The sequence below is a fragment of the Natrix helvetica genome, assembly GCF_964273705.1.
Source record: "Natrix helvetica genome assembly, chromosome: Z".
In the NCBI taxonomy this organism is placed as follows: domain Eukaryota; kingdom Metazoa; phylum Chordata; class Lepidosauria; order Squamata; family Natricidae; genus Natrix; species Natrix helvetica.
Genome location: NC_138554.1, coordinates 128,205,049 through 128,349,227, shown reverse-complemented (window position 1 = coordinate 128,349,227; position 144,179 = coordinate 128,205,049). Strand labels below are relative to the sequence as shown.

The 144,179-nt window shown below is 39.7% G+C and overlaps 3 protein-coding genes and 1 long non-coding RNA gene across 5 annotated transcripts; 2 read left to right on the top strand and 2 right to left on the bottom strand.

Annotated features, from left to right (window-relative positions):
- Positions 1 to 31,414: 31,414 nt before the first annotated feature.
- On the top strand, positions 31,415 to 52,820 carry GTPBP4 (GTP binding protein 4). 2 transcript variants are annotated; one of them, XM_081970908.1, is made up of 17 exons: positions 31,415 to 31,567; positions 33,438 to 33,608; positions 35,408 to 35,511; positions 36,700 to 36,836; positions 37,925 to 38,025; positions 38,420 to 38,512; positions 39,683 to 39,874; positions 39,976 to 40,041; positions 40,936 to 41,025; positions 42,530 to 42,640; positions 43,209 to 43,286; positions 44,053 to 44,104; positions 44,686 to 44,786; positions 46,124 to 46,321; positions 51,967 to 52,032; positions 52,238 to 52,381; positions 52,596 to 52,820. In XM_081970908.1, the coding sequence occupies exons 1-17, from the start codon at positions 31,520 to 31,522 to the stop codon at positions 52,746 to 52,748; spliced, it is 1,905 nt and encodes a 634-aa protein (XP_081827034.1). In that variant the 5' UTR covers positions 31,415 to 31,519; the 3' UTR covers positions 52,749 to 52,820. The 2 variants fall into 2 exon arrangements, with proteins under 2 accessions (XP_081827034.1, XP_081827035.1); XM_081970909.1 differs by lacking the exon at positions 31,415 to 31,567 and adding an exon at positions 31,659 to 31,851.
- A 1,013-nt stretch (positions 52,821 to 53,833) lies between these two features.
- Positions 53,834 to 62,041, bottom strand: IDI1 (isopentenyl-diphosphate delta isomerase 1; the record flags this gene model as incomplete). Its single annotated transcript, XM_081932342.1, has 5 exons — positions 53,834 to 55,105; positions 56,181 to 56,311; positions 57,094 to 57,186; positions 59,413 to 59,573; positions 61,722 to 62,041. 5 exons carry the CDS (start codon positions 62,039 to 62,041, stop codon positions 54,788 to 54,790), a joined length of 1,023 nt encoding a protein of 340 aa, XP_081788468.1. The 3' UTR covers positions 53,834 to 54,787.
- Positions 62,042 to 69,792: 7,751 nt separating this feature from the next.
- On the bottom strand, positions 69,793 to 75,118 carry LOC309401942. Its single transcript, XR_014176819.1, has 3 exons — positions 75,011 to 75,118; positions 74,660 to 74,889; positions 69,793 to 70,117 (listed from the first exon to the last, which is right to left on the bottom strand). It is a non-coding gene; the product is annotated as an uncharacterized lncRNA (long non-coding RNA).
- On the top strand, positions 74,905 to 136,174 carry WDR37 (WD repeat domain 37). Its single transcript, XM_081971322.1, has 14 exons — positions 74,905 to 75,206; positions 87,391 to 87,568; positions 89,232 to 89,328; positions 90,796 to 90,891; positions 91,039 to 91,103; positions 99,364 to 99,499; positions 99,757 to 99,828; positions 100,627 to 100,671; positions 101,068 to 101,144; positions 105,105 to 105,342; positions 107,642 to 107,783; positions 125,642 to 125,776; positions 126,884 to 126,998; positions 130,385 to 136,174. The coding sequence occupies exons 2-14, from the start codon at positions 87,431 to 87,433 to the stop codon at positions 130,514 to 130,516; spliced, it is 1,488 nt and encodes a 495-aa protein (XP_081827448.1). The 5' UTR covers positions 74,905 to 75,206; positions 87,391 to 87,430; the 3' UTR covers positions 130,517 to 136,174.
- The last annotated feature ends 8,005 nt before the right edge of the window (positions 136,175 to 144,179 follow it).

Below are 144,179 nucleotides of genomic sequence, written 5' to 3'. Positions count from 1 at the left end.
GCCATCATTTCTATTTTAGATAATAATATGTTTCATTTGGATCATGTGCCATAATCTGGTGTGAGGCAAGTCACAGACCAGTCACTTTGCCTTCATTAAGTCCCCTTTTCTTCCTATTCCTGATAGATAAAAACTTGAAAGAGATCACCGAGTAAAATGAATAATTGCTGGTCAGCCCAGTTGGGCAACAGCCAACAGGAATCGATTTCCCTAATCGGCTCTGTCTGGTATGCCTTCTATATCTCTCTTCTGGACAGCTTTGGACAACTTCTGTTTTCCTTCCAGATGTGTTGAATTACCACAAATTTCAGCACATCTGGGAAGCAACAGATTGGGAAAGGCAACCATGCATAGTGGATTCTAAATTTAGATATCCACTTTATAATCCCTATTATGTTCAATTATTGTCCTTGCTAGTGGATGATGATAGATTTATTCCATTAAATTTGGGATTCTGTTTATGACTGATATGAAAATACTTGTTTATCATAGGGACATAGTTGATGTCTGCATATTTCTTGATTGATCTCCATAAATAAAATTTAATATTTTCTCCTATTCTACATTCAAATCCAGTTTAGATTTCAATCTCATATTTGTCTTTATTATCTTATCTTGTTTTATCATTATGACTAATTATTTTTTCTGGAATGAATGCCCTTTTCATATTCAGACAAATTCGATTCCTCTCTTGCAGATAGTTTTATTTTTTTCAACAGTGCTGGCTGAAACTGAAGACAAATATTGATTGATATCAACAGCAATAAGATGGGAGATTGATTTTATTTTTTGGACTCCACCAGAATTGGCTACCTCAATGGAAATTCCTCATAATTTGTTGTTTTTAAGCTATTGTCATCAGTTTAAGAGATGAAAATCTAAAACAACATTTTGGACACAAGCACACATGATAGAAGAATAAATAGGATTGACTGAGAAAAATAAAGATGTGATACATGTTATTTTCTAAAGATTGGATAAAGGATCTCTTTGGTCAGTTTCTTAGGCTGATACTACGCTGCCAAACAGAGGAAATAACAGAGGGAATATGCAAGGAGACATTCTAAAGCATTTGGTTGAAGCACCAGGCAGAGTAGGCACCAGACAATTTAATTATAATGTGACACAAATTTGAGTGACACCTCTGTAAGAAAGGCATATGTACAAATAGCACACAAATATTTCTTTTGAGAAAATCAGAGTGAAACGTGATTGGAACTTTGGTGTGGATTCAACCCTGACTTGTATTCTTGCCACCTTGGTAATTTTTCCTGTGCAATGAACATTTTTGGAAAGCTAAAACACGTGTTTTTATTCGGTCCATCTAGAAAATAAACAAATTACTATCTTTCTGTGTTTAGACCAGCATTTGATCTGATAGCAGTCATCTGATAGCAGCAGTGTCACGCACATGAATATGTATGAAAGGAAGGTGTTTGGTTGATTCGTCTGTGCTCCTTGGCTAGTGCATGAACAGTTTTATTTGGATGATAATCATATATAAGGGGAAAAGTTACACCTTCCTAATCAGTTTTTCCAATTATGTTGAAAGTCATGTCTATACCAGGGGTGTCAAACTCGATTTAGTTGTTGGCCGCATAGAGGGCTGGTTGTGTTTGACATCAGGGGGCTGGAATGGGTGTGTCCAGGGTGGGTGCGACATCACTCGTATTAGGGCGCCTGTGGTGGGCCGAGTTCTCTGCCACAGAAAACAGAATCCTGAACTCCGTTTTCGACTGTGATGGCCTCCTGCAACACCTTGCCATCAAAACCGGAGCTTGGTAGTGCGGCAGAGGTGGTATTCAGCACGTTCTGACCACTTCTGGAGAACCGGTAGTGGAAATTTTGAGTAGTTTGGAGAACCGGTAAATACCATCTCTGGCTGGCCCTGACCCATCTATTCTCTGCTTCCTGAGTCCCAGCTGATCGGGAGGGAATGGGGATTTTGTAGTATCCTTCCCCTGCCATGCCCACCAAGTCATGTCACACCCACCAAGCCATGCTACGTCCACCAAGTCACACCCATAGAACTGGTAGTAATTTTTTAAAAATCCCACCACTGTAGTGTTGCCCTTCCGAGCTCTAGTCTCACTGGCAGAGGCATCACAGGCCAGTCCTTCGCTGTTTCCAGGGCAGCCCCATGGGCCAGATCTAAGCACCCCATGGGTCAGATCTGGCCCCCATGCCTTGAGTTTGACATGCCTGGTCTATACCATATAGATCTTCTTTTTTTAAAAAAAATTTATTTTATTTTCAAACAAACATAAAAACACAAAACATATAACATAAAAAACCTCTTCAACTACATACAGTGTGTCGATTGGTTATATAAGATCTTTCTCCGTCCTTTCCATAGTCATCACTTGAGCTTTATCAAAAATCACTTATTGTCAATCAAATATCTTTGTATACATTATTATTGTACTTCATTTGTTTAATTATCACTTGTTTCACCATTTTAAACAAGGTATTCTAAATATTTATCCATTTATATTATGGTGATTCATTATATCATCTTCAATATATCCAATAATAAAGAATTTTTTTGTATCCTACTCTAAATCATTCTATTATTTTAGCATTAATAACATTCTCTAATAATTTTCAATTCCATGTTTTTTTTCCATTATTAGTATCATCAATCTAATATACATTTGTACAAATTACTATAATTGTTAAACATCCATTAAGCATAGCTATTATTACATCCTTTTTATATGAGGCATATTGAATTTGAAGTAAATTTATATTATGGCATTTCATTACATCATCCTGAAATCATCCAATGATATACATCTTCATATGCTCTTTTATATAGAATTATTTATCTTTTATAAAAAGGCTTTTCAACACCATCTCCATCATCATCACAGTTTATATAAAATTTCATATTATCAATCTAGTATATATAAATGCTTTATTATCATTATTGATCATTTATTTGACTATAGCTATTATTACTTTATCTTATACATATTACTCAAATTTTAACTACATTTAACTAAATTTTATTGTGACATTTCATTTCATCATCCTGTATCCTTCCAGAAATAGTGCAGTCCAATATCTCTTGCCATTTGTAGAATCTGTATTCTAAGTATTTTCTTGATAAGTCTTAGATGGACTTCTCTTGACAACTTGTTGTTCATTGGATATCTTAAAAGAATTCGATACCCTTCATCTGTTCCTTTTGTCTGCTTGACTTTTGTTATCACTGGTGCTTCTGCCAAAATTACTCTCATTGTCTCTGCTAAATTGTCTCCCCTATCTTCATCTATGTTTTGACATCTGAGATAGAGTTCCAGTTCATCGATCTCTCCTTTCCGTATTCCGCACTTATCATTTCCCTCCACACTCGATTTGCTGTCAATATCAACAATTTTCTTATCACTTTCATATGTGTGTGTGATTTTTGAACTCTGTCCTCAAATTTCATCGTTGTTTTATAAGTATTCTCAACTCTTCCCTCCATACTTTCTGTATTTTGATATTTTGTATTTTGATCTATAAATTCAAGACTCTTTTCAATTCTCTCTGTAGTTATTAAGAGTTTTTGAATTTCTAACATAATTTTTTGCAAGATTAGTTCCTTTTCTTCTTCATATTGTGCCATTTTTCCAAGTTATAGACATTGCCACTAATACATCCAAGGCTTTTGCTAGGTTTCAAACAAATTCAGTGAAGTTTTTTCCACTGACCCTTTTAGTAAACCAAGCCAATAGCTTTGTAATATCAGATGTTGCCAAGCCTCTAGCCACTAGATGGCTTTGTTACATCTTTTCCCTCTGTCTTTGGCTCTCTTTTCTAAACTCTGAACTCCGGAAAGGAGTTTTTTCCGGAAAGAGAAAAAAATTGTTTAAAGATTACGATTCAGCTGAGTCTTGCGAGGAAAGAGGCTTTTAATCCTCAAACACAAAAAATGGGAAAAGTATAGAGGAAGAAGGGGGGGAAAAGACCAGTCCAGTTTAAAAGAAAGAGGCATTTGTAAAAAGCCCATCCATAAAAAACAAACAAAATTAAAGTGAAAAAGATAACATGACAGTTTTAAACCAGGGTAAATTTGCCACTTGTTTCCTTCTGTCTTCAATTTTATTTTAACTCTGAATTTTTGGGGTTTTCTCTTCTCTAATAATAAATATTTTTCTCACCATCTCAACACACTGTCTCTCCTGTGCTGCTTCCATTTCAGGGGCTTGTCCCAACCTTCTGTAGCCATATTGGCTGATTCTCTTGTAGCCAGCAAAAAGAGCTTTTTCCTGGCTTTGCGATGCCCCTGAGATCAGCAGGACATGCCCTTCACCATCACCATTCCTTCAGAACGGTTTAGACCCAAAAGGATCTTTCAGCAACAGAGATATCGACAGCAATCCTGGAGCCCCAAGATTGCATGTCGTGTCGTTGCGACGTCAAGCCCCACCTTATACATCTTAATGCAATTTGAATCCTGTTTTTCAGCTAATTTAACTATCATAAATGTAGGGAATGATTAGGCTGAGTCTCAGGAAGTGGTCAAGAACATCATCAGTCTCGAGTCCTTTCATGCCCACAAGAGATGTAAGCCCAGCCCCTATTGGAATTTCATTGATTCTTATCTACCAATGAATTCAACTGAATCTTATCTACCACCAATTTGTCTTGAGTAGTTCTGATTCTTGTAGAGAGATAGCATGGATTAAACTTGTACTGGGTTCCTGATTTCTTGTGCTTGGCATTAATCTGGACTAACGCCAAAAATTTTCTACAGAATATAGAAGACCCACAGCATGGCATCAGAGCTGCAGCTACAATGAACGAGCTGGAAGGTGACTTGGAGGACAAGGTGAGAAATTTAACAGCCAATGTGCATCAGATACTTCAGCAGGTACAAGTGTCGACTCAACAAATACCTTCCCAGCAACCTCCATCACTTCCTGCACCTTACCCCAGGGCCAACAGCTGGTGGCTGCTGCACAGATTCCCAAGACCCTCAGCTGCTTACTACAAAGATTTACTGGTGACTCTTCCAATAACATTCTTAGCCCAGTGCAAAGCATTCATTGGCACCCTTCCAGGGCAGTTTCCAATGGACAAAAGGTGGGTGCTGTAGGAGACTGAATCTGAGGGAGGGGTCAAGCATGTGATCAGTCTTGTGTCCCTTTGTGTCAACATGAAATCTAAGTCCAGTCCGCCTTGAATTCCTGCAACTCTTAATCTACCACCAATTTGCCTTGATCACTAGTGGTTCAGATTGTAGAGAGATAGCATGGAGAAACTTATATTTGATTCCTGATTTCTTGTGCGTGACAATATATATGGTATTACTCCAAACAAATATTTCATTGCAATTAATCAGTGAAACTGATTTTTTTTCATGCGTATGTTAACAGGTGGCAAAGCTCATGTTGAACATTTAATTGCTGCAAGGAACATTTAATATATTTAATAGTTTGTCAAGGGCATCATGCCCTTCTCTCTTTTTTTGCTGTGTTCCCTTGTTTTTGACTATTGTTTAGTAAAAGGTCAACATCTCAGAAACTGAATTCACACACCTGTGCTAAGCCTTTGTGAAATCTTAGTACAGGAAATGAGAGATCTCAGTTGTTGTCCATGCATGAAGTATTCCAGACGAAAATATCATTATTTGTGCAAGCTGAGTCTCATCTTGACCATACGAGTATTGTAACAGTGGTTTTTCAACTAATATATTGTGAAAGATTTTGATATATCTCTGCACAAGTGGATCTGTGGATCTATGGACAAGGAAAATCTCTTTCAAGATAGCAATTCCACTTGCAAAATGGCATTATATAGAAATTGTTATTCTTACCTCATTCTGAGGCCAGAACCATGGAGAAATGATAATAGAGGCAATCCTCAATTTATAATAATAATAATAATAATAATAATAATAATAATAATAATAATAATAATAATAATAATAATAATAATAATAATAATAATAATAATTTTATTTGATTAGCCGCAACCCTCTCCCGAAGGACTCGGGGCGGCGTACAATCAAAACGGATAAAAATACACATAAGACAAACATATATACAAAAAGAACAGAGACATATACATATGTGCATGGAGGAGAGTTGACTTATAAGTGAAAGACAATTAAAAACACAATTTAAAATCCCCTTAAATAAAATTACTAAATTAAAAAACCCATCAGGAGCGATACGAAGTTATGGTTGAGCCAGGCCAGCTATTTGGAAAAGGTGGGTCTTGAGCTTGACACGGAAGGAGCGGAGGTCAGTAGTGGTCCTAATATCCGGGGGGAGGTCATTCCACAGGGCTGGGCCCGCCACAGAGAAGGCTCTGCTCCTAGGCGCCGCCCCATGGCACTGTCTAGTGGACGGCACCTGGAGAAGTCCCTCTCTGTGCGAGCGGATGGGTCGTAGGGATGTATGGGGCAGGATACGATCCCGCAGGTAACTAGGTCCTGAGCCATGGAGCGCTTTAAAGATCGTAATCAAGACCTTGAAACGCACTCGATAGACCACAGGAAGCCAGTGCAGCTCGCGCAGGAGAGGTGTCACATGGGAGTACTTAGAACTCCCCATAATCACCCGCGCGGCCGCATTCTGGACCAACTGCAGTCTCCGAGTGCATTTCAAGGGAAGCCCCATGTAGAGAGCGTTACAGTAGTCCAGGCGAGACGTCACCAGCCCATGGGTGACTGTGCATAGGGCATCCCGGTCCAATAGGGGGCGCAATTGGCGCACCAGGCGAACCTGGTGGAACGCCCCCCCTGGCCACGGCTGTCACATGTTCATCCATGGACAGCCTGGCATCTAGGAGGACGCCCAAATTGCGCGCCCGCTCCACGGGGGCGAGTTGAATGCCCCCAATGGCCAGAGATGGAATTATCTGGTTGAACCGGGGAGCCGGAACCCACAGCCACTCCGTCTTGGAAGGGTTGAGCCTGAGTCGGTTGTCATCCATCCAGACCCGTACGGCTTCCACACACCGGGACATCACTTCGACGGCCTCATTGGGGTGGTTCAGAGTGGAAATGTACAGCTGAGTATCATCAGCGTACAGATGATATCCCACCCCGAAACCACGGATGATCTCACCCAGCGGCTTCATGTATGTGTTGAACAGGAGTGGCGAGAGGACCGACCCCTGTGGCACCCCACAAGTAAGGGGGCATAGGGTCGACCTCTGCTCCCCTGCCAACACATGTTGCGTCTGGCCAGAGAGGTAGGAGCCGAACCACCGCAAAACGGTGCCCCGGACCCCCAACCCCTCCAGTCGGTGCAACAGGATACCATGGTCGATGGTATCAAAAGCCGCCGAGAGGTCTAATAGGACCAGGATAGAGGAACAGCCCCTATCTCTGGCCCTCCAGAGATCATCAACCAACGCGACCAAGGCCGTCTCTGTGCTGTGCCCAGGGCGAAAGCCGGACTGGCGCGGGTCTAGATAATCATTCTCCTCCAGATGTCGTGGAAACTGAGAAGCCACCACACTCTCTACAACCTTTGCCAAAAAGGGAAGGTTGGAGACAGGACGATAATTGGCCAGCTCCGTAGGGTCCAGGGAAGGCTTCTTGAGCAAGGGTCTCACCACCGCCTCTTTCAAGGCGGCTGGGAGAGACCCCTCACCCAACGAAGCATTCACTAGGCCCAGGAGCCAGTCGCGTGTAACCTCCCAGGATGCCAGTACAAGCCAGGAGGGACACGGGTCCAGTAAACATGTGGTAGGTCGCAGTCGTCCACGCAATCTGTCCAAATCCTCGATGACAACCAAGTCAAACTCCTCCCAAAAAGGTTTCTCAAGACTCGCCACTGGCGTCTCGACTGGGCCACTGAAGGGGACCCAATCCTTCCGGATTTGAGCGACTTTATCCTGCAGATATTTCCCAAACTCCTCTGCCCTACCCTGTAAAGGGGCCTCCCGCGGCCTCTGAAACAGAAGGGAGCGGGACACCCGAAACAGGGCGGCAGGGCGGTTCTCTGCGGATGCAATGAGAGCGGCACAATATTGACGTTTGGCCACTCTCAATGCCACAAGGTACGTCCTTAAATGGGCTCGTGCCTGTGCTCGGTCAAATTCGGATCGGGAGGATCTCCAACGACTCTCTTATTATGTCCTCAATAGGAGCCAGAATGTAAGATGGTTGTTGAGCAAGTCACATCCAATAGCACTTACACTTATATACTGCTTCACAGCGCTTTACAGCCCTCTCTAAGCAGTTTAAAGAATCAGCCTATGGCCTAAGGCTGAGTCAACCTTGAGCCTGGTGAGACTCGAACTGCAGAAATGCTGACAGTTGGCAGAATTAGCCTGAAGTGCTGCATTCTAACCACTGTGCCAGGAGGCTCATTGTGAATCCCTGGAGCTGTTAAGGGAATTATGTGGCTGTTAAGCAAATATGGCTTCCCTGCTTGACTTAGCTTGTAAGAAGCAAAGGTTGCATATGAACCCAGGATGCTGAAACTGTCGTAAATACATGCCAATTGACAAGTGCCTGAATTTTGATCATGTAATCGTGGGAATGCTGTGACTGTTGTAGGAAGGAGATTTGACTGTGAGTCACTTTTTTCAATGCCATTGTAATGTTGAATGGTTGTAAGTAAAGGACTAGGTAAACCTTACAGCCATCACAAGTTATGACCGTGATGGGCAACCCCCATTACAGCCATAATCTGAGGACTATCTGTATTATAAGGTAAAGGTAAAGGTTTCCCTTGCACATATGTGCTAGTTGTTCCCGACTCTAGGGGGTGGTTCTCATCTCTGTTTCAAAGCCAAAGAGCCAGCACTATCCGAAGATGTCTCCGTGGTCATGTGGCCAGCATGACTAAACACTAAAGATGCATGGAATGTCGTTACCTTCCCACCAAAGGTGGTTCCTATTTTTCTACTTGCATTTTTTACATGCTTTCGAACTGCTAGGTTGGCAGAATCTGAGACAAGTTACGGGAGCTCACTCCGTTACACGGCACTAGGGATTCGAACTGCCGAACTGCCCACCTTTCTGATCGACAAGCGTCTTAACCACTGAGCCACCACATTCCTAAGTAAAGGACTATCCATATCTTATTCCCTTCTACTTTTATGAAGATGGGGAAAACAATGTCCCTTGTGCTCAGCTGCTATCCAAACAGGCAAATAAGAGTTGAGTGGCTATAGATCTATACAGATCCAAAATGCTCATTAGTGATCTGATATTTTGAAAATGTTCAAAATATCCTAGATGTAACTTGGATACATTTTTAAATGGATATCGAAGAAGTGGCATCCAGAAAGTTGGGCTATTTGGAACTCCTCTGGCATATATGTTCCACTAAGCAAAGATATAGTTTATTTCATTTTGGTGTGCCTATTCATTCAATTTCAATATTACTCAATATTTACTCAATATTGTGTGAATTCAGTCATTGCAGTGTGTAAATCATTACAGTGAGCTCCTCAACTTACAACTGTACCTTTAGTGACCATTTGAAGTTACAAAGGCACTGAAAAAAAGTGACTTATTACCATGTTTCACACTTACAACCTCATGGTCACGTGATCAAAATTCAGCCACTTGGCTACTGGCATGCCTTTATGATGGTTGTAGTATCCTGGGGCCATGGGAATCATCTTTTGCGATCTTCTGACAAGCAAGTCTGGGGAAGCCAAGATTCATTTAACAAGCATGTTACTAATTTAACAACTGCAGCGATTCATTTCACCATTGTGGCGAGAAAGATTGTAAAATGGGGCAAAGCTCGCTTAACAACTGGATTGTTTAGCAATGGAAATTTGGGGTTCAAGTTGTCATAAATTGAGGATTAACCTGTGTTTGTGGGCTAAGCATGTTGGGTGAGCATAGCCATTTGGACTTAGTCAATACCAGAAGTGGTATTATGACAGTTGGCCCGAACTGGTAATGGAAATCGCAGGTGGCCCCACCTATCCGCCCCGGCTCTACGGCAACCCATTTAGGCCATTTTTATAAGAAAGCGCAAGGCAGAGTGAAGGTAAGTGAATACTACCCCTGGTCAATACTATAATTACATAACAAAGCTTACTAAGATGGGTAAGCTAATCTTTAGAGCAATTTTTCAGATGTATTTTCCAGCTGGGTTAATCTATTTTTCTACATAGATCTCTATAAAGAATACAAGTCCAGTTGGAGGCAGTACTCTACTCCCTTTTCAATAATCCATTACTTTCGAAAAGTGCTTCCTTATTCTTCTGGGAACGCCGTTGTTCCCATTGACTTGAAAGTTGTCCAGAACATCTTGATTGAGAGCTAAAGGAACTATCCTTTGTGTTCAAGTTGATGGACTTGGACATACGCTGGCTCTGGATTCAGGTACAGGTATGTGAGATTTGAACATGGCCTGTCAGCTGGAGAAGTGGAGAGTCCAACTGTTTCCTCTAATGCAGGGGTGTCCAAACTTGGGAACTTTAAGACTTGTGGACTTCAACTCCCAGAATTCCCCAGCCAACCAAGTCCACAAGTCTTAAAGTTCCCAAGTTTGGACACCCCTGCTCTAATGGCCTAAACCTAATTTTTAAAAAATCCCTATTTTGAAGCTAATGAACCTCATTCCTTCCAATCCCCAATTCTGTTGGTAGAATTCCTGTGGGGTTGATGTCCCCTAGAATAGTGATGGGATTCAAAAGATTTTACTACCGGTTCTGTTGGCGTGGCTTGGTGGGCATGGCATGACTTGCTGGGAGTGGCATGGCTTGGTGAGTGTGGCAGGGGAAGGATACTGTAAAATCTCCATCCCCTCCCCACTCCCGGGAAAGCTTACTGCAAAATCCCCATTCCCTCCCAATCAGCTGGGATTTGGGAGGCAGAGAATAGATGGGGGCGGGGCCAGTCAGAGATGGTATTTACTGGTTCTCCAAACTACTCAAAATTTCCGCTACCGGTTCTCCAGAACTGGTCAGAACCTGCTGAATATCACCTCTGCCCTAGAATATAAATCTACAAAGCAAACACACCTAATCTGAAAATTCTATTCTTCCCCATCACCACTAAACAGTTCCAAATATGACCAACTATGCTTCATGTCCATAGGAATTGTTCTAAAAAATAGAAGTGGGTGGGATAAGGTAGATGACCAGGTGAAGCCCAAGGATGGGGTCAAATGCAGCATTAGCCTGGAATCCCTACAACCCTGGAAAGAGATCTAAGTCCATTCTCCTTTGAAGTCCGTTGACTCTTACCTGGCATTCATTTACCTTGATAGTTAAGATCAAATTCTAATGTATAGATTGCATGGAATAAGCTTGCAATGCTTTTGAACTCTATCGTGATTCTTGGTTTCTTCCATCTGGCAGAGACTTATTTTAGCATTGTGGAGAGTCAGCATCCACCCTTCTCCTAGAAGAATGAAATATTCTAGGAAATATTAAAAGGCAGAATATTATATTTCCCTGGATGAGAAATGAAGAAACACGTTTTTAGACAGGAAGCAGACTTACTCTTAATAGCCCCCACTCTCCTCAATAGCCCACAGCAGATGTCAGCACTTAAGAGATAAGGAAATGGCTAGGTCTATTCATAAGCAAATACCCTCAACCAAGATCCAACAAAGGTAGGATTAGCCCTCAGCCATAATAGAAATTGCCCAAAGCCTCTTCGTTGCATGACCCAGCAAGATTCAACTAAGCCTGGGACACAGACATCCTACAAAGTTAGCTAACACCCCCGTGTAGCCCCCTGGGAGTCTGACAACCAATAGGATATATTTCTTGCACAGCAACAGGAAGTTCAAAGGCAAGGTGCAACAGAGAATATAAATCAATATGTCTCTCTGTCTCTCTCCCCTCCATTTGGTCAGTTGCCCAGAATCTCATGCGCTTGGCGGATCTGCTTCATCATTAAACCATCCTTTAAAGCAGCCTCCATGCTTCCAGTGTCTTTCTCCCCCACTTGGAACTGAATTCATTTCTTCCATCAGCATCATGGAAATTAGTTTATCTGTACAGAGCGCTTAATGCAGAAGTAAGAACTTCATGCACCTTCTAAAACTGCCCATTCCTTGTAATCTTGTCAAAGCAAATGGTTTTTGAATTATCATCTGGGATCTTGATCAGTGGTGGGACTCAAATTTTTTAACTATTGATTCTGTGGGTGTTGCTTGATGGGTGTAGCATGGCTTGGTGGGCATGGCTTGGTGGGCGTGATAGGGGATGGACATTGCAAAATCCCCATTCCCTCCCAATCAGCTGGGATTTGGGAAGCAGAGAATAGATGGGGGCAGGGCCAGCCAGAGATGGTATTTACTGGTTCTCCAAACTACTCAAAATTTCCACTACCGGTTCTCCAGAACTGGTCAGAACCTGCTGAATGCCACCTCTGATCTTGATGTTCAAAATGTTGGATTAGAGATTCTATCACTTAGATTTTTGCAACTATTTTGATAGCACTTTTTTACCGAGGAATTCAACATTTAGACATTTAGACGTTGAAAATAGAGAAGGAGGCTATGTAAAGGGTTAACAAGTGTTAGTGCGAGTGCAACCACAGAGCAGGGAAAAATTACTTGCGGCTATTTTTTTTTTTTTTTGAGGAAAGCAATAAAATACAAAACTGATTGGGGTCACTTGTAGCCACTGAAGCCAACTAACCTCAATCAGCATAGAAGCCCAAGGCTGTAAGTAGATGATCATGCTGGAAACTCAAGGAAAGTAGATGGTTTTTCTTGGGAAGGAAGGCAATCTGACAGAAAGAGAAAGCTTTTCTTAATCTGAGATTTACTTATTAAATCAATATATATTGTTTCCCTGCTTCCCCATTTCATCGGTTGGGACTCTGAGCAACAAACAAGATTTAAAAATGAACAAATAACAAAATGCAACAAGCAGCATCGGAAGATAATGGTGCTCCAGGACAATCTAACCAAATTGATAAAAAAAAATTTAAAAATTACATTGGTGGCTCGCCCAACCTCTTCACTCCATCTCCCAAAAGATCACCCATGTCTTCAAGGATTTACAAAATGCACGTAGGGTTGGGCTGAACAAATCTCAGGAGACATGATACTCCACATTGTGGTCGTTGTGACAAAGAAGGCACATTTCCAAATAGTATTGTTTAATGGATAGGATCCAGAGGGTGCCCCTCCTGCCAGATGTAGAATAGAATAACAGAGTTGGAAAGGACTTTGGAGGTCTTCTAGTCCAACCCTCTCCTTAGGCAGTAAACCTTACACCACTTCAGACAAATGGTTATCCAACATCTTCTTAAAAAATTCCAGTGTTGGAGCATTCACAACTTCTGGAGGCAAGTTGTTCCACTGATTTTGGTAATTGTTCTAACTGTTAGGAAATTTCTCCTTAGTGCTAAGTTGCTTTTCTCTTTGATTAGTTCCCACACATTGCTTTTTGTCCTGCCCTAAGCTGCTTTGGAGAATAGCTTGACTCCCTCTTCCTTGCGGCAACCCCTGAGATATTGGAACACTGCTATCATGTCTCCCCTAGTCCTTCTTTCTATTAAACTAGACATACCCAGTTCCTGCAACCGTTCCTCATATGTTTTGTTGCTCTTCTCTGCACTCTTTCTAGAGTCTCCACATCTTTTCTACACCGTGGTGACCAAAACTGAATGCAGTATTCCAAGTGTGACCTTACCAAGGCCTTATAAAGTGGTGTTAACACTTCACGTGATCTTGATTCTATCCCTCTGTTGATGCAGCCTAGAACTGTGTTGGCTTTTTTGGCAGCTGCTGCACACTGCTGGCTCATATGTAAATGGTTGTCCACTAGGACTCCAAGATCCCTTTCACAGTTACTACTGTTGAGCAAGGTACCACCTATACTGTAGTGACAAGGAAAATGTTTTCTTTGTTTAATTGCAACCGAGATATACAGAAACCCCTTGATTCAACAACAGTTTTTATTGACTGTTCAAAGTTACAACAGCACTGAAAAAAGTGACTTATGACCATTTTTCACATCATCATTGCAGCATTCCCGTGATCAAAATTCAAAATCTTGGCAACTGGCTGGTATTTTATGACAGTTGCAGTGTCCCAGGGTTATGAGATCCCCTTTTGCAATCTTTTGACAAGACAAGTCAATTATTCACTTAACAACCGGGTTACTAACTTAACAAACGCAGTGATTCACTTAGCAACTGCGGCAAGAAAGATTGTAAAATGAGACAAAACAAATCCTCACTTAGCAACATACATTTTGGGCTCAATTGCTTTCATAAGTCGACGGCTGTCTGTAGTAGCCGCAGCATGTCACGTTTAACCAGGTTAATGCTGCCTAAGGACTTGAGGCATTTCTGTCATAGGAGGAAGGTTAACTATAATTCTGAGGGTTGAAGTAAACACATCTTAAAAATTGCCAAGGTTGAAGAATGCTATTCTAAACAGTCTTTCCTGGCAATTCGAGCAAATACTATCGCTCAGTGATTTGCATGAATTGCCAGGAAATTCGTGATTTGCACGAATTGCTAGGAAATTCGTGATTTGCATGAATTGCTAGGAAATTCGTGATTTGCACGAATTGCTAGGAAATTCGTGATTTGCAGGAATTGCTAGGAAATTCGTGATTTGCATGAATTGCCAGGAAATTCGTGATTTGCACAAATTAAATTGGGGTAGTCAGTGGTGAAATTCAATTTTTTTTACTACCGGTTCTGTGGGTGTGGCTTGGTGGGCATGGCAGGGGAAGGATACTGTAAAATCCACATTCCCACCCCATTTGGGGTGCCAACCAAAGGTGGTATTTACCGGTTCTCTGAACTACTCAAATTTTCCGCTACTGGTTCTCCAGAACCTGTCAGAACCTTCTGAATTTCACCCCTAGGGGTGGTGTAATCCTTGATTTATGAAGAAAATTTATCATTAAATAGCATAGTTGTTATGTGATCCACATGTGGGAGTGCACCCAGCTTTATGACCGTTTTTGCCACAGTTCTGAAGCAAGACATCATAAGATTGCATTTTGTGGCTTTCTCTGCTGGCTTGGGAGCTGGCTGGGAAGATTGAAAGTGGCAATCGTGTGTTCCAATCATAACCACAGGACTGTAATGGTCATAAGTGTGAGGAGTGGTCTAAAGTCATGTTTTTCAGCACCATCGTAACTTTGAATTGTTGCTAAATGAAAGGTTCTACATTGGGACTCCAGGCAGTCCTTGACTTAGAGTCACTCACTTAGTGATTGTTTGAAATTACAATACTTGAAAAAGTACCGTATTTTTCAGAGTATGAGGTTCACCTTTTTCCCTCAAAAAAGAGGGCGAAAATTTGGATGCATCTTATACACTGAATACAGCAGTTTTGGCTCCTGAAACCCCACCCTCTTTGCAAAAATGGATGAGCATAGCCTTTAGGAGGCTTCCAGAGTGCTCCTGAGGGCTGGGAAGGGCAAAAATGAGCAAAAAACAGTCCATTCTTTGCTCGTTTTTTGTCCCCCCCCCCCAGCCCTGAGGAGCACTATAAGCCTCCTAAAGGCTATGCATGCCCTTTTTTTTTTGACAAAAATCGGGCCGGTTTTCGTGAAAAACAGGCTGTTTTGGGGAGGTCTGCAAAGTGCAAACCTTTTTTTAAAAAAAATTGGTTCTTCAAAATCTTGGTGTCTCTTATACTCCAGTGCATCTTATACTCCGAAAAATACGGTCATTTACAACTATCCCAAAGGTGCTTTTTTCAAGAGTCAACTGGACTTTCTGTTTTTTCTTTGAAGACATTTCACTTCTTGTTCAAGAAGCTTTTTCAGCTCTGACTGGATGGTGGGGAATGGAAGGGTTTATATTCCTTGCAGATAGCTGGTCATATTGTATTCTTTTAGTGGATCGTTAAGGTCACCTGGAGGTTTATCTGTGTCTTCAAGGTCACTTGAGGGGTGCAAATGGGTGTGGACACTTCTTGGAACTGCTGAAAGAACTGTGTTATAGACTGGACATAGATGATGTCAAATCCCCCCCCCCCCTCTGTTGAGAGAGAGCTATTCAGTTTTGACATAGATGGCCTGTTTGACCCGTCTTTTAAGCACTTTCTGTGCAAAATGTGGATTTTGCTTCTTCAGAAAGTAACCTTTGTCTTTTAAGTGCAGATAGATTGCGAAATCTAGTCTTGATGTGTTTGTTCTCCTATGTTGTGCCATGAGCTTATGATGTGGTTGTTTTGTTTCCCCGATGTACAGATCTGTACATGGCCTCAACGACTTTCCCCCCAAAATGCAAATGACCAGTTATCTGATGGTGTTATGGTGTTACTTAACTTGGGTAATGAAACATCTGCAAGAAAACAACCAAGTTCAGGGGCCACCAGGGGCCCTTCAACTTTGTGATTCACGTAACAACCATGATTGACTTAACACCTATGGCAAAAAAAGGTCATAAAATTGGGTGCAACTCAACAATGCCTTACTTAGCAACAGAAATTCTGGTGGTTGGTAGTTGAGGACTAGCTGTGCTTTTAATTCATTGACCTGAATTCAGGATGCTTCAGCCTGTGAGGTTGTAGACTGATTCCATTAATTACAAGATTTTGGTGTCATCCCTAGAAATGAAGCAATGTCTAAGATTGAAAGAAAAGTGGGTTTCTTTTTTAACAGTACAGGCAGTTATTAACTTCTTGACATTGAAGGTGTTCCTCAAGGATATCTCAACTAGATTAGAATAAAGCTGGAAAAGACCTTGGAGGTCTTCTAGTCCAGCCTCCTGCTCAAGCAGAAGACCATCATTTCAGATAAGTAGCTGTCTAGTCATTTTTTAAAAACCTCCAATTTTGAAGGACCCATAACATCTGAAGGAAAGCTGCCCCACTGGTTAATTGTTCCCACATTTAGAAAGTTTCTCTTTAATTCCAGGTTAATGCTGTCCTTGATTAGTTTCCATGCTTTGTTTCTTGTCCTGCCTTCTGGTGCTTTGGGAAATAGTTTGACCCCCTCCTCTTTGTGGCAGCATCTCAAGTATTGGAATTCTGCTATCTTGTCACCCCTAATTCTTCTTTTCTCTCCTTCTTCTTCCTCTTGTGCCATATCCATCATTGGACAATGGCGATCATGTTGGCAATCCTAGTTTTGTCAACAGCCACATGAAAAAGTGCTGCTGAGTTTTGTCCAAACAAGTCCCTTACGTTTTGAAGCCATGATGTTCTTCTTCTGCCTGGACCTCGTTTACCTTCAATTTTTCCCTTTCCCCGCTTTTTCTCTAGCCAAACCCTAGCTCATTTGCTGTCAATAACTCCATAAATTCCAGCTGCTAGAAATCCAGCTTACCAAAACATTTTTCTTTTAGCTGAATTATTTCTCATGAAAGGTCCCAGCTGTAGACGGGTTATTGCATTGTAAGGAGGAAATCATTAAGCATTAAGAAAAAAATAAGGTGATAGATTACAAGCAAAAAGGGCCTTTTTTATCCTGTTGTTTCTGGCAGGTGGCTTTCCCAGGCTCATTATGTTGTTGTTTTTAGCAGGTGCCTTCTTAGGCTCTTTATCATTTGTTATTTCCTAATGATTGGCTCAGAATTTGAGAAATGATGTTATGTAAATATTTGCCAATGTTTTCCCAGCCTTATGTGCTCCTTTCCCAAACCTCCGGAATTTCTCACTGTGGTTCTCAGAGAAGCTTCTAAGATACAATAGAAAATTGATTTATGCTTACTGGTTTTGCCCACCCCCAGTAAAATATATATATATATATACACACTCTTGCTAGAGATTTCATGTTCTCTCTGCAAAATGGACCATTTTGGCTACAAGGCCAAATGGTGAGACTGAGTTCCATAAAGGGAAGGATTAATGCATAACCCTGTCTTCTTTCTTTCTTGCCTAATTATTAAATGAGTCCTTGGGCACTTGCCATCTAAGTGCTCATATCCTGTGCCCATGCTGGCTTAAACTCTTAAGGTGGTTTAAGAAGATCCTGTCCAGAATAAAACACCATGCCAATAACTTTCAAGATAATCAGTCTGAATTATAAACCACCAGTCTGCCAGGCTTTGGATGAACCGGTAACCCCGACTATCAGCTGGGAGTGGACCAGTTCATACCGACTTTGAAGTGGGCCTGCCGGCCTGCTCCTGTGCTATACTCACCTATATTTCCCTTTCCAAAGCTTATCTTATCGGCACGGAAGAGGGGATTGCTGCCCCTCAGCTGTTTTCCTAACCCGCAGTAATGCAGGAGGTGAGTTTTCCGTAAACTGTGCACACATGCGCAGTACATGCTCAGTGAATCAGTTGTTAAACTGGTAGGATCCCACCTCTGTCTGTTCCAGGAAAATAATGGCTAATTGCATGTGATACTGTGTTTCCCCGAAAATACGACATGTCCTCATAATACAGCCATGCAACATCTTTCTGGTGGGCAAAAATATAAGCCCCCCCCGCATATAAGCCCCCTGAACCCCCCATCTCTGATCAGGCAGAGTGCCGTTCAGCAACCTAGCAGTATCCTGAAGGTGCCAAGCCGCGGGAACCTGTGGGGAGGCAAAGGTGACTGCGTTGCTTGGTGCCGTCGGGATACCACCAGGTTGGTGAGCAGTGCTGTGCCCAGCTGAAGAGGGGGGTTGCTGGGCAGCTGCTCTCTTGCAAGCAGGCTCCCAAAGAGCTAGGCACAGCCTCATGGGCGAATGGCTGTGTTGCGCTGTTGTAGCAGCGCAACACAACAGCCATGAAGCTACCACGCTCATGAGCAGCCACCCGGCAAACCCCCTTTGCAGCCAGGCACAGCACCATTCACTGACCTAGGGATATCGCCAAGCCGCGTGAGCACCTGTTCGCCACCACCCGGCTCCCGCGGCTTTGCACCTTCCAAATGCCAGTGAATGGCGCTCTGCACGGCTGGAGAGGGGAGTTGTGCGAGCGGCTGTTCCGCTCTTGCTCACCTGCCTCCCAGCCTCATGATGCATGGCCCAGCTCTCATTACGGAGCCAGGGCACCTCCGCTGCTGCCGCCATCCCAGCCTGGCTTTTTCCACGGCTTCCAACCCGAGTCTTTCAGCAGTGGCCGCTCTGGGCGCACGCTCAATGAGCACCAACTGGTGAAAGACTCAGGTTGGAAGCTGCGGAAAAAGCCAGGCTGGGATGGTGGGGGTGACGGCGGCGGAGGTGCCCTGGCTCCGTAATGAGAGCTGGGCTATGCATCATGAGGCTGGGAGGCTGGCATTTGGAAGGTGCAAAACCATGGGAGCCGGGCAGCTCGTGAGCGTGGTTGCTTCATGGCTGCTGTGTTGCGCTGCTGTGACGGCGCAACACAGCCATTCGCCCATGAGGCTGTGCCCGGCTCTTTGGGAGCCTGCTCGCAAGAGAGCAGCTGCCCGGCAACCCCAAAACAATAAATCCTCCCCCCATAATAAAGCCCAAGCCATATTTTGTAGGTAAAAAGAAAATAAGACCCTGTTGTATTTTCAGGGAAACACGGTATATATATATATATAAAAACCAGTGGTGGGTTCTGGATCTTATTGCAACCGGTACAGTGCAACAAGGCCCGGCATCCAGCACATGAACACGTGCAGCGCTTGAATGCGTATTTACCGCCTGCGACACTCCGCGATGCCTCCGCAATGCTCCAGCTGCACAGCTCTATGCACAGAAGCCCTGAAGAGCTCTAATACCAGTAAGGAGCACTGGCAGGCAGGTAGGTCCTCCAGAACACCGTACCGGAACAGTAGCCAGTGCTCCCAGCAGGCACTGATACGCCAGTACCAGGGCGTACCGGTCATAACCCAACACTGATATAAAAATACATTTGTACATACACCCATACAAAGTTATGTTCAACATAGTCAACAATCACCTTACAATAGAAATACTTTTCTTCCCACCCTTTTGGATTACAACAGCTGCTAAAAGAACTGTTGTAAGTTGAGGACAACTTGTATGACCTGGTTCCTGAGTTCTGACTTTTGCCCCTCCAGCCCAATAGTCACTTGACTAAATTTCCAGTGGTTGGCAACCCAGCCATATTTATGGCCATTTTATGATGGTTTTTGTTAGATCGGGTAAAGGAAAGGCACACAAGGCTAAAGGCAACAACAGCTTAAAGTACAACAAGTAAGAACAATCCAGCGAAGGTTGAGTCTGACAGCAGCCCTTTTATAGGGAGCTGTCAGACCCTTCGACCAATAGGATTAAACCTCTGTTCCCACCGGAACAGGGGACCTTGGTGGAATCCACTGTAGTTAGAGCAAGTATCTAACAGTTTTGCCAAAACCGGGAAGTTAACTTCTGCTCTTTTGGCAAAACTGTGCCACAGTGAACAATGGGTTCACTAAATGACCGCAGGGTCATTTTACAACTGCTGCATTTGCTTAATGACTGTCACAAAAAAGCTATTCAAATCTGGTTGGTCGCATGACTGAGCCTGATTGTTATGGTATACAACATTATGGCAGGGGTGAAATCCACTTACCTTTGCTACCGGTAGCAAAGTGAGCGCAGGATCTTCCACACATGTGCAGAGCATCAAAATGAAGTCCAGGCAGGTGGGCGGAGCCAGCTATCAAGCGTGCCTGCAAAGGTAAGCATACAGCAAGGTGGGGGGGGGGAAATCTGCTGTGCCACACGATTTAGATTAGCTTACATTTAGATTACATTTCTAGATTTAGATTTAGATTACATTTCTAGTTAATATAAATCGTGTGGCACAGCTGATCGTCGGAAAAAACGGTTCACCCAAACCGCTAGCCTTTTTTTTACTACCAGTTCAGGCAAACCGCTGGCATCTTTACTACTGGTTCAAACCGGTAGCATTTCACCTCTGCATTAAGGGCAGACTCCATCATGGTCATATATTAAGGACTATCTGACACTTCCTTTTTCACTGAGGCTGAAATCTTATGACTCTAGGAATGAAATTTGCATGGCAGGGGGTTAACAGTCTCTAAAAGAACTGACATTTTAATTCAAGTCATTTCTGGCTATGATGACATGGTCTACTGATATAACGGGAATCCTTGACTTACAACCATAATTAAGCCCAAAGATTCTGTTGTTAAGTGAGACATTTGGTAAGTGAGTTTTGCCCCATTTTTACGACTTTTCTTGCCACAGTTGTTAAGCGAATTGTTGCAGTTGTTAAGTTAGTAACCTGGTTGCTAAATGAATCTGGCTTCCTCATTGACTTTGCTTGTCAGAAGGTCACAAAAAGCAGATCACGTGATCCTGGCACACATCAAAGGTCATAAATATGAACTAGTTGCCAAGCATCTGATGCTGCTGCAAAGGTCATAATTATGAAAAAACAGTCATGAGTCACATTTTTCAGTGCTGTTGTCACTTTGAATGGTTACTAAATGAACAATTGTAAGTCAAGGAGTACCAGTAGTTTGGGGGAAATTGTCCTTTTTTTGGGGGGGGGGTCAGATGGGGAGAATATATCATGGGGTTGTATAAATTGAGGAGAGCCATAAAATGAAGACAATAAAGATTTTAAAAGTTTTTTAAAAAATATTTCAAAAATCAAGTTGTAAAATCAATTTAAAATTGCAACCCTTTTATGAAAGTTTTTTAAAGAGAAGAATGGGTCTCCTAAAAAAAAGAGGAAAAGAAATAAATTTCAGTTCTCATGGGTTTTTTTTTAACCTTAACTAGAAATTGTAGCCCTGAAATTATTTGAAGAACACTCCCATTATTTATATTGAAAACTTTAAACAAAAAATAACACACATATATACAATTAGCCATACTATATCTGCAACATACCAGTCCAAGGTACTTTCTCACGGAAGTGAGGAAAATAATAATAATAATCTTTATCTGTTGTTACAATGTTTCCCCATTTCTTCCTTTCAACTTAATGAGAGATCGGGATTGTTGAAGTAAAAAGAAAACAATTCTTGCAAACAACTGTTATATCTCAATATGTAAAGAAAACTGCTATGTGGATTTTCAAATATGGTGTTATTAATCTAGGGCAGAGCATCAAACTCACTGTTGGAATGTATATTATTAAACCAATCCTTCCAGTGCTTAAATCTAGTTCTTTTAAGTGCTGAGATTTCCCAATGAATGCTTCTCTCTTTGAACTGCTTTAATAAATGTTGAAGGACATGAGTTAATTAGGGTGTTTACAAGGTTATATGCAGGGGTGGGTTCCTGCCAGTTCTAACCTCTTCTATAGATTGGCTGGCTCACCAATCGCCCATGGAGGAGGAATTCTGGGAGTTGAAGTCCACCAGTCTTAAAGCTGTCAAGTTTGAATACCCCTGGGGGCTTTTTTCTAAAAGGTTAAGGGTGCAAGCGTCTTGTAACTTGACAGGTTTAAGATTTGCGTGCGTCAAATGCTAGAGTTTCTGAGCCAACATTTCGGTTGCTAAGCAAGAGCGTTGTTAAGTGAGTTTTACCACATTTTACAAGTTGGCCATGCTCACCCAGTCACATGACTGCCAAGCCACTCCCACCAGGTCACATGGCCGCCAAACCACTCCCACCCAGTCACATGGCCGCCAAGCCACTCCCACAAAGCAGGCCGCAGCTACAGAAGAGATTGTAAAAAAATTTGAAACCCACCACTGGTTATATGTTAGCTGTAAATGCACTGTCAAGAACCACAATTTATGTAGGTTTATTAGCCTGTTTGTGATTAGTGTTCATTTACTCAAAATTTAAAAAAAATAAAAAAAATTAAAACTAAATGGTGAAACAAATTAGTTGAACATTTGGCTGATTGGAATATGAATGCTATTGAAATGTAATGATAGTAGCTAGAGTGTTAAAAATTGGCTCACAGTAGCTGAACAAAAGGTAATTATAGGGAAAATGCATAATAGGTTGATTTTTAAAACACTTTTATGTTGAATGTTGCAATGTCAACAATCCTTTCAGTTTTAAAAAGGGCTGTGAGTCAATTTTGAAGTCTTTACACCATACAATGGGAAAACTGTGATTCTGCCAAAATGTGTATTAAAAGAAAAGTTATTTGGTGTACCATCTTTTTTGAAATACATCCTGTGTGCCTGGTTTTATACCACTGGGGATAGAGATCCTAAACTGGTGTAAGGTTGGCCAATCCAATAACACATGGGTGTCAAACACCGCATCATGTTGCCATCATGTGACGTTTTGCGATGTTTTCCCCATTTGTGGACCTGGGATGGGTGTGGCCTGTGTGTGATGCATCCGGCCGGCGGGCCTCCAGTTTGACGCCCTTGCAATAACACACAAACACATACAAAGCAGGGCTTGCTTAGCACATTCACTGCTTTAAATATGGTTTGTGGAATAAGAAACAATAATGGGGTTCGTATACCCCGGTAAGCCATATCAGGCAGGAGTGGGATTCAGCCGGTTCGGACCAGTTCAGGCAAACCAGTAGTTCTGGCGATCTGTTGGCCCCGCCCATCTGTCTCTGCTCTATTCTGTCCTACATTTCCTTTGTTTGAAACCCAGCTGATCGGCGCGGCAGAGTGGATTGCCACGTCTCAGTTGTTTTACTCACTGGGGCTGCAGGAAAAGGTAAGAATTAGTGCTGATTTCAAATTCAATGTGCGTGCACGCAGCATGCGTTTGATGCATGCGCAAAGTGAACCAGTTGTTACACGGGTTAAATTCCACCACTGGTATCATGGTATAAAGTAGGGTTTCCGAAACTGTGATTTGTATCTCCCTTAGGGCGAAGAATCTTTTAATTATACAGGTAGTCCTCGACTCACAACCATTTGTTTAGTGACCAAAGTTACAACAGCATTCAAAAAAGTGACTTATGACCATTTTTTTCACACTTGTGAACATTGCAGCATCCCCATGGTCATGTGATAAAAATTCAGGCACTTGGTAACTAGCATATATTTATGATTATTGCAATGATCAGGAATCATTTCATCACCATTTGCGACATTCCCAGCCAACGTCTGACAAGCAAAGTCAATGGGGAAAGCTAGATTTGTTTAATGACCATGATTCACTTAACAAATGCATGGATTCTCTTAACAACTGTGCTAAAGAAAAAGGCCACACAAAGGGGCATAATTCACATAACTGCCTTGTTTATCAATGGAAATTTCAGATTCAATTGTAGTCTTAGGTCAAGGGCTATCTATATTTTTATATCTGCCTTTCCCAAAAATTCTTTATATTGTTTTCATCGTTCATTTGTGTTCAATTTGGAGTGAAGTGGCCTTTTTAAGGGACAGGGATTCCATTAGGGCTGAAGTTAAGGCCCAGGCTTAACCGAATAACAGCTTTGGAAGGGACTTTGGAGGTCTTCTAAGTCCAACCCCATGCTCAAACAAATGCCTCTATACCATTTCAGAGAAATGGTTGTCCAATCTCTTCTTAAAAACTTCATGTGTTGGGGCATTCACAACTTCTGGAGGCAAGCTGTTCCACTGATTAATTGTTCTAACTGTCAGGAAGTTTCTCCTCAGTTCTAAGTTGCTTCTCTCCTTGATTAGTTTCCACCCATTGCTTCTTGTTCTACCCTCAGGTGCTTTGGAGAATAGCTTGACTCCCTCTTCTTTGTGGCAGCCCCTAGAGATTGGAAGACTGCTGTCATGTCTCCCCTAGTCCTAGTTCTCTGCACTCTTTCTAGAGTCTCCGCATCTTTTTATATCATGACAAAAAGTTACTTTTGACCTTATGACCAAAGGTTTCTACTTTAGGCCCAGTCTTGGTGCTACCATCAAGCGCTAGATTTGGGGGGGGCAGATAGTGGTCCCCCCCCCCCTTTCTATGTGTATGTGTTGGAGTTAGTGTCAAATTAGGTATTTTCTGGATTTTTAACACACTGAGGCCAAAAGAGTCGCCAACATTGGTTTAACCAAAGGAGTGTGAAGCGTACCAAGCCTGCAAGATCAATTCTGGTGATGTGATCAGAAGCTGGGACCAGACTGGCTTTTCTTGGCCATTTCAGTTTGCACTGGGCAAGCCCCTCCATCTCCCTGGCATCTTTCCTCCGTGGCCCTGTTGTTTTGGCTGCACAAGAGTGTGGACATCTGCTTTCCTCAGAGATACCTGACTGGTAATTTTTGAAGCACTTGGTCAGTGCTACAGTTGAAAAGCAGGACTGCTATTCTCCTGATCCGGAGTGGTTCTTGGATGTGTAAGCCTGGAGGAATGGTGTTAGATATTAGCATATATCGTAGTAAGTCTCCCCTCTGGTCCGCTGCTACAGCGGGAAACAGGTATCGTTCTGATTGGTCGAGGGGCGTACCCGATCCCTATAAAAGGGGAACCCTCCGACCACAGAGCAAGCTGGATCACTACTACTACTAATAAAGAGCTGTTAAGTCACTACGTGTCCGCAGTCTGTCTCTCGTTGCCCAGATCTAACATTGGCGACGAAGGTGGGATCGAGGGGCAGATAGGACGAAGAACGCTACCTCCAGAATCTCCGGATTTGATCCAGCCCAGGAATTCGGCAGAAATTCCGGCAGCCATCTCAGATCACCGCAGCGCGGCAAATTGAAACAGAGAAGATGGCGATGCATGCTCCCCCCGCTCCTTTCGACCCAGCAAACGACGAATGGGAAGCTTTCATGATTCGTTTCGAGTGTTTCCTCGAAGCGAACGAATACACGGGGATCACCGACGCGAGGAAGAAAAACATCTTCCTCGGCTACTGTGGAAAGGAAGTTTTCAATACGGCCAGAGACCTCACCGCGCCTACTCCAATACAGGCAGTATCGTGGACGGCGTTGCAACAGGCCCTGCAAACTCATTACGCGCCAAAACCTTCCCGCCATGTCTGCCGCAAGGAATTCAACATGAGGAACCAGAAGGCGGGAGAATCCATCAATCAATACGTTGCAGCCCTACGAAAGGCAGCAACTCACTGCGAGTACAGGGATCTGGACGAGCACATCTTAGCGCAGCTCATCTGTGGGTTAAGAGACATTTCTGTACAAAAGAAGCTGTTGGCAAACCCGAATTTAACCCTACAGATAGCGCTGAACGAAGCAAGAGCGTCAGAGTCAGCAGAGAACTCATCGGTGACCATACAACGAGGGGCCAACGTAAACCAGCCAGCACCGAGGCAAACCAGAGTACACTACGAGGACACAAGCCCCGACTACGAGAATCCCGAGTTCGAGGACAGTCACATGATGCGGAGCAGTCACATGAGGCCTGGGGGGAGACCCGGATCCCGTTTGCCGCCCTGCGCAAGTTGCGGAGGGAATCACCCCAGGTCTACTTGTAGGTTCAGGAACGTTGTTTGTTCGCACTGCAACAAACTTGGGCACATCGCACGAGTGTGCCGGAGCGGAGTCCCTGCCTCATGGCAGCCACCTATGTACCGCCAACAGAAGCCCAACCCAGGGGCTTGGCGGAATCAGAAAGGGCGCCCAGAGAGAAATCCACAAGTGTATACCCAGAGAGAAAATTCCCAAAGAGCTGAGCGAGCGTATCCCCAGAGAGATTACTCACAAGGAGCTGAGCGAGCATATCCCCAGAGAGAATACACACAAAGCTGAAAGAGCGTGCTATCAAGACGCTCAACGAGAGTATTTTCAGGATGTAGACGATGAGATAGAGTTGACCCAGAGAGAGGAGTTGCGAACGTATCTCACCACAATACATCAGGTCCGCCCTAAGCGGCCAAAAAGGCTGAGAGTCACAGTCCTCTTGGAGGGCTCACCCTGCGAGCTAGAAGTTGACACTGGATCAACCCTGACGATTATTTCATGGGCATCCATGAAACAGGCTATCCCTAGCCTCAGAAAGAGCCAACTCCGCGCTCCAGACGTCCTACTGCGCGACTACCAGGGGAACCAAGTCCCCATCGTGGGCCAAGGCACATTCCACATCCGTTTCAAGGACATCGAAGCACAGCTGCCCGTGACCATCGCCAGCGCACCATTACAGAACCTTCTGGGGCTTGATTGGTTTGAAGCCTTGGGGTTAGAAGTCACCGGAATCAACGCCGTGAGAAACAGCAGCGCTGATCAGATTTTTAAGGAGTTCGAGGACGTGTTCAGCCCCGGTCTTGGTAAGTATGTGGGTAAACCAATATCATTCAATTTAGACCCCAAAGTGGCGCCGACCCGACTTAAACCGAGACGAGTGCCTTTTGCACTCCGCCCAAAAATAGATAAGGAAATAGATAAGTTAGTAGAGCAAGGAATCCTTGAGCCGGTGGATCACGCGCGTTGGGAAACACCCATCGTGACCCCAGTCAAACCAGACGGATCAGTCCGCATCTGCGCGGACTATAAATGCACAATTAATGTTGCGCTACAACAGAGCGCATATCCTGTGCCTGTAGTACAGCACTTATTGCACTCGTTGGGGCCAGGAAAGGTATTTGCTAAGTTAGACATGGCACAAGCTTACCAGCAACTGCCAGTTGATAGCGCCACAGCGGAGGCCCAAACTATAGTAACGCATAGAGGAGCATTCAAATGCAACCGGCTACAATTCGGTGTGAGCATTGCCCCAGGATTGTTCCAGAGCGTCATGGAACGACTTTTGCAAGGGATACCGGGAGTCGTCCCCTATTTTGATGACATCTTGGTGTCCGCTGCAAACGAGGAGCAATTAAATAAAAGAGTCAGAACTGTTTTGGCCAGAATCAGAGAAAAGGGTCTCCGCCTTAAAAAGGAAAAATGCCAAATCAACGTGCCTAGCGTAGAATTCCTGGGTTATAGAATCGATGGTCAGGGAATACACCCCACTTCAAAGAAAATTAAGGCGATCCAGGACGCCCCCACACCACGAAATCAGACCGAGTTGCAGGCTTTCCTCGGATTACTTAATTTCTACAGCGTTTTTCTGAGGCAGAAGGCGACCGTTGCTGAGCCACTACACCGTCTACTCCAGAGGAACGCACCATGGAAATGGGGACGAGCCGAAGCTGCAGCTTTTGCCGGGGTAAAGCGCCTGCTCACCACTGACTCACTGCTTGTCCAATACTGCCAGACCCTACCGCTGGTATTGACCTGCGACGCATCACCCTTCGGAGTTGGAGCAGTCCACAGCCACAGGATGCCCGACGGAAAAGAAGCACCCATCGCCTTCTACTCCAGAACTCTTTCATCGGCCGAAAGGAATTACAGCCAAATGGACCGGGAAGCGCTGGCTGCTGTAGCTGGAGTAAAGCGTTTCCACGAATACCTCTACGGCCGCAATTTTGAACTAATTACAGATCACAAACCGTTGTTGGGACTTTTGGCGGGAAACCGCCCCACCCCGATCTCCCTTTCTCCACGCATGACCAGGTGGACTGTTTTCCTGGCTGCGTATTCATACAAATTGATTCATCGACCGGGCTCCACTCTAGGACACGCAGACGCACTCAGCCGTTGCCCATTACCTGACATTCTGCCAGACCCCACTCCAGAAGTACCGGTATTACTCATTGACTGTTTGGACTCGGGACCGGTTTCTTCATACGACGTTGCAAGATTCTCCTCTAAAGACAATGTAATAAAGCAAGTTCAAACTTGGGTTTGGAGGGGGTGGCCAAAAGGAAATGTGGGCCCGGAATTCAAAATGTTTTGGTCAAAACGGGACGAACTCTCAGTGTTACAAGGTTGTTTATTGTGGGGGGATCGAGTTGTTATTCCGTATGTTTTACGTAGAAATGTATTAGAGGCTTTACATGTGGGTCATCCGGGGATTGTTAGAATGAAGGCGTTAGCAAGAAGTTACGTTTGGTGGCCAAACATGGACAAAGAAATAGAAGAGTGGGTGGCCACTTGCGACCCATGCCAGGAATCGAGACCAGCACCCCCGGAAGCTCCCGCAACAGAATGGGAGAAACCTAAAGCACCCTGGTCGCGAATACACATCGATTTCGCAGGGCCATTCCAAGGTCAGACTTTCCTTATAGTTGTGGATGCATACTCTAAATGGCTAGATGTAGTCCTAATGACTTCAACCACGGCAGAGGCAGTCATTAAGGTTCTACGGCGACTTTTCGCCACTCATGGCCTGCCCGACCTCCTAGTCTCCGATAACGGGCCCCAATTCACGGCCATGCATTTCGAAACGTTTTTAGCAGGTCAGGGAATTCGGCATGCCCTCGTCGCGCCATTCCATCCGGCATCAAACGGACAGGCGGAGAGAATGGTGCGATTCGCAAAAGAGGCCCTCGCTAGGATGGGTCCAGGTGATTGGCAAACACGCATTGACCATTACCTCCTAATTCAGCATATTACCCCAAGCGCAACGACGGGTAGGAGTCCTGCTGAACTACTCATGGGCCGCCGCCTACGGTCTCACCTGGACCGTCTTCACCCAAATTACTCTGCCACAGCTCCCCCAGACTCCACAAGTAAAATTCGGTCTTTCAGCGTAGGGGATTCAGTATACGCCCACAACTATGCAGGGGGAACATTGTGGATGCCGGCAAAGGTCATTGGCATCACGGGTCCACGATCGTATTTGCTAGAACTAGAAGATGGGCGGAACTGGAAAAAGCACATCGATCAACTTCGGGGTCGCCTAGCACACTCAGACCTTCGAAACGAAGACGAGAGTTCCCTGCCTACAGAAAGTCAACCACGCGAGAGCCCCATCATAGAAAACTACGACACCTGCGAACCAAGCTTGGAACAAGAAAACACGCACGAAGCAGAGCAAACCCCAGACAACGCAACCGAGCAGACTCCAGAACGCCCTAGCAACGAAGGCACAAAAACCACCGAACGTGAAACAGGAAAAACACCCGATCCTGCAACCACTTCTAACCAACCCGAACTACGACGCTCCTCTCGAGCAAGACAAACACCCACATACCTAAAAGACTATGTTACCTACCGCAACGTCCCATCTAGGAGGGGAGGGGTGTTAGATATTAGCATATATCGTAGTAAGTCTCCCCTCTGGTCCGCTGCTACAGCGGGAAACAGGTATCGTTCTGATTGGTCGAGGGGCGTACCCGATCCCTATAAAAGGGGAACCCTCCGACCACAGAGCAAGCTGGATCACTACTACTACTAATAAAGAGCTGTTAAGTCACTACGTGTCCGCAGTCTGTCTCTCGTTGCCCAGATGTAACAAATGTAATGACATTTTCTCCCTACTGAGGCTACAGGCTGATTGGAGATTGCACAGCAGTGTGCAACCACCATTTAAAAAGCTAATATAATCCTTAGGTACATAAACAGAGGCATAAAATCAAGATCACACAAAGTATTAGAACAGCTTTATAAAACCCTAGTAAGGACCCACCTGGAATACTGCAACCAATTTTGGTCACCTTCAGTGGTGGGATTCAAATTTTTTTTACTGCTGGTTCTGTGGGCGTGGCTTGATGAGTGGCGGGGGAAGGATACTACAAAATCCCCATTCCCTCCCGAACAGCTGGGACTTGGGAGGGACAGAATAGATGGAGGTGGGGCCAGTCAGAGGTGGTATTTACTGGTTCGCAGAACTACTCAAAGTTCCCGCTACCGGTTCTCCAGAACTGGTCAGAACCTCTTGAATACCACCTCCGGTCACCTTATAAAAAGATGTTGAGGGGCTGCCACAAAGAAGGGGGGGGGTCAAATTATTCTCCAAAGCACCAGAGAGCAGGACAAGAAACAATGGTTGGAAATTAATTGAAGAGACATTGTTGATCATTTGCTCTTCTTTTTCTAACAGGCTGCTACAAACTTCAAGATTAACACTAGGCAATGCCAGTTGGGGTGGAAGATCCTGAACTCCCTTAGACGTTAGCCAGCGCCCAGTCCAAAACAGAGGATACAGCAGGTCCCCTCAACATCATAAGCAAGCACACAGACGACCATTAGGGGCACCACAAAGAAGAGGTCAAGATATTTTCCAAAGCATCAGAGGGCAGAACAAGAAACAATGATTGGAAACTAACTAAAGGGAGAAGCAACCTGAAACTTCCTAACTGTGAAGACAATTAGCAGTGGAATAGTTTGCCTTGAGAAATCATGGGAGCTCCATCACTTTAAGAAGAGACTGGACAGTCACCTGTCTAAATGTGTGCGTACTATTTATTGCCTGTGCAGCACACAATTTTGGCACACATTTACAAAAAGGTGTGCCATCACTGGTATAGGGTTTCCTGCCTGAGCAGGGGGCTGGACTAGAAGACCTCCAAGGTCCCTTCCAGTTCTATTCTTTCTATTCTATGCAAAATCATGAATTAAAAGGGTTTTTTGTATGTCTGCTGACATCTAACGGTTGCTTTTAATCACTACACGGTTAAGCTGTTGGCCGAATTCCTTGGCCCGAATGTCATGGAAAGAACAAACTGCAGTTCTACATCGAGCCATTTGGCGGCGCACAATCCTTTTACTCGAAATGGCTTTTACCACTGAGGTTAAAAAAAAACAAAAACCCAAATCTAAGGCATATAGAAGTACGAAAAATAGAGAATCGCTATCCTGCGACATCAACGCCTTTCCGTGACGACGGAAGCCGTAGGTTGCGCATTCATTTTGCGATCATGGAATGCTTGTCCCCGCCTCCCCAAACTCTCAATATTGTCAATTTGCCCATTGGCTTAGATTTGGGCCCACACGTATATTTCCGGAGTGGAAAAAAACCTGTAGAACGTTAGGTTGACGTTCTTCGGCCACGTGACAGGGCGATCGAGAGGAAATCGACAGCTACTTCCGGTGTCAGCTCCCGCGAGAACTCCTCTCACCGGAAGTCCTGGTGCCCCGTGCCAATCCGCCTTTCCGAGCCAGGCCGGGCACCGGGCGATCGCGCTGCCGCCATGGCGCTCTACAACTTCAGGAAGATTATGGTGGTCCCGTCCGCGAAGGTAAGCCCCCGACCCCGGATCCCTCTCGCCCGGAGGGACACGCGATCGCCTGGGCTCTGCTGGCTTCGGGCTCCGGGGAACTCCACGTGTCTCTGTCGGGGAAAGGACGGCGATGCTCCGCCTCTGGCAGGGGATCCAAGGAGGCTCCGAGCCCCCAGGAGGCTCCGATCTGCCCTCTGTGAAGAAAGGCCGAAGCGGCTTTATGAAGATCGCCAGTTGAATCCAATCCCCCTCTTCACTGAAGCCGCCTCCTTGAGCTCCACCGCATCTGGGCTGGCTCCGAGGTTGGCATTGCAGACGACAGCATCTCTCTTTCTTTCCTTCTTTTTCTTTTTTCTTCCTTTTCTTTCCTTCCTCCCTTTTCCTCCCTCCTTCCTTCTCCCTCCCTTTTCCTCCTCCCTTCCTTTCCCTCCTTCCTTTCTTTTCCTCTTTCCTTGTCTTTCTTTCCTTCCTTTTCTTTCCTTCCTTCCTTTCCCTCCTTCCTTTCTTTTCCTCTTTCCTTGTCTTTCTTTCCTTCCTTTCTTTTCCTCCTTTTCTTTTCCTCTTTCCTTTTCTTTCTTTCCTTCCTTCTTTTTCCTCCTTCCTCTCTTTTCTTTCCTTCCTTTCTTTCCCTCCTTCCTTCTTATTCTTTCCCTTCCTTCCTTTCCCTCTTCCCTCCCTTCCTTGTCTCTATGGAACCAGTCCCTGATGCCCAAAAGGTTGGGGGCCACTGCACTATTGGAAGACCAGGTCAGGGACAGACTGTCATGGAGAAAATCTAGCTGGCTGTTAGGAGTTCAAAATGCCTTGATAGTATACCATCAAATAATCCAGAGACATCAGAGCATAAAGTGAAGCTGTAAAGAAGAAAAAATGGTGGTCCGGGCGCAGGAAGGGGAAAAGCAGGCTCAGTTCTTGAAGAGAAAATGAAAATTGCTATAAAAAACTTGCTAGTAGTAGATTTGAAGGGGAAGAAAAATCAGAAAGAGTATTCATGTTCTCATCAAAGGATTTCCCTTGGAGGTGTTAAATTATCACAAGAAAGAACAAATGTAGAATAACATCAGTTGCTCCTGAAATAGGAAAATGAAGAAACTGGTGATAAAGTGGAGGAGGATGAAATGATAGGGTATTCAAAAGGTACAAATTTGGTAGATCTGTTTCTGAAAACAACTTGGTTGGTAAAGAGTACATCAAAGCTAGCAGAAGTAAGGTATGCATATGTTCTAAAATAAACGAATTGATCTGTAAAGTACAGGAAAGGGATTGGGGTGAATTTTAAAAATACGATATAATTATTGATGTAATGTCATAACACAGACCTTTTTATTCCTTCAGTCAAGGGTAGAAATTATTGTGTGTGTGTACGTGTGCACAATTTGCTTTTGAATTGTGGTGCTGGAGAAGACTTTAGAATCTTGGGACTGCAAGTACATCAAAGCAGTACATCATAAAATCAACCCTGATTGTGGAAGGACAGGTAGTTTAGCCACCAAAGGAGAAGAGACATCATCTTGGAAAAGACTCTGATGTTGGGAAAGATTGAAGGCAAAAGGAGAAGGGAACAGCAGAGGATGAGATGGTTAATGTCATTGATACAATGAACATGGATTTGGGAAAACTGGGAGATAGAGGAGGACCGGGATGGTTTGCATGCTGTGATCCATGGGGCTGCGAAGTGTTAGACGTGACTAAGTGACTCAGCAACAACAAATTATTATTTAGAATATCTGTTGTAATGGTTCATAGTTTTCATTTCCTATCTCAGAGATTGGGCAGGATTGGCACACATTTCTCCTCTGTGGGGATGTCAACATTTTTTCATACCATTGATAATAACTGTTGCTGCTTCTTCATTTTCATCAGTTGTTATTTCTTCTTTATTTTGCAGGACTTCATTGATTTAACATTGTCCAAGACCCAGCGAAAGACTCCTACAGTCATTCATAAGCATTATCAAATTCACAGAATCCGTCATTTCTACATGAGAAAAGTAAAATATACCCAACAAAATTATCATGACAGGCTTACTCAAATAATTATGGATTTCCCAAAACTTGATGTAAGTGACTTTTCAACTAAAGCATTGCATAAATTTAATTATATCTTCTTTCTTGGAGAAAGTTCGTATAGAGGTAGTCTTTGGCTTACAGCAGTTCATGTAATGATTGTTCAAGGTTATAACAGCACTGAAAAAAATGACTTGTGACCATTTATCATACTTACAACCATTGCAGCATCCCTATGGTCATGTGATCAAAATTCAGACACTTAGCAACTGACTCATGATGGTCGCATGGTCCTGGGTTCATGTGATCACCTGTTGTAACCTGATAAGCAAAGTCAGATTCACTTAACAACCAGGTTACTAACTTAACAACTGCAACAATTCATTTAACAACTGTGGCAAGAAAGGTCATAAAATGGGGCAAAACTCACTTAACAAATGTCCCACTCAATTGTCATAAGTTGAGGACTGCCTGAATTTTAGAAATATGGGGACTAAGGTAGTGCTAAAACATTGCTGTCAAATAATTAGGAACTGGGTTTGAGAAGGAGAAGGAATCTTAAACTTTATGATTGGATGATGGGGATAAAATTTCTATAAGCAATTTGGTATTTAGTAATCGTCAATGGATCTTTTTCCATTGAAATGTTAAAATGCTCTATGGATGCTATTCATTTTTCATTGTACTTATAAAGGACTGATGGTGGTTGGATTCTGGTATCTCTGAAAATATAATCACACTTTATACTTGTGCTGTTCCTGGCAAAATAAATAATGAATTAATTTGTCAATCTTGAAATTTGTATATTATTGGATAAATATGGATTGATCGATGTACTTTTTTTTAAACGAACAGCTTCTGTCCATGCCGTATCATAAGTTACTTTTTGAGCTTTTACAGCCTTACAGGAATAAAATTTTCCATGGGTTCATAGAATTAGCTTTGAATTCCTTTGGATCCTGGCTGAAAGTCATCAGAACCAAACCCTTGAGATCTGGTTGTTCTAATAGGCTTGGGAATTGTTATAATAAGCGTGCAGGAATGTTTGTTTATTCCTTTGTCACATGTTGATTATAATTGTCATACTGTCAACTCTGAAGCGAACCTGGCTGGGGCCATTTTTCAGGGTTGCCACAATGCAAAGAGGATAGTGAGGGTGAGAATAGTTAGATGGGAGTTTTATAGCCAAAACAAAATAGTTTCCTGTGGGAACCAAGGACATTCCAACAGGTGGCTGGAGAAGGAGGGGTAAAGTAACCAGGCAACCAACCAGCACCTTGATTGGACCAACTGATTGTTTGGGGAAAGGGGGGACATTCACTTTTTAATTAGGTAAAAACCTAATTAAAAAACCTAAGGTATTTACCAGATTGTGCCAATATGATATCTCCAATGAAACTATTTTTTGAGGAATCTATCAACCTCAGAGTTCTGCTTTCTATGGGATTATTACTTGGAACCCTGACACTTTTCTTTCTTTTTGCATTTTTCATATATTGTTTTTAATCCTGGAGAAGGTTTTACTCTAAATCTCTGCAGTTTACAGCAGGGGTCCCCAACCCCCAGTTTGTGGACTGATACTGGGCTATGGAATGACAGAAACTAGTCTGCGCAATTAAGCCCCATCCATGGGATGCAGATAGCAGGTGAAACCATTCCCCCTCCAGTCCATGGAAAAATCTCTCCACAGAATCAGTCACTGGTGCCCAAGAGATTGGGGGCTACTGGATTAGAGTGCTAATGCATACCTATACAATCTAATTAAAAGTTAAATGGAATTGTGCATGTTTTATTGACAAATTGTTCATTAAATATATTACTGATCAATTCTCTCTTTTTTTGTTGATTTCAGGATATTCATCCCTTTTATGCAGATTTGATGAATGTACTCTACGATAAAGATCATTACAAGCTAGCTTTGGGACAAATAAATATTGCCAAAAATCTGATTGACAAGTAAGAGAATTTCACTATGTACATACTTATTAAGTGTTACATTTATATCCTATCTTACTTCTGGAAGCTCACCTGATTGACAATTGAGGATTTCTCAGCCAATTTATTTTCATACCAATAAATGTGTGCAGCTGGGAGGGAAAGATTGGCCTGAAGTCACCCAGTAAATTCGGTACTCAACTGGAGATAGGCTTTGACTTTGGCCTCTCAACTTGCAGTTCCAACATGTCATACTAAATAATGATTTTTATTATTCATGCTTCTAGACCGCCCCCTCTCCCAAAAGGGACTCGGGGCGGTGTACAGTCCATGCAAAATATATCAAAATACAATACAATAAAATACAATACAATAAAATACAACAAAATACAATAAAAATTGAATATGTACAGTTGGAATGGAGGAGGTTAAAAATGGAATTAAAAGAACTGTACAAAGCAATATATATAAATATAGGATTTTGAACCCCTAAAACACACACAATAAGTTAAAATTTGCTGAACTACGACTTGCTGACTAAAAAGTAATAGACAATCCTTGTTTACAAACTAAGCAGTGTTTCTCTACCTTAGCAATTTTTGCATATCTTAAAATTGCTAGGGATATGGTGGCTCAGTGGCTAAGACACTGAGCTTGTCGATCAGAAAATGGGCAGTTCGGCGGTCTGAATCCCTAGCGCCATATAACAGAGTGAGCTCCCGTTACTTGTCCCAGCTTCTGCCAACTTAGCAGTTTGAAAGCATGTAAAAATGGAAGTAGAAAAATAGGGACCACCTTGATGGGAAGGTAACAGTGCTCTGTGCACCTTTAGTCATGCCAGCCACATGATCACGGAGACGTCTTCGGACAGCACTGGCTCTTTGGCTTTGAAAAGGAGATGAGCACAGCCCCCTAGAGTTGGGAATGACTAGCACATATGTGTGAGGAGGACCTCAACCCTTTATCTAAACTTGCTAAGGTTGAGAAACACTGAGTTCAGGGGGGTGGGGAAATGAAATCAAAGTCAAATATATTTTAATTCACTGTGACAGATGAACTGATAATATTTATATTTTTCTAGCTATCATTCTTTGTTCCTTCTAACCCACTAATAGTGTCCTATCAAGTGAAGTAAAATTGTAACAAAGTTAAACATTCTCCTAGCTGATAAAATATACTGTAGATTTGATACCTGGTTTTTTGACTTAGTGTTGCCAAAGATTACGTGCGTCTGATGAAATACGGGGATTCCCTCTATCGATGCAAACAGTTGAAACGTGCAGCCTTGGGGCGGATGTGTACCATAATCAAAAGACAGAAGCAGAGCCTGGAATATTTAGAACAAGGTATGTCAAGTATAGAAAATTACTATTTATTTACTAAACAAATTTATATGGCTGTCCAAGTCCCACATAGGTGACACGAGGCTACTTATAACATTTAAAAATTCACCAGGATCCCATTCCATCCCATCCTTCCCATGGAAGCAACAACACAAATAAACTGCTTGGATTGTCTCCATCTCCATTTATGGTCCCTATGCTCGCTGGCAAAATCATTTTTAAGGGCTTTTTGGAAAAGCAATAGTGAGGGGGCCCAGCCACACCTGGCGGGGGATTGATGTTTCACAGAGAAGAGGCCAGCACCAAAAAGGCCCTTTTTCATGGTCCCACCAGATGTAAATTCCTAATCAATGGCTTCAGTGGTTGCTTATGGATGAACAGTCCATAAATACAGAGCAGGTGGCTAGATTCTGCGCAGCAGCACTGGGGATTCGTTGGAAACACGTGTCTAATCCACCAAAGCTATTTTATAAAGCAAAGGTGGCAAACTCTTTGTACTGCTTATTCCTTTCCCTTTTAAGTATTAAACTGACGACGGGCCTCAAAGTTTATGGATTGTAATTTTAATATAGTGAGACCATGTATAATTGACAGACTGGATTTTATCATAGATTTTATCTGTTATTTATTATTTTATTCTATAATTTTTAATTGTATATTTACTGACTGCTTTTATTTGTTCTGGTTTCTGGCCTGTTCCCTGTGAAACATCATCCATGCATAGATAAGCTTCCACATTGATACTCTTTCTCAAAGCTCTGAAGACATGGTACTGCCAACAGGCCTGGAGACCTCAGTGTGCTATGGATACCATCAAGTGGTTTGTCCGATTGTTGTTGCTGGGTGTTGAGGAGTTATTTGCTTTTGGTATTGAGTTTTATCCTTTAAGCCGCCCAGCGGTCCTTCAAATACAAAATGGGATAACTGAATGCATTTGAGTGGGTTAAACAGGCCAAGCTGCATAATTTAAAACCATAATGAATGACTGAATATTTAATACCATAATGGCTAAATTCATATGATACGCAAAATAAAACTACAATATTATGCATCTAAACAATAGTTTTGTGTCCTTTTTAAAAAAATTTCAGTACGACAGCATTTATCACGATTGCCAACCATTGATCCTAACACACGGACTCTCCTGTTGTGTGGGTACCCCAACGTTGGGAAATCAAGTTTCATAAATAAGGTTTGTGGATATTCCTTGCATCAGAGTAACACTAAATTAGAGTGTAATAATAAACACTGAGTAAGCACAAGTAATTTCTTAACACTGTATTTAAAATCGCAGGCTTAGTTCGATTGAGAACGGTCCTGTTGATGTATCGTTTCCTAAACAGAAAATACATGTTAGTATTTGTTAATAATAGTTTCACATCTTACCTCATTGTAAGATATAGTAGTATATCTTACAAAAGATTATAAGAAAATACATCTCCCATTTTCCTGTCTTCAGAAAATAAAATATTTTTATTCTGTGCCACCCCAGTTTAGAAACATTTATTGTATGTGTTGGCACATTTACTGATGGTTGGGGTTCAGAACAGAAGTTGTTTCATAAATGACACCCTTTTTTGTTTTAGGTAACAAGAGCTGATGTAGATGTGCAGCCATATGCATTTACCACAAAATCTCTGTTTGTGGGACACATGGATTACAAGTATTTGCGTTGGCAGGTAAAAACTCTCTTAGTTAAATCAATCAATTGTTCCTATTTAAGGGAGTATATATTTTTTCTTTTTGTCTTACAAACTCAGGTTTTGGAATTTTTGCTCGGGCTCTAAATTATTGTTACTATTTATTTGTTATTGATTTCCATGTATTCCAGGTGGAAATTTGAAACAGGGCCATAAGTATCTATGGAAGGGGGTGAGGTCTGTTGAACAAATGGTCATTAAGTGACCAGGTGTAAGTCGAGAAGTACCTGTGTTTGTATAGGCAGCCCTCAACTTACAACACAATTGAGCCTAAAATTTCTATTCCTAAACAAGACAGTTTTTAATTGAATTTTGCCCCATTTTACAATCTTTCTTGCTATAGTTGTTAAGTGAATCTGAGTTCCTCATTAACTTTGCTCGTCGGAAGGTTGCAAAAGGTGATCACATGACTCCAGGATGCTGCAACAGACATAAATACATGCCTATTGCTAAACATCCAAAATCTGATCATATAAATGTGGGGGTGCTGCAAAGATCGTAAGTGTGAAAAATAGTCATGAGTCATTTCTTTTAGTGCTGTTGCAGCTTTGAATGGTCATTAAATGAACTGTTATAAGTCAAGGACTACCTGTATTAGCAATAGCACTTAGACTTATATACTGCTTCATAGTGCTTTTACAGCCCTCTCTAAGCGGTTTATGGAGTCAGCCTTTTGCCCCCAACAATCTGGGTCCTCATTTTACCCACCTCGGAAGGATGGAAGGCTGAGTCAACCTTGAGCCTGGTGGAATTGAACTGCCAAATTGCAGCCAGCAGTCAGCTGAAGTAGCCTGCAGTACTGCACTCTAACTACTGCGCCACCTCGGCTCTTTATTGTAAATCAGCAGTACCCAACCTTTTGGGTATCAGGTACCGGTTCCATGGGGAGAGGTTTTTCCGTGGACTGGAGGGGGCCGTGGTTTTACGTGCTGCCTGAATCCTGCGGATGGGGCTTCGCTTGTTGGCATGACCAGTTTCTGGCATCCTGCAGCCTGGTGCCGGTCCCCAAATCTGTGGTTGGAGACAATTGTAAATCACATTATTAATGCCCTACTTTCATTTGAGATGGTTTCTCAGATGGGGCTTTGTATTTTACCTTGCTCTTGTTTGTTAGACCAGCTCTCTTAATTTTCGTCCGTTCCATTGCAGGTCATAGATACTCCTGGTATTTTGGATCATCCTTTGGAAGACAGAAACACCATCGAGATGCAGGCCATAACTGCACTTGCCCATCTCCGGTCTGCTGTGCTTTATGTCATGGATATATCAGAACAGTGTGGCCACAGCTTGGAAGAGCAGCTGGCACTTTTTGAGAATATTAAGCCATTATTTGCCAACAAGGTGACTAGTATTTTACCCCTTTATGTTTTAAAGCTTCCGTGTTTTTTGTTAGAAAATCCAAGCTGGCTTATTCAATGTTTTCTTTCTCTTTCTTATTTTAGCCTCTAATTGTTGTAGCCAATAAATGTGATGTGAAAAGGATTTCTGAACTTTCAGAACAGAATCAGGTGAGTAGTTTTCAGAAGCAGTGATTGCACAGACAAAGGCATGCTTATGTCTTGGTTGGCTAGCCTCTTCTCTTCCTCCTCCTCCCTCCCTCCCCTTCCATTTTTTTCCCTGTCATGGTGGCTTGAGCGCCTCACTCCCAAATCTTTGAGGTCTATAAAAGATCTCAGAGATCTGGTGGTCTGCCATGCTGGACTCTTAAGATATCTTTATATATTAAAAAAAAGACGTCATTTCTATTTGCATTTTCTATTGCAGTCTAGGCATTAATCATTCAATATCTACCTTTGTTGTTCTAGCCGAGCAGTCTCTTCATTGCAACTTTTTTTGCTTTCTATCTTCAGTTCTGGTGGCAGCTGATTGATTTTCCCCTTCAGTTTATGTATACCTGGCCTTTTATTACTTTAGAAATAATTCAAGTGGCGAACATATCCAACACGCTTTCTGGCTCCTATTCTCCCCTCCCATTCTGCACTTTTCTCTGCTGATGAGCAAAGTTCATCTTGCAAGCCTGAAATCTACCCACGTACTGAAAGATTCATTTTTTTTTTGTAATGTTAGTGGAATATGAAACAATAACACCCACTCTTAACCTTCCCTAATAATCAGTCTGTTTCAGAATGCACGCACCTAAAGTCAGGTTTTTTTCCTATAACATGGAAATATTAATTAAACTGACATATCAAAAAGTATGTTTATATGACAGACGCTCTCTCTCTCTCACACACACACAATTTCCTGTATACAAGTAAGCGTGCAGTTTTGAGGTTGCTCTGTATTCCAGTGCAATCTTTACATGATGTTTCATGTGGATAAATTACTATTTGGATACCTTAGGGACGAGTGTGCATGTAATTAATTTTGCCAAAAGCTTTCATTTATCTATCATCTTTCAGAAAATATTTGCTGAATTAGAAGCTGATGGACTTCCTGTGATTGAGACAAGCACTATGACAGAAGAAGGTGTTATTCAGGTTAAAACTGAAGTAAGTGAATGCGTGTATATTAAATGTCTACATTCGGTTCAATTCACTTCTGCTTATTCAGGGACTATTTTGCAGCTTGCATTAAAATATTGCATTAGAAAAACAAAAACAATTTTGCTTGATCTTTGCACTGTCATAAAATCCTCCCGTTTATTAGATGTTGGGTTCTACTTGCATTCCCTTGCTCCAATGTTTGCAGCAGATGCTAATGCCAGTTTTCTCCCCTGCTTATGGTTGTTTGGCACTATATTGTTTTTTTTTAAATGACATTGTATAATGTGGGCGGTTGAACTTTCCTATATCATTGTATATAATCAAAGAGAGAACTTAAAAAAATTAGATATCCTCTATTTGTCAATTCCTGGAAATTGCTTGCAGCAATTCGTCTCCAGTGTAGGAAAAATATCTTTCTTCTTTCGTCACTTTTTAAATTGCCGTTGTAATTTTGAACAGTCACTAAATGAACTGTTGTAAGTCGAGGACTACCCGTAGCTTTGCCTTATGATTTGGCTGTTGCAAGGGGACATGTGATTACACCTTTTCCTAACTCTTGCCTTACTGTTATTTCTTTTCTGGTCAGGTACTAAATTACACTTCTTGAAATTGAGAAATTCTTCTCCCCAAACTGAGATTGGTTTTGTCATAGAATCGTGTGATATTGTAAGGAGCCTTTTATCCCAAATGTACTTTTTCAAGAGGCAATTGGACTTCCTTGTTTTTCTTTGAGGACATTTTGATTCTCATCCAAGAAGCTTCTTCAGCTCTGTCTGGATGGCGGGGAAACTTCTTGAATGAGAAGCTAAACGTCTTCAAAGAAAAGCCAGAAAGTTCAGTTGCCTCTTGAAAAAGCACCTTTGGGACAACCATGACCTGAATAACTGAGAATCTCCATAGACAAGAAGCCATTTAGTTCCTCAAGTTCAATACCTTGTTCCATACCAAAAGTCAAATGAAAGCATCCTAATCTGACATAATTCTAACATGCAAGTACCTCCCTATAACTTAAATCTATTAAAAGTAGACCTCAACTTATGACTGTAATTAAGCCAGCCAACTTAGTAGGTTGTAACAGTTGAAAAGTGAGTCTTCATGTGACTGTGACATGTGGACCTGACTGCAAGCTTTTTTGCAAGAGTTGTTCGGCAGGTGCTCCAATTCATTAGCAAGCCCGTTGATCGCTGTAGTGTGTGTTCCTTTCCAAAAACTGGAAGTCAAAACAGTTTTTAGAAAAAAGAATATATCAGTCACATGACCGTGGAATGCTTCAAACAGCCATAAATGTGGCCCGGTTGACAAGTGTCCCAAATGAGGTCATGTGACTGCAGGCAGAACAAAGATCATAATTTTAGAAATGGGTTGTAAGTCGCTTTGGGGGAAGGGTTTCTACCGTTAACTCTGAACGATTGCTATGCCCCTGGTTGTAAGTTGAGGATTGTCTGTAAGCCTGGATATGCTTTGCCTGGGTTCAATATTTCTTGAATTAATATTTTATTATTATTTTCAGGCTTGTGACAGGTTGCTGGCCCATCGCGTTGGCACCAAAATGAAAGGAAACAAAGTGAATGATGTACTGAACAGGCTACATTTAGCTCTTCCAACAAAAAGGGACAACAAGGTGTGTGTGTATATGTGTGTCTATATATTGTGCGCGTTTGTGTGTGTGTGTGTGTGTGTGTGTGTGTGAGAGAGAGAGAGAGAGAGAGAGAGAGAGAGAGAGAGAGAGAGAGAGAGAGAGAGAAAGAGAGATATTGTATCTCATTGCCTCTATTGCAAAGATGTATCCACATCTGGCAAATTTTCCTGTAAGGGTTTCCAGTTAAATACATATAAAAGGAGTGTATGGATCTTTTTTGCGGTGGGGAAAAAAGATTAACAGTGAAGATTTGTCAGCTTACAGACTGAAAGAAAAGGAGGAGGATGTTGTCATGCTCAGTAACCTAGTACAGTAACCTAGGTCCCTAAACTTTCTGGTTCTGCAGACTGGGAGGGGCAGTCGGTGGGGAAGGGGGTGTTGGAGACAATGCCCACCTCTTGCGCAAATGGGGCTTTTGTGTGCTCGCCTGCTACTTGGGTGGCCCGGTTCCCAGTAGGCCATGCCCCCAGGGGCTGAGGACCCATGAATCGGGTACATATATAAAAAAGAACTTCTTCAGTTCACTTTGGGTTTCATTCCTGCCTTTTAGGAAAGGCCCCCTTTTATTCCAGAAGGAGCCTTGATGCGGAAGAAGCACATGGAAGTCGATGGCCCAAAAAAGAAACTAGTAAGTATTTTAGGGGTATAAATTATAAAGGGAATCAGAAAGGTGGGCAGTTTGGCGGTTCGAATCCCTAGCGCTGCCTAACGGAGGGAGCTCCCGTTACTTGTCGCAGCTTCTGCCAACCTAGCAGTTCAAAAGCACATAAAAATGCAAGTAGAAAAATAGGAACCATCTTTGGTGGGAAGGGAACAGTGTTCTGTGTGCCTTTGGTGTTGAGTCGTGCCGGCCACATGACCACAGAGACATCTTCGGACAGCGCTGGCTCTTTGGCTTTGAAACGGAGATGAGCACCCCGCCCCCTAGAGTCGGGAACGACTAGTACATATGTGCGAAGGGAACCTTTACTTTTATCTTAAAGGTATAAAAGAAATAATAATTTATCTTACGTTGCAACTCTTATTATTTTTATAAACAACTCAAGGCAGCAAAAATATCTAATATCTCTTTCATCGTCCTCCTGTTTTCCCTACAACAGCAACCCTGTGAGATAGGTTGGGTTGAGAGGGAGAGAGAGAGAATGACTAGCTCAAAGTTATCCAGCTGTAGCCTTCCATGCCTAAGGCAGGGCTAGAACTCACAGTCTCCTGATGATTGGCCCAAAATCAGTCAGCTGGCTTTCATGCTTAAAGTGGGAACTAGAACTCACAATCTCCCGGTTACTAGCCTGATGCCATGACCACTAGGCCAGTTTGTCTCTCTGTGTGACCTTTTTTGTGATTTTTGTGAAATTTATAAGAAACTCTTAACTAATGATGCATCTTTGTTGCAGGAGAAAGACTTGGAAATGGAAATGGGGGATGAATATATATTGGATCTTAAGAGTAAGTCTCAAGTTATCTTTCTGTTTATAAATGCAACAGTTTTACACAGCAGGTCACTATCAGATTATTTTTTGTAAACAGCTAAAGCAGAAATAAATAAATGAAAAACCCCACTGGTTATGATAAATCTCATAAGTTCTAGGCCTACGTTTTCCCCTTGTATTGAGGAAGTGCAATCACTGTACGTATGTTGTGCACTGACCAATAAATAATTCTCATTCTAATTGTATTGGTAGGGTCCATTTTTCATATTCTGTTAAGAATGGTACCAAGTTATAGGTAGGAATTACTCCCGACTAGTGGAGAATTCTATTCTATAGGCTTTTTAGACCATATATAGTTCAAGCATATATTTCAAATCTATATTTTTATCTAATTTTTATATGCTTCAGAATTTAAGGAATGTTGTCTGTTGAAACAAACAAGCTTAAGACCTCCATTATATATAACTTATTTCCAGCATGTAATTTAGTACTTTAGGATGGGCTTTTCTTATTAATAAGGCTGTCAACTGAATACAATTGCAGGAATTTTAGAGTTGCACAAATAAAAGTCCTTCATTTTTTCCCCCCTGCTTTAAGAATATTGGGATCTGATGAATCCATCTGAAAAATACGATGTGATACCTGAGATTTGGGAAGGTCATAACATAGCTGATTACATTGACCCAGACATCATGAAAGTAAGTATTAAACTACTGATGGTGTACTAGATGGAAAAAAAATACCGTATTTTTCAGGGTATAAGATGCACCTTTTTCCCTCAAAAAAGAGACTGAAAATCTGTGTGCGTCTTATACAGCATTTTTTGTCTCCCAACCTCCCCCTCTTCACCAAAATGGTTGTATGGAGGGTCATTTTAAGCGTTCCGAAGGCTTCAGGGACCGTCCGGAGGCTTCCCTGATGCCTTCGGAACACTTAAAACGACCCTCCGAGCAACCCGGAAGTCACTTCCGGTTTGCTCGGAGGGTGGTTTTAAGCGTTCTGAAGGCTTCAGGGAAGCCTCAGGACGGTCCCTGAAGCCTCCGGGGGCGGGGCGGGGGAGGCTTCAGGGAGCCTGGGGAGGGCGAAAAAAGCATGTAAAAATGGGGGGGTGTCGCGCGTTGTGCGTGCATGCGCACTGGGGGTGTCGCGCGTTACATTATGGGTGCGGCACGCCCGCACACGACCCCCCTGCGCTCCCCCCACTTGCGGCACGCGAGTCAAAAAAGGTTCGCCGTTGCCGCTCTAGTGCATCATGTTTTAGTGTACATAAAAAGGCAAAGATACATTTATCAGGAATCATAAGATACAATTCTTAGTGATAGTCAAGGTTATGAATAAGCTAGCAAATTGTACTAGGAAACACATAAAAACAATATGAATTGAAAAATACAAGCAACATGGTTATAGCCATAAGTGGTGAGAGATAGATACTAAGAAGGAAGATGATGATGATGATAATAATACAGTCTTAGTAAATTATTGACAGTGTTGTGGGAATTAGTTAAGCAAAGTGATGGCATTCGGGGAAAAACTGTCCTTGTGTCTAGTTGTTCTGGTGTGCAGTGCTCTATAGAGTCATTTTGAGGATAGGAGTTGAAACGATTTATGTCCAGGATGTGAGGGGTCTGCAAATATTTTCATGGCCCTCTTTTTGACTCGTGCAGTGTACAGGTCCACAATGGAAGGCAGGTTGGTAGCAATTATTGTTGTTGGGGGGGGGGGGTTGTTTTGTTTTTTGCAGTTCTAATTATCTGTTGAAGTCTGTGTCTGTCTTGTTTGGTTGCAGAGCCAAACCAGACAGTTATGGAGGTGCAGATGACAGACTCAATAATTCCTCTGTAGAACAGAATCAGCAGCTCTTTGGGCTGTTTAAGCTTCCTGAGTTGGCGCAGAAAGAACATTCTTTGTTGTGCCTTTTTGATTATGTTTTTGATGTTAGGTGTCCATTTTAAGTCTTGAGATATGATAGAATATACACAAAGAAAATGCACAATAGAAATCAATTTCTAATCCATTGAGTGTGGCATCTTTCCAGAAATTGGAACAACTGGAGAAAGAAGAAGAGCTAAAGGAAGCAGCTGGAGAATATGATAGTGATTCAGAAAGCGAAGATGAGGAAATGATGGGAATCAGGCAGTTGGCACAACAAATTCGTGAGAAGAAGAAACTGAAGATCTTGGAATCAAAGGAGAAGAACATACACGGGCCCAGAATGCCTAGAACAGCTAAAAAGGCAAGTATAAAAAAAACTTTGGGTAAGAATTTGGTGGGGTGTGAGCGTGCATGTCACGGGCAGGAGGAATTTGGACTGGGAAAGAAATAAGGGACTCCATTAGATACAGGTAGGCCTCGACTTACAACAGTTCATTTAGTGACCATTCAAAGTTAGAACAATGATACTGAAAATAGTGATATGACTATTTTTCGCACTTATGACCATTGCAGTATCCCAACGGTTACATGATTTACAATCAGATGCTAGGCAATCGACTCACACTTATGATGGTTGCAATGTTCAGGAGCCATTTTGTGACCTTCTGACAAGCAAAGTCAATGGAGAACCCACATTCGCTTAACAACCAATTACTAATTTAATAACTGCAGCGATTCACGTAACAAATGTGGCAAGGAAAGTTCTAAAATGGGACAAATTTCACTTAACAAATCTTTCACTTAACAACATAAATTTTGGGCTCAAAATTGGTTGTAAGTTGAGGACTACCTAATCTTAAAGGTTGACAGGTAGTCCTCTAGTTACGCCCCTCTTGCCGATTTTACATCCTTTTATGTGCAGTGATCATTAAGTGACTAACACTAAAGCGAAGTCATTGTTTGCTATGGTACAGTTTTACAAAAAACTGGACGTAGGTGCTAGGTTTTTTTTGGGGGGGGAATTATAAAATAGTCATCTGATCATGGAACGCTGCAAATGTGATCATATTGCTGGGTTCCAAAGTTTGGTCACATGATTATGAAAGTTGAATTTAGGTCTTAAATTTCTTATCAAGTATAAGTCATTTACGGTAGAAGGAATTAAAACCAGCAGATTTTTCAATGGGATTTTCAGCTGTGGTTTGTTTTAAAAAGTTTACTTCGGTTGCCTATACAGGCAGCAAGGCAAAAAAAAAAAAAAAAATAGAAGGAAAGAAGGATTTCCTTATGCTGAAGGAAATAGATAAAGGTAGTCCTTGACTTACAACAATTTGTCTAGTGGACGCAGTTCAGTGGTGGGATAAGACGGGTACGGCGTACTGATGCCAGCTCGGAGCACCAGGTACCGTTCCGGTACGGTGCTCCGGAGGGCCCGCCCACCATCCTTACCTATATTTGAGACGATTGGGACTCAATTGGAGCATACAGCACCTGTGTGACGCTCTGCCGAGCAACTGGAGCATTGCGGGCGGTAATCAATGGTACCGTTTGCACTGGGATCTGAAACCCACCACTGTCAGTTTCAACAGCACTGAAAAATGGACATGAGCGGGTTTGATACAGCATCCCCAGTCATGTGATCACAGTCATGTGATCAAAATTCAGGCGCTTGGCAACAGGCCAATATTTATGATAGTTGCCCTGTCTTGAGGGATCAAGTAGTCACCATTTGCAACCTTCCCAGCCAGCTTCTGACAAGCAAAATCAATTGGGGAATCTAGATTTGCTTAATGACCTCATGATTCACTTAACAAGGGAGGTAATTCACTTAAGACTGTGTTAAAGAAGGTCAGTGTACAGTGGGGGCACTACTCACTCAAAAAACTACCTTGCCTAACAGTGGCAATTTTGGGCTCAATTACATTCATAAGTCGGGGACTTTATGTCTGGTTGTAATAAATCCGCCTTATCCCAAAGTTTCTTTATATTCCTTTCATGGTTCATTTGCGTTCATTTTGGTGTTTGGGTTTTTAAAGGAAGTGTGTGCAACATGAAGATTAGACTAAATGGTTGGCAAAAGGTTTAGGATCCCCTGGTATAGAGTGATGTGTCAATCAAATTGGGTCATTATATTTATTGATTACCATTCCCATTTAAAACAGTGATCCATGCATCACACAATCAATCTCCTAACAATTAGTAAGTACCCAAACGAGACATTCAGGGCCCTGCTACTCTTTCCATAATGATGATGATGATGGAATAATAAGTGAGGAAACTTTTCTGTTGCCTGACTCTCAAATCATTCCGGACACATCACAACAATCAAACCAATGAAAATGATAAGATATATAAAATAGCAAGTAAACGAAGTGAAGACTCTCGCTCTTACCTTGTCTCCGGCCTGAGTGACGAGCCAGATTTTCAGCACTCTTCTGAACAATGGCGGAGAGGGGATTCAGCTCTCAAGGCCAGGGGTATCAAACTGGATCCCATCGTGGGCTGCATCAGGAATTTGTTTGCCCTTAGGTTGGTGGGCGTGGCCTGATCACGGCCAACTGGGTAGGTTTGGCCGATCCCTCACTGTCTACAGGACGGCCCCATGGGCCAACTCAGTGGCTTATCATGGGCTGGATCCGGCCCTTAGCCGCGTGCTTGACACATCTGTTCTAAGGGAAATCTTACTCTGGAGGGCAGGACTGCTACACTTCTGGAGCTCCAAGAGATGGCCCTGTTTAATCCAGTGGCGGTGAAACTTTGACCTGTATCAGAGTTGAAACACTCCTATTTATGCCGCTCATGACAACTGTTTTGGAAGCATGAGCTTTGAAAGCGTTCTTTCATGATTTTGGGACAGTGGGAAGGTCAGGTGAGATTTAGAGATTGTTCTTGTATGGTCTCTTGTGCGGCCTCTGGAGCCTATGAAAATCATGCTGGAATGGGAGTGTCTGCGTTCACACGGTTTTCAGAGGCTCTGGAGGGTGTAGAGAATCATTCTCCAAAGCCGCTTCAAGAATAGTGGTCCCTTGTGACGCAGAGCAGCCTTCAGTAGTCCGCAGGAGCATATCAGCAAAAAGAAAACACCCCCCGGAAGTCAGGTAATCCCAGCAGATTCTGGAGAGCCTTCGACCTGGAGGGCAATCACACCAAAGTTACAACAGCAGTGAAAAAGTGACTTATGACACTCTTTTCACACTTGCAGCCATTATAACCTTCGTAGTCAACTGGCATATACTCAACTTATGACTACAATTGAACCCAAGATTTCTGTTTACACGCGATAGCTAAGTGGGTTTGCCCCATTTGATGACCTATCTTTCCCCAGTTGTTAAGCCCAATCGCTGCAGTTGTTAAGTGAATCTGGCTTCCCCATTGACTTTGTATGAAGGTCGCAGAAGGTGATCACATGACCCAGGACACTGCAATGGTCATAAATATGAATCAGTTGCTGCCAAGCGCCTGAATTTTGATCACACAACCATGGAGATCCTACAAACAGTCGCAAATGTGGAAAGAGATAGTAAGTCACTTTGTTTCAGTGACTTCAGTTCTAGCTTCGCATGGTCACTCAATGAACTATTGAAAGTTAAGGACCACCTGTATTTATGACAGTTGCCTCATCCTGGAAATCATATAATCACCATTTATGATTTTTCCCAGCCAGCTTCCAACCAGCAGTCAGTGGGGTAAGCCAGATTCACTTAATGACCAGTTCACTTAACAATTGCAATGATTCACTTTACTATCACAAGTAAGGTCACATAAAGTTCACTTAACAATTGCCTTGCCTAGCAGCAGAAACTTTGTGCTCAATTGTGGTTGTAAATTGAGGATTCCCTGTAGTCCATATAACTCCAGAGTATTTATAGTGACCACTATCCGCCATCCAAGCAATTAGATAGGAGCAGTTTAAGTACACAATTACTTCAGCCAGTTTTCCCTAAAGGTAAAGCTGGTTAAATATTTCATTAGGGGGAGACCACCATATCTGGAGGCCTACACATTAAGAAAGCTGAACATAAGCCATAATTCTTCTCCACTTGAAACATGGTTACCCAATTCTTCTGCATTTCAAAGATAGTTACATCCTATTTTTGAATTCTTTGCAAAATTAAATATTGTTAATCCTACATTTGCTGTCTTTTTTGATTAATTAAAAGCCTCAGTTTTGCAAATAATTAAAAAATAGAATATAAACCATGTTTATTTATTCATTCTTTTTAATCTCACCTTTATTATTTTTACAAATAACTCAAGACAGCAGAGAAATCCAACCTACCTTCCTGCTCCTGTTTTCCTCACAATAACCCATGAGGTCGGCTAAGAGAGAATGACTGGCCCAAAGTCAGCTAGCTGGCTTTCCTGCCTAAGTCATGGCTTGAACTTGTAGAAGAACTAAAGAAGCTTCTTGGATGACAAGTGAAACATTTTCAAGGGGAAAAACATATTTGGATTGTTGTTGTTTTTAAAGGAAAAGCATATTTGCGACAAGGGGCCATGAGTTGAAGCCCTAACTAACTAGGAAAGGCAGCTGGGTAATCTTGGGCCAATCAATCCCTGTCAGCTCACTTCACCTCAAAGGGGTTGTTGTTGTTGTGAGGAAAATGTGTTGAATGTTTGCTGCCTTGAGCTGTTTGCAAAAATAATACAAGTGCATGAATAAATAGAACATCCTCCCACATATGCTATCTTTTTTAAGTAGTAGAATTCTTAATTTTGCTAAGAATTCAAAAAGAAGCTATGCAACCATGTTTGAAGTAGAGAGGAATTGTGGTTTATGTTTGTTTCTCTAATTTGCAGGCTTGCACCTATGATAATCTTCCATCTGAAATCTCTAATCCAGGGGTGTCCAAACTTGGGAACTTTAAGACTTGTGGACTTCAATTCTCAGAATTCCCCAGCCAGCATGACTGGCTGGGGAATTCTGGGAGTTGAAGTCCACAAGTCTTAACGTTCTCAAGTTTGGACACCACTGCTCTAATCAATTTAACCTTGAGGAAAAACTACGTTTTCTTGGTTTTTGTCCTGGAAATGTACATAAAAAGCACTGAAGAACTTTCAGTACAGAAGAACAGAAAGGGGCCTTGGAGATATTCTAGTCCAAACCCTGACTTTGATGGCTTAGTAGCTAAGACACTGAGCTCATCGATCAGAAAGGTCGGCAGTTCGAATCCCTAGTACAAGTCTCCTGCATGTATAGAGGGTTGGTCTGGATGAACTCTAAGGTCCCTTCCAACTCTGTTAAACCTCTTGACCAGGCAGGGAACCCTATACTATTTCAGATGAAAAGTTGTCCAAAATGTTTTCAAGGGAAAAAAAAGGAAGAATGTCCAGTTGCCTTTTGAAAAAGCACCTTTGGAATAACCATGACCTGGATGATTGAGAATCTGCATAGTTATGATGGTCTCTTATTTTCTAGTCTGGTGGTCTTAGCCACTACACCAAATGTACTCTCAGCTTGCAAGATTTATTGCATTGGGATGCATTGTGCTACAGTTCAAAGAACAGCCATTTGGCCACCTTTGCCTGCTGTCTGTGTACCCAAACTCTTAATTGGTAAAATTTCAAAACCGTTGTTACTGAGATGGTCTTTTCCAGATGTGGAATAGCAAAAGAGCATTGGAGCTGTTGATTTCTCATCTCAAACAGCTGTGCTGCTCTGCACTCTGCTCTCCCTTGCTTTTGAGAAGTTTAGGGCTGTTCTCTAGGTTCCTTAGTGACTGAAAATTAGCTAGCATATGGGATACAGTGCCCTGCTCCTTTAAGACCTCACCCTAGCCAGCCCACCTGCCCAATAATGAGCAGCTATAAAAGCAGAGCAGCAAAGAAGTTGTGTGTAGTAGAGTTGATTGTGAAGTGAAGGTGAAGTGAGTTCAGTGTTGGATTGAAGGTATTTTGGGGGAGTGAAGGGTTGCTTATGCGTTGGCTATCTGGGGTTTGGTGGGGGGCACTGGCTTTTGGATATGGAAAAAATAACCTGAATTTTTTTTTTACTTCTGGCTTTAGGTTCAACAGAAAACCCTTGAGCAGGAGATGACAAATCTGGGACTTAGTGTAACCGGCAACTCTGATGTAAGATATGCTTTTTTTTTTTTTTTGCTTATTCCCCCCTTCTGTATCATTGCTACACCTGTAATTAATTTTTTTTTACAGAGTTTACTCTTTGTGGGTTCTCATCTGATACAAGAATCTATGTTAATAGGACACCAGGTTGCAGCAAGGCACCTGATTAATGTTTTAAGGTGTCTGATTAGATTCTTTATTTGCAAATATTCAGGTACATTATTTAGCCGGGGGAAGAAAATCACGCAGTGTCACCCGTAAACGCAAGCGAGAAGATTCTGAACCACCTGCATCTATGCCAGTAAGCCGTAGCCGCTCTACTACTCCTCGTGATGTCTCTGGTCTTCGTGATGCTAGGGTACGTCTCTGTTTTATGAAATTATCAGTTTATTCAGATATATGCAAGTGCATATATTCACTATCAGCCGGGTCATCTATAATGTGGATTTTCAGCTTTGAATAGGTTTTTATTTCAATGGAAACTGAAGTTCCAATGCATATGGAGCAATATGTGGCCATATATTTAAATTCATAACGTGCACCTTTTTACTTGCGAATGTTTTTTTTTATAGATGATAAAGAAAGCAAAAACTATGATGAAGAATTCTCAGAAGGTGATGAATCAATTGGGCAAGAAAGGTGAGGCAGATAGAACTGTCTTTGACCTTAAACCCAAACACCTGTTTTCTGGGAAAAGAAAAGCCGGCTCAACCTCCCGAAGATAAAGCAACTATTAAGAAAAAAATAAAATAAAAGATGTCTCTCTGTTGACACAAATAAAATTGCAAGCATTGAAATCTGCCTTGTTTTTCTTTAAAATAGTTCTCTTTAACCGTTACAGGTCTAATTTTCAAAACTGCTATCTTGGGTTATTCAATCATTGAGGAAAGTAGTTTCCTTAAACTGCAACTATAAAGCAACAATTCTGGTTCAGGGGTATACTTTGGCAAAGAGCCTAATCAAACCATGCCAGACTTTCAATGGGCTATGGCCTAACTAGGATAAAAAACATTCTCTCAAACTTAAATTATTAGTATGCAAAGTGATTCATGCACAGAACAGCTGCTTGGGTTAGATTTATATTGAAATGTTGGTCTGCTATGGAAGGAAAAGATATTTTAACATGGGTTGTGAAATAAAATACAGCTATTCTAAAGTAATGGTTTCAAAGGATATTAACCACAAATAAGGGGACTGACCATGATGTATGTGTATATTTGTAGCAGCATGACAAAAAAGAGGCACTGCGAAGCCTGGTGGTGGTAGGAATAGGCTGTTGGTTAGCCATGATGGGAGTTTGTTCCTGAGGCTAGTGAAATAAAGTTACACAGCTGGAACATAAACAGCTGAGGAGGAAGGGGGAAAGAGAATGGAATCAGCTGGAAGATCAGGACTGCATTTTAACCATTACATTATCAAGGGAGGGGAAAAAAGACGGAAAACCATTTTTACTACACACATTCCTTCTAGTAATAAGTAATTGAAAAGGCTACCCTTGCTGTAAGAATCAATTCTATACAATTGGAAATTTCAAAAAGTAAAGTCTGTATTAAGTCAAGTTTGGGTAATCCTTTTTATATTACAAAACTGACACCTTAAAAGCAGTTTACCCAGAGCCCCCAAAATAGATTACTGAGGCCATGACAAACCATTTGAAATATGTGTAGTTTCTTCCTCTCTTCCTTGGAGGATCTGGAAGTGCTACTCAAGCATTTAAAATGTTTGGACTATGGGTCAGTTTTGTCCTCCATATAGTAACAAATAGTAAAATTACTCAATCCTCCAGCCCACAGTTACATTTAACAAGTCATTATAAAGAACGCAGAGGCATTTATTTTTTACTACATGAACTGATAATCAGTAGGAAATTTCAACACACCAATCAGAGATTCAATTTTTAAACTTTAATTTTCATGGTTCATAATTGCATTTAAGAAGAATACACCAACACCATTTCCCCCTAGACCATAGGCTATGCCTAACAATCTTTCCCTTGGTTCTATTAATAGCTCAGGTATTTTTCAATATTTTGTGAAAAAGTTATTTACATTTAAGATTTCCTTTCTTTTAGATCATAGCTTAATTCTTATAGGAAAGACATATTTAGAATCTACAGGCATGGAAGTTTTAACATTTCTGGTTTGAAATATCAGGTATCTTTTCTAATGGGGAAAATATCTTATGTGCTTAGAATAGCTTACAAGGGAATAGGTTCTTCAAAAGTAAGTCAAACACTGAACAGTGTAAAGTATAAATAGGAAAGTGCTAATTACTTGAAAGATAAGCAGGTAACTTGAAGGGGGTCAGTATAGAAAAACTCCACTGCATGCTTCAGTAAGACTGGTATAAAAATATGGAAGAGCTTTTAGAGTCGACTAGTTCAATTTCACCTCTTCATTTTACCTGCACAACAGGACTGGTTAGCTGACTCGTTCCATATTGTGCAAACAAATCATTTTGGGAGAGATTGTAATCAAGCCCTAATTACTCTCATGGCATTGTGGCTTGGTGACTATTCAGACTTAACAGTGGTTTTTCATGGAGTGCAAACTTAATGACTTAATAACACCATGAAATGAAAGGAAAAGAAATTTCATTCCAGGAGAAAGCCAGCTATGCAATGTGAGATAAATATCTCTAATTTCCACTTAAAGGGGCCTATTCCTAATTTCCAAGGTTGCAATCAATCTACAAATATACTGCTTCAACGAACAATTTCAGTATGAAAAATTTAAGGTATGATATTTTAGAACAGCCTAATTTGTTACATTCTGTGTATCTTATCATGATCAACATATCTCTTCAAATTATTCAAATTATCCCACCACTTAAAGAGAAAAGCCTCTGCAATTAGTCTGAACCACGGAGTAATCTTAATTTCATTTCGAGAAGCCTTTTCCAGCAGTTCTCTCAATTCTTCTTGCGTCACATAATAGTAGCTTTTAATTTCATTGGGATCTGGATTCAGCGTTACATTCTTCTGCACAAAAAGGATGTAATCTATTTCGTGTTCTCCCCATGTTCCATTGGATTGGGCTTTGTAGTGAATTCGGGTTAGGTAGAAGATTTCTTCTGGAGTGACCTACAAGCAAACATGTTTCAAAAGATTCCATATCTACTTTTTTTAACAGACTCTCTTTCCCATTCCCAGAACATCTCAATACAGATATAAAGCAAGTTATGGTTTCTACTGCAGGAAGAACAATGGTGTTTCCCTGGTTTCAGGTATTTCATAGCATACTTTACGTAACCAGGGCCCTGGAAAGAACCAAAATGATTTTTTAAAAAGTTCCCTACCTATCTTCCCTAAATGATGCCTGAGAATTGTGGTATTTTTCTGAACATTATATAGTAATGAAGCAATTATGCCTGAAACATCGTAGGTTCAAGCTATGTTCTGAAAATGGTTTTAATAGTGAAAATGCATCCTGTTAATAATATTTTAGATTTTTTTTTATTACTCAGCATTCTAGATATGGAGATACAGCTAAAGTTTCATGTCTAATATCTATTGGTAAGAAGGAAATGAGGATTGCTGGGATCCCAGCCTGGCCTTGTGCATGGCCAAGCATTACAGATATTTTGTGCACATTTCCAGGACAAAAATAGAGTACACAAAATTGAGTAGCTATTCTATTCTTGTGCCATTTTGGCAATGCTTCCTTCCATAGAAGATAAGATAGAATTTGCCTTGGGAAAAATGACTTGAAAAAAATTGTCTAGCTATAAAGAAATGTAAACTTGAACAAAGATTCTCTTTATGGGGTTTATAGCTTGACTGGACAATTTTACTCAATTTTCTTTTTTTCTACGTCTGGTAATGTGCATATTGTGACTATGTGGTAGTTTGGGATAAATTTGAAAACTGGAACTTTGGGATAGCTTGGAAGGTTTGCTCTCCGTCCTACTCCAAAACACAAATGTTGAGATAAAACACCAGAGCTAACTATGCACTCTAATTTTAAAAAGGGAGACAGTACTAATGTGACATTGCATTAATTGTTCCCTATTCTAGGCTTCTGGGAATACGGCAGGTCATGAGTTTCCAAATAAATACTGTAGGTCTGATCTGTAATTAGACAAATGGGATTGCCAAATAACTAAATGCTGTGCAACAACTTTTCCCCAAGGAAGTCATCGCTCTGAATAGTGTTTACCTGATCCAGTGGAATTCCTAATTCAGCTTTCAGTCTTCTCTGCGCTGCTCTTCTAATGCCAAGGGCATTATTTTCTTCCAGTTCAAGGGGGGTGCTTAGTGGATGACTGCAACAGGTATTGGTAAAACAGTCTTCCAAAAAGAAATGAAAAGTTTTAATAATGTGTTGCAGCATTTTGGACAGCAGAATATCTGAAATGCTGTAGTTTAAAGTTTCCGGATAATACAGCGGTTTGCTTTGGAATATTTTGTCTCCCTCTCTACTGAATGAGCTTTTAACGACAATGACAAATCAATTGCTGAAGAACCTAAGAATCAGTCACATTTATCTCCAGATTTAAGCCCAGGATCTCTCCCTTCTCTTCCTCATACCTTTAAAGCCCAATGTGACAATGAACTTTTTGCTGCAGGATACAACTGCGACCAAAGGTATAGTCTGCCAAATGTTTGGATTCATGTTGGAGCTCATCTCTCAAGGAACTTCTCTTTCACCAGAATTCTCTCTCACATCTGATGAGACAGATGTTCCCTCAAGATGGGTTCCAGCATGAGTCCGAAACCTCAGATTTGTCTTGCTGACTAATCCAGATTGGCTCCTGCAATATTATATATATGGCACATGTATATTTGCTTTCATTTGTGAACTTTTTGCTGCCTGTTTTTCAGCTTCAGATGTTGAAGACACTTGCAGTATTTTGTCTAATCTCAAATTCTTTTGTCAGCTTCAGCCCTCACATTGTTTCCCCAATTATTTGCCTGTTGACAAATATAATCATACTATAAACAACCTTTCAAGGCTTTGCTCTATTAGAAAATCTCATATTTTTAACATTTAATAGACAATAGAGCTCAAAATGTATTCAAACTACAGATGGATCTCTGCCAAACTGTTGTAACGATTCATTATTACATACCTGGAAAAGTGATTTTGGCATCTGATCTCTGTTGCAACAGTAGCTTATTCTCTGTGTTGAACAAGAAGACACTGAAAGCACGATGCAATAATCCTAGTACAGAAAGACAGGCAAAGACTGTATAAATTATACTGCAAAGATAATCCATTCAATGTCTATTTGCGCTAAGTGTAAGACTCTAGGTCAGCGATGGCGAACCTTTTTTGGCTCGCGTGCCCTAAGGGGGGGAGTGCAGGAGGGTCGTGCGTGGATGTGCCGCACCCATAATGCAACGTGTGACCCCTTCCCTGAAGCCTCCGGAGGGTTTGCTTGTAGGGCTGGTTTAAGCCCTCCGGAGGCTTCAGGGATCTTCAGGAGGCTTCCCTGAAACCTCCGGAGGGCTTAAACCGGTCCTACGAGAAAACCAGAAGTCAGTTTCTGAACTTCCAGTTTGCTCATAGGGCTGTTTTTGTGCGCTCCAGAGGGCCTCAGGAGGGGGGGGGGGGGCTCTTTTCACTAATGGCTTTAAAAAAGGCTGAACTCAGCTGGCCAGTGCATGCATGTGCGCTGGCCGGCTGACAGGGCAACGCCTTGTGTGCCCTGACAAATGGCTCTGTGTGCCACCTGTGGCACACGTGCCATAGGTTCGCCTTCCCGGCTCTAGGTAATGCTCAATTTACAGTCGTAATTGGTACTGGAATTTTGGTCGCTAACAATGCAGCTGTAAAGAAAGATGATTGCTTGGGTGACTGCAATTCCTACTGCCACAGTTAACTGAATTTTACTGGTAATTAGCTGAGTACCCACTTCAGCTCAATTTTTTCTACTACAGCCAAAGATGCCCCAGCTTAATTGCCCCCACTAGCCTGCACACCAAGATTCACCTTTCCCATTTTGCTCTGCTGCTCCAGATGACCTTTGCTGCCTTCTTGCTCCTGCTGAATATGCCCAGTTGGGCTGCTGGGCCATGAGGTGCTGGCTTCACACAAGGAAAAAGAAAAAAGCACAAGGCACCCTTTCCTTCTCCTTTTTCTCAGCACAAAGCCAGCCCCGTAAAGCCTAGAAATGCAGTGAAGAGAGGCATCGTGGCACGTTCTAGCCACAGTTTTTTATTGTGGCCACAATCTTTTTATTTCCATTTTCTTGCAGGACAAACCATCTTCCATGACCCAGCAACAAAACTGGGCACGCCTCATCAGCACTGGCAACAAAAAGACAGCAACCAAGGTCAGCTGCGAGTGACAGAGCCCAAGGGGCCAAGAGAAGGCGGGGAGATGGTGGAGGAAATTGCAGTTGGGCTACTGACTGCCCAAATTTAATTCATTTGATGGTGCAGGGACTGCAAGGGCCATAGTTTTGGGCATGGATAAAGCTCTTCATTAAGTGGTCGCTGAACAAATCGTTGTTAAGTCAAGCACTACCTGTAATGCCTCATTAGGAAGCAATTCTTTCTACAAAAGCTAAGTAAATTGTTATTTAAAATACAAAAGCTCTTTTTTGATTAAGATATTAAGAAAAACCTTGCATAGCTTCTAACTTACTTTTGAAAGCTTTTATCTAAGAAATAAACCTAGATATTTTTATAGCCTCAAGTAGTTGAACTTTAGCCTAAAATGTAGTGGCAGAAAGTCTTCTACTTCTATTGAAATCGATGGCTTATGTGCCTCCTTTCTCAACAGGGAAAATGCCATTGATAAATTAGTTCTGAGACTTCTTGCTTACATCACTTAGAAGCAAATTCCTATTTTGTTAATTCATTGTCCTTTTATTTAAATAATCTCTTCCTTATGTCTATTTATAGCAAGTCACTCCACATTTTTTATTTTTACTAAAGCGTCTAAGTTTTTACTGTTTTTACTAAGACAGTCTTTATTATTTCTCTTCCACTAGAGGCCATGAATTTGGCAAGCCCACATTTGCCAAGGCAAAATAAAATGTGTGCCCTCTTTTAACTTGAGCCTGCAAGCAATGACAAAAAAGGACAAACGAATTCATGCTACCTACTAATGCTTAGAAAGAACTTCTGAATTCATATGCAGCTGATAAAACATGTTAATGCTAAATCTAAATGCAATGACAGGCTATGTCGGAGATAAAAGTAATCTGTGAGAAGCTTTTCAGCTTCTCTATATCAACATGTTTGTAATGTCTGAAGAACAGTATTAATCCAAACATACTTGATCAACAGCATTTTTCCTTTTCTGATTTTATCTTGATCTATAGCTAAAGGTCAGATATCTGGAGGCAAGAAATGTGGCTCTGTATATACTGTGAGTCTTTTACCCAGTTGAGCTAAGCAAGGTTCTCCTTGCCTATTATATACTTTAAATCATATTTTACCTTTGTCAATGTTTTCATTCAGGTGGCAGTTTTTCTTCGTGTCTGAACCGATCATGTTGTCATTTTCATCTATTAGGATGCACATCTCTGCCAGCAATTGAACTTGCTGCTCATCCAATTCATCTGTATTTATCTCAGGCATGATTGTGTTGTTGATCTCCCTAAAAAAAACCACAATAGAAACAACAGTTCAGACCAAAGCAAAACCTATCACTCGAAATTTGCGATTAGGTGATTCCAACGAAACATTTTGAGTTAAAGAGTACCAATTGTTTGTTCATGTTCCACATGAGAACCGACTGAATTTAGATGTGCATAAAACATGCAATATTAAAAGCCAGGATAAACCTGTTTCAGAATGCCTCAATGTCTAGTGTATCTCATTAGGGAATGCTAAACAAATCAAGCTTTTTGCATTCTACAAATATTCCTCTATTTTAGCATTTGAAACTTTTCAAGAATGTATGGTCTGCTCCAGCAGATGTTAAATCACTGTGTCCCTATCCTTGACTTTTTCAGGATCGATTCTATATATTTTCTCTTCATGACAATTTATTTTAAAGTCCCACAACATCTGCTTTGACAACTGCTTCCTTGATAAGCTTTACAGCACCTGGAAAGAAAGTAAATTTCTTTTAAAAAAACAACAAGAGAGCAAAATAAATTTCAGGTAGCCACCAGAGCTCCTTGCAGAAAAGCCAAAAGTGCAATGAATGACTACTTAAATGAAAGTTTTCCCTTTTCATCCAAGAATCGTACATTCAGTTTTGAACTGAAGAAGCTTCTTTTTTTAAATGTTTATTTATTTCATCAAGCATGAATTAGATATGAGTATAAACATGATTATCAATACATGAAATGAATACAAGGGAATATTAGAACAAGGGTGGTAGGCACCCCTTAAAGACCTCTTAAGAATAAGAAGTGAAACATTACCAAAGGAGGGGGGGGGATCCCAGTTTTGTCTTTTGGAAAAAGCACCTTCAGAGCAACCATGATCTGGATTTAACAGACAGATTAGCAGAGTTGGAAGGGACCTCATGGGTCTTCTAGTCCACCCCTCCCTCAAGTCGACCACCCTGCACCATTTTTGACAAATGGCAGTCCAAACTTTTTTTGAAAGTCTCAAGTGATGAAGCTCCGACAACTTCCGAAGATATTGAGAACCTACAAGAAAAGCTCTCAACTTTTCCCTACGTATTTTTGGGGGTGAGGGAGGGAGAAGAGGGAGAAAGGAAGGAATAATTTAGCGTCATTGCCTTTTAGTCAGACTCATCTAATCAGACCAGTCTGCCAGACTCCCATCTTTCCCAGCCAGCAGACCCATGTTTTTTGAGTTACCAAGGGGAAATCGCATCCTGAAAAGCGGATCTAGAGGGATCTTTTCAGCGGCTGCGAGAGCAGTGGTACTTCCAGAGCGGTACTTCCATATGAAGAACGGTTGCAGGAACTGGGCATGGTTAGTCTAATGAAGAGAAGGAGCAGGGAGACATGATAGCAGCCTTCCAATTTTTGAGGGGCTGCCACAGAGAGGAAGAGATCAAGCTATTTTCCAAAGGACCTGAAGGCCAGACAAGGAGAAGAACAAGGAGAGATTCAACTTAGAAATAAGGAGAAATTTTCTGTCAGTGAGAACAATCAACTGATCCTTCGGAAGTTGTGGGAGTTTCACCACTGGAAGCTTTCAAGAAGAGAGTGGACTGCCTTCTGTCAGAAATGGTGTTAAGGTGAATTAAAAGTAATTAGTTGAAGATAGGAAAAAAAGTTGTTTAGCAATGATATGTAAGACTAAAGGAATTGATGGAAAAAGACAAAGGATTATATAAAAGAGATGAATATTGATAAAAGTGGGAACATTAAAATACAATGAAACTATGATTATAAATGTGATGTATAAGAAAAGACCTGATAAACCTGGTCCCTTTTTGGGAGAGGGGGCGGTTTAGAAATGCGAAGAATAAATAAATAAATAAACACTGCCTATAAATATATATAATGTTGGAAAAAAGGGGAAAAAATGAAATAAAACTTGTAAAAAAAGAAATGGTGTAGGGTCTCCTGCTTGGCTGGGGGGTTGGACTAGATGACCTACAAGGTCCCTTCCAACTCTGTTAATCTGTTAAATCAACTGGGCTTTCTGGTTTTTCTTCTAACCTTCCCTCGTTAGAAGCAGCCTACCTCAGGTTCGAGGTTTTAAGCGAGCGGGCTGTTTGCCTTCACAAAAGATTTTGGGCTTTTTATCCCGGCAGACCCCAGGCGTTAACCCCCCCCCCCCCGCCGCCCCTCCGATCTGCAATGTCGGTCCTTACCGCGCTCCGTTCACCTTCGGGTCCGCGAGAGAGGCAGGCGAGATCCACCTCGGTGCGTAGCGCCTCGACTGACACAAACAGTTGCCCGCTCGCGATGATAAATGGAGCGGCGCTGCCTTTCCCCCGCCCGCCAGGGACGATGACAACGGCGTCGCCGCCGCGGCAGCGGCCGCGGCCGCCAACCTGCGCGTCGCTCGCCACATCGCCAGGCAACACTCCCCGCAACGCGCGCGGCCAATGGCGACGTCGCCGGCTTCTCGCGTCACCTTGTGGACTGATCGCACCACCGCCCGGAGACAACCGGAGCGCCTGCCAATCATCAGGACGGGAACGCCACTGGCGGACGGGTCTAGCCCGATGGCAGAAGGGGGCGGGGCTTACGGGGAGAGGGTGGGAGGGGGGCAAGACAGTTGAGATGGAGGAAGAATGAAAGTGACAATCTGAGAAACAGCCAATGGGTGAGAAGAACGGGCGGATGGATAGGTCCGGGAGCAAATGAGACTAAAGATGTGAACGACAGATAGGCGCTTTAGAATATCTACCTGTTGATCAATTTTGGGACTAGGACAACGGAGGTTGCCAGGAAATGGGAGGCAACCAGATAAATTGGATTATTACAATGATCGTAAATCCCATCTGTAGTTGTGGGGACACTTCAAATAAACCTGGAAAGTTGCTGAAGGAGCACATAGTACTATAAAGTACCTTAACAATACTCAGCATACATTGGGTTATCTGTCTATGGAGATTCTCAGTCATCCAGGTCATGGTTGTCCCAAAGGTGCTTTTTTTCAAGAGGCAGCTGAACCTTCTTGTTTTTCTTGGAAGACGTTTTGCTCCTCATCCAAGAAGCTTTTTTCAGAAGCATTTCCATTCCTCAATATCAAGTCAGAACTGAAGAAGCTTCTTGGATGTCTTCCAAGAAAAACTAGAAAGTCTAATTGCTTCTTGAAAAAAAACACTTTTGGGACATACATTGGTTGTTTTTTTTTAAAGTATAAATTACAGAGATTTTTATCTAAGTACAGGTAGTCCTTGACTTACAACAATTTATTTAGCGACCTTTCGGAGTTACAATGGCACTGAAAACAGTGACTTATGACAGAGGTGGTATTCAGCAGGTTCTGATCAATTCTGGAGAACTGGTAGCGGAAATTTTGAGTAGTTCAGAGAACCAGTAAATACCACCTCTGACTGGCCCCACCTCCATCTATTCTCTGCCTCCTGAGTCCTAGCTGATTGGGAGGGAATGGGAATTCTGCAGAAACCTTCCCATGGAGTGGGGAAGGAATGGAGATTTTACAGTATCCTTCCCCTGCCACGCCCACCAAGCCACACCCACCAAGCCATGCCACTCCCACCAAGCCACAGCCACAGAACAGATAATAAATTTGTTTGAATCCTACCACCGCTTATGACCATTTTCGACACTTATGACCGTTGCAGTATCTCAGTAGTCACATGATTTACATACATTCAGATGCTTGACAACTGACTCATATTTATGACGGTTGCAATGTTCAGGAATCACTTTGCGACCTTCTGATAAGCAAAGGCAATGGATAATCCAGATTCATTTAACAACCATATTACTAATTTAACAACTGCATTGATTCACTTAACAAATCTGACAAAGGAAGTCGTAAAGTGGGACAAATTCACTTAACAAATTTTACACCTAACAACATACATTTTGGGCTCAGTTGTGTTCGTACGTTGAGGACTACCTGTATATAAGCAGTCTAAATAATGTGGTTTAAAGACTCTGAACCCCCCCTCCCCCCAAAAAAACCTTGAAAGGCAAGAGACATTTTGTAACAAGTGAAATTCTAACAAGGACATAATTGCAATGATGTATTTGTAAGGTATTATAGCAGAATTCTGTGGTAGAAGAATCTTGGGTTTCACCCAGAACCATGTTAATATTGCAGGAAATACCATGACTGTCACATTATTAAATATTCCAAATCAGTCCAGTCCAAAGCAGGTCTTTGGTCATAATAGAAATATGTTATTGATTAGCCATTGGACCATATCAGAGCATCAGATATAAAGAACAGAACAATAATAAAACTCTGCATTAAAAAATAAAAGGCATAATAAATTGTGTTTCTGTAACTCACTTACAATTCAGTGGTGGGTTTCCACTTATTTTACCACTGGTTCACTTGTGTGCGTGCGCGTCCAGGCGGGTGGGTGGCGCCTCCCGCCACCACCACTACCGGTTTACCCGATCGGGGTGAGGCAGAAACCGACCTCTGTTACAATTCATTCAAATCAGATCCACATATCAATATGTAATTATCAGTTCTGTTTTAGTCAACTAAATGACTGACTTATATAATTTTGAGATTCTGATTACACATTGATATGTTATTTTAATCATGTAAGAATTCCAATAGACTGTTTTAATACCACTAATATATCATTTCATTTGATCAAAGTGTTTCAATGTCTCAGTTCTCTTAATTTTCTATAATCCGGATAAGAATGTGTGAGGTCCATGGAATTTTTTTTGGGGGGGGGAGGGGGCGGGGTTGCCACATGACACATGCTGCTTCTATTCCTCTGGTGGGTAACAAGCCACCTTCCGATTAGGCTAATTTAGCAGTTAATTAAACCTTGCCCATTATTCAAAAAAACTAAGTGGGGTTAAATTTTGTTAATAGGTGGATCACCAGGAAATCCGTTTGGTCTAGTAGTTAAGGCACCATGTAGAGACCAGAAGATCTTTTTGCTTTTAAAGAATTTTATTGGTTTTTAAACATTTATAGGGAAGGGTAGGTGGATATACCAAAAATTTTGGCAGCTACATTGTGCTGAAAGTAGAAATCTCTCCAAATTTCACAACTTTTACAGAAAGAAAAACAAAAGATAAAAGATAAGCAAAAACAGCATCTTATTATACATTGTATCAACCATATGTTCAATCATCTCTTTTACCACTTTCTAATATATCAACAATTACAATAACATTTCAAATACCTTTATTTTTGTGACCTGAGTCTTTTCAGTATTGCTCCCTCCCCCTTGTCCCCTGGCCGCAGCCCCTCCCTCCCTCATATCTTGTATGTTATCACCTTTTTCACTACCTCTTATAGTTTCATCCTTTAGGAGGGAACTGTGTTTTTTCATGAAGGCCTCTGAGACCTGAAGATCTTGAAGGCTGGCTGGGTGACTTTGAGCCAGTCACTTTTTCTCAGCGTAACCCACCTCATAGGATTGTTTTTGTGAGGAAAATAGGAGAAAGGAATATTAGGTATGAGTGGTCCTTGGTACTCTCTGAGCTTGCTTTCTTTCTTACAGATCCAAACTAGGTAACATCCATGATAGTGAGGAATGCAGTTTGCTGTCATTTTATATTCTGATAGGCCTTCCCTGTCAGTGTTGGTCGGGGTGATTTTAGAGATTCTTTGGTTGGGCCGTTTGCTGTTGGCTTCTTTGGCGGTTTCTTGATTGAGGTATGGTTTACTTCAGCGGTCACCAACTGGTGGTCTGCAAGAAATTTTGGTGGTCCGCAGAAAAATTATTTGCGTCTTTTATATTGCACTAAATCAGAGGTCCTCAACTACGGCCCCTGGGTTGCATATGTGCAATGAACATTTGTGTTGTTGCAGAGAGTCTCCCTCTTTGGGGTCTTTCTCCCCAGGTCAAAAGGGGGAAAGAAATTCCGACTTGGGTGTCTGCTTTAGCCTCCTGGTGTGGGACTTTGGGCGAAGGCTGGAGGGAAGTGCTGCTGGTGGTGAAGAGCTGGAGGGGCTTGTTCCAGTGGGACTGCATCATGGCCTGGAACTGGCTGACCATCTCAGCCCACTCAGTAGGGATGGGTTGCTACTGGCATTACTGCCTTTTCGGTGCACGCATATGCAGTTGCCCCAAAATAGATCTGCACATGCACAAAACCTTAAAAAAGGGGGGGAAACCTTGTGCCCCGGTTTGGAGCTGTGGCAGGCCTGGGTTGCTGCCGGTTCCAGCGACCCAGGCCAGAAAACCATTACTGGTTCGGTAGGAACCCATCTCTGCTGCTGAGCCTCCAGGCATCAGTACTGGCTTTGCACTCCCGCAGGTCTTCCATCTGCTTTGAAAGCCTCTGCTCATAGTCCTCAGTGAGGTGTTTCTGCTGGGTCTCCTTCTCGGTCAGACCCAATTTGAACTAAGCCAGCCATTTTGCCAACTCTTTCTCATGGTGGCTGCTTAGCTCCAACAACTGCTTCCTGTTGGGGGCAGGAAGGAGCCTGGGCGGGAAGGCGAGGAGTGGCTGGGAGGGGATGGGTGAGTCAGAGTGCCAGGCTTCTAAGATTCCCTGATGTTTTGGGACTTGGCTGGGTCTATGAAACTATGGATAAATCTGTCTATATGTTGTGAAACTGAAGAATTTTCATGTCTTCTGACTGCTAATTGGTGTTAATGGATGTGTTCTCCCTGTTTGTTCTACATAATGGTTGTTGCAGTCCTTATCTTGTATGTTTTAGGTGACTCCTGTTTTTTCTTCAGGGTCTTTTAGTTTGCTTAGTGATGGCAAACCTTTTAGAGACCAAGTGTCCAAACTGCAACCCCAAACTCATTTATTTATCACAAAATGCCAAAACGGCAATTTGATGAGGTTTTAGTTTAGAAAAAATAACATACCTTAACATTTTTTGTCTTAAAAGAAAACAGAGTTTTCAATGATACAAACAACTTTTGATATTTACAAATTCGGGCCCACCTCAACCATAATTTTATTTAATTATGTTTTTATATTTCTGAACTGTCCATCTCCCTCAAAGAGAAAATCTTGTTGATGGCAGCTCGGTCCCCAAATACATTTGGGCAACATTAATAGAGGATTTGAACCCCAAAATCAAACACAGCTTTCTCATTCACCTTACACAGAATCATTGATGATAACTGAAGTACTCCATCCACCCATCTCCTTCTTTTCAGAGTAAATTATGATTCTAATATACTTTGCTGATATTCTGATTTGGCAATGACTAACATGCTTAGTTTGTACAACATGCTGGGCACATAGAAGACCTTATTAGGCAGGTTGTGTTAACAGCTTCATCAAACCTGTCTGAAGGAACACAACCTACCACAAATGCTATTGTGCCTTAGTATGAAATATGATCCCATTCTGGAATTTGCATCAATGAATATGTTTAATGTCATGTTCATGCAACATATGTCATAGTTTGCATAACTGATTATAGTCACGTTTTTTGACTTTGCCAAGCCAAAAAATCCCTTTATGACTTAGAATGCTATATGTATGAGGCTTGTAGTTGTACGTATTTACAAATTAAATCAAGATTCAGGGGGTGACTTTACCACAGTAGCCAAATTAAGAAAGTAGAGAGTCTCAGAAAAACCACATCAAAGCTTAACACAGCATACCATTAATTGAACAAAAAAATCCTTCCATTAATTTCTTGATATCCCAAATTAATACATGATTTAGTTTATACTGACAAAATATTCTATTTAATTAAGCATTTTAAGGCAATGTTCCGAGGGAGTTTTGCATATCCAGTTTCTGGAAAAAAATATTCCAATTCCAAACAGTTACCATATCTCACAAGCTCTGAAACCTGATTTTGATAACAGATGTTGATGTATTATTGTTGTCTCTGATCCTTGTTTTTTGTTGTTTGCAAGATTATTTCTGTGTAGTTTGTGCATTTAAATGGCGTTTAAATCTCTAATTAGGGGTAGGGTGTAAATTTTGTTTTAAAGATTTATTTGACAGGCCTAATTAAACTTTAGGATGAATATCCATTTCTTTCCCCCTCTCCAAAAGAACTGAGCAGGGATCTAATTCTAATAACCCCCCCTCCTAATATTATAATAATATTTACAGATGGGCAGCAAATTGGAAATAAATTGGCCTTCAAAAGCTGCAGCTTGGAGGCATGGCCCCGTCCCTTTCCATCCGCTGTGGAGAAAGTCCAGTTCGTTCCAACTGAGCGCTTCATGTTAGTCTTTCCTAGCTTCTTTTCTTCCAGGGTGGAGTGCTCGAGAAGGGGATTGGGGAAGCCATCTTTCGGAGCAGCTTAGGGGGAGGGATCTTTGTCCTGGCAGAAAGTGAGGGAGGGGGAGGGAGGGAGAGAAGAACCTGATGGAACTGGAGCTGCAGAAGTGAAGAGCGATGTTTACAGTGGGTTGAGGTAGCTGTCCCCTCGGCGAACTCTGTGCTGAGGTGACAGCGCGCGTCAGAGGTAGGTTTCTGCGGGTTCGGCCCAGATTGGGTGAACTGGTAGTGGCGGCGGCAGGAGGCTCCACCCATCCTCCTGGACGCTTCTGCGCATGTGCAGCATTGTGCGCACAAACTGGTAGTAAAAAAATTAGAAACCCACCACTGGTGCGCATGTCCACAGAGAGGGCTCTGAGTGCTACCTCTGGCACGCGTGCTACAGGTTCGCCACCAGGGGCTTAGGGTGTTTTGAAGGGCTTTAGTTGGCTTGTGTACTACACTGATTCCATGTAGTTGTAGTAGTCTGTTCGTGGTTTCTGAGATACTCTTGATGTATGGCAGTGTAATTCTCCCTTGGCTAAGAAATGGAGATGAGCACCAGCCCCTAGAATCGGATATAATTGGACAGGGGAAACCTTTATTTTAAAAGATTCAAAGGCTATCTACCACCATAAATATTTCCTATCTGGGAGACAGGATAAAAATAATGGTGCAAATGGTGCATTTTTTTCTGTGAGCTTTTTTATCTATCTCAGGCAACTTTTTAACATGAAAAGTATTATGTATCTTAGATTTTATACGTAAATTATTCAGTGAATTAAAAACAATTGTCTTCTTTCCCATTTGTTTTACAAAAAATACAGGCAGATCTTGACTTATAATCAGTTGTTAAGTGACCAATGTTACAACGGCACTGAAAAAAGTGAGTTATGACAGGTGCTTGTAACTAATCACAGCATCCCCATGGTCACTTAATCATTTTGGGGGGGGTCTTGGTAATTATTATGTATTTATGATGATTGCAGTGTCCGAGAGTTGTGTGATTGCCCAGCCAGTTTTCCACAAGCAAAGACAATGGAGGAAGCTGGAATCATTTAATGACCATATGATTCACTTAACAACTACAATGATATGCTTAACAGCCATGGCAAAAAAGGTTGTAAAATTGGGTGCAACTCAGTTTAAAGTTGCCATGCTTAAAAATGGAAGTTCTGATTTCAATTGTGATTGTAAGTTGAGGACTACCTGTAGAATGTGAAGTCATTCAAAACAAATTGGCCCTTCTTAGGGGAGTTCCTAAAATTTAGCATCCTGATACTGGACTGAACATTGCTGAAGATCGGAACAATGCAGGTAGTCCTCAACCCACGGCCACAATTGAGTGCAAAATTTATGTTGCTGAAAAATTTGTTAGGTGAGTTTTGCCCCATTTTACGAATTTTCTTGACATATTTGTAAAGTGAATCACTAGTTGTTAAATTAGTAGCACGTTTGTTAAGTGAATCTGGCTTCCTCATTGACTTTGTTTGTCAGAATGTTGCAAAACGTGACCATAATGCCCTGGGACACTGCAAACATCATAAATATGACTCAGTTGCCATGCATCTGAATGCAAACCACATGACCATGGGAATGTTGCAGCGATTATAAGTATGAAAAATGGTTATAGTTGACTGCAATGTACTATAAAACTTTACAACTGGAAATGATTGAATATCTTACACAACTATTTTGTAATATACAGCAAGGAGGTAAAATACCCTCCTCATGGAAAGCGGCTTTTAACTCATTGATACCTAAAGACAAAGAGGGCCCTAAGAAACCAGAGGATTACAGGCCGATATCTCTTCTGAACACAGATTATAAAATATTTGCTAAGGTACTAGCCAACAGATTGATGCCGGTTATCCAAGAGATTATTCATCATGATCAAGCAGGATTTATTGAAGGCAGACACATGAAGGAGAATGTAAGGCAACTCATAGATTTAATTGACTATCTTGATAAGAATAAGCAGATCTCTGCAGTGCTGGTCTTCTTGAATGCAGAGAAGGCCTTCGATCGAGTGAATTGGAATTTTCTAACCAAGACTTTGGAAAAGATGGATATGGGACCACGATTTCGGCAGGTGATTGGAGCAATTTATCAGCAACAAAATGCACAACTTATTATTAATGGAAATTTGTCAACAACTTTTGAGATACAAAAAGGCACAAGACAAGGTTGCCCATTATCCCCATTGTTATTTATTTTAACTTTGGAAGTCTTGTTGAACGCAATTTGGGACTCAAAATCCTTAAATGGCATAGCTATCAGGCAAAAGGAATACAGAACTAGAGCATTTGCCGATGATCTGGTTGTTACCCTTTCACATCCTTTGAAGTCAATAATCCAGATGAAAAATATCATAGTAGAATTTGGCATGGTGTCTGGGTTTAGACTAAATCAAAACAAAACGAAAATGATGGTTAAAAACATGACAGAGACTCAAAGAAAGAGACTTGTAAGTTTAGCAGGTTTTGAAATAGTCTCCAAAGTCAAATATTTAGGAATACAAGTTACAGAATCAAATACAAAACTTTTCTTAAATAACTATGAAGTGTTGTGGCAAAAGATACAGAAAGATCTTGAAGTGTGGAAAAAGTTACAATTGTCTTTGCTTGGAAGGATCTCAGCAATTAAAATGAACATTCTACCTAGATTTATCTTTTTATTCCAGATGATACCGGTGCTTAAATCAGATAAAACTTTGTTAAATTGGCAAACAACATTAAATAAATTTGTTTGGAAGGAGAAAAAACCGAGAGTAAAGATGAAGATTATGCAAGATACTCGTGAAAGAGGCGGCCTTAGACTCCCAAACCTTCGATTGTACTATGAAGCTGCGGTACTAACGCATGTAGCAGTTTGGTTTGGGAAAACAAAAATGGATTTGCTGAATATAGAAGGCCATGATCTTGTTCTGGGATGGCATGCATCTTTTTTATGAAGATAGGGTGGATAAAGTGTTTAACAATCATGTTCTCCGAAGTGCCTTGATGAGAATATGGAAGAAGCACCGGCCCAATTGGGATTATAAAATACCGCTTTGGTTGGATCTTGCAGACACCATGGGGATTATGAATATTAAGTCACTCGGGGGTTGTTTATATAAAGATGTGCTTATTGCTGATGGGGACGAATGGAAGTTAAAAACTTTGGAACAACTGTTGGAAGAAGGAATTATTTTAAATTGGTTACATTACATACAGCTACAGAAGAGATGGGAAGAAGATCGTAGGGTCGGTTTTATGGATAAAGAAGTGGAACTGATCAAGCAGATAAAAGAGACTGGCCCAAAACAAGTTAAAAGAATATATAATGTACTGTTAGAAAGAGATTCAGAAAGTGAACTGGTTAAGGATTGTATGATTAAATGGGCTCAGAATTTTGGTGAAGTGATCATGTTGGAAACGTGGGAAAAAATATGGGTTCAGAATGTTAAATTTACTCTGTCATAGAATTTAAGGGAGAACTTTTATAAAATGTTTTACAGATGGTATTTAGATCCTAAAAAATTATCATGCATGTACCCAAATGTTCAACCAAAATGTTGGAGATGCGGGTGCCTAGATGCTACCTTTTTTCATGTATGGTGGACTTGCAATAAGGTTAAAGCTTTTTGGATAAAAATATGGTGGGTTATGCAAAATGTATTTAAAAAAAGAATACAATTTACTCCGCAAATGTTTTTATTGGGTATAACTAAGGACTTTACTAAAGGGGAAACAAAATTGGCCTTGCATATGGTCACAGCAGCTAGGTTGTTGATTGTGCAACATTGGAAAAAAGATTTTTTACCGACAATTGATCAATGGATTCAGAAGGTGGCGGGGTTCGCCGAAATGGCAAAAATTTCAGCTTTCTTAAAAGCTCAGAAGCAGGAGAATTATACACAGGAATGGGTAAAATGGATTGATTACATACAGAATAAATACCAGACTAGGTGGTATTATGTAGCCTTTAGGTAAGAATGTTTAGACTGATAGATGATTAGAGTAAATAATACATGGGATGCTTGGAATTGTTAGAGTGGTGTATAGCGGAAGTCAGGGGGTGGGTTGAGTGGGAGGTGGGGGTGGGTTAGGGTGGAGGGTGGGGTAATATATATGCATAATTAAACTAGAAGATGGGATTAATGAAATATTGTTATTTTAAGAGAAATTTATATTAGGATTTATATATGTTTAATTAACTTAGAAGATGGGATTAATGGGCTATTGTTACTTTAAGAGAAACTTATATTATGTTTGTTGGGAGGTGAGGGGGTACAGTATGTGAATGAGTAATCTATTTTAAGACGGGGGAGGGGAGGGGGTAAAGTATTTAGTATAATATTTGAATGAGAATTTTTTTTGGGTTGGGGGGAGGGGAGGGGGCATAGTATCTGTATGAGATTTACATTGTATGGTGGGGGGGGTTAAAAGGGGAAAAATTTGTTTGTATAAAACTTTTTCAATTAAAAAAAAAATGGTTATAGGTCACTTTTTTTAGTGCCGCTGTAACTTCAAACCTTCACTAAGCGAAGTGTTGTATGTCGAATACTACCTATAGTACATATGCATTTGGCTTTTTAAAAAAGAAAATGTTTTAAAAGGAAGCTCATGCTGATTGCAGTATCACATCCTGCCAATTACTAACTTTATCTGAATGAGCAACAAAGTTTGTTGTTCCCTCAGATATTGATCATGTCAACACTGGTTTTGCTATACTAATAGAACAACACCCACATAATGGTTAAAAAACATTTAAAAGAGAAACAGCACTAAAGATAACAACTGAAATTTGATCTGAGAAAATCTATTTCCACACTGAAGCTGACATTTTCACTTTAACATTGTTGTTGACAATAACATTGTTGTTTGACATTGAAAATTTGATTTGCATTTGCATTGTTTTAAATGTAAAAATTATATATATATAATTTTATATATATAAAAAGAAAATTTGATCCTTTGAACAATTTTGGAATTAACTGTTTTGGAATGACTATATTTACTCATTATACTGAGGCCGATGCACAATATTTAATCTGAGATCCCAGGGCTACTATACTTAGAAACTTCCAAGAACTCTTGTCCAATCATAAGTTTTAACACTAAAATTAAATACACAACTGATGATTAATTGTATTAATTGCATTTAACTTTATTATAACAGTAAATAAAATTAAAACTAGTTGAGCATTCTTCCTATACTAATAGGTATGTCTGCCACATTGAGTTTATAAAAATAATAAAGGTGGGATAAAAATAAATAAAATGTACATAGAATAACAATTTTTAGCAGCATGCACAAAAAGATAGTAAATAAAGAAAGGATGCAGTGATATGCTATTAAATTGAAAAACCTTTTAAAAAAAGTTATTATTTGGTCAATAGTAATTGTTGCAAAATTGGGTACAAACTTCAGAATTTTCAGGAACTCTTAAGTTCGATGATGAAAAATTCAGGAAAAAAAGTAAGTAAATGGAACAGAAGTGGTAATATAATGTGCTGAGTATATGCTTTGTGTTATTGATTGTTTTAAATAATAGTTTACTAAGTAAAGCACAATTCGATACAGATACAGCAACTAAGATGATTAAAGGTCTGGAGACTAAACACGTGAAGAATGGTTGCAGGATTTGGATTTGGCTAGTCTACAGAAAAGAAGGACTGGGGGGACATGATAGCAGTATTTGAGGGGCTGTCAGAAAGAATAGAAATAGAAATAGAATAGAATTCTTTATTGGGCAAGTGTAATTGAACACACAAGGAATTTGTCTTGGTGCATAGACTCTGTGTCCATAAAAGAAAAGGTATATTCGTCAAGAATCGTAAGGTACAACACAACAGTGATAGTCACAGGGTACAAATAAGCAATCAAATCATATTAGGAAACAATCGATATAAATTCTAAGGATACAAGCAACAAAGTTAGTCATACAGTCATAAGTGGGAGGAGAATGGGTGATAGGAATGATGAGAAGATTAATAGTAGTGCAGCTTTAGTAAACAGTTTGACACTGTTGAGGGAATTATTTGTTTAGCAGAGTGATGGCGTTTGGGAAAAAGCTAATGGGGGGGGGGGGAGGCGTGTCAATTTATTTTCCAAGGCAACCTGGAACCAGGAGAAACTTTCTAAGAGTGAGGACCATTAATCAGTGGAATGGGCTGCCTTCAGAAGTTGTGGGTGCTCTAAATAGAAAATAAAGTATTAAGATACTCTCAAGGATATGTTCAAGAATGAGACATAGAGGAAGAAAAAAAGGACATGATAGCGAAGAAAAGGGAATATGAAAGGGTAAGCATAAAATTATAACTGGGTTCGCAGGAATATCATCCCAAAAATACATCAGTTGAGAGTTGAAAAGAGATAACCACAACAACAGAAAAGGAAAGGAAGAGAGGAGAAGAGAGGAAAGGGGAGGGAAGGAAGAAAGGAGAGGAAGGATGGAAAGGATAGAAAGAGGAGAGAGGGAAGGAGGGGGGGGGAGGAAGAGAGGAGTAGGGGACAGGCAAAAAGAAGGAAAGGGAAAGGAGGAAGGAAGAAAGTAGAGAAGGGAGGGAGGGTGAAAAGAAAAAAAATAGGGTGGTGATAAGACAAAATAGGTGTATGGGACGGTAAGCAAAGCAACCCAGAATGTATATTTTTATTTTTTATATGGAAAAATAAATATGTAAAAGTGACGAAGATAAATAAGAATAATAACAATGTGAATCTATACTTGTAACGGTATATAAGGGAATAAAAATCTTTTTATAAAAAAAAAGTTGTGGATGCTCCCTCATTGGAGGTTTTTAAGAGACTGTCTGAAATGGTATATAGGATCTCCCGCTCGAGCAGAGGGCTGGACTAGAAGACCTCCAAGGTCCCTTCTAGCTCTGTTCTGATTCTGATTCAGCCTGATTTTGCACATCCGAAGTCAAGTGAGGCCCTGAGGTCGCCCTCCCACACCCACCTTTCCCAACATAGGCGCCCAAGGATGAGGCTGGAGGACTCGCCAACCGCACCAGCCTTTCCGCAACGCAAGCGGGATCCGTCCCAGAATCCCAGGGTCGTCGTCTTCTTCCATGCCCCGTCTAGGCGCTCAACCGCTCGAATCCCATGGTTACGCTTCGCATTCGCGCTCGCCGGTTCCGTTCTCTACTGCGGTGCTCATCTCTATGGCGGGTGGCGGACTATCGAGCCCTTCCGGAGAAACAGGAAGTGACATCAGGGGGAGTTCTGGAGCGAGCGGTTTTGATGCAGCTCGCCTCAGGGGTTAAAAAAAGAAAATAAATAAAAAAAAAGAAGCGGCACCCCACAGTACCAGATCTGCAGCTCGCCCGCCGGCATCGTCGTCGTCTCCCTCGTAATTTCCCTCCTTTATCGATCCTCTTTTGCCGGCCGCCTTTTCCCCCTCAACCGCTCCCGTGCCGTATTCCTGCCTCCGCCTGTTGGTGACCTCTCCCGGCTCCCGCTCAGGGTTTGGGAGCCGCCCCCTCCGTTTCTCAGCTGGGCTTCAGGTGAGCCTGAGGGGGGAAGGGCCGGGGGAGGGGGCCGCACCTGCGAATTTTTTTTTGCCTTCCCTCTCCCTCCCCTTTTGCTTGCTTGGCGTGGGCAAGACTGACAGGCGAGGCTGCTGGGTCTATTTCGGGATGGGGAAGGAAGAAGGAGGCAACCTGAGGCGATGACGGTGCTCTCCCGTGCCATGGACTACAACTCCCATGGGTCTCAGCTTCTTCGCCCTCATGCCTTTGTAAAGGCATTGGATTATAGCCATCCGTCCCTCCCAGCCAGTCAGCGGTCCCTTCCCTCCCCCCTGCCCCTTCACGGCTGAGATGATGGAGTTTATATCTCTTAAACTGGGGATGATTGGACCTGCAGCTTTTACCATATGGCCTTTTAGCTGGGTGAGGGGGAAGTTTTGGGAGGACAAATAAATGGGGTTTTGGGGAGCAGTTGTTTGGTGTGAATGTGACAACGATTGTTCATTCGAAATTTTATTTTTCTCTTTACTATCTCCATGCCTGTGAGAAGAGATTAATTTTATAAAGACAGTATTTAGGCATTCTTGTCTTATATGAATGTAATATAACTTTAGAGGGAATGAAAAAGGAAAAGGTAACCGACCTGAAGTGAGTATGTGTTTATGTATATGTTGTGTGTGTATAACTTTGAACAACTAATCTGAATATATATGAATATAAATGTGTGTGTGTATGTATGTGTGTATGTGTGTATATATATATGTGTGTGTGTGTGTGTGTGTGTGTGTGTGTGTATGTGTGTGTGTACACACACACACACACACACACACACACACACACACCGTGTTTCCCCGAAATTACGACATGTCCTGATAATAAGGCCATGCCACATTTTTCTGGTGGGCAAAAATATAAGCCCTCCCCCGCAAATAAGCCCCCTGGACAATCCCTCACCTCGGCCAGGCAGAGCGCCGCTCACCAACCTAGCGGTATCCCAAAGGTGCCAAGCCGCGGGAACCGGGGGGGAGGCAAAGGTGATCGCGTTGCTTAGTGCCTTCAGGATACCGCTAGGTTGGTGAGCGGCTCTGTGCCCAGCTGAATAGGGGGGTTGTGAGTGGGCTGCGAAAGAGCCGGGCAAAGCCTCATGGGCGAATGGCTGTGTTGCGCTGTCGCAGCAGCGCAACACAGCAGCCATGAAGCTACCACACTCATGAGCAGCCACCTGACAAACCTCCTTTCCAGCCGGACACAGCGCCATTCACTGACCTATGGGTATCGACAAGCCGCGTGAGTGCCTGTTCGCTGCCCAGCTCCCGCGGCTTGGCACCTTTGAAATGGCAGTGAATGGTGCTCTGCACAGCTGAAGAGGGGGATTGCATGAATGGCTGTTCCGCTTTCGCTTGCGTGACTCCCAGCCTCACGATGTCGTGGCCCAGCTCTCTTTGCAGAGCCAGGGGACCTCTGTTGCCGCTGCTGCCGCATCACTTTTTCTGTGGCTTCCAAACCGAGTCTTCTGGCAGTGGCCACTCTGGGCGTACGCTCTATGGTTGTACGTACTGCAGGCAGCTGGCCCACAACCATAGAGTGTGCGCCCAGAGCGGCCACTGCCAAAAGGCTCAGTTTGGAAGCCGCAGAAAAAGCCATGTGGAGGTCCCCTGGCTTGCGCAACCCCCCTCTTCAGACGTGTAGAGCATCATTCACTGCCATTTCGAAGGCGCCAAGCCGCAGGAGCCGGGCAGTGAACGGGCGCTCATGCGGCTTGGCGATACCCCTAGGTCAGTGAATGGCAGGCTGGAAAGGAGATTTGTCGGATGGCTGCTCATGAGTGTGGTTACTTCATGGCTGCTGTGTTGCACTGCTGCAACAGCGCAACACAGCCATTCCCCCATGAGGCTGTGCCCGGCTCTTTGGGAGCCCGCTTGCAAGAGAGGAGCTGCCTAGCAAACCCAAAACAATAATCCCTCCCCTCATAATAAGGCCCAAGCCATATTTTGTGTGTAAAAAGAAAATAAGACCCTGTCTTATTTTCGGGGTAACACGATATATATACACCAGCATATATATATGCTGGTCTTGTTGTATTCGGGTCTTTTCCCTGTAAGATTGAGATTGTCTTGGTAACGTTTCGGCGAGGTCTCACTCGCCATCTTCATATATATATATATGAATTCATATATATGTTTTTGTAGATGTTTATATATATGTTTTCATATATTTTCACGGGTGTAGGTATGCTGGTCTTGTTGTATTTGGGTATTCGCGTGTAAGATTGAGATGGTCTTGGCAACGTTTCAGTGAGGTGTCACTCACCAGCCTGAGGATGGCGAGTGAAACCTCGCTGAAATGTTGCCAAGACAATCTCAATCTTACACAGGAAAAGACCCGAATACAACAAGACCAGCATATATATATATATATGTGTGTGTGTGTGTGTGTGTGTGTGTGTGTGTGTTGTATTTGTGCTGATAAATAAATAAAGGGAGACTAGTATAGATCTATTTCAAGCTATTTAGCTCTCATCAGCTAGCCATACCCTTACTGGGATTTGAACCAGTAAGGGCATACCAGGGGTTGTAACACAAATTCATACATACATACATACATGCATGCATGCATGCATGCATGCATGCATACATACATACATACATACATACATATATTCAGATTAACTGTTCAAAGTTAAATGAAAGTCGCCTTTCTTCCATTCTTCTGAAGAATATTTTAAAAGTACACAATGTTATTTAAAGAAGGGTGTTAACTTAAATGCTTGCTCCAAGGCATGTACTTTATGAACAATTGAGTCAAGTTAGGAAATTAGTAGCAGGCACACTGCCATGTCATTTTAGCTGGCTTGTGGTATTTGAATGAGTTGATAAAATTACCAAATATATAAGCTCTGTAATCAAATGACATATTTTCATAATTTGAGGATTCATTAGGTAATTGAAGCCTGCATTTTAGCTAGGAGCCAGCTTTAAAAAAACATACAGTTTAAATAATGCTTAAAAAAACCTTTATAGCAATATAAAATTTTGGGACAGTGATAGATCGTATGCTCTGTGTGCAGGTGCCTCAGGTTTTGTTTCTGCATTTCCTGGTAAGATTTAAAAATGTTGTTAAAATGCCAAGTACACATTTAAATTAAAAATAATGTGATTATGTACATAGTTAAGTTGAAAAAATGTGAATCCTATGATTGCTCAATGACATATTTCGTTCGAGATTCTTGGACTTCTTTTCTGAATTAGGGATGATGTGAGGAAGCTTGGTGGTTTATTATTTGATTGTGTTTACTTTAAATATATATGTTTGACACCCTTATAAGAAATAAAGAAAATTTTCTTGTCTTTCCTATAAAAATGGATAATGGATAAAATGGGATGCATAATTACTTCATAATACTAATTATTTAGCATAATAATTGTTAAGTAAATGCATGTTAACATTTATCTACCTGTTATTTTTACTATGTTTACTTACCCAGATAGAGTTTTATTTTGAACTCCAATGATGATCAGGATATTGAAAAAAATAATGAAGAACCTTCTTGTGGACTAATAAATGGAACAGTAAAGACACTGTCCAGATAAATAACTGCAGTTATAATAAGTAATTTTAAGTACTATTTATTAATTACATGCATTTGTATGAAGTGCAGTAAAAAATGACTTAGTGGTTGACAGAATTTATAGTACAGGTAGTTCTTGACTTACGACCATTATTAAGCCCCACATTTTATTGCTAAGTGAGTCAGTTATTAAGTTATTTTGCCCTGTTTTATGGCCTTTCTTGCCATAGTTGTTAAGTGAATCACTGCAGTTGTTAAATTAGTAATCCAGTTGTTAAATGGATCTGGCTTCCACATTGATTTTTCTTATCATAAGGTTGCAAAAGGTGATTACAGTGTCTCCAGGGTCATGTAATCACCTTTTGCGACTTTCTGACAAACAACATCAATGCTGAAGCCAGATATGCAACCATGTTACAAATTTAACAACTACAGTGATTTGCTTAATAGTGATAGGAAAGATCATAAAATGGAACAAAATTCACTTAACAACTTAGCAACAGAAATTTTGGGCTCAATTGTGATCATAAGTTTAGGACTATCTGTATTGATTGCTCAAGCTAATGAAGATTAAGGTCTTTCATCCTGAAGTAAGAGTGATCTGCTTCTAATTATTTCCTCACTGTTTATATTTATTATATTTTGAATAGTGAGATGAGTGACATGCAAATTAAATGCATAAAATAAATATTTCAGTGTGCTTCTTCTTTCATAGAAGGCAAACATCTAGTGCTCCACATGTAAATACTGTTCATTAAGGCTGTCCAAAGCCCTTGACAGTCCTAGCAGAACCACAGTTTGCATGGACTTGGAGGCACAGATAGCTGAAGAAAGCTTCCAAGTAACTCTATGAGCCTTGTAAAAGATGTGGCTACTCTAAGGCCTCCAAAGAAGATGATTTGTTTGATGCCATCACGAAGTATTTCTTATTTATGTTATACTGTACAGCTCTTATTTTGTGTAACTTGTGTCCATATGGTTCTAGTGGCATTTTGTTTATAGTGCTGCTCCAATGCCCATATTAGTTTCTATGGGAGACTGAGGTCCTACATATGTACAGTGCTTACTTTCAATGCTCCATATTAATCAGCAGTGTGTGACTTGGGTTTCCTGCAACAGTTACTCCTTTGACTTCGCTAAATGGATCACATTTTGGATTAAAGTTCTTTATTGTGAAGCTATTTCAACTTTTTGTTGTTGTGCTGTTGTTTTGGTGCTGACATTTCATTCCTATGAATGTTCTATTGTGTCAGATTTTATAGTGGCTCAGAAATTATGGCCACTGTTAGCAGCAAAGGAGAAAAGAAATTAGCCTGGTGATCAACTGTTATCCTTACTGCAAATCCTATTTTGCTATTAAATACATTTTAAAATATATCTTGCTTTTCTTTCACTTTTGCATTGGTTGTCACTCTTCAGTTAATACAACTCAAGTGTATCTGGATTCAATCTTGTCTTTTAGCTGTTTGTGAAGTGGAAGAGAGAGAACTTACTTGAATAGACATCATGGATAACATATGTTCAGTGCTATTTCCAGTATTTTTTCTTTGCTTAATATAAACTTGTGGATCTGATCTGTCAGCGAATTAAGTACAGTGCCAACTCATTTGTGAGATCACTTTTGGCACAGTGTTTTGAAATGTTATCTTTTATCTGTATTATGACAAATCTATTTAAACACCCAAGGACTTTGCTAATTACACAAAGATGAAATGTCATGTAAACATTTGTAAAATAAATATTAGTGTTCTTCAAATGTGCTTGAATTGCCTTTCCATGAGATAAAGCTGATAAACCAATATTGTTAAATTGGCAATAGAATCAATGATAAAAAGCATTGTACAAAAAGTTGTGGTAATTCCCTGTTTGCTTTTTTTTCCTGCCTAGAAAGATAGGAATGCGGATTTCTAGAAGAGAGGAATTAAGTTGGAACTCTGCACGTAGCAGTCCAGATTGTAATTGTACCCACATTTTGTGATTACTGTAAAAGTTGGTGGCTCATTTGTTACAGAAATTTAACTACGGTATGTGGAGGGTCTAATCTCTTAGTGATTGCTTATTTAAATTATTACAACATTCCTTGAGCATTTACTTAATGTCAGTTATAGTCATAGTCAATTTATTAGATAGCAAGTAGAATTTTTACAAACAAACAAAAACTCCATTGCTTAACTAATCTGAAATGTTTAGTAAAATGTTGCCACACTTTGGTGGCATTTTGCAATTTTATATGGTTGTAACTGAATTAGTGTTGTGTCATTGACTACAATGTGCTATATTTGTTTTGCCTAAAGTTTCAGTAGCTTTGAAATACCCTACTTGGAAGTAGTTTATAAATAAGTGAAAAATAGAGCCAATTTTTCATCAAATGGTATAATTGTATGTGGACTACAGTATTTCAGAAAGGTTCCTATTGCTGATTACTGTTAGACAGAAAAAAGCTACTGTCCATAACTTTCATGTTTCATGGAAAATCATTTTGAGTTCTATCTTGATCTCATACCCTTTTTATAGTATCTTTAAGTCGAAACTGACCTTTAATCACTATATGGACAAGTCCATGCAGTTTCCTTGAAAAATATTTTGGAAAATGATTTGTTGTTGTCTTTTTCCTTTGTTGAGAAAGGCTGGCCGTGCTCACTGTTTTTAAAGGGATCTTTTCCCACGAAGGCTGCCATAAACCAGAATGAGATGTTGGCTAGGAATTCAGGGATTCAAAAATATTTTAGGCACCATACTGAAAAAAGAATTTCTATAACTTTGAATGCATTCAGGAGAGAGGAAAATATTGCTGAACAACTGATTATTTGATTACCAGATTCAATTTTATTGTTGAATCTTTGACAAATTGTTGAACTAATTTATCTAGATCAATTTGCAAAGCTTCATTTTTTTCAGAGTATGCAATTGTATTCAACATTTTCCACTGTTTAGACCAGCTCGCTGAGGAATTCTGGCAGTTGAAGTCCATATATCTTAAAGTTTCTGAGGTTGAGAAATACTGACTTAGACCATAAAAGGGGTTGATTTTTTTAAAGGTCCAGAGCCTCTCCAAAGGTCTTCTGCTTTTGCTGCAGAGAGTAGCTCAGCTTCCCTCTGAAAATCTTGTTATCTTTCATATTGTGTTAAGGATGCAACATTTTAAAAAGCAAATCGCATCCTTTTATTCCAGCATGTCTTTTGAAAGTGTAATTTTATAATAATTTTGTTTGAAATTTAGGTCCAAAATCACAGTTTGAAACAAAAGAATAGAAATCTTGTCTCAGTTTGTATATTTTCTCTACTACTTTTCCTATTTTTATGTAATTTTCAGGGAACGAGAAAGGAAGCGGGCTGCTTTAGTCATCCTTTCCATGTTCTGACACTTCTGGTAACCAAAGATAGCCTGTTAACTTTCAGATCAGATATGCCAGTGGAATTCCCCCTCCCTCTTTTCATTACATAACACATTCCCACTGTTAAGCCTCTGATAAGCAAGATTTTGCGAATACTAGCTATTTCTGTGTTAGGTAATTTAAGAGGAAGAACATAGAGCACCATTGCTAGAGCTTTAAGCTTGATCTTTCTTGATTTTTCATAAAGCATTTAAAGACAATTGATTGTAGAAAGCATTTTCAAGAAATGATATATAATTATCAATTGTTTATTTTGTTATTGTGTAGAATACTTTCCTAGTTTATGGGTAAAATTTATCAATACGTGAATTAATTGATAGAATGATTTTTATCATGCACTTGATCTATTCTTATATAAATTAATTGCATTTGTGACTATTTGTAAAGGAATTTAGACCTGACCATGGGGATAGGAAAGAGATGAACAAGCTATTAAAAGTGACTTGCAGAAGAAAAAATATATTGTTCTTACACCAAATCCAAGATAAACTCTGCCTTAATTTCACTTCTGTAAGATGGGACAAAGAAACTTCAAGATTGTGTTACTCTAATTTAGTATAATAAAAATATTCCTAAATTCTATCATGTCCATTTCTTGACCTGGCCTACCTTAACAGTATTTAAGGAATCATATGCTGACATATTATCCAAGGAAATGTAATGCTAAAGCAGAGTGTCTCTGTCATTTGGGGTGGGATGAGTGTGGAGTCTCATCTGATAATGCTAGAAAGTTGTTTTATTTACTTTATTTGTATTCTGCCATTCTTTAAACACTTCACAAAACTAAAAAAGAACCAAATTAAATCTAAAGAAGAACCTATCAATAAAAACATTAATATACCCAACCAAGAAGAAAAATGGAAAAAAACTATCCAATATTACCAGGGACAAAAATAAATCTAAGTCAGGTATTTGCTAATAGATGTCAATATCCATAACTTCCTTGTATGATAGATAGAAAATATAGCTGCTAATGGCTCTTCTGAAGCTCAGCTGGCAATTTGATAGAGAAGGTGTTCCAAAGCATAGGGCAGGGATAAAAGAGGCCCATTTCCTAGGTCCTATTAGATGACATTTTTGAAAAGACTAGGGAATTGAGACTATTTTTAATCTGATTGGATGGCTAGATGAAGAAGAGAAAATGTCCTGTGTATAACCAGGTCCAGGGCATAGAGTGACAGAGTTAAAAGTGATAAAACCTTATTGAATTGTATCCAAAACCTAACTGGCAACCAATGCAGCTTCCAAAATGGGTGGGGTGGGGTAGGTGTTTGTCACCTGAATATAAAGGGAAACAGCCATTGCTATCCTGAATGCCACAATTAAGGATAGCACTCTGTAGAGAGCATTATTACAAGTCAAACAAGAGGTACCTAGAACATTAATTACTCTGAACAATGCTTCCAAGTGTAGCTGGAGCAAGGCTTCCAAATGTAGCGGAAAAGCTCTCCCGACTATAGTTGCCATTTAGTTTTTAAACTGGAACTGTACATTCAAGAGACTCCCATATTTGTCGATTATCTCTGAGCAGATGAGTACAACTATATTCAGAGTTTAAGATGGTATTGGACTTATTTTGCTTATAAACTCAAAGCCATTGTTTTCTTTCTATGTAGACCTAGCAGCCTCTAGGTATTGGGTTAGTACGTCACCTGTTTGACTCAGATCTGGTACCAGCCAGGCTGCTAGGAGAGAATAGGGTGTTATCTATTAAGACTTTGTGGGCATCTAAAGGCATTACTCCACACAAAATGATTTATCTGGTTATTGGTGGAGCAGATCTCTCGATGTGGTTCACATGCATCCAGAAGTTGCCTCTTCATACTCAAATTTGTTATTCCTACTCCATGGTAATATTTTAGGAAAATAGTTGCAGGTGACAAAGGGAAGCATAGTCTGGGTTCTTGAAAGAAAAATTCAAGGTGCATTGTGCTATTAGGTAATTTAAAAAAAAAACCAAACCTTTGTGTGAGTCAGTGTCATTCGAATGAATATAAATATTTTAATTTCTCTTTCCATATCAGATATGGTGTATATTTTGAGAGAGCAATTGTGGAATGAAGATATAAATATGATTAAAATTTCACAGTAAAGTGTTTTATACAACTGCATCTAGTAGAGCCAGTCGGGTGGAGGAATAGAAGTTTTCGATAAATCAAGGTTTTACTTCAGCCACATAAACTCCCTTTGGAATAGGTGCTTCCTCAGCCCAATTTACCTTATAGAATAGTTTTTGTGAACATGAAATAGAAGCAAAAGAGTGGAGAATATGTTTCCATTGAGGAAAAGATGAGAGAGATCTTTAAAAAGAAAACAATATACTGGGAAGGTTGCTGAAACAGAGAAGCCTTCTTAGCAGGAATAATCTTACCACCTTTCCCTTTCCATTTCCATTTGTTCAATAATCATAAAAAACAAAATATGTTTTTGGAAATTATGTCAAAAACCATTGTAGCACACTTTGCCTGCAGCAGTGTCATGAAAATGGGTAGGGTTGCAGTAATGTCTCCTATGTCTTATAACCTGGTTGTGTAACTTGGACAGGCTATTGCTAAGTATTTCTTCTCTGCCTGTTAGAATATCCTACCCTAAATTCATGTCAAAATATAGTGACCTTAGAGCTTACATATGTATTGATTTCATGTGGTCCTTTGATTTAACCATGCTGTGTTGCAATTATATAGAGTTGTATAGCCTTATAGATGTCTTTTGGCAGGCATCAATGTTGAGGTGGCCTGAGCAAGCTGAGATTCTGGTGGGCCACAGTTCCCTGTGAGAGAGGCTTAACTTTGAGACTTGCAAACTGACTTGTTGCAAGTTTTCAATCTACCAAGAGATAGATAGACCTTAAATAGGTAGTCCTTAACTGATGACCACAATTGAGCCTAAAATTCCCATTCCTAAGTGAGACAATTGTTAATTGAATTTTGCCCAATTTTACCTCCGTCCTTGCCACATGTTAAGTGAATCATTGCAGTTCTTAAGATAGTAACATGCTTGTTAAGTGAATCTGGCTTCCTCATTGACTTTGCTTATCAGGCGAAATCTACATTAATTGTGAAATAATCTACATTGTTGCATCCAGTGATGTTCTTGATTTTTGTATATATTATTGATATTTATGCATTTGATGCATGATCATGGGTGATAGGATGTTAGTATTGTGAAACACAAATGATAATGTGCAGCTGTCTAAGCTGTTAGCAATTTCTGAGTAAAGAATTTTTATCAGGTTCTCAAAATGGATGGTTTTTAAAAAAATTCTTATGCCTGGTCTGTTTCTCTTTTAATATTTAAGCTTTACAGTGTCTGCCTAAATCTGACTATAAGCTTATTGATAATTCTCAATTTACAACCAATCGCTTAGTGACCATTCAGAGACATTTATGCTCAATTCAAAGTTTCAACAGTTGCGTCCATCCCCTTCCCTAGTTGCATGACGTTATGGCTCTTCACATTTATGGCCATTTGTAGCATCCCATACTCAAATACCATAATTTAAGGCTTTCATGCTAGAAACTTTTGGTTTCCAGGAAAATATATTCTTTGCGGGCAATGGATTCTCTTAACAACCATGGTATTTGCTTTATGATCATGATGTTTGCTTAATATCCAGTGTAAAAAAAAAAGATAAAATCAGTTACAGTCACATGGTGACTCACTTAACAACTGGCACAAGTTGCAAACATAATTTCAGGTTTAATCATGGCTCTTAAATTGAGGATTATCTATTAGCACAAACTGTCTAAGTATTACACAAGTAACAAAATGATAGATGCCAACATGACTTAATACAGTCTCCAGGTTTATTTTATATTGTGGTTTCTGGTGTTTTTTTTTGTTTGAAGTGGAATAGAGAAGTATTTAAAAAAAACAGGAAGTTCTAATGTTGTAAGATAGGAGTTGACTACCTACCTCAAGGCTAGAGGTTTGTGTGTACAGAGTTAATAGAGAAAGAAGGAAATGCAAATATCTGACGGTGTCTAACTGTCTAACTAATCCAGGTCTAACGATAACTATAGCTGCTGTCACTAAGAGATGCAGTCACACAATATTTTCCCTAATGACCACCTACCCTTAAAAAAAAAAACGGTTGCTGTTTTTTTAAAAAATAAATTTTATTCAAAGTTTTAAAGACAGTGTAAAAATTGACACAAACTAACACAAGCCAATTAAAAAAAAAACACCAAAAAAGGGAAACAATTCTATGAGAAAGAACAGAAAGAAATAGAAAGAAACTTCCAATTTCTTCTGCAGCAAATATAAGCATTATATTTTATTATGATTGCAACAATCCTCATTTTTTTCTGTTCATTTTTTCTAACCATCAAAATCACATGCATTTTTCTTGTTCCATTAAGCAAGGAAGTTAATTTAGCTATCAAGGAAAGTTGCTGCATAAATGGTAGTTACTTTTTAGGTTTCTAAAGAAAGAGCTGTTAATTATTGCAGCCAAAACTAATTGAATTTGAGATAGATAAAGAGATGGAAAATGGTCTTTGCTTAATAGGGTCATCTATTAGTGTTGGATTCAAATAGGGTGCAGTTCACTTGACACTGCAGAAATGTCACAAGTTTGATGGTTTAGGGGAGCCAAATTGTTCATGCATGAGTGAGAGAGGTTGAAGTGTTCTGTCAGGTAATTTAGATAGTTTAATCGAAATTCTTTTATGGAATTAAATTTTAAGATGCATAACAGTGACTTAATAGAGGAAAGTATTACAGCATTAATAAATCTATTTCATAGTACCAGTAGGATTAATTGCTGCAAACTTTTGGGGAAGTTTATCCCTGCAGTAGAATTTATGGTCATGAAATTTGACATAGAACATTATTAATGACTATATTTACTAAATTGTTGTGGTTTAGAATAAGGCATCAATGCAGTTTTTGAATCTAAATAATTTGCTTGTCACTGCCATTCAGGCATCATGCTCTTAGGCTCCTGTCTTTGAATTTGTGTTGTGGAAGTATATATAGATATGGGTTTCTTAGAAACACTTTTGATTATTCAAAGGGTTTGCATTTGGAAAATAGTTATAATTCAAAGGGATTTTTGTATTTATGGAATGGCTTAATAATTGGCAAATAATATTAAAAGGTCTGTAGTAAGATTTTTCATTATCTCATTGGTCATTACTGTAACATCTTACCACAATGATATATTTTAGTAGGATTAAATGTTTCCCTTACATTTGCTACTTAGAAAATAATTTCTTACATAGATCAAATTATAATATTTAATACTTGGCTTTAGTTTATCTTTGCAGCTATTGGAAAGTGATTGTTTTGAAGTAATGCCCACAGAAAGTGGAAGCTGTGCCACTGCTCGCCAAGCCAAGCAGAAACGAAAATCTCACAGTCTTTCTATACGAAGAACCAACAGCTCTGAACAAGAGCGGTCAGGATTGCAGAGAGAGATGCTGGATGGCCAGGTAAACTGGATTGAAAGAGGGAGCTTGATTTCACTGCTGTCTGATCAAATTAGATTGATATCCTGATAAAATCACTTAATTCCCCAATTTTATATTCTCTGCGAGGCCCTAAAACAAACCTAAAATCCAATGTCAAAACAACGTTGAAATTTCCTGTTCAAATGTAGGGAAAATACACTATATATCTCTGGGTTTCTTCACTTACTATCATGACAATGTCCAAGAGTCTTCAGTAACCCTCGACTTTTGACCACAATTGAGCCAATTGTTAAGTGAATTTTGCCCTATTTTAGGACCTTTCTTCCCCTCATAGTTAAGTGAATCACTGCAGTCGTTAAATTAGTCAGATGGTTGTTAAATGAATGTGGCTTCCCCATTGACTTTGCTTGTCAAAAGATCGCAAAAGGGAGTCACATCACCCCAGGACATTGCAATAGTCATAAATATGGGTCTGTTCGCAAGCGTTTGAATTTTGATCACCCGTCCCTTTTTTCAATGTTGTTGTAACTTCAAACAGTCTCTAAATGAACAGTTGTATGTCGAGGACTACCTGTATGTAATTCATTTTCTGACTGTACTATGAATTCAAATTGTAGAAGATAGATAACACATCCTGAAGTCTGATTCAGTTCAGTTATGTAGATGCAAGCTGCTTTGTTTTGGGAGATGGCTTGAGTTCTATTATCTCAGTCTTTTATTTTTTGCTCTTCAATGTATATGATGCTTCAGCATAGCATTTTCCTGCAAGTTTGCTTTAGGGAAGTTTATTTGAACATTTACATTTCAAACATCATTTAAAACATTAAATCGTTATCTTTCAGTTTTGAATTGACAGCAAATATGCAACCAAACTCTTTGTAAAATCTCATGTTTGCTGTAGGATTGAACTAAGGGATACTGATTTGCTCCTCTTGTTATATCTGGTATGTTATTATGAGCCATGATGGCACAGTGGTTAGAATGCAGTACTGCCGGCTACTTCTGCTGACTGCCGGCTGTCTGCAATTTGGCAGTTCGATTCTCACTAGGCTCAAGGTTGACTCAGCTTTCCATCCTTCTGAGGTGGGTAAAATGAGGATCCAGTTGTTGGCAATATGCTGACTCTGTAAACCGCTTAGAGAGGGCTGTAAAGCACTGTGAAGTGGTATACAAGTCTAAGTGCTATTGCTATTGAACTGAAGGAGAAATAGTATTGCCAAGGATTAATCATTGTTAGAGTGCCTTTGTGCACCATTATTGATTTAAAATTTCAAAGGCAGAACCTACTGATGTAAACATGAGAAATTTGCCACTTTTGAGTCATATGGATTGTTCTCTTTTGTCTGAAATGAAGATATTTCATCATAGTATATACAGTAAAATCTATTTCTGCTCCTTTGTAGATTTACTGAAGTCTTGTGTGTGTGTCCGTGTGTCCGTGTCCCCTGAATAAGGCTTTGTGTATAGACCCATTATCCACGTAATTGCCCTTTCTTCAAACATAACTTTGTACAGGTCCATTATGTGGCAAAAGTATGGTTTGAGAAAAATGGATAGAAGGATGGTTTGAAATCTGTGCTTTGGAATAATGGAAATAGGAGGCTTTGCATAAGGGGCCAGTTACACAAAAAGAACAAACTCCTGGAAAATTCTGCCTTAACTGTGATATTTTTGTTTTCCCTAGGATTCAAAGCTACCATCGTCCATTAGAAATACACTTCTGGAACTTTTTGGTCAAATAGAAAGAGAATTTGAGAACCTCTACATTGAGAATCTTGAATGTGAGTTTATGTTTGTGCAATTTTGGGGGGAAACATTAAATTGGAATTAGATGCTGATGAAAGATGCTAGACGCAAAACTGTAATTCTGGATCTCCATTCCCAGTCAATCTCACGTTGACTCTGAATGGTTAGTTAAAATGTCCAGGTTATCTGAAATAAAAGCCTACATTCTTATTTGAGATTTCTAATACTAATGGTGATTAATCCCAGGATAGATAGTTTGGTGCACATTGGCTCATTTAGCCTAAAATTCCCATAATCCTGTTCATTGAGTATTTTAGTTGTAATTGATGTCTGTAATTTAAGATTTAATTGCATATTCATTTGATTCTTCTTATTTCAAAGCTTACTGGAATAATCATTCAGATATGTTAGCTTTATGTTAGCACTGTAATGCCAATTCATTTTTACAAAAAAAAATCTACACTGACTTTTGGATTCCAATGAAGAATGATTATGAGTCTCTGCTTTAAATAATAACTATATTTTGCTTTTGTAACAACTACAGTTAAGGGATAGCATAGAAAAGGTAATTAGGAATACTTTATTTCTCAAATAAGTCATCTATGAAAGTTATTCTCATTTTGTCTTCAGGAACTTATGGAAAAGAGAATGTTCTACTCTGTATTATTGTATGAATTGCATCCTAAGGCTATTGTCCATTGGTAGAAAGTTTGGAGGGAAGCTTGTTTTCATGTTTTAACTTTCTCAGGAACCCTGTGTGATTTGATTTCCAGCCTTGGGGAAGACCCTGTCAATATTCATCCAGACATTGATTTCCCCCTTCCGGTATTCTGTTGGCTTGGGAGTGAAGATCAGAGACCAAGGCTCTTGGGGGCCAGTGTGTATAGCCTATTTCCCCTTCTCTAGGTCTTAGAATGCCTGGGGGATCATACTATTGTGTGTGTGTTTGTGTGAGTTATGTAAAAAGGAATTAAAAATATATCTACTGTACAAACATCCTGGTACATTTGTAAATCCTCTAGTTGAGGAGCTACAGAGGCTCTTATTCATTACTTGTGTTCATTAATATAACTTTCTGTTTGCAGATATCCAGACTGGATGCTGGATATGTTGTGTTTATTGTTTCCAGTTTGGAGAGGAATTACATACAGAAACAAGTTATTTGGCAAGCAATGGCTTCCTGAATCCAGAAGGGAGATACCAAACTTTTCCTTCCTCAATTTTCATTTAGTTTTACTGATGGATATTTGCATCAACATGAATCTCTTAGAAGCAGTATTTTTAGAATTAAGATCCATTGTCAGAATTTAATCCAAGATTTAGAGAGTTAATTACTTTCATATTATGTATTTTTTATAATTGTGGCACACAAAGAAACACAAAAGATTATGAAATTATGATCCTGCACATAATGGCCTTTGAGATAAGGGTTATGTGGTAATTTAAAAATTGTGATTAATGATTCTTCTTTGCATTGACATTAATTTTTGTGCTACTGATAGTACGCAGAGAGATTGATACACTTAATGAACGCTTAGCAGCTGAAGGCCAAGCCATTGATGGAGCAGAATTGAGCAAGGGGCAGCTGAAAACAAAAGGTAAGAAGAGAGTTGAGAAAAATACTCCTCTCTTAGTTGGTTTTTCATAATTTAGGATGACAACCAGTTAGAAGGATGTTAGCAATCAAGTAAGGTAATCCAATGTATTTCAAAACAAACTTCCTTTAAATGTATTTGTTTCAACAGCCAGCCATAGTACCAGTCAGCTGTCTCAGAAATTAAAGACTACTTACAAGGCATCAACTAGCAAGGTATGAAACATATCCTTTTATTGAACCACAATGTACTTATCAGTTTAATTTTACTTACTTTTTATTACTGTCTGTCTTTATGAGGTTGAACTTTGAAGTTGATGCCATCCCGATGTAGTCCTATCTCATATTGCAGAGATTAGTGGGAGAGGTTTAGGGAGACTGTGATCAACATTAACCACGAGTTGCCATTTGGTCTTGTCCTTTAGTTATAATTCAGTAAATAAATGATTAAGAAAAGAAAATAGAAAATAGAGTGACAAAATGAATTTATAGTAAAACATCAAAAGTTTTTTTTATAAGATGCAAAGATAACAAAGTTATTATTTTTATTGTGAGAAATTCTTTAGCAGTTAATTATAACATGGGACACTTCAGTTGTTAAATCCATTTTGTTCATTAGTTTATAGTCATTTTAATTTGTCCTTTATCAAAAATTGGGTTGCATCTGATTGTAACTGTCATTAATTTGCTTAGAATTATCAAGCATGTGTCAGCTGTAAAATGTTTATTAAATTCTTAACTACCTGCAAGTAATTTACATTTATTCAGGAGGGAAGATTATGTAGTAATATTCTCCTTCATACTTGGAAATTGTCCAAACTGTATAAACAAACCCAAAGTTGTATCCACTAAGTATGGTAGGATAAAGTTTTTCAAATTCCTAGAATTTTCTAAGAAGTTGGGAGATGTGCTTCCAAATACATCTTGAAAACTCCATATTGGGAAAATATAGCAAGGGGAAGATATTTGGGGTATTTTGATCATTTTTTAATCTGGTAATCTTTGTGCTGAAGTAGTATTGTAGTATCATTACATTTTCTGTTTTCATTAGATCAAATAAACACATACATACATACATACATACATACATACATACATACATACATACATACATACATACATACATATTGTTATTATGCTGCCAGATTCAACATAAATTACACCTGGCAACTTTACAGTATAAAAACAGAGTAAAACATATAAAAGCTAATATACAAAGTTTAAACACACATTTCCTGCAAGTATTTTTTTTTTACAAAAATTGAAATGGTTTCTATCTGACAATTAGTTGTGCACACATTGGTTATTTGTAATAGAAAACATATTTATCCTTTGTCTTTCTGCAGTATTACTTTCATTATGTACTTAAATGATGGAAATGCATTTTTCTCTTAATGTTTTTTTAATCTATTAAAAAGTAGAGTTCAGTTTCTAGATCATATATAAGTATGCATATTGTGTATTATAAATTTTCTGTTCTTTGAAAGCAAGTGCTGAATGCCTATCTTTTCTTACTTGCTACATAGCGCTCAAATTCTTTCCCAGGGAGATCAGGTGGACCTCGCAAATTCCACGTGGGAAGCTGGGAAATATGGGGTGGCGACTCCTGGGTAACTGCTTTGCTTCCCAGTGTGCCAATTTGCATGCCCAGCTAAACAGTAGTGAGTGGTGGAACATACAGAATCTCATTTCAACCAATTTTTCTTCATGGATATTATATTTATCAATTTACCTGGAGGACTTTTTACTGCTCATGTTTAAGTATTGTGTATAGATATCAATTGTTAACAGAATGTTTCCTGTTTACTGTTTTTATTGTTATCAGTCTCTGAGATTGGGTAGGCTACAGTTTTTATTATGACAGGCATAGTCTATGCCTTGGCACTATATTTGCACATTACGTCTGCCTTTTTTGGTTACTGTACTGTCAGTTCAGTTTTGATTATAAAACTACTTCGTTAAAAACACTTGATTTAAAAAAATATCAGTGAATAATGAAAACATAAATAAAATTATAACCCTTCCTAAAACTGCATGCAGGTAGAACAGCAGTACTATCAAAAGACAATAATATGACTTAACCAGAAGCTAAGTTAAATAGAAATGTCTTGAGCAGATTTCCAAATCTTGCAAGACCCAGTACATGTTCAATAAATAAGCATTTATTTTAAATACATACATTATATATTTTGCTATCTGAGTGCTTAAGTTATCGTAAGTAAAGATAATGCAGTGTCTGTACATATAATAGTCCTTTGGTGAAGAAATGTTCACATTTGTTTGCTGCCAATGGCCTGGTCTGTATTACAAGCTTTGATGGAGCTTCCATTATGAACTTTGTGGCTCCTCTTTAGGTTTAGGTTTATTTGGATTTAAGTCTGTTTCTTTAACAAGTCATAATATAAATCTATAAATTGTCTAAACTGTTCATAAAAGAGAATGAGCTTCTTTTAAGGTTTCAGAAATAGGAATATTTCAACAATCTTTTGCTGTAGTATGGTGAAAATGTTTAAATTAATGCTTTGTAGTAATAGTAGCATTTATTGATTGCTGTAAGATTAATAATAATAAAACCATCCACATTAACCAAATTCACAAAATATAAGAATAAAATGTTTGGGCTGGGAATCAGGAATTGCATAACTAATTCTAGGTGCTTTGTGAGGTTTTCAGGAACAATAATTCCTTCCCTGGAACACAGCATGGCAAACTGTATTTAAAACTGATTGGCATCTGTAAAGGTTGGCTAAATTTTATTTCTGAATACACTATTTTCGGTGATCCCCAAATCTTGCTGATGAACCCCAGAGGTGAATGTCTCATAAATATGCATATTTCTTTAAACTAAAAAAAAATGAAATGAGAAATATGATTGAAAATTAACAAGAAAATCTGAGAACATTGGCTTTAACCATGCTGTTATACTCTTGGGGATTTCACTATTTCAAAATAAATAATGATAATGAAAAAGTCCAACCTTCAGTTACCAAGAGGTTGCCTGCTCTTCTTCTTGCAAGTTCCTTGAATGAGATTTTTGACATTTTGGGACTGTAAATTTGTCTTTCTTTAAGCATCGTGTCTTATGGTTGTGATCAAAATACACATGAATCATTAAATGTGAGCCCAAGTAATTGTTACAGGAGTCTACAGTACAAATTCCTCTTGCACTAACTTGCCAGATTGAAATGGTGAGCAGGATGATTGTTATTATAAGAAAGTATGGTGAATTTGCATTTGAAAACTTTGAGCAATTGAAGAGGGAACTGTCTCATTTGCTAGTCAGGAAACAGTCTAGTTTGTCTTCCGCTGTGCACAGTAGGATATGTACTGCTCTTAGAATGTGTTTACTTCGTGGAGGTTAGCCAACAGAATGTGTAACTGGTTGAACAACATCTCCTTGACCTTACTATCACACGGTTAGGCTTCCTTAAGAACACATATTTTATAAGACACATTTTTCAAAGGAGAAACATACCCATTTTGTAGTGTAAAAAACTCCCCATTTTCTAGTGTAAAATGAAGCATTTCTAAACTCTTGTCTATATATATAAGCTAAGAACTAAAATAGAAATTTTAATAGTGGTTTAGTGTGCATATTAGCATGATTTCCAGGCTCTGCTTGCTGAACATAACTTGGTGAACATTGCACTGGGACAGTGGCTGTCCCCTTTATTCACATTTTGAAGTAGAGCAGAAAGTTTTGATGTTGTCCTGTTGCTGTTTGGGATATATGAAAGGACACATTCATTATTGTTTTAAAAGTAAAAGGAAACTCAAAATATGAAATGACATTAAAGATGATATTTTAAGGAAAGAGGAGAAAACACTGTAGCCCCTGAAAATTAGACCAGGCAATTACAGGGGTACAGAAGATTTCCTGAGTAAACTAAAAGAGCTTGGTAATTCATTTTATTCCTCACTATGTCTTATTAAGACTGATAAGGTATGTGAGAACTGTTGTGATAATATATTCTACTGTTCCACTACTCTTACATAACTCCATTTTGTTTGAAGATGTGTATTAAATTTCAATTGAATTTTAATACTGCCTTGACAGTTTTATGCTTAATGCTACACTATGGTTCAAATACTAATCCCTTCCAAGTTCTGCAAGAATTAACCTGTTCCTTTTGCAGTGCATCTGTAGTAATTATTGCTTATACTGGCTTGGAAACAATTCTTCTCATTAACAACTAAATTATAGTTCCATCTAGGTCTCATTTCATTATTGTAAAGATAAATAAAGAGGTAAAAGCTGAAAATTATATTGTTGCAGCTTTTTCTAGTCTTAAATTTATTTTTTTTCTCCTGAAATTTTAATTGAAAACACACACACACACACAACACACACACAACACACACACAAGATGCCTTATTTTTATTTTTAATCATTGAACATTCCTAAGAATATGTTCAATAACAAAATTTGATAGATGTTTTGCAATGTTTGATAATCAGATAATACCTTTAAAATTTTAATTATTAATTTAATATCATTTTGGTTTAATGAGGCTTTTATTTTATTTAAAAAAAAACTATAGTTGATTCTCATTTCTAGGATGATTTTATAATTTTTAAATCTTTTAAAAAGAAAAATTGCCACAGTACATGTGGCAAAGGTATCCAATTGTAATCTTTCACTGCTATTGAAATATTCTTGGAATTCTATATTTCATAATTACATGGATATTTTGTCATATTAGACAACCACATACTTCAGTTTTCCATGAAGTCTGCTAGATCCAGCTTAGTGATATTTAACATAATCCGTACAATGAAAATGAGTTATGACCCATAGGTTTCGTGATCCATAGTAAGGTTTCCCTTACTCGAGTGCTTGGCGAAAAGCCTCATAAAGTTTTACCTATATTTCAGACTATAGACTTGGGCTTCATGCTCAGATGGCAAAAAGCTAGTATGAAAGTTTGACAATGGCCTTGAGAAGGCAGGACAGTTTAGTTTTGAAGAAATCAATTGGATTCCTCCCCCCTTCCTTATTATTATATTAACTATAACACTGTATGGTAGCAAAATTTGTCATAAATTTTGAATAAATAGAAATATATTCCTCTTCCAGAACTTTGAATGGATATGCCAAGATATGATACAACGGGGATAGTGATACAATTTAGCACAGATGTTGTGGCATGGATTTTCAGAGGGCGCACTAGTTCATATTTCATAACTAACACAGCCTTTTGCAGTCCTGGAACAACAATCTACACTCCCTGTCCCGGTTCAGCGAGTCTTCACTGATTACCCTCATCTAGGCATTCTTCCCAATTACAACATAAGCAACAATTTTCATAGTGATTTCTTGATGCCTACACAGATAGCTCCAAATAGATGGTATTATTTAATATATAGAGAGTACCTACTAAATAGTACATTACTGAGTTGCAGCTGATCCAGAATTTGGTCTAGCAGCTTGAGTAAATGTGGTTGAGATGCTGCAGATTTTAGCATAAATCATATAAATGACATAGTAAAGTTCTTATATGATTTCTGTTCAAATACTTAATTGATTAAGATGTATATACAGGGGGGCAAAAAAGTATTTAGTCAGCCGCCAATTGTGCAAGTTCTCCCACTTAAAAAGGTGAGAGAGGCCTGTAATTGGCATCATAGGTAGACCTCAACTATGAGAGACAAAATGTAAAAAAAATCCCAAACAATCACATTGGCTGATTTGGAAAGAATTTATTTGCAAATTATGGTGGAAAATAAGTATTTGGTCACCTACAAACAAGCAAGATTTCTGGCTCTCACAGACCTGTACCTTCTTCTTTAAGAGGCTCCTCTGTCCTGCACTCATTACCTGTATCAACGGCAACTGTTTGAACTTGTTATCAGTATAAAAGACACCTGTCCACAACCTCAAACAGTCACACTCCAAACTCCACTATGGTGAAGACCAAAGAGCTGTCGAAGGACACCAGAAACAAAATTGTAGACCTGCACCAGGCTGGGAAGACTGAATCTGCAATAGGCAAACAGCTTGGTGTGAACAAATCAACTGTGGGAGCAGTAATTAGAAAATGGAAGACATACAAGACGACTGATAATCTCCCTCGATCTGGGGCTCCATGCAAGATCTCACCCCGTGGGGTCAAAATGATCACAAGAACGGTGAGCAAAAATCCCAGGACCACACGGGGGGACCTACTGAATGACCTGCAAAAAGCTGGGACCAACGTAACAAAGGCTACCATCAGTAACACACTACGCCGCCAGGGACTCAGATCCTGCAGTGCCAGACGTGTCCCCCTGCTTAAGCCAGTACATGTCCGGGCCTGTCTGAAGTTTGCTAGAGAGCATTTGGATGATCCAGAAGAGGATTGGGAGAATGTCATATGGTCAGATGAAACCAAAATACAACTGTTTGATAGAAACACAACTCGTCATGTTTGGAGGAGAGAGAATGCTGAGTTGCATCCAAAGAACACCATACCTACTGTGAAGCATGGGGGTGGCAACATCATGCTTTGGGGCTGTTTCTCTGCAAAGGGACCAGGACGACTGATCCGTGTACAGGACAGAATGAATGGGGCCATGTATCGTGAGATTTTGAGTGCAAACCTCCTTCCATCAGCAAGGGCATTGAAGATGAAACGTGGCTGGATCTTTCAACATGACAATGATCCCAAACATACCGCCCGGGCAACGAAGGAGTGGCTTCGTAAGAAGGTCCTGGAGTGGCCTAGCCAGTCTCCAGATCTCAACCCCGTAGAAAACCTTTGGAGGGAGTTGAAAGTCCGTGTTGCCCAGCGACAGCCCCAAAACATCACTGCTCTAGAGGAGATCTGCATGGAGGAATAGCCCAACCTACCAGCAACAGTGTGTGCCAATCTTGTGAAGACTTACAGTAAACGTTTGACCTCTGTCATTGCCAACAAAGGATATATAACACAGTATTGAGAGGAACTTTTGATATTGACCAAATACTTATTTTCCACCATAATTTGCAAATAAATTCTTTCCAAATCAGCCAATCTGATTGTTTGGTTTTTTTTTTTAACATTTTGTCTCTCATAGTTGACGTCTACCTACGATGCCAATTACAGGCCTCTCTCATCTTTTTAAGTGGGAGAACTTGCACAATTGGTGGCTGACTAAATACTTTTTTGCCCCACTGTATGACATAAAGGTTAGCTGTATTCCCAGTCTTGCTTATCTGGACTGGAGAACATTACACATCAGGATCAAAAAGAAGAAACCATTTTGCATGGAATAAAACTGATGCTGTTGCTTGTTAACATGCAAAGACAAAGGCAGCCATTGAAAGACCAAGGGTAGAACTAGTTTTCTCCACTCTGTTGTGGATGGAAAAGGAGTTTGACCACTTTGCATCTTTTTCTGATAAGGGAAGTTGAGTGATTGAAATGAGAAACCATTTCACGTCCTCCAGAGGTGGCCATGATGTAAGGTGTTCTGAGTATCTTGTTCTTTCTCAAACCATTTTGGCAGTGACTTGTGGTAGGCCAGATAGGACTCTTGAGAACAGTGAGGAACCTGAGGGCGAGACCTTGCTTGAGGCCCTACTGACTGAGGGTTCTTCATTCCTGCTTATTATGCTACTGCATCACTCATGGAACCCCCTTTCTACCCATCAGACAATGCAATTATTGCACAAAAACACTTTGGATGGCCACATTAGTGTACTCACATTAGCTTAGTTTGCTCCAGCCAAGAAGTATTACTGATTTACTTCTTCCAGTCCAGTGACCCAGCATTTACCTAATCCAGTAAACTGATAGTCCTGCACTGCTAATCCTTGCACACAGGCTGTGTCACTTAAGAGTGTGAACTGCTGCTTGCTTGTCCATGTTGATTTCCCCCCCAATATAGCAGTTCCAACTTGAGAGTGTTTTCTTCTATCCACCCGAAACATTTATTTATCTAAAGATAGTAAAATAAGTCATTCTTGCTTTCATGTTTCTATTATTTTAAAATTTTGATTGTATTATTTCTGTACTGCTTCTTGAAAAAAAAACATTTCATTGTCACACAAAAGGAATTGGTCTGAACTTCCAAGTTAATATGAATATAACTTCATATGGCTCTGAGCTTTTAATTTTTACGCATCTTTTTCATTCTTCCCTCCTAACCCCTTTGAGCTAGCTGTGTTTAATAAATTGGCTTGTATGGTGCATACAACATATTATAGAAGAAAAAGAGAAGTGCTCTGCAGATTATACCTAGTTGTATTATCATAAGATATGAAAAAAAATATCGGAAGTTGTATGCTTTTATGATACCCGAAAAAGATTCAGTCTGGCCAAATTCGTCTGTTGTATCTACATAGAATGGCATCCTAGCTTCATTCAGGACAAATTTGGTCCCGGAGAATATGCTAAAGCTTATGCATCCGTTGATTTGGCTACAGTGCAGTGCTTCAATGGTTCTTACGTTGTATGTTGCAATAGTTTGGGGATAATTTTTCTACTTATCAGGTACCTGCCTTTTGTCTCCTTAGATAGTCTCCAGTTTCAAAACAACAACATCCAGGGCAATATGTCAGCTAGTGAAAGAGTATATTGGTCATCGAGATGGCATTTGGGATGTCAGTGTCACAAAAACTCAACCTGTGGTGCTTGGGACAGCATCAGCTGGTAATAATCTTATCTATTGTTTCAGCCACAGATTGTATTTTGCATTTCTAATGATTAGATTAGAACAGATCATAGTCTAGGCTTCATTCCCTGATTATCTATCTATCTATCTATCTATCTATCTATCTATCTATCTATCTATCTATCTATCTATCTATCATCTATCTATCTATCTATCTATCTATCTATCTCCATCCATCCATCCATCCATCCATCCATCATTTTAATTCCTCAATTCTTTTTTAAAATTCCCACAGATCATACTGCTTTGCTGTGGAGCATAGAGACAGGAAAGTGTCTTGTCAAATACGTTGGACATGCTGGATCAGGTAAGAATAAATAACTATTGGTGAATAAGAACCATGAGGGGAAATTATCTGTTATAATTGCATATGTATTGAGTAAGTGACTCTTCTTGGAATTTGTGTACAGTAGGAGTTTAGGTAGAGAGTTTAAGAACATTTTTGTGGGAGCCCTGCAGGACTTTTATCCATTCTGTGCGCCCTTTGGGTGTCCCATTTCAGTAAGCATGAAAAATAAGTAGTTTGCTTTCTTTTGGATGTGAGAGTTATTAATAAGGTAAGTTCTATCTTTAAAAAAATCATTATCACATTACAAAAGTAGATAGTAGAATTCTGCCATGTATCATTTCAGACAGAAACATTTCAGACACTCAATTTTTAAAATATTCATGTAAAAATCTTATTGTTCCAAACAGAAGAGCAAATAATAGTTTTTAAAATATATGTTTAAAGCTTATTGATAGAGATCAAGTGCAATGATGATTCCATAATGTACTCAATCCCACAGCAAGTTCTTGTTCGATGTTCTTATGCATGGAATCATTCCCCCAGGAACCCTAGCTCTTCATGGATCGGGTAAACTATTCTTTCTGTTGAGAGATTTTGTCCAGTGGTGCCATATGAAGTCGGTTTTTCTCTCAGTTGTTATGTTTCTATTTTGTTAATAGAAATTCCCTCTTTCAAAAATAGCTTTATTCTTGATTTTCTTTAAACCTAGCTTTTCCTATATAATAAGGATAATAGTGAGATGAATTTCAAACCAGAAAATTAGATATTCTTCTAAATTTGTTCTTCTAACATAGATTTATTTTTTCTTTAATGCAGTAAATTCCATAAAGTTTCATCCAACAGAACAGGTGTCTCTTACAGGTATGTAAATGGTGTTTATCCTGACAAATTATGTTCACTTGATACTTGAGAAAAAATGTACCTCCTAATTTATTTCAGATTAAGTGGGAATAGGTTTATAGTGCACCTGGGATTTTGGTGTTATGGAAAATCCATTCAAGTTTCTTTCAATGAACGAGAGACGTTCATTCTTTCTGTTCAATATTTATATTTCCAGATTGAAAAAACTTGCAGGATGGCTTTAAAGACTAGTCTGTGTATACATTGTAATAATTTAAGAGGGCTTATATATTAGAAAAGAAAGCAATTAGGAAAGAGGAAAGATCACTTATACATATTGCTTGCTTCCACTCCTCTCCTGCTTCGGAGAATTAAAATCAAAATAGCTGTTCAGAGAGTGTTAATTTTGTTCTACAGCTTCAGGAGATCAGACAGCTCATATTTGGAGATATATGGTGCAGTTGCCCACCCCTCAACCTACCACAGATTGCAATGTAAGTTATAATTTCTAGTGTGACTTTTGGAGTTTTTAATATAGTGTTTATCTCTGCAGATGGAAATTAGTATTAGAGAAAATGCACTTCCCCCTCCCCCCAATTTCATTCATATCAGGGATGTAAAACTCGTGGCCCATAGGCTGGATGTGTCATGCGCTGGTTACGCCTACCCCTGTTTAGCAGAGGGGGAAAAAGTTATGATACATTAAATGATGACAATATGACACCTCGAGTTTGACATCCCTGATTTATATACCGTATCTTTTGGAGTATAAGACGTACCGGAGTAAAAGACACACCAAGGTTTTGAAGAGGCAATTTTTTTTTAAAAGTAGGTAGGTAGATAGAGGGATAGAGAGGGAGAGAAAGAGAGAAGTACAGTAGGTAAGTAGGGAGAGACAGAGAATAGTTAGGTAGGTAGGTAGGCAGATAAAGGGATAGAAAGAGACAGAAATAGAGAGAGATAAAGAGATGGAAAAATACAGTAGGTAGGTAGGGAAAGAGATAGTGTAGGTAGGTAGGTAGGTAGGTAGGTAGGTAGAGGGATAGAGAGAGAGAAATAGAAAGAGAGAGAGAAATACAGTAGATAGGTAGGGAGAGAGAGTGAGAGTAGGTAGGTTGGTAGGAGCGGGAAAGAGAGAGAGAAATAGAGAGAAAGAAATAAAGTAGATAGGTAGGGAGAGAGAGGGAGTGGGTAAGTAGGTAGATGTTTCCAGGTGTATTTATCCATGTGCTGGAGAAGGAAATTGCTGACAATCTGCAGCACCTAAGACAGTGGTTCTCAACCTTCCTAATGCCGTGACTCTTTAATACAGTTCCTCATGTTGTGGTGACCCCCAACCATAAAATTATTTTTGTTGCTACTATGTAACACCGGGAACCACAAAACCTGGGTGGGTGTGGCAAACAACATCACTCCCACCCAGTCACATGACATACCCCCCCCCCCCCCCCAGACATGCCTACCAAGGTTTCATGGCTCAGTGTTTTCTGTGGGAATAGGGTCTCTCTCTCTTCTCTCCCCCTCCCTCTCATTTCTGTTTTTCTCTATTTTTCCTCTCCCTTTCTCTTCTTCCTTCCTTTCTTTCTTTCCTTCCCTTTCCCTCTTTCTTTTTCTTTCTTTCTCATTGAATACGATAGCAAATCCAAAATAAAGTTATTAATTGTTCGAAATTGATTCTCTGTAATCTTTTCATAGTGAACTCTAAGTTGAGAGGAGCTGGCAAGATTGTACTAACAGCAATAGGATATATATTTTGATTTCTTTTGAATTTGACAATATAATACGTTATCCAAAATTAAAATAATCTTATTTTCAGATGCATTTTTTTTTGCCATCTCTGTTATTTTCTTTAAAAAAAAATCAGACTTGCTTCCAATTTGTGCCTTCTGGCAAACCGCAGTTTTCTTGGCAAGAGATCTAGCTTGCCATCGCCTTCGTCATAGGTCTGAGAAAGTTTCTTTCTTTCTTTCTTTCTTTCTTTCTTTCTTTCTTTCTTTCTTTCTTTCTTTCTTTCTTTCTTTCTTCTTCCTTCCTTCCTTTCTTTTCCCTTCCTTTCTTTCCCACTGATTTGTTTCCCTCTCTTTTCCCTCTCTCTCATTCTCTCCCTTCAGCCCTCTTTCATTTCTTTTCCCCCTCCCCTTTCTCCCACTAATTTGTTTCCCTCTATTTCCCCTCTCTCCTATTCTCTCCATCCAGCTCTCTTTCATTTCTCTCTCTCTCTCTCTCTCTCTTTCTTCCCTTTTTTCTTTCATCTCTTTCTTGCGTGTGCAAGCAAAATACCCTCCTGGGCTGGGATCATGGCGACGGGGACAGCGACTCCTTCCACTGCCGCCACTGAGAAGTGAGTAGCTGGCTGCGCTGCGCAGGAGACTCCTCAGGGCCAGACTCAGGTTGGTCCCCTTCGTGTTGACTCAGGAAAGAGCCGGAGCAGCCGTCTCTGGATGCAGAGAGGGAAGAGTTCCAGAGCCCTGCGCAAGGAGAGCCCTGTGCAGCGCAGGAGAATTGGAGCTCTTCCCTCCCTGCACCCAACCAGCTGCTGCTCCCCATTCTCCTTCTTCCTGAGCCAACACGAAAGGAACCGCGGCTTGTGCTGACCTGAGTCTGGTGCTGAGGAGTCTCCTGCACTGCGTACCCAGTTACTCACCTCATTGTGCAGTGGCGACAGCGGGAGGAGAGTTGTTTCCCCTCCGCCTTGATCTTGGCCCAGGAGGATATATTGCTTGCACGCACGTGCGCAAGAGATGAGTACAAGAAAAGGGCTGGAGCTCTTCCCGACACTGAGTTGCCTGCAAAGGATGCGGAATTGCAAAAGCAGGCGAGAGGCTCGTGCGTTTTCGGGGTGGAGAGCAGATTGTGTGATTGGGTCAGCAGGGAGCCACAGGACAGGGGCCAAAGACTGTTACCCATGCTAACCATGGGTAACAGTCTTAATAGGGAATCTCAGTGTACACGCATCCCATGTTCTTTTATTTTATTTTCCCCGCCTTGTTTTACGCCTCATAAATGGTACCTCTTGGCTTCCATAGCTCTGCCCATCAACCTCCATCACTCTGAGCGAGCTGCTTTCCCAGCGTGTGTGCTCTGTGCTGCGCACGTCTCTTTTCCCCCTCCTCGCCTCCATTCCGGCTCCTACTTTCCCGCCCTCCTCCCACACACACCTCTCCTTCTGCCGCGCGGGGAACCCAAGCCGCACCTTCCCTTCAGTCTGGCTTCTTGCCAGCCTCTCCGCGGGAGGCTCCTCAGCGACCCCTGTGAAAAGGTTCGACCCCAAAAGGGGTCACGATCCACAGATTGAGAACCGCTGATCTAAGACTTTGTTTCTGCTGGCATAGCACTTGATCAATGTAATTCTCATCAATCAGTTAAAGAGCTTTCCAAAAGGGGAAAAAAAGTTTTTGCACTCTGCAAACCTCCCAAAAATGGCCCATTTTTCACGAAAGCAGGCCTAGTTTTTTTCAAAAAAGAAGAAGGCATGAATAGCCTGGGGGGGGGGGGCGGCTTGCAGAGTGCTCCTGGGGACGTGGGGAAAAACAAGCAAAAAACGGCCCATTTTTTGTCAAAAAAATTGCATGCATAGCCTTATGGAGACTTATAGAGTGCTGCTGGAGGTTGAGGGGGCACAAACGGCCCATTTTTTGCTCATTTCTGCCCCCCCCAGCTCTCTGAAAGCCTCCATAAGGGTATGCACAGCCATTTTGGTGAAGGGGGCGGGGCTTCGGGAGGCAAAAAATGCTGTATTCGATGTATAAGACGCACCCAGATTTTCAGCCTCTTTTTTGAGGGAAAAAGGTGCCTCTTATACTCCAAAAAATACGGTAATTTTTGCGTTGTTAAATGCCTTATTTAACAAATAGTGGTCTGGCAACATACGGGCCATAACATTCTGAAATCATGACAAACGTAGCATCAGTGGAAATTAATATGTGACACTTCATAAAATTATGAAATCACACGTTTAGTATTTACAGCAATTATATTGTTTCTTGGGAGAGCTGACCCCATCAATTTCCTTGAAACACTGCTAGATTTGCCAATTGCCATTCAAATGTAGAGCATGACTATAAGGTGGCTTGTTGAATAATCAATCAAAGCTTTATAAATGCTTTAAAGGAAATCGCCTTGGGATTATTTAGAAAAAGTGTTTTTATCCATGTACTTCAGATGTCCCAAAGGACCAAAATAGTTTAGAATCTGAAGAATAGCATCCTGATAACAAATAATAGGTAAATGAAATAGCATTTTGTTTGCAAAATTCATCCAATAATAAATATTCCTTTCTGTGTTTTCTGTTCCCAAGTACTTATACACAGTATTCTCTATTAAATTTATGTCTCTTTAGAGTCTTCAACAGTTTGTCTTTCCATGTCTCATATTATCCCAAGCACTTTTAAGTTCTTTTCAACCCATCTAATGTGACAAATTTCATGCAAATTAAATATTTTCAAAATTAACAGCAAATGTCCGGTGAAGATGAAGTTGAGTTCTCTGATAAAGATGAACCTGATGGAGATGGAGATGGCTCAAGTGATTGTCCCACCATCCGAGTTCCTTTGACTTCCCTAAAAAGCCATCAGGGTGTTGTCATAGCAGCTGATTGGCTGGTTGGAGGGAAGCAAGCAGTGACCGCTTCATGGGACAGGACAGCCAACTTGTATGATGTAGAGACATCTGAACTTGTGCACTCTCTGACAGGTATCTTCTTGGGGGGGGGGAGTTTTATCTCCACCCCCCCACCCCCCACCCCCCCACCCTATATTGGCTGATTGTTGGTCCTCTACTTTTCTGTAGTGCAAACTTTTCTTTGAGAGTAAGGAAGGCTGAATCCCACCATTTATGACAATTGTGAACTTCCAAGATGTTATATGTCATTTTGCTGCTTCTTTGAAGTCAGTCATTCTTCTTATCTTGAATTCTTGGAAAACCATATAATCTGAACAAGAAAACTTCAAAGAGAAAAATACTACATTTTCAAGGCTTTACATATTTATTAGGTATTTCTTTTATTCAAGTTTTAATAACTTCCCTTGTACAGTCTCAGCAGGTGGTACCATTGGACTGCCTTTTGTTGTAGATGGAAAGCTAAGCAGGGTCATATCTGGTTGTCACTTGTATGGACCACCACCAGGAAACCCTAAGAATATAAACTTTCGGTGTGTGTGTGTGTGTGTGTGTGTGTGTGTGTGTGTGTGTGTGTGTATCTATCTATTATATGAGGCTACATGAAATAACAATGGTAACTTCACTGTTTCATTTACATATATTGTAAATTTATATAAATTTTTGAGTGGATTTTTCTTACAAAGCAGGAATAAAAATTGCCGTCCATATGGGGTAGTGTTGTTATTTTCCATCCTTATAATGATATAGTTATCCTTCTATAGTTGATACATAATTTTAGTGACACTGTCTTTATCATTGCAGGGAGCAATCTAATTTTTCTCTTCACTAGATGTAAAAGTGCAAAAATATCTGCCTGATTAAAAAAAGATTCTGTGTAATTGTCCTTGTTAAAATTTGGCTCAATAAAAGAATACAGTGAAATTTTAGCTCATTTGTTTTATGATTAACGAAATAAAGCACAATTGATGTCAACATTTATGTTTGTAGAGAAGTTGGATGTTTTTGATTCATGCTCTAAATCGAGCAGTTTCAAAAATGATTTTACAGGTTTTATCTATCTTAGCAATTCATTTTCTGTGGATTGGTGATGGTATGGAGTTTTTAGGGTTACTTTTGCTCCTTGAAGTGTTGGTAGTTTTCTACGTAGTTTTCTTGTTCAGATTATATGGTTTCCCAAGTATTTTTCTACTGTAGGTAGCTTTCCTAAACCAGGAATGGAAAAAATGATGTGCCTAAATTACAAAATTTGCCTAAATTTCTAGCATCTTTTACTATTAACTATGCTTCCTCAGTTACTGGAAGTTCAGCTCTATCATCTAGAACAGAGATTGGTAACTTTTTGGTCTACTAATTACACTTAATGTTGAGGTATGTGCTAGATAAGGTATTAATGCAACTTACAGAACAGAATTTCAGGGTCAGGAAGTTAATTTCTTTTTGGAATAAAAAGCAAACTAATCTTTTCTAGAGCCAAATATTCCTGCTTTCCAGCACTCTGGCTCAAAGCAATGGAGACTGTACTACCAATTTTTATACCATAAAAATGAGTTAAGATATTTGAAGACTTCATAGCCATAGCTCTAATCCTAAACTATTCCTTGTTTTCAAACCTTGACATGATAGATAGAGCTAGTGTGTTTCTGCTGGTGACAGGTTTATCATTTTCTGATAGTTTATTGGTAGATCATATGATTGCAACTGAATATCCTGAAAGAAAAATTAACTGACACACAGATGTTGCAACATTAGGATTCTGTAATCCTAAAATAAAACAAGGACTAATTGCTGTGCTTTAGATTTGCTATAAGTTATATAATTATATGTCACTATAACTATAACTTTATAAGCAGTAGTCTTAGCAGCCCCAAATTAAACTGCATAGAACTCAAAAGTTGTTTAATATTAGTGTCTGAAAATTTCTTGTTATAGAGGCAAATTTGGTAGCTGGTCTAATATGCAAAAATGCTTTTGCTATTGTCACAGATACAGTATGTAAATATCTACAGATAGCAGGCTGCATTATGTGTTTCTGAAAGTATGCAAGAAGTGATTTTCAGATAGGTACTCATTTTTTCCCCAAAATATCCATCATGTTCATAAGTCACGTCAGTACAAGAGTGACAGAAGTTCGTTCCCTTACATTTTTAAAATGTCTATGTTTAGATGAAATGTGGAATTCCATTCACATTGTTCCAATAGGAAACGAGTAAGATTGCAACAGAATTTTAATCTCTCTTGAGCAAACTTGTTTTGCCAAGAACATTTTGGTAACCATCGGAACATAATTGTTTCTCTGATATTCTTCATTCCTATTTTCTGTAGGCAGGTCTGGCCTTTTCAAAGTTCATAATGTTTTGCTTTGTGGTTTTAGGACATGACCAAGAACTTACACACTGTTGCACTCACCCCACCCAGCGCCTTGTGGTAACTTCATCGCGTGACACAACCTTCCGTCTATGGGATTTCAGAGACCCTTCGATTCACTCTGTGAACGTCTTTCAAGGCCATACAGAGTAAGTGACAGTTTTGTCCTGGAATTTTTTGTAAAACAGGAATTGTAATTGTAATTAGTCTAAGTCTTCTTTTTCCAGTTTTGCGGCCTAATTAAAGCTTTAATAAATGCTTAGAAGTAAGTTACATCCAGTTCAATCATTAAAGGTTGCATACATTTTCAGGTATTTCCTCTTAAAATATTATGTCTGCGTATAGATCAATTTTATTAGACTTTGATCAGCAGATGAAACAGAGAAATGAGGATAGAATTAAATGAACAGAAATCCAGATTAAATGTTGCTTTGTGTTTTATCATGGAATATACTGCTTATGTTTCAACATTCTTTTCGGTATGTGGAACTCCTTTTAGTTATTCAGTAATCTTTTTATTGTATATTTTGATATATTTTATTCATCTTGATTCATGGGCATTTGCTTGTTTACCTGTTTGCCTTTGTACATCTTAACAATTTATTTTTATAGATAAAATACCAATTATACTAATTAATATAATTAATACTTCAGTACTTAAATCAATTTTCTGTCAAAAAGATCAAGAATCTTTCATTTTTACTACTATAATGATCTATTTGTATGCTGCTTTCTATTGATAGAAATCATGAAGGGTTGATGTCAGTTCTGTTATCTTTGGCAATGCCATGAAGCCAAACATGTGAATGGTTACTTTTCCTAATGACATGTTTCTTGTTCAAGGAGTTCTTGTCCTGAAGCAAATGCAGAAGCACCTATTCAATTATTAATTTTTTTTCATAGGAAGTCTGGGGGAGTATTCTCAGTTTCTTTATGGCAGTGCTTCTCAATTATTTTCTGTCATGCCCCCCCTAGGAAGAAGAAAACATTTCGCGCCCCCCCCGCCTTAGAGGGACTACTCCCCGTAATCAGACTCACATAAATTCTTATCCGTAAAATGCAAGCTAGCCAACAACGCATCCCCCTTCCCTTCTTATTATTTATTTATTTATTTTCTTAGATTTTTAGACCGCCCCTCTCCCAAAAAGGGACTCGGGGCGGTGTACAGTCAATACAATAAAACCAGTCATAATAATTAAATACATTTAAGCTACATTTAAAATACATTTGGAGGGGGAGATAGGCGGGAGGGGGAGTCAGCTTCTCCCAGCCGGCGCTCAGGGACTCGGCTCTGGATCCCACCCCTGCCTCCGCACCGTTCAGCCAGAGCTCCCTGAACCTAGAAGCGGAACCTCTTCTGCAGATGAGCTGTAAAAAGCAGATTACGAGGATTCAATCCTGCCCGATGGGGGCGGGAAAAGACCGTCAGGACAAAAGGCATGTCAAGTGCCACTGTGATCGTCCTCGCCACCCCCGTCGGGAATTGACTGCAGACTCAGACTTCCTACCCAGTCCACATGCTGGCTTCGCGGCACTTCCAAAGGCGCCACCGCGCCGCATGCCTCACAAGCAGGACAGGGTATCCATCGACCCTTCAGAGGCTGTGCAAGGACCCGGTGATCGATCCGGAGCCGGCGGCCTGTCCCTTCCCCTTTCTTTTCTTCCCAGCTGCGCTGCGGCAGTCGCTGGACAGTGGTGGTGGAAGCCCTCCCAGCCAGCTGCTGCACGCCCCCCTTTACGGAGCCTCACGCCCCCCCTGGGGGGCGCGCCCCACTATTTGAGAAGCACTGCTTTATGGAAAGAATTCAAGGTCAATTAATAGCTTGGTTATTGGCATTAAAATGTGACAAAGAGCATAGATTTTTTTTTAATATCTCTAGCACTGCATTGAAATCGGCATTTGCTGATTATAGTTAGCTTTATTGATTTTATAAAACAATTACTTTTAAAATTTGGGAACTGAACTTTTAAATGGCAAAGAATGCTTATTGATTTGAAAGACCTAGAGAAGATCATATTAATATACTGGTTTTATTTGTAGAGAATGTGTGTCTGGAAAGGCTGGATTAAGATGTACCCTTTGATACATGTGGAAGACATTGTATATAGCTGGTTCTCTATTATTCTCATGAAAAGGGGGAAAAAATCAAATCTTTCTAGATTTTTTGTTCTGTAAAAAAATAGAATGGCATGTTCTTTCCTTGGACAAGTGGTCACCACATTTTTAAATCACAAGATGTAAATTTAAAGCTGAAATGTAGTAAAACCCATAAACAATTTTTGGGGCATGGATTTTTCCCTTCCAGCAGATGGCACCTTAATCCTGTTCTGAAACTCAAAATGAGAAATACTTCTTTCTATGTTCAGCCCTTTATAGTTTCTGTGAGGAATGCCATGCTTAATCATTGGCTTTGTTGAGTTTTGTTTTTAAAGTTTTATGAGCATATTTCAGTAGGAGTGCATTGATTTAAAGTTATGTCTTCTAGGAAAAGAAAAAAAAAAACCAGCAATGAGAAATAAGCACATTTTCTTCTGTGGGATGTGGTGACTTTATATCAGATGGTGATGGGTAATGAACTTTCATGTGGTATTAATTGAATATACATAGTGCTCAGAATTAATTTGCTCTAATAAAGCTGTTGTGTAGGCTTAATGATACAGTGTTGCTTTGCAACCAGAGGTGTCAGCTTCAATTGTAGCATCATTAGGGAGCTTGGAAAAAAATGCACCACAGCCAGTGACTACAGTCAGTGTTCTGCTGGATGGGCCCTTGGCCTAGAGATAGTCCTCAACTTACAACTACAATTTGGGCCAGAATTTCTGTTGTGAAGAAAGATGGTTGTTAAGTAAGTCATATACCCATTGTAATCTTTTTTTTGCCACAGTTGTAAATTGAAATACACTGCAATTGTTAAGTGAATCATGAGGTAGTTAAGCAAATCGGGACCTCTCCCATTGACTTTATTTGTTAGAAGCCAGTTGGGAAGGTTGCAAATGGTGATCATATGACCTGGCACATGGCAATGGTCATAAATACATGCCGGGTGCCAAGTGCCCGAGTTTTGATCACATTGACCCCAGAGATGCCATGGAGGTTGTAAATGCAGAGATTGGTTGTAAGTCACTTTTAAAAATGCTGTTGGAACTTGAAATGGTCACTAAACCTGTACTCGGTGTATACACATGACTGCATATCCTCCGATCCATCCAACATCATAATAAAGTTTGCAGATGACACAACGGTGCTGGGTCTCATAACTGGAGGGGACAAATCAGCATACAGGGAAGAAGTAATCAAGGAGAGAAGCAACTTAGAACTGAGGAGAAACTTCCTGACAGTTAGAACAATTAATCAGTGGAACAGCTTGCCTTCAGAAGTTGTGAAAGCCCCAACACTGGAAGTCTTTAAGAAGATGTTGGATAGCCATTTGTCTGAAACAGTATAAGGTTTCCTGCCTAGGCAGGGGATTGGACTAGAAGACCTCCAAGGTCCCTTCCAACTCTGCTATTGTATTGTATTGCATTGTAAGTCTAGAAGGTATCTGCATGGTGCTCAAAAAACACATCTAAATGCTAGTAAGACAAAGGAGATGGTGCTAGAAGCACAGAGAGGAACTGTATATCAAAAGGGGCTGTGTGGAGAGGGTTTCCTCCTTTAAATTCTTGGGAGTGCCTATTAGTCAAGATCTCATGTGGAAAAACAACACATCCCTGGTGATTGGAAAGGCCCAGCAGAGACTTCATTTCCTTAGAGTCCTGTGAAAAAATCAGGTGGAACAACGGCTGATGACCTCTTTCTATAGGTCCACAATAGAAAGTATCCTTACATACAGTATGGTACGCTGGTTTAACTGCAGTGGATAGGAAGGCACTACAGAGAGTGATCGATTCGGTACAAGAAACCATTGGTTGCCCTCTAACACCACTGGGTGACATCGCCAGGTCTCCCTGCTTTAGCAGAGTAAGGAAGATACTCAGAGATGATTCACACCCTGGTCAGTGTCTCTTCGCACTTCTACCATTGGGCAGAAGACATTGAAGCATAGCCAGCCCAACAAATAGGTTTAAAAATAGTTTCTATCCTTGGGCTGTCAGACTCTTAAACACAACCCCAATCACTCCACACACACACGGAAACATGTGACTAGTTATTCTTTTTCTTTCTTTTCTTTTTTCTTTTCCCCAATTACTTTTATAGGGATTATTCTTTATACTATTTATGTTGTTTGTATTTGTTGTCATGAATCGCCCCATTGGGTTAAAACCAATTTCGTTGTATTTATTTTGTACAATGATAATAAAGGCTATATTATAAATGAATGGTTGTAAGTTGAGGACTATCTGTAATTCAGTATCAATTCTTCAGTTTTTATTTTCAACAAGCATTTTGGAGAAGATGAAGGCACCTCATCAGTGGGGCAGAAAAGTGAGACTTGAATAGGTCACAGAATTTTGTATGAAGATTAAGGCAAGTTATGTGCAAAAATATTAGAACTATGGGGAAAGAAACCAAAAATCTATTCGACTCAGTTCCTTTTTTCTTAGAAGCTAATCAGTAGGGATTGTACCACTATTTTGGACAGGGGTTGAGTAATGCTGCCCCACTGATGTTTCCAGCAACTGATATTATGGAATTTATGGTTATAATAACTGGTAACTACTAGCAGCCCTATTTTTCATCAGTTTATCCAATATCCATTTTAACTATTATAATTGCTTCAAATTCCACTACTGCCGACTTTGAATGTCTGAAGGATTAAACTCAGGCACTGTTTGTTTTTTCAGTTTCATTTTATCTGGCACAGGATTTTATTTTTCCTTTTTATGATTATTTAAAATGGCTTGAGGGCATTGTGGTTATTATCAGTGAACCTAAGGATAATTCAGTGTTTGTTACATTGCAGATCATTATATATTAAAGGTGGCATATCATCATAATTTCAGAAAAAGACTTTAGAAGAAGTATTCTGAGGCAGGACTTGTAGAAATCACACCTTGATGCTTGTGAACAGGGAATTTCATTTGTAAATGGAAGGAAATACTTCCAAACTCATTTCTAATCCAAAGATATGAGACTGGTGTCCTCATTTTCTATTTTTATTTCAGAGAACTGAACTGCAACTTTTAAGTAACTGAAATTAAATTTGCAAAAATAATGACTTGACTGGCTTCAATCACTTCTTTTTGAAAAAGGTCTATATTATGTAACCTCACCATTAATGAAGACTTCCAGATGAGAGAAAGAAACAGCTACCTTAAAATGATAGATACTAATCGAAAAACGAAGGGTTAATTGGAATTAATTTTTTTTGCTGAAAAGATAATCAATCTTTCTTATACTGAATATTGTCATATGTTAGCAAGCTCCCAGTTTTTCTAAATATCTCAACATCAGTATCGATGTTGATCCAGATTTTTTTAAATTGTTTAAAAATACTGACTTTTTTGCTCTAACATCTTGAATAGAAGATGTTATAAGATTTTATGTATAGAGAAAGCTTCAATTTCATTGGTGGTAGTTTTGCTTTTTATTCCCTCTTAAAGCCACACCAATGGTTAACTTCGTATACAGGATACTGGTGTTCTTTGTATGACATGTACGTGTTATAAATATTCCTAATGAATCTTGAGTGTTTAAAACAGTAGTACTATTGCTGCATAATATAGTTCTTAGAAATAAATATTACATGTATCCGAGTAACACATTTTCTAGTGTTTGTCATCCGCAAATGTTGCACCATGTAAAAAGCCCATAATATTTTAAAGGGAATTATATTGTTGACTGGAAAATCCAAGCATTCATGGCTTCTGATACTATGCAAGTATGTATTGGAATTAATGATTAAATGAATCAAGGTTTCCCCCCCGCCCAATCTCCCGCTTTTTAACTTTAAATATTTTATTCTTGTTTTAACTTCCTCCAACTGGAATATAATATTTATATGGTTTTTATGTTTTAATTCTACACCACCTGGAGGGAGATGGGCAGGCTCCAAATTGGATAAATAAATAGATAAAACATACAAGTTAGAACATCTATTTTTCACTGCTTCCTGGAAGTTGGCCCTTTTATATATAAAAAGGTATATGTGTATGTGCGTTTAAAAAAAGCTCTTAACTCTGTCTAAAATGCCATGCTGTGTGAGTGAAATGGACACCACAGTGTTAATTTTTTGCGCAAAGCTGTTCCAAGCCGCACTCTGCATCACCATTTCATGGTCCAGCATTTTCTGCCTCATATTTTCTGCCCCCACCTCCTCCTAGCCAGCCCCAGTGTGAAATTTCAGCAGATTGTTATGCAAAACAGTTTTGTGTCTCTGTGTGACTGGGGAGACAGCTGTTAGTCCTAATGAGGAGTGCTAGCATTACAGTCTTTCTGTTGATTGAGACCCACAGAGGGAGCAGGATATTCCAGTTCAGGCAGTGGTGTGTGGTGAGAGAATGCCACTCTGTCAGCTGGAAGTACATGCTCTGGTGCTTCCTACGACAAGATAAATGAGTTTTGCTGGGGTTTGGCAGAGTCTGAAGTTTTTTCCGGAATGGTAGAAGCACACCAAACTCCCTTTGGGGAACCCACCATATCAGGGTGTCTTATGAATAATATCTCTTTGCCAACCTTTTTTTTTTATGCCCAAAGATACCTGTCATCCATTGTTGAGTTATTAAAAGTCTAATGCCTTTTAGCGTTCCATTAACATAGAGCCTAATGATCTCTTGTTGACATTTTTCATTAATTTAGTTGAAGAGATGTTAACCACAGTTTTAAGTTGGCTACAGCTGCATAAGAAATCCAGCACCAATTGAGAGAAAAATAGGGGGAAAACGTTGAACAACCTTCGCTTCCATACTTCGTTAAACTTTTCAGATTCAAGTGCACTTTGAACAGTATTTTTCATCATTAAAGCTCCAAAGAAGTGGCAAATGCATTAACTGAATACTCTATTTAACCTCCTGCTTTCCATTAACTTGGTGTTTATACCTCAATTTGGTGGATAAGTTAAAAGTGTTGGCCTCACTCCTGTATTGTTTGTCACTGGAGCAATTATGTAATAGCCTCATGTCAAAGCCGCAAATTATAGTAGTTGAAAGTTGCATTAAATTGGAACAAAAAACCCACAATACATTTAAAAAAAAATTAATACCAGGCTCACTTAATGCTGTGCTGTGAAGTATCATTTCTGGAGGATTTAAATTCGCAGGCTTTGCTTAATTAAATGTGATCATTAAGGGATTGTTTCAGATGCGTTTATGTAGTTGGTAAATGATCCATGAGAATTTTTCATGCTTTATGAAATAAATGCACTTATTGATAAAATTGTATAACCCCCTTTGTCTGTTTATCAATCTACTTATCAAAGTGGGAAGATAGCAAAACTTTAAAAATAAGCAAGTATGTTTTAGGGTAAGCTGCTGTAGGCAGAGGCCTACTTCATTTGATGCATGAATTGAAGAATATTGAAGATATTAGTGAAATAGTGTGATAACCGTACAATGCAAATCACATTTGTAATAATATGAAGTTCTGGTTATCGACAATATTTTTAAACAATCTCAATTGTGGGCAGCATGAAATAATTAACAAGATGTATGGAGAATCAGTTTCTCCTTGTTCCTGAACATATGATACATAAGTTTATGTATAGTACTAAATTATAAATAACAACAACAAATCAATCTTGGTCTCAATTCCTGTCAGAAGAACTTGTGTCATATCTGTTGTTAGATTGGAAGTAATCTTTAAAATGTCTTGGCTTCTTGCAATAGATTAATAAACAATTCTTTTATTTGGTTTTTTTTTTTTTTGAAGATCTTTCATGAGCTGGGGACTTTGATGAAAATGTTTATGAAAAATATTTTGAAAAATGACCTTAGGTTTTAATCTCCCTCCCCAGCTGAAATATTTGTAAATGACAATGACACCAACATTTAAAATAAGAGCATTGTGAGCCAATATTTTATGATAGGTATCAAATATGACTGTTAATTTCAGTTTTTTAGAAATAGTTTTGGTGTAACCACATCCTTTCATAGATTGCCAAAAAAAATATGGAATGCATGATCTCTTAATTATTGGGTATGTTTGCCACCTTTAATTAGTTATAAAAATAATAAAGGCAGAACATAAATAAACATTTAAAATCTTTTCCAAAAGGCAAAGAGCACCGTAATGCAATTTTATTTTATTTGCATAGCATTGGCATAAGCAGGTTTCTATGTATTTCAATATAATTGATTTAAATTGAGTTATGATGCATGTCATTTAGTTATCAGAAAGACTGTAGCTGGTTTTATCTGTTTGATCTCCTGCTTTGTTATCACAGTTGATAGTCCCCTTGCAGATTCCTGTTTTCTTTCTTTCTTCCAACATGTTTTATCTTTAAACTATCTTGAATTCAGCCCTTCAGAAAGACTCTCTGAAAAATGTAATTCATTGGCTGGTCTATATTCTGCCAGTATTTTTCAGAGCTTTGTCTTGTATGAACTAATTATTATTTTTATTTGGTTTTTTAAAAATTTTCTATCTATATTTTTTATCAGGGCCTGGGTCTATAACTATAACTGTTGATTATAGCCAGTGTAAAGTAATAGTTAAAGTGCTGGACTAGGGATGAGAAACCCAAGTCCTAATTCTTACTTGGGTACGAGGTCAGTTAGATGACTTTGGGCTAGTTCTTCTCTGATTGGGGGAATAATGGTCGACCAACCTCACTGGACTTCATGATAGAGTACAGTCTGTAATTCTCAATGGTGGATTGTTCATGATGGAGAATGAATAACCTCTATGTGGGAGTACGTCTGTGTATAATAAAAAAATAAAGGCTATTCAGTGCCACATGCTGTTAAATTAAATGCTATCTAATCGCAGTTTCAGTTGGTTTAATGCTTTGTATTGATCTCAGTCGGAGGGCTTAGTGGTTAATTTTCCTTTGCACAGTCTCTCTGTCATCTGCCCCATGTCAGTTTTTCTTTTGCCACTGTTTGCATTTTTTTTACAAGAAATATTGAAATAGTTTGATTATTGCTTCCTATTTTAGTGTTTCTTAATATTGGTAACATTTTTCCATTTCTATTTTCCATTTCTGCCATTTGGTCATATGTCTAATTTCTATTTTCAATATGTGTTTTTTAAATTTACTTTATTCTTCAGGTTCCTTCTCTGTTTTTGAAGGTTTGGCCTCAACTCATTTAGGGCTTCAAAGGCCGAACTTAGAATTTTAAACAGAGCCAAAATATTAATTGGCTGATTGTGCACCTGCTGTACACGACTGGAGGAAAATAATCCATATTTTGTTCATTTAACTTTTCCAAATACACTCCCAAAGCAAGATAATTGCTAAAGTTCCATGGATGCAGAGATAACTTAGACTACATCTCTGGGAAAGGTCCTAGTTGGTAATCATAAGATATCCCTTAGCATCTGAGGAAATTGGTAGATCCAGGGCCACCTTCAAATTGTCTCTTAAAATCATTTATTTGGGTTGAATTTTAGTTTATTTCCCCTGATTTGTTCCTAATTTGTAAAGTTTACTTCCTCTCTTGGATCCCCATATGTGAGCCAAATGTAGTACACATATTAATGTTTTGGGGTTTTTTAATAGAAATTTTCTTGGATTAGTTGCTTATTTTAGCTGCATTATTGTTTGTCAGCTACCCGGAATCCTTTGGTGTTTGGAATAGCCTTGAAATGCCATTAAATACCCATACATTTCATTCCAAAGCTTGAAGAACAATTTCATTCTATGTTAAAAACAGCATGAGATGGAATTCACATTTTGTGGAATGGAACAGTAATTCCCTTTAATAAAATGAGAGCAATAACCAAACAAATAGTTGAATTCACACCAAATTTATCCATATTATTTGTGCTTAATGGAAGGTAAGAAAGGTTTCAAAACAAGAACTATATTATTTTCCCGTTTTTAGCAGCAAAGCCTCTAATTAATAATAATAATAATAATAATAATAATAATAATAATAATAATAATAATAATAATAATAATAATAATAATTAAAGCGAATGTATGAATTATGGAAACAACAACATCCAGATTCAAATGTTAGTGAACAACGACTTGCAGATCAAAGGCGATTTATTACACGGAATAAAGTGTTTAGTGAAGTTGAACTTGAGGAAATTCAAGCAAATTGCAAAACTAAGAAAACAACATCACAAGCAGAAATAACTGATACTCAAGACACACCTAAAGGCATTGTAGTAGAACTCCCAGAAGAAGCTGTCGAAGAGGAAATAACAACACTATCACCAGAACCAGTTATCACTGAACCAACTGATGAACTAACTCAGAAACAAAAAAGAATTGAAGGACAAGATCATGGAGCATTTTCTGCTTAATAAGGAACGGCAACGTTTAGCATCATTAAAAACTGTGCCTAAGAAAATTTTGGCCCCTATCATGAAAATGGTTAATGCAGTGCTTTCAACAATTGAATCGGGATCCATCTTGGAAACGAACCAGTTAATGTACAGTGTAGCCTCAATAGTCACTAATGAACTAGGCATTAAAATCAAAGCACCTAGTTACACAACAGAAAAAGCATCAAAGCCAAAGTGGAAAATCCGATTGGAACAAAAAGTCAAAAAATTAAGGGCAGATGCTAGCAATTTGAAGAACATGCGTGAACTTAGAAACAACAAAATTATAGATCAGCTAATCAGAAGGTATAGATTGGATACAAGAAACATCAATGAAGCTGTAGAGATTGTAAAACAGCAGATAACAGCAACAGCTAGGAAAATTGAAAGATATGAGGCACGAATCATCCAATACAAACAAAATCAGCAATTTCGATCAGACCAACGGCGTTTTTATCAAAGTCTTAATGTGAATGATGACACCAAAAGTCAAAAACCAGAAAAGCAGGCCACAGTTGAATTCTGGAAAGAATTGTGGGAAAATGCAAAGGACTACAATAAGGAAGCAAAATGGATACATGAGTTTGAGAAAAGCATTGGCAACAAACAAATGCAAGTATTAGAAATAACAACTGAGATGGTCAAAAATCGAGTAAAAAAAGTAAACAATTGGACATCACCTGGAAAGGACCAATTACATGGTTTCTGGCTCAAATATCTGACCAGTTTACATGCAATATTGGCCAGGCAACTGAATGAGATTTTACAAAATGGCCAAATTGATGAATGGTTGACAACTGGAAAAACATACTTGATTCAGAAAGATGCAACTAAAGGAACAATACCTGAAAACTACAGACCAATAACATGCTTGCCAACAACCTTCAAATTACTCACAGGCATTATTGCAGATAACATTATGGATTATTTGGAAACAAACAACATCTTGCCAGTAGAGCAGAAAGGCAACAAAAGAAGGAGCAGGGGCAAAAAAGATCAGCTCCTAATTGATAAAATGATATTAGAAAATTGTAAGAACAGAAAAACGAACTTGAATATGGTCTGGATTGATTACAAAAAGGCATTTGACTCATTGCCACATAGTTGGATCATAAAATGCTTAGAAACAACTGGCATTAGCAAAAATATTACATCCTTTACTGAAAAGGCGATGAAACAATGGAGAACCGAGTTGGCAGTAGGGAATGAGAATTACGGAATGGTTAATATCAAGCGAGGAATTTTCCAGGGTGATTCACTTTCACCTCTTCTCTTCATCATCGCGATGATCCCACTATCAGTAATCTTAAAAAAAAATGAAATTAGGCTACCAAACAGCCAAAGAAGCCAAAAAAATTTCGCATTTATTATATATGGATGATTTGAAACTCTATGGAAAGTCAGAAATAGAAATCCAATCATTGACAAACACAGTCCGAGTATTCAGCACCGATATTTCAATGAAGTTTGGCATGGAAAAATGTGCCACTGTATCCATAAAAAGGGGCAAAATCACTGCGTGTGAGGGAATTGAAATGCCCAATGGCCAACTAATTAAATGCAATGAAAATGAAGCCTACAAATACTTAGCCATTCTGCAGTTGGATAACATCAAGCATGGAGAAGTAAAAACTATTGTCAGGGGAGAGTACACCAACAGAGTTAGGAAAATTTTGAAATCTAAATTGAATGGTGGAAATACAATCAAGGCCATAAACACCTGGGCAATACCAGTTATAAGATACACAGCTGGTATAGTTAACTGGACACAAGCTGATTTGGACATTTTAGACCGAAAAACCAGGAAACTAATGACAATGCACTACAGTTTACATCCACGTGGTGATATTGATAGACTATACCTACCCCGGAAATCAGGTGGCAGAGGATTATTACAAGTGAAGCAAATAGTTGAAGAAGAAAAACATGCACTGGCTGATTATTTAAAAGAAAGTCAAGAACATCTATTAATCGAAGTAAAGAACAAAAATCTATTGAAGGCCCAACAGACGAAACAAGAATACAAAAAAGATATGATAAAATTAAGAATGGAGAGTTGGCAGAACAAAGCATTGCATGGCCAATTTCTGGAAAAAATAAAAGATAAAGTGGACAGTGAAAAAACTTGGTTATGGTTAACAGCAGGTACATTAAAGAAAGAAACAGAGTCACTAATCCTGGCTGCGCAAGAACAAGCTATCCACACAAATGCCATTAAGACCAAAATCGAAAAATCCTCTGATGATGCCAAATGTAGACTTTGCAAAGAGGCTGATGAAACTGTTGACCACATACTCAGCTGCTGTAAAAAAATCGCGCAGACTGACTATAAAATGCGGCACAATTCAGTGGCACAAATGATCCACTGGAATTTGTGCAAAAATTATAACATTAAAACAGCAACAAACTGGTGGGAACATAAGCCTGAAAAAGTTGTCGAGGGTCAGATGGTCAAGATCTTGTGGGATTTTCGCATACAAACGGATAAAATACTGGCGCATAATACACCAGACATCACACTGGTTGAGAAAAAGAAGGTTACAATCATAGACATCGCAATACCAGGTGATAGCAGGGTTGAGGAGAAGGAACATGAAAAAGTCGCGAAATACCAGGACTTAAAAATTGAAATCCAACGATTATGGCACAAACCAGCAGTGGTAATTCCAGTGGTAATCGGCACACTGGGTGCTATTCCAAAAGCACTGGAATTACATTTAAAACAGTTAAAACTTGACAAAATCACCATCAGTCAAATGCAAAAAGCTGCACTGCTTGGATCTGCACGTATATTACGAAAATACGTTACGACGTCCTAGGCCCCTGGGTGGGGCCCGACTAGTAATCAATGCCAAATCCGGTGAAACAACTGGCCGCTGTGATACAATTCTGTTGATGCAATAATAATAATAATAATAATTTTATTTGATTAGCCGCAACCCTCTCCCGAAGGACTCGGGGCGGCGTACAATCAAAACAGATAAAAAACAAATAAAGACAAACATACATACATAAAGAACAGAGACATATACATGTGCATGTGCATGGAGGAGGTAGACTCATAAGTGAAAGACAATTAAAAAACACAATTTAAAATCCCATTAAATAAAATTACTGAATTAAAAAACCCATCAGGAGCGTTATGAAGTTATGATTGAGCCAGGCCAGCTATTTGGAATAGGTGGGTCTTGAGCTTTACACGGAAGGAGCGAAGGTCAGTAGTGGTCCTAATATCCGGGGGGGAGGTCATTCCACAGGGCTGGGCCCGCCACAGAGGAGGCTTTGCTCCTAGGCGCCGCCCCATGACACTGTCTGGTGGACGGCACCTGGAGAAGTCCCTCTCTGTGGGAGCGGATGGGTCGTAGGGATGTATGGGGCAGAATACGATCCCGCAGGTAACTAGGTCCTGAGCCATGGAGCGCTTTAAAGATCGTAATCAAGACCTTGAAACTCACCCGATAGACCACAGGAAGCCAGTGCAGCTCGCGCAGGAGAGGTGTCACATGGGAGTACTTAGTACTCCCCATAATCACCCGCGCGGCCGCATTCTGGACCAACTGCAGTCTCCGAGTGCATTTCAAGGGAAGCCCCATGTAGAGAGCGTTACAGTAGTCCAGGCGAGACGTCACCAGGAAATGGGTGACTGTGCGTAGGGCGTCCCGGTCCAATAGGGGGCGCAATTGGCGCACCAGGCGAACCTGGTGGAACGCCCCCCTGGCCACGGCTGTCACATGATCATCCATGGACAGCCTGGCATCCAGGAGGACGCCCAAATTGCGCGCCCGCTCCACGGGGGCGAGTTGAATGCCCCCAATGGCCAGAGATGGAATTAACTGGTTGAACCGGGGGGCCGGGACCCACAGCCACTCCGTCTTGGAAGGGTTGAGCTTGAGTCGGTTGTCATCCATCCAGACCCGTACAGCTTCCACACACCGGGACATCACTTCGATGGCCTCGTTGGGGTGGTTCGGGGTGGAAATGTACAGCTGAGTATCATCAGCGTACAGATGATATCCCACCCCGAAACCATGGATGATCTCACCCAGCGGCTTCATGTATGTGTTGAACTGGAGTGGCGAGAGGACCGACCCCTGTGGCACCCCACAGGTAAGGGGGCTTAGGGTCGACCTCTGCTCCCCTGCCAGCACACGTTGCGTCCGGCCAGAGAGGTAGGAGCCGAACCACCGCAAAACGGTGCCCCGGACCCCCAACCCCTCCAGTCGGTGCAACAGGATACCATGGTCGATGGTATCAAAAGCCGCCGAGAGGTCTAATAGGACCAGGATAGAGGAACAACCCCTATCTCTGGCCCTCCAGAGATCATCTACCAACGCGACCAAGGCCGTCTCTGTGCTGTGCCCGGGGCGAAAGCCGGACTGGCGCGGGTCTAGATAATCATTCTCCTCCAGATGTCGTGGGAACTGAGAAGCCACCACACTCTCTACAACCTTCGCCAAAAAGGGAAGGTTGGAGACAGGACGATAATTGGCCAGCTCCGTAGGGTCCAGGGAAGGCTTCTTGAGCAAGGGTCTCACCACCGCCTCTTTCAAGGCGGCCGGAAGAGACCCCTCACCCAACGAAGCGTTCACTAGGCCCAGGAGCCAGTCGCGTGTAACCTCCCAGGATTGCTTATCATTGGAAATATCTGGATAATCTTGCTTGAGAAAAAATAATTGGATAAGGTTTATTCTTTTGCCCTGCTTGAGAGGTCTCCAATAACATTCACCAACTTAAACAAAACAGGAAGTGATTATTGACAGGATTTTATCTGTTTTATAAAGGACAAAATGACTTCCATAAGGATGTAGGGAAAATTTAAATGGCCTACAGTAAGAGTGTAAAAGCTGTTGTGTGTGATGTAATTTATGGAAACTTAATGTCATTGCTTTGAAATGGTCAGCCATATATGTAGCTTAAATAAATAAATAAATATTGTAAAATAAAATAAAATATGAATCCCCATGGGCACATGTATATGCATAGACACATGGTAGTCTTCCAGTGCTTTTAAGACAACCTTTCCAAAAAGGATCACAATATTAGCTATAATCACTGCATTGTGACATCAACATAAAACTTTTTTGTTTGCAAAGTCTAGGAGGGATTTGCATGTTTACTTAGGTTTACCTAGGTACAAAGGATCACTTTGGGGTTGAGGTGAAGTGCAGTTAGAAAATTGCAGATACAGATTGGAAAAGAATATTTAGAAGAACAAAGAAGTGGTTGGATTTAATTTTGTAGAACTAGGTGGTTTTTCAATCATGAGTTATTGTGTACAAATAGTGGTATTGCTGTCCAAACCTTTTAAGAATCCCCAGTAAGCCGGGGAAGTAAGATAGTCACTTACAGAGAAGGTACATCTGCGTACAGTCTCTGGTCAGTCCCCAACACCAGAAGTCTTCAGGATCTTTCAAAGCAGACCTGGGAAATCTGCTTGGAGGTTACCTCATACAGTCATATCGCATAAAAAAGGGCTGTTCCCATGTTGTGCATAATACTTGAAAAATGAAGAAACGCCACGAGACGAAGAGATAATTAGGAAGATACTAGATACTACATTGAAAATTAAACAGAAAGAAGACACAGAATATTATCAAACATGGAATTTATTTTACCAGTGGTTGGGGAAAAAAGGGATGGAGATTAAGAATGTAATCTGTATTGTTAAACAAATTAAATATCCAGACAATACGATGTTTATTAAATACTAACAAATGTAAACAATAGAACATTAATAAAATTTATAAAAAAGAAAAACATCAGGGCTGTTCCCGTCCCTTTTATTTGACCACAGCCCTGCTTTGGCAGTGAAGGTATCTTACGCTGTGTTGGATCTTCTATTCTCTGTGGGGGTCTTGTAGTGTTTTCAGAGCTTAGTTGTTTTCTTGCAGATGTTTCATTACCCAAATACATAACCTCATTAGTGCTTGATGATACAGTGCTGTTTAATATATAAATGCCCTGCCCTGTTGGTGAAGTGTTCTTGATGGTACCTTGATTGGTTTGATTGGTTCTCTGAGTTGGTAGTTCCTTGACTGAGGTATTGTTTACTGTTATTGGGTAATGAAATTCCTGCGAAAAAGCAACTACGTTTGGAGAAAGCCAGGGACCCCTTGGGGCTCCTTGCAGTTCAACTCTGAGCTTCAAGTATTCTCTTTTATTGATATTTTTCTGCTCCAGTGAACACTTAGAGCTGCTCAGTTTTGTAAAAAGTTGATTTCCTGTATATATCTTTTAATGCAACCAACACTGCAACTTTGGGATGTCGATTAGGATATAAACGCAGAAAAGTGGAAGGAATAAAATCATTCGCATTTTAAGGCACAAGTTCAAAAGATATTTGAATGGTTGCTTGAAAGTAACAAGCTTTTAAGAACTTAACTAGATGAATAATTGTAATGCATGATGAAGGAATCAAATCAATTGTCGCCGTGCCAAAGAGCGGCACCCTCTGCTAGCATGAATATATTAGTACCTAATGTATATATTTTGGGAGATTCAGTATTCTCCTTGCTCTGAATATATGGTAATTTTGAAGATCTTCCTTGGTACCAGGGGCCATTTGTAATTTCTTATGCCCCCACGCCAGTTCAGACACAAAGGCTTATATAATTGGGCTCTGAAGGCCTCTAGTTCATGCCACATAATTACTCTGACCAGCTCAGTAGCACTCTGATGCAGCATTTAAAAACTTCATACCACTGACACAATGGTATTTGGATCTAATTAGACTTTAATTTGATGTCAATTTAAATTAAGAGGCCTTGCACATACTAGCCCATTGTGACTTGGGTAATACTAATCTCAATCAGTAGACTGAATACAACATGAAGTCAGATTCTCACAGTACAATAGAAGTGACAGGAGCAACTTGACACTTTAAATTAAAATTACTAAATTCCAAGCAATTGATGTGTGTGACCCCCAAGCTATAACAGGCTAGGTCATTAAATGCAGTCCATAGAAATTGAGCTGAGAAGCGGACTGTAATGAACCAGGGAAGGAAACCAAAGTGCTTTGTTAGCAGGCTGTGTAGGTGGGAGCAAGCAAGAAGCTTTGCAGTAAAAGAAATAACTTGATGAATAGAAGTTTCCCATGTTTCTTCAAAACAGCCTGAAAAATCATGGCAACCAAGCTTTGCCCATTAGAGCAAAAGGAGGAAAGAAATAACTTTAAACCCCAGTTATTAAGTTTTCAGATGCAATGGTTAATACATTTCTGGCTACTGAAATTAAACATTTTTTACTTCCTGTAATTTAGATGTGGCGGGCATTTTCTTTATGTTTTAATTTTAAATAGTTCAGTATCACAACAAGAATTGAATGCCTTGTTGCCTTTCTGTATAGAAAAGACTATACATAATATGTGTATGTGATTTAGCATGCAGTTACAAAAGTATATCCTTTCTTTTGTGTGAAAGAAGCTATTATTTTGGCATGTTAAAAGTATTAAGCTATGTGCCTGGTAAGAGTTCGTAATTGAACCCAGAGTCCAGCAGCTAGCTATTGTGCTTCCATGTCGATAATCTTTCTTGCAGTTTCTCAAAATAGTGAGGATGGTACTGTAGATTTAAAATTATCACTGAATTCTCAGTAACTTGGTTAACTGTGCCTCTAACGTCTTCCTTTCAAGCACTGTGACCTCAGCTGTTTTCACTGTGGGAGACAATGTGGTTTCAGGTAGTGATGATCGTACTGTGAAAGTTTGGGACTTGAAAAATATGAGATCACCCATTGCCACTATTCGCACAGACTCTGCAGTAAACAGGTAAGCCAAACTTCGTTTAATCCGGTAGGCATTTGTTTAACAAAAAGTGATGCTCAGATCACAGCATAATTTAAGATTTAGTAGAAAATAGTAGAAAACAGCTACTGCTTTGAAATGCCCATTTTTCTTAATTCCTTCCTGAAATGCATTGTTGAGGTGCCATGTCTTTGGCATTATTGTTTGAAAAATAGCATTCTAGCATGGCAGCTAAGGACTGCCTTTGTCTAATCAGTTGTGGTATTTTGTAACTATGGTTGCTGTACTAGCTTCTTCTGTATAAGAGAATTATGAATGATGAAGAGTACGAATAATGTAAAATTGAGCAGGGAAGGTAATATGGATTTGCTGTTTGAAAGGCTGTTTTTGAATTGATATCCCACCCTTCTTCAAAACAGCCTGAAAAAAACATGGCAATGAAGCTTTGTCCATTAGCGCAAAAGGCTTATAGCCTTTTTTTTCAGTAAAAGCAGACTACATTCTTTAATGCAAATTGATTACTTTTTTTTTTTAGTATTTGAGAGTGGAATGTTTGTGATCTGCATGTTCATCAATCACCTTAGGATCCCTCACATTTTGTGGATTTCAAGAATTTAAATGCAAAGGATCTATTTACCTTTGTGTTTCCTCAATCTTGGCAATTTTAAGATGGATGGATTCTGAAAGTTGAAATCCACTCATCTTAAAATTGCCAAGGTTGAGAAACCCTGATCTACACAGCTAAAGTACTTCAGATGAATTGATGCCACTTTTCTATTCGTCGTTTTGGTAGAGACTCCGGGTGCTCATTCCATTAAGTACTAACTCCAGAGAGAGTTTTCTTTCCTGAGGGAATCAGGATGGACTTTCTCTGTATAAGTGTGAGCTTCAGAGTGTTTTTTTTTTTGTCTTCAGCAAAATATTATGGGGGTGCATCTGGTGATGTCTTTGTGAATGTCTATGATACCATCTGCGCCAGAAACAAACCATTTTTGGTGTGGGGGAGAAAATAAAATTATATTTATGGGAACTGTGTGTAGCATGAAATTCCAATTAAATCACTTTCAGTGGCCTTGAACTACTGTCAATTCCTGGCAGGCTATCTAATTTTTTTTTATCTCCTCTGCACAGGATTAATGTTTGTGTCGGCCAAAAAATCATTGCCCTTCCACATGACAACCGACAGGTTAGATTATTTGACATGTCTGGAGTGCGATTAGCACGTCTTCCTCGCAGCAACAGACAGGTAGCAGAACTTTAGTTATTTCTTTAACATCTTTCTCATTCTCCCCTTTAGTTGTTTTTCTGCATGTTACAAAATATATATTATTTAGTTGAAACATAGCGTGTTGTTGCAGTAAATAATCCAGTTGCCATTAAACTAAAACACTTAATACTTCTACAGATAGATAGACCTTGTCTTACAGCCCTAATTGAGCCCAGAATTATTGTTGAAGTTATTTCCATCATAAGATGAGGCATCAATTACAACCATTTTTTACAAAGGTCATTAAGTGAATTAAGTCATTAAGCAAACACTGGATTTAAGTGAATCCATTTTCCCCGTGAGCGATTTTGCCATACGCTGGAAGTAAGCACTGGGAACACACACGCACACAAAATGCAAATTGTTTTAATCATGTAACTGCAGGACCCTGAAAATGGTCGTAAAGATGATCCGGCTGATAGGTGCCCAAAATGTGATCATGTGATAGCTCAAGTGTACATGGGCCAGTTGCAACTTTAAAAATGGCTCATAAGTAGTTCTTGGGAGGGGGCATCATCTTTTAAAAGGGGGTTTTAGGCAACTGGTTACATGTCAAGGACTATCTATAACACATATTAATTGGTATCTTGCAAACTAAAAATTATTGGGTTTAGACTCAGTTTGGACTTAATTCTAAATGGCCTCACCTTTTAAAGTAGTGGTGGTGAGTCTCTTGGTGGCCAGTTAATGTTTTTAGGAGCCTAAAGGTTGCAGTGAACAATGATGGCAAGTGGACAAGACTATTTCATGTACACGGACAAGGTTGAGATTTTTGGTTTTCTCCTTGAAAGCTTGTGAAGGTTTTCTTTAACTTTGATTGGCATGGTTTAAAGTATGGACACTATAGACTTAAGCTTCAGCCTGTTGGCTATTCCTTGCCTCTAAAGGGCTGGAAATTGTGCTACGGCTATGCAGTAGTAGTACTCAGTTAGAGAACTTAGATTAGGGAAATAGGTCCAGAGATTCCTCATTCATATTGTAACCTCTAAAACAGTGTTTCTCAAACTTAGCAAATATAAGAGGTGCAAACTTCATTTCCCAGAATTCCTCAGCTATCCATACCAGTAAGGCTCACTATATGACAAATCCCTTGTCCCAGATGACAAGTAGTAAACCAGCTACCTGAGTCCTCTTTAGTGAAGCTTTTTGATATGTTTCCTCTGCCATCATCATCAGAATGATGCTCCTGGTGATAGAACAGGTTGGAACTATCTCATTACAGAGATGCAGCTGAAAGTAAATCTGATTTCTTCCAAAGCCAGGTGAAGCTGTTTTTAGGTGCAATAGAGACTGCTATTGCCCTGTTACTTTTTTCCCCAGTTCCTATTTTTAATGTACTGAGATCTTAAATGATGCAGTAGCCAACATATTTTTCAGAGTATAAGACGCACCAAGGTTTTGAAGAGGCAAAATAAAAAAAAAGTTTTTGCACTCTGCAGACCTCCCAAAACAACCTGTTTTTTGCAAAAATGGGCCAGTTTTTTTTTTCAAAAAAAGGGCATGAATAGCCTTTAGGAGGTTTGTAACTCTACAGCTCCTGCGGGGTGGGGGCCCTCAAAAACGAGCAAAAAACAGCCCATTTTTCGTGAAAACAGGCTCATTTTTTGTCAAAAAAGGGCATGCATAGCCTTTAGGAGGCTTATAGAGTGCTCCTGGGGCCGAGGGGGCAAAATTGAGCAAAAAATGGCCCCTTTTTTGCTCATTTATGCCCTCCCCAGCCCCAGGAGCACTCTGCAAGGCTCCTAAAGGTATGCAGGGCCATTTTGGTGAAGGAGGCGGGGTTTCAGGAGGCAAAAAATGCTGTATTCAGTGTGTAAGATGCACACAGATTTTCAGCCTCTTTTTTGAGAGAAAAAGGTGCATCTTATACTCCAAAAAATACGATACTTGAAATGCTTTGTAAATTGTGAAAAATCTACTTTGTGCCATTATTTAAAAATAAACATAAGCTTTGATTCTGTTTTTGTTAGGCTTGCAAGTGTATGGGGTTGTTTATATGATGTTTGCTTATTTTTTATGTTTATATTCAGCTTTGTGCAGAAACTTAGGTGGTTTATATGAGATCACCTATATTTTTATTCTCACCACAACCCTGTGAGATAGATTGCACCTGAAAGGTCCAAAGTCTCCCCGAGAAGTTGAGAACCTGGTTCTCCTTAGTTTCATATAAGCATTTCAGTTGTTTATATTGCTTGCCATTGTATAAAACTGTTAAAACATTGAATTTGGACTAAGTTGGTCAGTTGAGTGAAGTCATTGTAACAGCCAAACTCTCTCACAAAAGGACTTTTTCCAAGGCTCTTTAACATAGTACGTTGGAATTTAACTTGTGGTTTGTAAAAAAATATATATCAAATTTGATATATAGGTTTTTAATGTATCACTACTTCATGTGCTCTTACATCTAAAAAGCACAGTGTATTAATTCTGACCTACAGTGTTCATTTTGAGAACTGCTGTTATGATATACTAGGCTGAGGAAGGATGCTGTGCATTTTTAATTATGCTGTGGACATTCTGTAGGCATAGAGTTCAGGCCAAACAAATTTTTAAACAAGATCTTTAAAGTTTATTTCAACATACAGGTAATCCTCGATTTACAACCACCATTGAGCCTAAAATTTCTGTTACTAAGCGAGATACTTTGTAGTTGTTAAATGAATTTTGCCCCGTTTCTTGCCATAGTTGTTAAATGAATCACTGTGGTTGTTAAATTAGTGACATGGTTGTTAAGTGAATCTGGCTTCCCCCTTGTCTTTACTTGTCAAAAGGTTGCAAAAAGTGATCACATGATCCTGCGACACTTCAACCGTCATAAATATGAGTCAGTTGCCAAGCTTCTGAAGTTTGATCACGTGACCAAGGTCATGCTGCAATATTCATAAGCGTGAAAAATGGTCACAAGTCATTTTTTTCAGTGCCATTGTAACTTCAAACCGTTATTAAATGAACTGTTCTAAGTTGAGGACTACCTGTATTGGCTTGATTTGCTTAGTAAATAGCTGGAACTAAAAAAAAATATATTCAAAGAGCTTAATGTTCACTGAATCCATATGTGTTTTCTATTTTTTCTTTGTTTTAATGCTGTATATTTTAAAAAAACTGAACAACTATGTTTTCAAAATTTCCAAGGACTATTTCTACTCAGATTTCCAAACCGAGACTCCATAATCCTGGAGCCCTTGTAAATACATGCCAGTTGCCAAATGCTCAAATTCTGTTATTATATGACTGCGGGGTACCAGTTGCAGGTCATTTTTTTTCAGTGCTTCCGATTGTTGCTAAAGAACTATCTGTGTGGCCTAACAAGAGGGGGAGAAAAAAGAACCAAGCAAAGTCTAATACTGTTCTGTTTGTTGTTCCAGGGTCATAGAAGAATGGTTTGCTGCTCAGCATGGAGTGAAGATCATCCAATATGCAACCTCTTCACTTGTGGATTTGATCGCCAGGCTATTGGATGGAACATCAACATCCCTGCTTTGCTTCAGGAAAAATGAGAAGTTCTCCTCATGTTTCCCCAGTTTTATTGCCACAGACTTTGTGCAGACTTTCCTGTAAGCTGCAGTCAGTGTAAAAGGCGCACTTTGAAAAGGGCGGTGGGGGGAATTGCAAATATTGTTACTGCATTGTGCACAGTTGCATGAAATGTACAGGAAAAAAAAATGTGACCTTTTCAAAGAAATTAGGCCAATGTTTCTGAACCGTGGCAACATTAAAGTGTATGAATTTGAACTCTCAGAATTCCCCAGCCAGCATAGCTAGCCTGGGAATTCTGGGAATTGAAGTCCACATATTTTAAAATAGCCAAGGTTAAGAAACATTGAATTAGGTTCTTGTGTATGAACTTTTTTTATCTTGATATCCACTGGTGTCTAGAAGGACACTTAGCTTTCCTATGGAGCATATATGTTTGCAGTTTACTTATTCTAGTTGAACGTTAGGGCATTAAGTTCAGCTTAAATATGAATTCTATGTACTTCTCATGAAAAATATATAGTTCACCTTTCTCCTATCACATTACACATTTGCCCTGTGGATAAAAGAGAATATTAAGTTACTCTTTAAGATGAAGGAGGGAGCAGATTGCTACAATGTGTAGCTGAGCTTTTCTTGCATCTATATACAGTGTGATCTGAAGACTCAAATATAGTATTAATTTCAACTCCTAGTATAGCTTAGTTACTGAATTAAAAACAAGGGTCAGGGAAGAAAACTATAAATATCTTTATATATCAGATATAAAATGTTGGATTGCCATATTGGGAATGAATACTCCTGTACGTTTCAAGACCTATTTAAATTATTACACTCCTGGTCTGAGGAACCACTCTTCTATGTCAGATTCTCACATAAGGCAAATGACAATATTTTACAATCATGCAAATCTGAATAAGTTCTTAAAGCACTTTAGTTTAGATATAAACCCCAAATGTCCAGTTACATTTCCTGGAGAATGTGAGACTTGTATCTAAGAAGGATTTTTCTTACTAGTTTTTTGTGAATATTTTAAAGCTGGTGAGTAAATCTTGTTATTTTACTTGTTTTTATTTTTTTAAAAAATACACCGATGTTTTAATGTAGATTGACATAATTCTCTTTGAGCCAAGGACAACACAAGGCCGTGTCCAAGCATTCTGCCGTACAAAGGGCGTTGCTTCTCTCCCTTCCCTCTCTCACTTAATGGCCATTCTTGGAAAGAAGAATTTTATGGGATAGGTTGCTTGCATTACCAATTTTAAACTGAATTTTAAACTAAATTACCAAAGATTATCAAGTTTTAAACTAAATTTTAAACTAAAATTGAAACAAGTTTAATAAAACTTTACCATGCTGAAAAAGTCAGCTTAAGAAAAATATAGTCCTTGTTCAACACAATTCTCTCTAGTCCTTCCTTAAATTTCACACCAGCACATGCTAAGTGGGCATTATCCTACTTAAATTGTGCTGCCAAATTTGCATATTTAATTCATATTTACAAAGGCATTTGGTAGCCACCAGTTGGAAGAAAAGTCTGAAAGTTGTACTTGAAGTTCTTTCACAGATGAATGCAGAAAATTCTCTTTACTGTCCATTATTGTCTCCAGAGTGGCATGCAAATTGCTTAACAAAAAGTTTAAAATTAATTTCTGTAAATCAGAGGTGTAGAAAGTATAGCTTGGGTGGGTGCACAACTTCATATAGCTTGCCAAGATCTGCTTTGTGGCCCAAAAGAGCTTTTTTTGAGTAAATGGTAGAAAAATTGTGCCATTTGATGGTGTTTGAATTAGAAAATGATATCTTAATCCTTGGAGATGTTTGAAAACACTTATTTCATTTCTTTAAGCTTTGTGACTACCTCCCAGACAAGCTTTAGGGGACGCGGTGGCTCAGTGGCTAAGACACTAAGCTTGCCGATCAGAAAGGTCAGCAGTTTGGTGGTTCGAATCCCTAGTGCCGCGTAACGGAGTGAGCTCCCGTTACTTGTCCCAGCTTCTGCCAACCTAGCAGTTCGAAAGCATGTAAAAAATGCAAGTAGAAAAATAGGAACCACCTTTGGTGGGAAGGTAACAGCGTTCCGTGCGCCTTTGGCATTGAGTCATGCTGGTCACATGACCACAGAGATGCCTTCGGACAGCGCTGGCTCTTCGGCTTTGAAATGGAGATGAGCACCGCCCCCTAGAGTCGGGAACGACTAGCACATATGTGCGAGGGGAACCTTTACCTTTACCCATACAAGTTGCAGGCCCCACCCATTTTTAAAAAGTTGGCTTTGATATGCTACCTTAACCTAGATGTGGCTCTCAATTTCAAGTCCTGCGGTAGAGCATAGTGAGTTGTTATTGCTTCAATTACCCCATTTTTCTTTGGCCAACGTTATTTCCCAGTAGTTCTGCAAAGTATGAATGTCAGAGGCAGATCTACCTAGAAAACAAATATGATGAGAGTCAAGGACACCATTTATGAGGTAGCTGAAATCCTAGAGACAAAATGATAGAATATCTGTGTGGTTATGGCGATTTCGGAAGAGGGTTTAATTATGAAGTACGTAGAATTTTAACATTGCAGGTAAGGGGCTAATAATTGAGGTTTATGATGATTATCAAATGAAGACTGTTAAGCAAATAATGATCTACAAGAGCAAGACTTATATGAGCTATGAATAACTTTGTTGTGCATTTTGTTAGTAGTAGTAATAGTACTATTTTACAGTGTTTGCAATGCAATCTCAGTCTTGCCAGATAGAGTGTCTGGAGTGGAAACCTGCAGTGAGAGAAGCAACTGTATCTTGACTGTTTTTGACTTTTGCACTGATGTTAGGACAAACCACCACAACAAAACATACATATGGGGTTATGTTGACAATGGCTTCTTAAACTCATGTATAATTTGAGAGCAAGTTCCCTTAGTTACTTGGTCTTGTGAAATCCCATTAGGGAAATCTGGTTTTATTGTGTGGCAGTAGTATGAGTAGAGCAGTAAAGCTTTAAAAACATTTTTAAAAAGGAAAGGAGTCCCTGTGGATTTTACTCTACTAGCTGTTGCTGACTATAGGAGGTAGAGCTCATCTTTGTTTCAAGGCCACTGAGCCAGCGCTGTCCGAAGACATTTCTGCAGTCATGTGGCCAGCATGACATCACAAAGTATGAGTATGTATGCTATAGTATGAGTACATACCATTTTTAAAATAGAGTTATAACCCTGCCCACCCAGTTATGTCACACCTGCATTCCATCCAGAAATGCTGTAACATCTTATTGCCTGGTCCAGAAATGCTTGTCTGTATCGATTGGGGGCAGAGGGGTTGTTGATTGATAGCTGTTGACTAGGCTGCTATTATGCCATCTCTGGAGGTTCTTTTGATTGGTGCAGAAAATCTTGATTGACAAGCTGAGCATATGGTATCCTAGCTCCATCATCTTCACAATCATCACCTTTTATCAATAGATAAAAGGCAGATATACTCCCTGCCACATGTGCATCCTTTAATAAGATTATCTTCATTTGAGATGTATGTAATTCAATGTGCAAACTCTCTGATAGTGTCATCACCATCATTGGTAAACTGAAAAAAACAAGCTGTAGATCCCAGATCACCCCAGAAACATCTTCAACACTTGAGATGTATGTCCTGTCCTAGTCCAGTGCAGGTGCGCCCCTGTCCCAGGTCAAGGAATGTCATGTGGATGGGCTTGGTGTTCTCACCAAGCACTGAGAATGGCATCCATTGTTCCACTCCCTTTCACAAAGCCACATTGGTTTCAAGTAATGGAGAATACAGAGCCTGGCATTGATAATTAGTTCAATTAAAATATATTCATGGTGTGACACAGAAGCTGGAATGGACAATAATTCGAGCATTTGTTCACATCCTTGCCCTTCCAAATTGGCACTGTAATACTAGTTGCCCAAACTCCCACATCTGTCCCTCATTGATGACTTGGTTAAAGAGGGCAGCAAGATTCATGGCACCTTGGCAGCTGAGGATCTTCCACACTCCAACTGGAATATCGTGGGGGCTGGTTTCCTTCCCATTCTTCCTCTTCATTGCATCTTTGACTTCCCTGATGATAATTAGTAGTGCAGGTCCAGAGACCAGATTGGCACTTTGGATTGAAAGGTGGTTAAATTCCACATTCCTAATTTTGGAGAAGTAATCGGTCTATTGGTGGAGGATGGCAGGTGGGCCTCGAATGAGTTGATGGTCCTCATCCTTTATATACTTGACTTGGCCAATGCCCTGAATGGCTTGATGACGTGCATTGGCCAAGTGGTAGATTTTATTTTCTCCTTTGGGCATGTATAACTTTTATCATATATGTAATCAAAATAAGCAGCCTTGGCTGTTGCTACTGCTCTCTTGGCAGCTGATTTTTTGGCAGCTGATTTTTGCACCTTGTCATGCCGGAGACTTTTATTGGTGTGGGACTGGAACCACACTTTTAATAGCCTCTTCTCCTTCACAGCTATTTGCACTTTTTCATTCCTCCACCAAATTTGTTTATCGATGGCTCATTTCCTTGGCTTCATGAAATTTGTAAAATTCAGCATTGGAAATTCAGCAAACAACTGATCGCCAATTTGAAGAAACACAAACAAATAGTAGTCATATCTCAGAATTGTTACATAGTACATAGAATTTATTGATGATTGGGTGAACAAGGAAACCTTCCTTACATTTTAATGATTTGGAAGTCAGTTCACATCAATATTCTTAATGACTTAGTTTTCTAAAAACCTTAAGCATGGCACGCGAAGCTCCATTTGTGTGAGTGGCAGTGTGCCCGCCACTTGTACGGAATCATCCCCTCTCCCCCCCTCTGCTAGTCCGACGAGCCAGAAAGTTGAGGACTACTGTTCTGTGTGATAATTCCATTTAAACATGATATGTACTCATACTCCTTACAGCCCTTAGCTAATGCATGATTTTATCTAATTTGGGGGTTGGTTTGGAAGGTAAGAATGGGTTTTATTGGCATGGACTAGGCACATGCTTTTTAAGGTTTTAAAATAAAATAGAGGTGCATGAGATTATCACTAGCTGCTATTGGCTAAAGACCAACTTTTCACAGTGGAGAAAGCTTGTTCTTTCATAAGCCATAACATGGCTAGTTTGTGAGGAGCAAGCTAGTTGCTCAGCTGCTGCAATATCTCAAGGTTTTAATGGAGTAAAAGAGCCGCCAACGGCTGAAGCATTACTGACAAACATGGTTAATGGTCATACATTTCATATTTTATCATCTCCACCTCTAATGTTTTTAACAACTGTTGTGTGAGGGTATTTTAATTATGTCATATATTTTACTAGGAGGGGAAGTAATTGTTGCATATTTTCAATTTGGAAACCTCATTTTAGAGAAGATGGCTGTATACTGGGCAAATCACAAAATGCAATGTTTGTCTGTCTTTTTCTCTATGTATACATGTTCTTTAAAGAGTGCACATTATTTTTTTGAAGATAAAAATGTAATTTTCAGAATCTAAAGAATCTTATTTTGATGCTTAAGATTTTGAAAACCAGCTTCTCTGAGGAAAATATCTTATGATGTATTTCAATGTAGAACCACTGTGTGTTTTTTTGTTTATATTTGTTTACTGATATTTGGTGATTGTGTTTTTCAGATGTTCAGTGTTTGTCCTTGTTGCAATCTGAAATGCCATTAAAATATTCAGCAGTTTCTGAATTTGCATTTTTAATAAGCTCCAAATGACATGATTTACACAAGTTGTGTTCTGCTCTCTCAATATTCTGTCTTAAAAGTTTTCTCTATTTATTTCAATCTTACTGGAATTTCTTCTGCTATTAAAGAGAAAAACTAGATTGTAGAGAGTGACAGGAATATTACAGAAAGCAATAGCTATGGGTATTGTTATTCCTTCTGTGTTATAACACCTGTGACTATGAAATGCATAGTGTCATCAACCTGATTTTGACAAGGTTTGCTTCGCTAATTGGTTTGTGGCTCAAGATTGGAAAAACACTCATATTTCTACATGTATTTTAATATAATATTTTTCATTCAAATGTTTAATTACAAAAAAAAGACAATTCAAACTAAAGCTAAAAGACATACTAAAAAAATAGAAATAGGTAATAGAAAGTATTAGAAAGAAAAAAAATACAGAAAACAACTTTATATTTCATCACAAGGCTAAACAGTTTCACTATCTCTTCACCTCCTCTTAATTATCAAATTTAAAACCCAGGCAAGTCCAATAAATAACATTTTTTTAGTTCAGAGATCAGCAAAAAGTCCAAACGGATCCCTAATATAATCACATTCTTTAACAAATTAAAATTTCACCATATCTCAATTCTCAAGCAAATCCAGTACACATTTTTTCAATTGTCAGAAAGCCCCTCCCTCAAATAACACATCCCATTTTAACTCTGAGCAAATAAGCCAACTTCATGTCCCTTCTTTTTACATTAAACAATCGTGCTGTTTAATTCCATTCGGATGATCATACTTGTCTTGAATTTCTTCAGAATTTAACAAGTGTTTTTTATGTCGAGTAGGAGGAAATTTTTTCCAATTAGTCTCTTGAATTGGTATTTTTCTTTCCTGCTTACTTTTTAAAACCTTATCTGATTTTTTTCTATAGCCAGTAATATATTCTTGTTAATGTTGTTCTTCATAATCATGCCAGGTGGATTTTGTTTAATTTATTTTTCTGTAAAAGCATTTTCTGGTGTAACTGCTTCTGAAAACACACAATATAGCTGACATTGTTGATTCTGAGTCCTGTTGCTATTCCTCAACAATATCTCTGAATGCTATTATAAGATGCTTATCTGGCAACGTCAACAATATGGAAAATAAGTCTCCCCTCTCCCATCTTTCCCTTGAAAATTTGTTCTTTCAAATTCATTTCAAAATCAAATATTCCAACTGCAGTTGTCATAAATATGAACCAGCTGTCAAGCATCTGAATGTAAATCATATGACTGCGGGGATGCTGCAATGGTCATAAGTGAGAAAATGTATTTATTTTATTTATTGAATTTATATTGTCACCCATTCGCCCATGGCAGCTCAAGGCGGCTTACAGAATATAAAACCACATTTAAAACAATAAAACTAATAAAAACAAATACATTAATGTAGTATAATACAATAAAATCACCATCACCCTGTCCTGGTGACACTCGAGCCATTTAATGGGCTCCATCACGCTCTGAATCCCGCTCTGGATTCCTCAGGCCCGCCGACAGAATCAGGTCTTCAGCTCCTTCCAGAAAAGTATTCGAGTTGGGGCCTTTCTACTCTGGGGGAATGATGTTCCATAGAGAGGAAATCACCATGGAGAAGGCCCTTCTTCTGTGTCCCACCAGGTGTATCTTCCTCAGGGATGGGACCTGCAGCATTCCCGGCCTCTGGTCAGGTCATTCCCTGGTGCTGTTGCAACTTTGATCATCAAGTGAACTGTTATAAATCGAGGACTAGCTGTAGTCCTCAAGCATGATCGTAACTCGTGAGAGGTTGAAATTGGTCACCTACATGACCAACATGATCTTAGGACTTTTTTTCCAGCTATCATTAAGCAAAAATCATGGACATTAAGTGAACCAGTGGTTCATTGCTGGCTTTTTTTGCCGAAAATCAAGTAAACGCCTGGTTTTGGCAAAACTGTCATAAAATACAACCGTGGGAGATTGTAAAATGTTCGTAAATGTCGCTTGGTTGCCAAGCACCCGAAATGCAATCACATAATCATGGGATGGTGGTCACTGGTTGTCGGAACTTTGGATCTGGGTTGTAATTACTCCCAAGGAAGTCCATTGTAACTTTAAATTGTTGCTTATTGACTTGTCATAAGGGATGCCTTACTTGTAATTGAATGCCATCTTTGGAAACCTAGTTCTGTTTAATATCGGATTATGGCTTCAGCAAGAAAAGAGGCCAACCTAGATGTTGAAAGTGCTCTTCTCTGCGTTGCAAACTCTTCCTTGTACTCTGGGGTGTAAAACGTTAAATTTGCCTTTGACAAGTACTTCTGTATGCTTCCATTTCTCTCTATATTCTGTGCAAACAAATCTTTAATTGCATCTTGCTACACAGGTTATGAACATCTTCCATGTGGTTTGTTTCCCCTGTGTTACATGAAATTGATTTTTCTTTGAAATGAGTCAAAGCATAGATTCAGTGCAATTTATTTTGATACAACAGTCCTTAGAGTATCACGAAACACTTAAATTACGGATATCGCTTACAATGAACCAAAGCCAGGACTGACAACTGATCCAAAAGTTATCGCATTCATGTAAAAATGAAATGTTAGGATTGCTATGGAAACATATTGCATAAACATCCTTTCGTGGAGATTTTTTTTTCTGGGGGGGGGGGAAGGGGATACAATTGTAATCAGTAACATATTGGAGGCCTTATGCTTTGGGTTTTTCAAGCAGCACAAGTGAGGTTTGGCATAACAAGTTACTTGAATTGAACATTTCAGTGGAATTCTTGCCAGTAGAAAAATGGGGCTGAAAACTGAACAAATGACACCATATTGTTCCTCTCTGCTTCTATTTAAGACTTCTACTTAATTGTGAAAAAGCATTTACTTCTATTTGTCACAGTGAAAAGACTTGCATACAGGACTGGCTGCCACGATTTCCAGAAAAATATGAAAATGAGGACAAATCTTGTAGCACCTTTACTAACTAACACATTTTATTAGATGGCAGGAGCTTCCTACGGCTCCTTTGCCATATGCAGTAGGTTTCCATAGCAATCCTAACTCTTCATTTTTATATGAAAGCGACACTCCTTCGATCACTTTTTGCAGCTTAAAAAGCATATGCCTTCTAATAAAATGTGTTAGTTGGAAAAGGTGCTATTGGATTCCTGATTTTTTGTTACTGTAGACTAACACGGTTCTCCTCCTACATAGTGTTTCATGAGGGGCCAAACCAGCCTAAACCTATCCAAATGCACACTATTTGCATATTTTAGCCGGATGCTAAAAATAACATTTTAAACTACAAATTTACATTTTAATATGGAATATCCATAATGGTGCTGCTTGGATATGGGATATGTGAACTCAATAGGTAGGCCTTCAATGAGAAAATAACATACATTCCCAATAACATGGTGTGTTTTCTAATTCTAATATCTTACAAGTTTTATTCAAATGCTATCCACTCCTTCAGTTTTCCATTTATCCAAGCCCAAGAAAATGAAAGAATTGTAATGGTTCTAAGCTCAGAGATCCACTGCTACACAATTTTTAATCTAACAAATATTGGAATCAAATGCAAGATCTAAAAAACAATAATCAAGAATCAATGCAGTATTTATTCATTCACACTGAAGAAATTAATTGCAGAAAACATCAGGAAGGATTCCTAAAGACAAAGGGATGCATTCAAATTTATACATTCAGGGAAGGAGGAAAAAATAATATACATGAATAGATGATGTACACATAGATATTCATAATTACATTCCTGCCCTCCTACTCTTTATGTCTTCAAGAATGAGTTACTGTCTTAATAAAAATAACATCAGTTTCTATAGAAGTTTTGACAAAGCGTATTGAGAACTAAGAACTTCAATACAGCTCCAATTAGCAGACACTCATTCTATGTTTTTATCTTGCTAAAGTGCTATCACTCCTCAAAGAATTTATTTTCCTCAAGAGAAAAGGTTTGTGAAAGTTTTACATACTGTAGGGTCACTCCTTTTTTGAGTTTTGGGAAAACAAGTTCCAATGAAGTCAGAATCCCAAAGATGAGAAGCCATCCAGGGTGGGTAGAAGGCCAGAAGGTGATCTAAGGTTATTTAGAATTCTATTTGTTTTAAGGGAGCTGCAAGATTCTTTCATGGATGGGAATATTATGGTCTGTTGATACCCTGAAGAAATTTAGCAGCAGGGAAGAGGAGAAATTTACAGAAGGAAGCTCAGTGATAGTCCAGTTTCTCTTACTGTGTGTAAGTGTTCAGTACAGACGTTAACTGAGTACTGAGGCATGTCAGGACAGTCCAAATCCAACGATTATTTATCAGGGCATGCAGAATTGATTTGTGTGTCTTGAATGAAGCACAAAGATCAGAAAGTAAGATTTGGTGCTCAAGGCTCATGTGGTCTTGGTAGGTTTGTTGCATTACATTTATTGTTTTACTAGGAAAAAAAACTTTTTTAATTTTTTTTTAAAACAAACATTGTCTTAGATTTGTTGAGTACTTAAACTAGTAGTGGATATGATTTTTCTCTCTCCATCTTTATGAGTGTCTATATTTCAATTCAGAATTGTCTCATTTTCAACAAATCCAGGGAATCAGAGTGAGGTAGGGGCTCCAAAATCACCGTAGATGGGGACTGCAGCCAAGAAATTAAAAGATACTTGCTCCTGGGGAGGAAAGCTATGGCAAATCTAGACAGCATACTAAAAAGCAGAGACATCACCCTGCCAACAATAGTGCGTATAGTCAAGGCTATGGTTTTCCTACTTGCAAAGGTTGGCTGTGAAGTTTGGACCATAAGAAAGGCTGAGTGCCAAAGAATTGAGGCCTTTGAACTATGGTGCTGGAGAAGACTCCTGCGAGTCCCTTGGACTGCAATGCGATCAAACGGGTCAGTCCTAAAGGACAACAACCCTGACTGCTCTTTAGAAGGCCAGATTCTGAAGATGAAACTCATACTTTGGCCACCTAATGAGAAGGAAGGACTCACTGGAGAAGAGCCTAAAGCTGGGAAAGCTTGAGGACAAAAGAAGAAGGGGATGACAGAGAATGAAGTGGCTGGATGGAGTCACTGAAGCAGTAGGCATGAGCTTAAATGGACTCCAGAGGATGGTAGAGGACAGGAAGGACTGGAGGAATGTTGATCATGGGGTCAGACACGACTTCGCAACTAACAACAGGAGACTTTTAGCCATGCCAGGTGTGGATGATGGGATCTGTAATATAAATACATCTGGAGAGTGTTGGAAAAGACTTCCAGAGCAACAATGGTCATGGAGAAACATCTCGCCATGCTGAAGTCTTCTGCATGTACAGTAATAGCAGAGTGGCCTTAATATAACTTCTGTGTATAGCCCAATTACATAAACGACAAGAAAACCCAAAAAAGTATTTCCCTTCTTTCCTTAGCATGTTAGAGTCAGGTCTGAGCATCAGATTTAAGTAGAATATTGGTTCCTTACTCTGAATGAAGTGCTGGGCCTCATAACTGGAGGGTACGAATCAGCATACAGGGAAGAAGTCCAGGAGGTATCCGCATGGTGCTCAAAAAACAACTTATATCTAAATACTAGTAAGACAAAGGAGATGGTGCTAGATTTCCGGAAGCACAGAGACTGTATATTGAGGGGGGCTGTGTGGAGAGGGTTTCCTCTTTTAAATTCTTGGGAGTGCCTATTAGTCAAGATCTCACATGGAAAAACATCTCTGGTGATTGGAAAGGCCCAACAGAGACTTCATTTCCTTAGAGTCCTGCGAAAAAATCAGGTGGAACAACGGCTGATGACCTCTTTCTATAGGACCACAATAGAAAGTATCCTCACATACTGCATTACAGTATGGTACGCTGCAGCGGATAGGAAGGCACTACAGAGAGTGATCAATTTGGTACAAGAAACCATTGGTTGCCCTCTGACACCACTGGATGACATTGTCAGGTCTTGCTGCTTTAGCAGAATACGGAAAATACTCAGAGATGATTCACACCCTGGTCAGTGTCTCTTCACACTTCTATCATTGGGCAGAAGACATAGCCAGCTGAACAAATAGATTTAAAAATAGTTTCTATCCTTGGGCTATCAGACTCTTAAACACAACCCCAATCACTCTACACACACAGGGAAACGTGACTAGTTTTTCTTTTTCTTTCTTTCTTTTCTTAATTACTTGCATAGGGATTATTCTATATACTATTTATGTTGTTTGTATTTTTTGTCATGGATTACATCAACGAGGCTAAAACCAATTTCGCTGTATACATGATGTACAATGACAATAGAGGCTATACTACGAATTATACCTTTGTCCAGTTCTATACTATATAAGAAGCACAATCTCACTATTCCAACATTTAAATCTTTCTTTTACATGTTCTGGAGGTGCTTTTTCTAGCTTTCAGTCCTTTGGTGTTGCAAGGTCTACAGAGATCAAAAATTTCAGAATTGGGTCAACCGTATTTGCATATGAGCTATGCTTGGATAAATGTGTTACCCAATAATTCCTTTTGTAATAGTTTTATGGCATAAGAAGGTTTGCAGTCTGGCATCTTTCAAGATTTACGCTTCATACATTGCAGGTTAGTGACTTATTTCTATGTCCTCAAATACATTTTGAAGTTTGCAGGGCCACCTCTTCTTTACAAAATCCTGACCTTGGCCAAACTAAATTGATTATTCAAAATGGAATTCCTTGTTTTAAATCCATTCAGATTTTGCTTCATCTGCCATTCTAAAGCTGTGCAAAATTGTGCTCATCTCAGTCACTACTGATGCAACCACAATCTATATCCTGATAAATGATGATGTTATCTCCCATGGAGAAGTTAGAGCTTCTGAAGGTTCAAAAAAACCCCATAATATTGTATTGGAAAAGAAGTAATGGTTACAGGGATGGGAAGCCATGGAAAGCTTAGAGATGGAAGGTCTCCATCTGGGTCTTGTTCTCACCCTCCTCATCCCACCCCCCTAAAATCCTATGAATCAGGGCAATTTGGCATCTCTGATGCAGATATCGACTTACCTTTATGCCATTTTAGCTCTTGGATTTGCCTTCTTTTGTGGAAGAATCTCTTAACAAACCATACAGTAGTTTGTTCCCCTAACTTTCAAAAGGTTCTTTATAAACAATGAGTGAAATGCTATTAAAAGTAATTTAAATCTAAGGTGCATGCTTCTTCCTTATTTATAAACAGCAAAGTCTGGATTAAAGTTATCTCATCAGGATAAACATGAAAAAAAACCATCAGCTAGCATCTTCTTTTCAAGGAAATCACAGATGGCTATTTAAAGCTAATCCTATAATTCCCAAGTAGCATACATCAAAGAAAGGGCAACAGTTGCATCTGCTTTACATAATCTGGTTTTCTCATTGCACTATACAGTACCATGGTTTGTTTGGCTTTGGCTTTGCATGATGCAGGGACTCAGCCATTGTGCTTTATGATTATAAGCTACAGTTTAACAAAATGTCTGAAAAGGCAGTTGCAGAATACTTGTTCATCTACCAGGGGTGTCAATGTGTCATGCACAGGACACGCAGGCTGGATGCGTCATGCACAGGCCACACCCACCAGGGGTGGGTTCTGGCTGCTGCTACTGCTGGTTCTTTCAGGGACGTGCTGTGCTTGCGCATGCGCAGTACTAAAAATGCTTCTGCATATGTGCAGAAGCAAAAAACAAGATGGTGGTGCCTATGGCCGCCGAGAGAACTGGTTTGGGGGCATGGCAGGCCGAGTTACTACCTACTCGGCTGAACCACTCCGAACTGGTAGGAATCCACCTCTGATGCCCATCTCAGCTCTGAAAATGGGGGAAAAAATCATGAAACGTCACATGATGGCAACGTGACGCTGCGAGTTTGACACCCGTGATCTAGTCCATTAATATCTCCTCTCATTGGTGATGATTGCAGCACCTCAGCAGAGCTTCTGCTAATTTTGTTTCCTTAATAATCCCAATAAACCAGGGGCAAGGAAGCCCGTTTCTTCTCAAATAAG

Coding starts and splice junctions, on each gene's coding strand:
- WDR37 (XM_081971322.1), top strand. CDS start 87,431: ATGCCCACAGAAAGTGGAAGCTGTGCCACTGCTCGCCAAGCCAAGCAG. Junction 90,892..91,038: donor GGGGCAGCTGAAAACAAAAG/GTAAGAAGAGAG, acceptor TTGTTTCAACAG/CCAGCCATAGTACCAGTCAG. Junction 107,784..125,641: donor GTCTTTCAAGGCCATACAGA/GTAAGTGACAGT, acceptor CTTCCTTTCAAG/CACTGTGACCTCAGCTGTTT.
- GTPBP4 (XM_081970908.1), top strand. CDS start 31,520: ATGGCGCTCTACAACTTCAGGAAGATTATGGTGGTCCCGTCCGCGAAG. Junction 31,568..33,437: donor TGGTGGTCCCGTCCGCGAAG/GTAAGCCCCCGA, acceptor TTTATTTTGCAG/GACTTCATTGATTTAACATT. Junction 42,641..43,208: donor CAACAAAAAGGGACAACAAG/GTGTGTGTGTAT, acceptor CCTGCCTTTTAG/GAAAGGCCCCCTTTTATTCC.